Genomic DNA, 110,202 nt, shown 5'->3' on the forward strand with positions numbered 1-110,202 from the left:
ACTTCCAAGTGAAAACAAACTTTCAAGACAGTTAGCTGCACCATTCTGATGTCCAGTACTGAGCATCGTGATTTTCCTTGAACCACAGTTTTTCTCCTTAAGATCACCCTCACCGTTGTTAAAGGGACTAGTTTGAACCCACTTTTTAATTTTGACTGTTCGTTTGCATAAACACACCAAGAGCAGCCTGGATCACTTATGATCTCTAAGTCTACTTTGCTGGAAACTCACACAGGGGACCTTTAGGTTGACTTCTCAGTCTGCCCCTCGGGGCACAGAAGCAGAGCCACACAGCTGCCATCTGGCTTCGCCTGGACCAGTTGTTTCACTCAAATCCTTGAGGCTTCCATTGTGCTTACAGGTTCCTTTTGGCCATCTTTCAGGAAGGCAACTTTCGTTCCTTCCCTGGAAAGACCGCCATGAACCGCACAACCAACCGAAGTACCAGGCTTTTCTCGTGGGCTTACACTAGCTTTGCAAGTCAATCCCAGTTCCTCAGGGCTTTCTGGTGATGACCAGAACCCATACACGCCTCCTTCAGGTGTGACATTCCAGTCAAAGTCTTGGTTAACAAAACGACTATTAACGACTGGTCTTACTGGTTTTATGCAAAAGAAACCTTATATCATCACTCACTCCTTCAGAATGCCAAATTCTGGAGGGATCAGGTAGGGAGAAAAATACAAAGTGTGAAGGAAAATTCTTTTCTTTCTGATATCCACCAGGCTTCTCAAAACTTTCCTACAGAGTGTGAAGTTTCAACCTTCCCTGGAATCCTCAATTTCCTGTTCAGAGCAGATACAGAGCAAAATCCAGAACATGGGGTTCCAGAACAATACACAGGTAGGGGCATTCTCTTGCACCAATGCGTCCATTGGTGCCTCGCAGAGACATGCTCCCTTAGGGCCCGGTCTCTTGGCAGAGACATGCCCCCTTTGCCTCTGGCTGAAGTACTCATCAGCCCCAAATGACCCTTCCTGGGTCCCGAGTGGCAAAGGCATGCTCCCCAGCCGGTTACAGGTGACCTTTCCTAGGTCTTACGGTGACCTTTCCTAGGTCTTCAGGTACAGGTTTCCGATCAGAAACAAAACCAATGTGAGAAATTTGCTCTTTTCCCACGAAACCAGGAAACAGGTAGTTGAGGTTTCCTTTACTCCAGGTTTAAAACTTTCACATCCTTTATACATAATTCTACTCATCTAGATTTAAATGTCATTCTCTTTTAATCCCTGTTCCTTTCCCACACTGGGAAGGACTATACTTAAACTCAGAACTTAAACTCAGCATGGGGCAGCTAAAAGTCCCTAGCACTGCAGGTACCTTCCACTAAAAGTCTCTGGATTTGCAGGGACGTCCTGCAGCTTTCTGAAGCTCAGACCTTGTGAACACCCTATAGGTCAGATGTTCACCCTTGGACCCCAGCTTCACAACCAGAGCCATTCCTATCAGGACCAGTTACACAGAGAACCTGACTGCTGCAGTGTCCACACAGCATCAGCATACAGCCCATAATCTGAAGAGAGCCCTTAGCCCACCACCTTGTCCAGTTCCAAGATGGCGGCGCCGATGCACGCTAAGTCGTCCAAGATGGTGGTGCCCACGCACACCGGGTCATCCAAATGGTGACACCCATGCATGCTGGGCTGTCCAAGATGGCGGCACTCCTGCACGCTGGGTCGTCCAAGATGGTGACAACCATGCATGCCAGCTCATCCAAGATGGTGACACCCATGCATGCTGGGTTGTCCAAGATGGTGATGCCCACGCACGCTGGGTCATCCAAGATGGCGACACCCATACATGCTGGGTTGTCCAAGATGGCGACACCCATGCATGCTGGGTTGTCCAAGATGGTGACACCCATGCATGCTGGGTTGTCCAAGATGGTGATGCCCACGCATGCTGGGTTGTCCAAGATGGTGATGCCCACGCATGCTGGGTTGTCCAAAATGGTGGCGCCCATGCACGCTGGGTCGTCCAAGATGGTGACAACCATGCATGCCAGCTCATCCAAGATGGCGACACCCATGCATGTTGGGTCATCCAAGATGGTGACAACCATGCATGCCAGCTCATCCAAGATGGCGACACCCATGCACGTTGGGTCATCCAAGATGGTGGCAACCATGCATGCCGGCTCATCCAAGATGGCGACACCCACACATGCTGGGTTCTCCAAGATGGTGATGCCCACGCACACTGGGTTGTCCAAGATGGTGACAACCATGCACGCTCATGTGGCTCATCCTCCATTTTACTGAAAATGGTGGCACACCCACGTGGCTTGCTGTCCGATCCCCACCATGCATGCAGGCTCGGCTTACAGAGCCTAGGGGTTTGCTTCCTCCTCAAACCTGAGGACAGGTTCCCTTACCACCACCTGAGCTCACTGAACTGTAAGTGAGCAGACAGGGGCAACCTGGGAGCAGCATGATAACCAACCATTATTCACAACTCCATTATTCCCAAATGATGTTCAGAAACCAGTTTTCAACCAAACCATCTTCACATCTCTGCTTCCTCCCTTATTTCATTTCCTTTTCACCTTCCCAGGCGTGATAGGTGGCCGATGCCCTCAGGAGGAGTGCAGAGGAATTCTCGAGACGGGGAAAACTCCAAAGTCTCACCCTCTCACTCTCTCAGACCTGAGGGGGTTGGTCTGCCATGGACAATGATCGTCCCGGCGGAGTTGCCAAAAAGCTGTTACAGAACAAAGGGGGGGCTGAGGCAATATACTATTACCAAAAGGAACCCCCAGGTCCGTCATGTCCGCCGCCAGAGTGAAAGACGTCTCTCAATGCCAGAGACTGGTGAAAAGGAAAGAAAATGTTTATTTAATGCTGTACAGACTTAAAGTGGTGACCCAATGTCTTCATCAAAATCCCCAAGTTCCTTAAAACACCCACAAACACACACAGTCCTTCCTTCCTTCCCCCTTTGCCCAGTCTGGGGTACTGTATCTCAGGGAAAGAAACAGAAGTCCGTGGCTGAGGCAGCCCCCGGTTCCTCCCAGTATTCCATCTCAGCTGGTCGGCCTCCCTCGGTTCCCGGCACCCTCAGCTGTGTCGCTGGGATCTCTGCTAAAGCCGGGTGGTGGTTCCCCCTTCTAAAGCTGCGGGGGTCCCCACTCTGGCACGGGCACGCGGTCCTCTCCCCACTGCCCCAGCTGCGTGGTTCTCTCTCCCAGGGCCGAGGGAGTCCCCACTCTGGGACTGGGAGAACCAAAACCGCATGGTTCTCCCTCCAATGGCTGCCGCGTCTGGGTTTAAATCCCCGCGCCAACCCTCCTCTGCAGCCCCATTTCCGACTCCTCCCACACTTGGCCTCACATGCCAGAACTCATATCCTTCCAGCTTTACGGGGCTGCTATCATGAGTCTGGGCCGGTGTGGCCCCATGTCATGGAGCCAGTCTTCTCCAAGCTCCCACGCAGGCGCTGTAACTCGGGGGACCTGCCCCCCAGTTATGTCTTGGTGGGGAAGTTACTTCCATCCCCCTGGCTCGGAGTGGCCACAGCTATTTAACATGCCTGTGCAACCAGTTAAAGGTTACAGATATGTTAAATGACCATGCCAGAGGGTAGCTGCAAGGCTGTTGCTATGCAAAACAGCTCTCAATGGCCCTGCTCCGTGTGTCCCTTCCCCCAACCCACACCTGTGTGGGAGGGGTGAGGACATCCTAATATTTCCTGGACACCTTGAGTTCTGGACCCCATTCAAAATACCTATTTGGGTCCCCCCTTGACTACACCCTGTTACAATCCCTCCTTTCAGATTTACACCCACTTTATAATCTTATAAAGGACAATGGACGAAAGTCTTATCTTGTAACTACTTCCTGCTGGACATGTACGTTGTTCTACCCACCCATGGGTCAGGGGTGCCCTGAAAGTGGGGGGGTGCATGCAGCACAGAGGGAGTCCTTCCTGTAAGGGGAAGGACCTTACAGAATCCTGGTCAGTTGGCTGTCACCAGGAAGTCTTGGGCTCGGTGTCCAAAGGCTGGCATTACTGGACAGTTGGCATCCTGGTCATACTCTGGAGGTGACAGATTTGGAAAGAGTTGGAAGGAACAATGAAATCATAACCACTAAATGACAAAGGCAGGGATTTAGGTAAAGAATGGCTTATCTGGAGGACGGTGTACAGGGCACGCTACACCTATCCAAAACCCTTGTGGCCCACTATACTTCACTCGGGCCGAGGGGAATATATTAGGATTTCCCTCCTTTTAGATATGTGGGCCCTTCCTGTCCAAGCCATCAAGACACAAAAGGGAAAATCAGTTTTAAACTGAAGCCCACAGACCGCCCGAACCCTTCGTGAACCCAACCACTTAGTTCAGCCAAACCATTGAGTCTCAGGGGGTGATGATGAAGATGGGCTCCTTAAGTGAGGCCTATATTGCAACCGATCAATCAGGCAATGAAGTCATAGGCATACATCCTATGAACACAGAAGAGCACACAGGTTAATTCACACAATAGTCCCCAAACCAGTCTCTGTGCTTGTGAGACTGTCTTTTGGGAGGACATCCAGTTGCAAGGCCCTTCCTGCAATGACATTTAGCAATGGCAATTTGACAGGTCCTCCATACCTGTAGACTGTACATCTTTGGTGATATTACAAACCCAGTTTCAACTTCCAAGTGAAAACAAACTTTCAAGACAGTTAGCTGCACCATTCTGATGTCCAGTACTGAGCATCGTGATTTTCCTTGAACCACAGTTTTTCTCCTTAAGATCACCCTCACCGTTGTTAAAGGGACTAGTTTGAACCCACTTTTTAATTTTGACTGTTCGTTTGCATAAACACACCAAGAGCAGCCTGGATCACTTATGATCTCTAAGTCTACTTTGCTGGAACTCACACAGGGGACCTTTAGGTTGACTTCTCAGTCTGCCCCTCGGGGCACAGAAGCAGAGCCACACAGCTGCCATCTGGCTTCGCCTGGACCAGTTGTTTCACTCAAATCCTTGAGGCTTCCATTGTGCTTACAGGTTCCTTTTGGCCATCTTTCAGGAAGGCAACTTTCGTTCCTTCCCTGGAAAGACCGCCATGAACCGCACAACCAACCGAAGTACCAGGCTTTTCTCGTGGGCTTACACTAGCTTTGCAAGTCAATCCCAGTTCCTCAGGGCTTTCTGGTGATGACCAGAACCCATACACGCCTCCTTCAGGTGTGACATTCCAGTCAAAGTCTTGGTTAACAAAACGACTATTAACGACTGGTCTTACTGGTTTTATGCAAAGAAACCTTATATCATCACTCACTCCTTCAGAATGCCAAATTCTGGAGGGATCAGGTAGGGAGAAAAATACAAAGTGTGAAGGAAAATTCTTTTCTTTCTGATATCCACCAGGCTTCTCAAAACTTTCCTACAGAGTGTGAAGTTTCAACCTTCCCTGGAATCCTCAATTTCCTGTTCAGAGCAGATACAGAGCAAAATCCAGAACATGGGGTTCCAGAACAATACACAGGTAGGGGCATTCTCTTGCACCAATGCGTCCATTGGTGCCTCGCAGAGACATGCTCCCTTAGGCCCGGTCTCTTGGCAGAGACATGCCCCCTTTGCCTCTGGCTGAAGTACTCATCAGCCCCAAATGACCCTTCCTGGGTCCCGAGTGGCAAAGGCATGCTCCCCAGCCGGTTACAGGTGACCTTTCCTAGGTCTTACGGTGACCTTTCCTAGGTCTTCAGGTACAGGTTTCCGATCAGAAACAAAACCAATGTGAGAAATTTGCTCTTTTCCCACGAAACCAGGAAACAGGTAGTTGAGGTTTCCTTTACTCCAGGTTTAAAACTTTCACATCCTTTATACATAATTCTACTCATCTAGATTTAAATGTCATTCTCTTTTAATCCCTGTTCCTTTCCCACACTGGGAAGGACTATACTTAAACTCAGAACTTAAACTCAGCATGGGGCAGCTAAAAGTCCCTAGCACTGCAGGTACCTTCCACTAAAGTCTCTGGATTTGCAGGGACGTCCTGCAGCTTTCTGAAGCTCAGACCTTGTGAACACCCTATAGGTCAGATGTTCACCCTTGGACCCCAGCTTCACAACCAGAGCCATTCCTATCAGGACCAGTTACACAGAGAACCTGACTGCTGCAGTGTCCACACAGCATCAGCATACAGCCCATAATCTGAAGAGAGCCCTTAGCCCACCACCTTGTCCAGTTCCAAGATGGCGGCGCCGATGCACGCTAAGTCGTCCAAGATGGTGGTGCCCACGCACACCGGGTCATCCAAATGGTGACACCCATGCATGCTGGGCTGTCCAAGATGGCGGCACTCCTGCACGCTGGGTCGTCCAAGATGGTGACAACCATGCATGCCAGCTCATCCAAGATGGTGACACCCATGCATGCTGGGTTGTCCAAGATGGTGATGCCCACGCACGCTGGGTCATCCAAGATGGCGACACCCATACATGCTGGGTTGTCCAAGATGGCGACACCCATGCATGCTGGGTTGTCCAAGATGGTGACACCCATGCATGCTGGGTTGTCCAAGATGGTGATGCCCACGCATGCTGGGTTGTCCAAGATGGTGATGCCCACGCATGCTGGGTTGTCCAAAATGGTGGCGCCCATGCACGCTGGGTCGTCCAAGATGGTGACAACCATGCATGCCAGCTCATCCAAGATGGCGACACCCATGCATGTTGGGTCATCCAAGATGGTGGCAACCATGCATGCCAGCTCATCCAAGATGGCGACACCCATGCACGTTGGGTCATCCAAGATGGTGGCAACCATGCATGCCGGCTCATCCAAGATGGCGACACCCACACATGCTGGGTTCTCCAAGATGGTGATGCCCACGCACACTGGGTTGTCCAAGATGGTGACAACCATGCACGCTCATGTGGCTCATCCTCCATTTTACTGAAAATGGTGGCACACCCACGTGGCTTGCTGTCCGATCCCCACCATGCATGCAGGCTCGGCTTACAGAGCCTAGGGGTTTGCTTCCTCCTCAAACCTGAGGACAGGTTCCCTTACCACCACCTGAGCTCACTGAACTGTAAGTGAGCAGACAGGGGCAACCTGGGAGCAGCATGATAACCAACCATTATTCACAACTCCATTATTCCCAAATGATGTTCAGAAACCAGTTTTCAACCAAAACCATCTTCACATCTCTGCTTCCTCCCTTATTTCATTTCCTTTTCACCTTCCCAGGCGTGATAGGTGGCCGATGCCCTCAGGAGGAGTGCAGAGGAATTCTCGAGACGGGGAAAACTCCAAAGTCTCACCCTCTCACTCTCTCAGACCTGAGGGGGTTGGTCTGCCATGGACAATGATCGTCCCGGCGGAGTTGCCAAAAAGCTGTTACAGAACAAAGGGGGGGCTGAGGCAATATACTATTACCAAAAGGAACCCCCAGGTCCGTCATGTCCGCCGCCAGAGTGAAAGACGTCTCTCAATGCCAGAGACTGGTGAAAAGGAAAGAAAATGTTTATTTAATGCTGTACAGACTTAAAGTGGTGACCCAATGTCTTCATCAAAATCCCCAAGTTCCTTAAAACACCCACAAACACACACAGTCCTTCCTTCCTTCCCCCTTTGCCCAGTCTGGGGTACTGTATCTCAGGGAAAGAAACAGAAGTCCGTGGCTCAGGCAGCCCCCGGTTCCTCCCAGTATTCCATCTCAGCTGGTCGGCCTCCCTCGGTTCCCGGCACCCTCAGCTGTGTCGCTGGGATCTCTGCTAAAGCCGGGTGGTGGTTCCCCCTTCTAAAGCTGCGGGGGTCCCCACTCTGGCACGGGCACGCGGTCCTCTCCCCACTGCCCCAGCTGCGTGGTTCTCTCTCCCAGGGCCGAGGGAGTCCCCACTCTGGGACTGGGAGAACCAAAACCGCATGGTTCTCCCTCCAATGGCTGCCGCGTCTGGGTTTAAATCCCCGCGCCAACCCTCCTCTGCAGCCCCATTTCCGACTCCTCCCACACTTGGCCTCACATGCCAGAACTCATATCCTTCCAGCTTCACTGGGCTGCCATCAAGAGTCTGTGCAGGGGTGGCCCCATGTCATGGAGCCAGTCTTCTCCAAGCTCCCACGCAGGCACTGTAACTCGGGGGACCTGCCCCCCAGTTATGTCTTGGTGGGGAAGTTACTTCCATCCCCCTGGCTCGGAGTGGCCACAGCTATTTAACATGCCTGTGCAACCAGTTAAAGGTTACAGATATGTTAAATGACCATGCCAGAGGGTAGCTGCAAGGCTGTTGCTATGCAAAACAGCTCTCAATGGCCCTGCTCCGTGTGTCCCTTCCCCCAACCCACACCTGGGATGGGGGTGGTGAGGACATCCTAAAATCTGGACACCTTGGGTTCTGGACCTCATTTCAAATGCCCATTTGGGGTCCCCCCTCTTGGCTGCACCCTGTTACAGAAGCAGCGTAAGCCGACAGATGACAGATACAGAAACCGTGGAATCCAGAACATACGTGTGTATGTGTGGGATATGACTGCACCCCCAGGAGAAGGAAATCTTTCCAGCTGAGGGCACACGGTTGGACCCGGGGCACTGTGCTAAGGGAAATGAGCCAGACAGGGACGGACCCTGCGTGGCCTCCCCCTGCGTGGAACCGAAACACGAAACACGAAACACGAGAGCACACAGTGGCAGTCGCCGGAGGCGGGGGGGAGGGAGTGGGCAGAATGGCAGGGTTCGGGGTCAGCGAGAGGAATGCATTCTGTCCGCGGAAGAAAACTCCTGTAAGAGTTTACTTGAGCCAAACTGTGGGGACACGCCGGGGAGTGAAACCTCAACGGGTTGAGAGCACAGTCCTGAGCCCGCAGCTCACCCCACACGGAGGCTCTGGGAGGGGAGGGGAGGGGAGGGGAGGGGAAGGGCACAGGGACCCATGGGTGGCAGACGAAGGGGGCAGGGAGAGCAAAGCGGGGAGGAATCTCCGAGACAGATAAAGAGTAAAACGGAGAGACATGCTTCCCTCACTCGGGTGGGGCAGGGTCGTTCACATGCCCCCGAGGCAGCACCTGGGGTGCTGCTGGGGAACCAGATTCCCAGGGGGCCCCGGGGCCTCCTGCTGGGGTGGAGGCCGAGCCCTGCAGGTCTGGGAAGGGGCACCCCCGTGACCTGAGGTGTGTTGTCTGAGGTGCTAGGAGACGGCAGGCAGGCTCAGGGACAGCAGAGGCTGACACTGGTCAGGGAGGCCACCGGCCTCGTGCGTGAGTCTCCCCCCACGACCCGCTGCAGTCGGGGATCCCTGTGTCCGGGCCGCCCCACGGGGCCTCCCTGGGCTGGTCAGTGTTGGGGGTGGCCCTGGCCCCCATGTGTCACCGAGCCTGCTCTGCGAGGGCAGGTGGGGTTCGGCATGGAAGCCCCTCCTTGGCTCCGCACAGTCTTCCCCCAGCGGGGCCCAGGTGTGAGGGCCGCCCCAGGACGGACCTCAGGGCCCCTGGGACCCTGCAGGGCGCCAGCCCGTCCTTGGCCCCAAGGAGGCGCTCCCCAGGCTGCATGTGTTGAAGAGGAGCGACTCCAGTTTGAACCTGAACAGCACCCGAGGGCATGTTCGGGGACTGTCAGAGAGGAAGGGGGGCTGCGGGGGGGGAGAAACGTGATTGGCTGCCTCCCATCAGCATCCTGGCCGGGAAGGGACCGCCACCTTGTGGTGCCTGGACGACGCTCCCCCCCACCGGCCCACCTGGCCGGGGCTCAGGCCCACCCTTGTCTGGGGGCTGCCGGCTCGGCAGGTTCGCCCGGGACCTGAAACCCGACTCTGCTTCCTGAAACCGGAGAGACTCCGGCCCTGGGCAGAGGCCCTGGGGCGAGCTGGCACCTGTGCGGGCAGGGGAGCCCAGAGGCCGAGGCAGGGCGGGCCCTGGCCCACACAGGCGCCTCCTCCGCAGGGCGAGAGAGCGCGGGGCTGCGCGTCTGTGATGGAGCAGGCCTCGGAGCCCAGGGGCCCAGACTCTCTCTCTCTCACACACACACACACACACACACACACAGCTCTGGCCTGGTCTCACGCTGGCCCTGAGTCAGGCCCCGGTGTTTGGCCAGCCTCCTAACTCAGCCCTGGCCACCCAGCACCTTGGAGGGAAGGGCGGGCTGTGTTTGAAGGGGGTCCCAGCGACGGGTGGGCTGAAACCCCGCCCGGGGGAGCACCGGGCCCCACACAGACAGCCTCCCGACTCCACTGACCCTCTTTTGAGTCAGGCAGCTGCCGCTCCCGCCCCAACTTCCCGTGTGGCCGGGCCGAGAAACGCCTGCCAGCCAGAGGGCCTGAGTGCAGCCCCAGCGCAGCAGGGTCGGGCGCCCGGGAAACAGGCGAGGGACGCAGGTCCTAGGATCCCACCCGGACCCACGGAGCCAGGACCACAGTACCTGCGTGGCCCTGGTGGTCAGGCGCCGCCGGTGCGGACGGAGGTGAGGACTCCTCTCCCCCCCGCCCCCCCCCCACAGTTTATCAAACGGTCCTTCCCACAGAAGCGTGCGTGTGGGGGGAGCTATCCTTCTAAGCCGCGTTTCAGAGAGAAGTGCGTGCCACTGTGAGAGATTCTAAGGGAAGTGCGTGAGTTAGAGCTTGATTCCCGCCCCCAGGTGCCCACAGCGCTCTGGGCGTCTTTCTGGAGATTTCTGAGCACACGGTGTACGCCTGCATGTCCCCAGACCCCACGAAACTCGTTTGGGGTGTTTGCTCATTGCGTGGCGCCTGTTTGGAGCGTCTTCCCGGAGGGAGGAGGGGCGCGCTGGCGCACACACGCGGGGCGGGCGGGGAGTGCGGCGCTGCGGGGACTCCTTGGCGAGTGGAGGGAGAGGCTCCGAGACAAAACAATCAAAGAAGGCAGAGCAATCGGAACAAGTCGCAGGCGGCCAAGGGATCACAGGGTCTTCCGTTCCCTCCCCAGGGACACGGCGCAGCCCGTGGGCCCCACACTCCAGCTGCCTGGCCTCGGCCCATCCCTCTTCAGTGACCTTCTGTGCAAGTGCGGCCGACCAGAGGAGCCCCGACCCTTCCAGGCACACGTTTTGATGGTCGAGATGTTGCAGGGCCCACCTGGAAAGCTGATGGCTATCCTGTGGAGACCCTCCCCCGAGGCCTCCCCCAGACTCTGCCAGGCCACAGACAGACAGAAAGCCTGAAGGCAAAGACCCAGGCCGCTCTCTCCCTAGAGCCTGCCCAGGCCTGGCATCTCTTCTTCCTATACAGAGTGGGGGGTGGGGGGGTGGGGGCCAGGCAGCTTGCAGCCAGGGAGCAGGGGGCAGCGGCAGCTGGCGCCCCGGCTCCCACCCCCGCCCTGCCCCCACCCGTCTTCTAGGCCCCCCGTTCTTCTCTCTCCTGCTGCTGCTTCTACCTTCCGCCCTTCCTTTGTCCCACTGTCCCCAGCTTTCACGAACACACTCCCAAAATCACCTGGACTCGGGTTGTGAGATCCGCCCTAAGAAGCCAAGAGCCCGCACTGCCAGTGACCACAGTCCCCGTCTGGTGGCATGCGGGGTGTCAGCTGAGCATAAATGGAATCAGGAGGCTTTGGTGAGAAACACGTGATAAAGATTTTTGGGGGGGTTAGGGTTTGCAAAGGAAAAACACCACGAGGCGGTACCCAGAGCTCTGAAGGAGGAAGAAAGCAGAGGGTCCCCACAGTGAAAAGTTCGTCCGGAGACTCGGTCTGGCCTCCTTAGCGTCTGGGCTTGTCCGAGACGGCACGCCACAAGAATTTTTAAAACATGTGGAACTGGACTATTTAGCCAGGGGCCCGGCCTCTTTTCCCTTAGATTGTCAAATTAAAAAGTGACAGCAGCCAACACAATAGCTGTCCAGCGTGCACGAGTCAGAATTATGCTATTTGCGCCCTGCCCAGGTGGCTCGCTTGGTTAGAGCGCCGGCCAGACACGCGAAGGTTGCAGGTTCAGTCTCTGGCCCGGGCACACGTGAGAATCAACCACGGATGCACCCATAAGTGGAACAACAAATCGATGTTTCTCTCTCTCAAGTCAATGAATAAAAATGTAAAAAATTATACCTATTTTTTTCTGGTGTGCCACAGAGTTTTCCTAATTAGCTCGTGTGTGCCGTGAGATGGAAAAGGCTCGCACTGCTGCTCCACACGACGGTGGTCTGGACACGCGGGCAGCTTTCCTCATCCTGCAGGGCGAACCGGAGGCTCGCCTGGGGGTGTGCCGCGCACCCCGCGTGGGGCGGGGCTGCGGAGGCCGGCAGGTCCAGTTCCCAGCCTGGCTAGAAGCACAGGGGAATCCGATCCTCCGGCCTCGCCCTAGAGGACCCGAGCAAGTGCGCAGCGTGGCTAACGTGGCCCCATTTCGTCCCTCCCCGCTCTTCCTCCGGGGCGACACGAATCGTGCGGCCTCCAGCCCTGCCCTGTCGCGGCCGTAGAGTGGGAGGAAACAGGGCCACGTGCAGAGGTCGGTGCGGTGACTTGACGTGGGGTAGGTTCACGGTTGTGGCCTTCCTTGTGCGAGAGGGAAAATGTGGAAAGACAGAGCCCCGGCGCCCAAATCAGGAGCGCCGCGCGCTCGGCACCGAACCCGGCCCCCGGCCCCCGGCCCGACGAGGCCAGGGGCGGAGGTGTGCGGCCTCTACACTCCCAGCAACCCCGAACAAGAAGACAATGGAAACAGGGAAACCACAAAACCTCCCAGCTGCACGCGTCCCCATTTCTACCAAACACGTTTAGGACCCAGCTACAACGGATGACACCTCCAGCCCAAGTGACTTCCGATCTCGCGGGCGCGCCGCCTCGGCGCTGCGACCCGCGGGCTGCAGCCGCTGCGACCGGGGAGGAAGAGTCCGTCCTGGGAGCCAGCTCGCGCGCGCTGCACGGGAAGTCGCGGGCGCGGGGGGCGGGGCTCCTACGTGCCCTAGGCCCCGCCCCCTCCATTCCCGGCCAATCGCGTCCCTAGGCCGCTGTGCGAGCTCAGCGCTCAATTGGTCGCGGTCCAGAGGCGCTCGGTCCCGGGCCGGGGGGGGGGGGGGCGGGGCGCGGGGTCCGGCCTATAAGAGGTCCGCGGCGCCGTCGCCCTGCGTCGGCGTGTGCGGCGGCGTCTCCCGGATCTCCGGAGCCCGATCTGCGCGCGTCCCGCAAGCCATGACGACCGAGACCAAGACCTGGGCCGTGTGCGTGCTGAAGGGCGAGGGCCCGGTGCATGGCAGGATCTACTTCGAGCAGGAGGCAAGGCCTGGGGGCCACTGGCCGCCCGCGAGGCTGCGGTGCTGAGTCACCGGCGGCTGTGGCCGGCGGCACGGGCTGGGCCTGGGCGCACCGTGGGCCGGGGAGCATGCGAGGGCAGGAGGGAGGAGGTTGCCGCCGGGGCCTCCGCGGCGGGGCGGAGGCCTGGTGGCGCGGCCCTGGCGTTCCCTCCGGGGCCGCCTGTGCGTCCCGTGCGCCTGGCCTGGCTATTGCGCAGCAGGTCCGCCGGCAGAGAGCCGTGTCCCCCTTGGCCGGTCTGGGGCTCCTTTGGGACCTAAAATGTCTCGTTAGTTTAGGGGTCTGCAGCCCGCGGCCCCGGGCCCCATCCTCCCGGGACCGCTGTGGGCACAGCCCTGCGGCTGAGGGCGCTTTGGTGAATTTGTGTGGAAAGAAGGGTCGTGAAAATAAGAACACGCGACAGTGCGCGTGGGCTTGCAGAGAAGCTCGCTGACCCCTGCCCCGGGTCACGGCCAGGTGCTAGGGCAGCTAGGGCTAGGCGCTCTGCACAAACTCCTCCCCGAAGCCCCCCTCCGACCGACCCCCCCGCGGGCTTCTCCCCTGGGCACTGCCCGCGGGGGCTGGATGCAGACCGGCGGGGTCCGGCCTGTGTCCGCGTCGCAGCGGCCTGGGGCCGCAACGGGTCCTTCGTGCTGGTGGGGGATGCGGCTGGGGCGGGGAGCCCCGGTGTCCACGCGCGGAGCTGGCGCTCGGACCTGGCAGCGTGTTTCAGCCCGTTCGGCCCAGTCCTGTAATGTGAAGTGTGCGGACGCTCACTGCGGGTCGTCGCGATGCACAGCAGCCTGGCGAAAGGACTGTCCCCAGGTCTCCGTGCGGCTGCCGGCCGGTGGAAACTGTTCCCGTTGTGCTGGGCTGATCACTCACGATCGGATAACTTACACGGGAGCGAGACCGAGACCGAGTGTCTGGAGAGGTCTCCAGAAGTGGGAAGGGACAGGGGAGTGTTCACACAGGGGGACTTCGGGTGCAGCGGGGTTTTTTTCCTTGCAGTGGTTTCCAAAGCTTCTGGAAAAGGCTCCTTGGCATTTGACTGAATCTTGCTGTTTTCACTGGCCCGACCTCTCTGTGACCCTCCTCCTCCCCCCTGGGAGGCAGCTAGGCCCCACCTCCGGAGCAGCCTGCGCGGCTCCCTCCCTGCAGTTCCCAGCTTCGTTTGCTGGGGGTGGGGGAGGGTTGGGAGTGGGGGTGCTGTTTGTCCCTGATAAAGACCTTTGGACAGTTGGGCAGGATAGCTTTTCAGGTAGGCGCATGCGTTTAATCGCCAGTAAGCGCTATCTGATTGGTCTGTTGTGTGCTTGAAATTTTGGACCATTTCCCAGGTTTTTAAAATGAAAATTTTCACCTGTAAGTCCAAACCCCTAGCTGCTCTCGAAGCGTTTAGAGATCTGCCCACATGGAGCCTCCGTAGGCCAGGGCCGCACTGTGCTGCCCAGGGGTTTGCCCATGTGACAGGACGGCCCCGCAGGGCTGTGCGAGGGGGCTGCCCCCAGCCTCTGGGTGCTCCCGAGCTCACCACCCAGGAAATTCGGGCTCCGGAGAACCGCCGTTTGTCTCTGTGCTTTTCAATAACGTGTTTTGTGGGGTAACGCGTTGGAATTTTTTTGAAGTTGAGGGTCGCCCCCAGAGGAATCACAGTACTCTGTTTTTACCACAAAAAAGCACAACCAAGGACAGCCGTCACCATGCCACTTGGTCTGAGCATCGCGTCTGCCCAGTGGGAGGTCAGCCCGGGATCCTGGGGGATGGCAGGTCCCGAGAGCGGAAAGGCAGAGATGCCAGTCCTGCGTTGCCGGGCGGCACGGATGCTCCCGTGTGGGTTCAGCAGTCAGGGTTTCTGCCTCGCTGCCCCGTGGAGGTCCTGGGTGTGCAGCCGTGGCTGGGTCATCCTCACCGCCCTCGCTTCCGTGTCACCCTTCTTTGTTTTGGCCTCCGTACTTGGGGCAGAGAGGTGATTGGGTTTCAGTGGCTGCGCCCTCAGAAACACGCCCGTCTGCGGCCCTGCCGGCTGCAGGAGCCTCGGTGCCCGGGCCCTGAGTCGGATCTCCGCCGGGATCCCCCCGGGGGAGCCCTGAGAGATGCAGAGCCCTGTGCCGCCCGTGCTACCCCTGGTCCCAGCGTGCGCTGGCACCTGATCAGCGTCCCCCCGGGGACAGTGGGGACGAGGCACCCTAGGCCGGCCGGCTGGACACTGGTTGGTTGGGGCCGCATCTCCCTCGGCTGGGGTGTCCTGCCAGGAGGCGACTGCCCGGGGGTGTCTGACTCCCGAGGCCACGTTCTTTCCCCTTCCTGTTCGTGGTGGGGTGGCTCCCCCGCATCCTTCCTTCGGAGGCTCCCTCAAACCTGCTGTGCTCTCTCTGGTGCAGGGCGGCGGCCCCGTCACGGTCAGTGGGACCATCGAAGGGCTGACCGAAGGCAAGCACGGGTTCCACGTCCACCAGTTTGGAGACAACACCGGAGGTGGGTGCCGTACGGGGCTGGGACCCAGACCTCGCCCTGGCGAGACAAGGGCGAGCAGCCGCCGCGAGGAACTGCCTCGTGGAGCTGGCCTCACGACTACTTTCTGACGCCTGCGTGTGGGAAGGAAGGGGAAGGGCTTTTTTTTTTTTTTTTTTTTTTTTTTTAATCGTGATCGTGGCTTGAGTAGACAGGTCGCAGGTGTTTTTAAAGGGAAACAGTTCAGCTGCTTTCTTGCCACCTGCTTGCCCCCAGGTGCGCTTCGTGAGCGGCGGAGCGGGCCTTTCCGGTCCCCGCCTCCGGTACCGGGTCCTGGGGAGGCGGCAGGGAGATGGCGGGGTGCTGTGCACGGGGCTCCACTGAACAGAGTTTACGGGGGGATGGGTTTGGTGGCCTCCCGCCATTGTTGAGTAACCTGACCTCAGTGCGCAGAGAGACTGAGGACTGGCTCGTTTAGATGGAACTTGGTTTTGAATGGTCCACAATCTGAGCCCCGTAAATAGGGACGCAACGGCCAGATGGGACCCACCCACGTCGGCGATCACAGAGCTGCTCCAGCTGCTCCTTGGTTTTCCCGCCCCTGCGCTCAGAGGCCCCTGCGCTGGGGCCGCGACTTACTAGGCAGTGCCCTGGGACCGTCTTCTCCCGGTGGGCGGCGGGGGAGCGGAGGGGCGCACAGCGGAGTGTGTCCGTCTGTGGGGGAGGGCGAATTCCCGCGTCCGTGTGGTGGGCTCGGGGCGGAGGGCAGTCGCTGCGGCCCAGGGACGGCTGCTAACAGCCTGCGGTCTGCGTGCTGCCGGGTCCTGCAGGGCGCAGCCCGGCCCTGGGACTGGGCGCCCGGCCGTGTTATGTTCTGCGCACACAGGCAGGGGCCGCAGGCCGGGAGCCGCCTGTAGTGCGTGGCTGGGGAGCTAAGTTTTTGTGGCAGAGGGTTTTTCTACCTCCGCACAAGCCAGGACGCTTACCTCGGGGTTTGGGGGTGGAAGGGAACTGCTGAAGATCACGTCCGGGGCCTCGGAGAAATCCGAGCCCCGAGAAGGCTGTGAACCTGACCGGCACCACGGGGCTCCGAGGCCTTGTGTCTCCTCCTGCCCCTCCGGTGCCGCAGGTCCCCACCGTCTCCGGAGGAGGTTCTAGCCACGGCCAGCTTCTCCTTGGAGTGCATTTTGGAATTTTGATTCATAACCTAGCTCCTTTTTGGGGGGGGGGGGTCCATAGGCTGTGCCACTGCAGGTCCTCACTTTAATCCTGAAGGCAAAACCCACGGTGGACCCGAGGATAAAGAGAGGTGAGTGATGGACACTTACCTCCCATCAGAAACTCGGCAGGGGCTTTTCCGGGTCAGCGAGGGCGCGCCGTTCGCAGATGGCACGCTCAACCCAGCGGCGTCGCCCCCGTGACTCTGCCACGCGGAGGGACACACGCGGACGGGGGCACTGGCAGCGAGCGGGTGGTCTCGCAGCATTCGCTGAAGACAGAACTCTCCCGTGCCCGCGCCAGAGGGGGCCGGTGCAGGAGACGAGGAGCCGTGCTGTCAGTGCCTGACGAGACAGACCGGCGTCGGACGCTGGGGGGGGGGGGGGGGCTTTGTGGGTGAAAGTCTGTGCCCTGAGACCCTCCCCGTCTGCGTGTCTGTTTTCTGAGAGCCTTCTGGGTAGGACAAGCCCGAGGACAAGGGCGCCCTTCGTTTCCCTCGCGGAGGCCTAGGGCCCGGCTCCCCCGCGCCGGGCAGGCGGGCAGGTGGGGCCCAGGTGGCGTGTGTCTGTCCGCCCCTGCCCCTGCACGGTCAGAGGTGTCAGAGGTGGCCCTGAGCCTCGACTCCTCCGGGCACCGCCCACAGCCCGGGGCCGTGTTCGAGGAGCCTGACCGCCTGTCAGCCTGGAAGGGCGGTCCCTGCCCTCGCTAGGTCCGCAGGTTTTTAATTGAGCTAACGCGCCGCTCCGATGTTTGTCAACGCCAGGCACGTCGGGGACCTGGGCAACGTGACTGCGGGCGCAGACGGGGTGGCCAAGGTGTCCCTGACAGACCGCCAGATCTCCCTCTCGGGGAAGCATTCCATCATCGGCCGCACCATGGTGGTGAGTCTGCAGGCCCCCACACGGCCGCGCGTCTGCCCCCCATCCCCCGTCCCGGTGTCCGAGGGGCCACACACACTGTGCCGGGCGCCCAGAGCTAGAGGACGCAGCGGCTGTGCCGGGCGGTGGCCGTGAGGAGGAGTCGGAGACCTGGGTCGGTGAGACCCCGCTCTGCTGAGACGCAGGAACGTGGCCGATCGCGACGGGTGACGTCGCCCTTGCCTGGTGTCCAGACCGCCAGCTCTCCTGGCAGTGATGGGGTCCCCTCGTGGCTCAGCAGAGCGCCCGTCCCGTTGAGGCCTTGCACGGGCCGGTGTGAGCATGCGCTGCCGCCTGGTCGCCGCCAGGGGCGGAGCCGCTTCCCTGTCACCCTCGGGGGCTCGTCTGGCCCACTCGGGCGCTAAGCAGGAGGACCACTGGCCTTCCGCTGTCACCCCTCTCGGCTGACCCTCATCCCGAGAGCCTTCTTCAGCCACAGCTGGGAAGCAGGACAACGTGTAAATGTTTCACGGGAAAAAATGAAAGGCCTGTTTTTAAGTAGTTCAAGATCCTCTGAGGGTTACTCGTTCATAGGCCGTGGTCACAAGGCACAATCGTGATGCCGTTTTCCAGGGGCCCCTTTCCTTCTCGCAGCAGCGCTCCGTGAGAGAAGGGTGGTTGCCTGGCTCTCCCGGAGGGTGGGGCCCGGCGCCGGGCGGCCTGAGACGGAGCGGGGTGGATGTCAGTGCTGCTTCAGAGAGAGGGCACCCACCCTCCCACTTAGTGTGTAAAGGCGGCTTATGTCTCTGCGTCACCGGGACAAAGCTGAGGGGTGCTTTCCCCTCCTGCCGGGCGGAGGAGCGGTCTGCCTCTCTAGTAGGCTTCTCTGAACGGGCTGCTTCCTAACGTGAGGTGCCCGCGGGCGCTGTTGGGTGCCCGTGGGTGGGGGCGGGAGGACGACCCCTCAGCTCTGGGTTCCTGATGTCCCCGCAGGTCCACGAGAAGCAGGATGACCTGGGCAAAGGCAACGACGAGGAGAGCAAGAAGACGGGCAACGCCGGCAGCCGCCTGGCCTGCGGCGTGATCGGGATCGCACCGCGGCCTGAGAAGTGAACGTTCCTCACCAGGCCACGTCCTGGCAGCCCCTCTGCCGCCCCACTAGCTGTGCACACACTCACCCTGACGACCATTAAACTCTGTAACCTTCCAAGTGTATGTGTGTCTTTTTAAAAAGTGGCTGCAGTACCTGTGATGAGAGCTGACTTATGACCAGCTGGAAGATTTGTGTGATTGCATGCCTCTCATTCAGTTAAAGTGCCTGTGTCGGGGGTCTTACACACACGGGCACCGAGCTGTGACTTGCTCTGGTTCTCGTCCGAGCCCGCGTGCAGGAAGACCTGACGTGGTGCTGCTCCTCACGCCCGTCAAGGCGTCCGAACTGGACTCCTGAACGCCCACAGCCGTCACTCGCTCGTGGGGCTTGAGTGGAGCAGGTCAAGTGCCACGCTGACGGGGCATTTCAGAGCCTGCTCTTCTGAAAGTATTTAAAATACATAATCGCACTGCTTACATGTTCTGCCACTGGTCTTGGAGCTGAGATGGACTTGAACTTCGTCTTGGGCAGCAAGGCTGCCCTCTGTCAGCCCTGGGGGAGCTACGGGGCCTCCCCACTTACCACGTAGCCAGACCCAAAAGGACGGGGGTTTCAAAGCTGGTGTTCGGAAGCCCTTGGGTAGCAGGGAAGCTGGCCGGCTCGGGGACCGCCCTCGAGAGGAAGGGGCAGGGCTCTGGGCGGAGGAGCCGGCTGCCCGGTCTGCTGCTCCCGGAAGCACCCGTGCACATGTGATGAACACGCGTGAATGAAGCCTGAACCCCTCGCAGGTTCAACCATGTGGGTTGGTTGTCTCTTAACATTGTAAAATATTCCTGGTAGCAAAACCAGAAACGAGTTGTAGTTCTGATGGGTCAGAACTACACGATGTGTCTGGTCGAAAGCGTATCACTTCGGAGGAGAAGCTGGTTTAGAAAAAGCCGGTCTGCGGTGTTTTCACCGTGAAGACAGCGAAGGCAGGCTCACGTGTAAGTGGGAAAGCTGCAGTCGGGCAGAGAGTGGACCAAGGTCTCCCCAAGCGCAGTCTCCCGCGTGTCGGGGAAGACTCACCCAGGCTCCCTCGGGACCCTCGAGGCCCAAGGGCACGCCTACCCTCGTGAAAGTCCTTCCAGTACCTGTGGGGGCTGTCGTGTGCCAGCGAACAGGGTGTTCTCCATACTTGCAACGGGGGATGGGGATCCAGGCTGCAGGGCCTTGGAGTCTGCACGTGACACCAGACGCTGCTCTCCGCAAGAGCTGGTCAGGGCTGTCCGACTTCGTGGGCCGGCATGGGACGTGGGGTTGTCACGCTTCCCAGAGGCAGGAGTGGGGTCACTGCCGGGGCGCCCCCAGCCCTGCGGAGCCGGAGCCGGAGCAGCGTTGTGCCCACAGAGCACTACGGTGCCTCCTCCGGCAGCTCCGCCTGCGGGCGAGGGCGGGAGAGGCCGCTGCTCGGCACACCCGCTCTGGGCCGGCACGAGCTGGCGAGCGCGAGGCTCCGGCGGGCCCTCGGGTGCTGTGGCGGCCTTCCTTCTCCACGGCCCGTGGCCCGCGGCGAGGGCTCGGCCGATCGGGCTTCAGGGGTGAGGCTGGTCGGGCCTGGGATGTCTTCGCGTCACTCCCTGGGTGACCTCTGACCAACCCCACGGTCCGAGGCAGAGAGAGGGGCACCTCACAGGCGGCGTGGGGTTCCCACCCCCCGCCCAGCAGGGGCCTTCACAAGACCAGTCCAGACAGGCAACGGGCAGGCTCGCGGGGGACAAGTCTGCACGGACAGCCTTGGACACGGAGAGTAAGACAGGAGGCTCCTGGGGTGCAAACATTGACCTTGACATCTACCACCCTCCTTTTGAAAAATTTAATGGGATGGTAAGAAAACACCCAGCCTTCTGAATCAGTAACACCCAGGCAACTGAGTAGCTCGTCGTACGACGGGCAACGTCAGATCCGTGTTTCTCCCAGCGAACTTCTCTTTACACATCAGTGAGGGTGGCACTGACCACAAAGCCAACGGCAAGAAAACGAACACACCACCCAAAACAAAAACCTCGATTAATCTGCAAAATATTAAAACCACCTTTACCTTGTGACTGAAACAGTAAACACCGGGAGCACCGCACGTCCAAGTGTCTGCAGGCCACACGAGCGCGTCTGTCCCCACCCAGCGGCCCCCCTCAGGGCCGTGCACGAAGGAGAGCACACACCGGAGTTTGTTACGAAAATAGAGTTTATTAAAAACATCCCTATTGTTTGAGGAGCTTTCACTGTTACCATGTCTTAAATTAAAAAAAAAAAATAGAGAGCACTTCTAATTACGATTTGTAAACTTTTTAAAGTCAAAACTTTTAAAAAGTTACAGCAAAAAGGGTAATATTTATTCATATTTTCAGTATTTTTTGTTATTTTGTGGCTATTTTTAAATAGAAGGGAAGCAATCAAATTGCTCACGAGGCCCCACGACGGCCGACCGTGGGGCAGGCAGAGCGGGGCGAATATGATACAGCGTCTGTACACCTCCAGCCCTGCGCCGGCGCCCCGCCCCGCCCCGCCGGCGGCCCCGCCCCTAGCGAGCCTCCGCGGCCGGGCCCGCCTCCTTCTCGGGGCCGGCGGACGAGGTAGCCTCGGCGGGCAGCTCTGCAGCAGGCTTCGCGGCCGCCGCCGCCGTGGCCGCAGACTCCCCCTGGGCGAGTTCGGAGACCGTCTCTGCGGCGCCCGCTTGGCTGAGGGGAGGGTCGGCGGCCCGGTCGGCCCCCTCCGGCTTCTCCTTGCCCCGGCCGTCCTCCTTCTCCCTGCGCGGCTCCCTATCCCTCGAATCCCTCTCCCTGTCCCGGTGCCCGCCGGACCGCCTGCTCCGGTCTTCCAAGTCTCTGTGCCTGTCCCGGTCCGGGCTCCTCCGGCCCCACTCGCGCCGCTCTCGGCCACTAGTCTCCCTCTCGTCACTGCGGCTCCCGTAGCGGTCCCGGTCGTTCTCCACCCGATTTCCGAAAGGTCTTCGTCCAAACCTTTCTTGGTCTCTACCTGGATTGAACTGCTGCCTGTTCTCGTTTCTGAACGGCTGCGGCTGCGGCTGCTGCGCCGGCGGCTGCTGCTGCTGCGCGGGTGGCGGCTGCTGGGGCTGCGGCTGAGGCGGCGGCTGCTGGGGCTGTGGCTGCTGCTGTCTCCCGTCTCTGTCGTCAGGGCCCCCCGGGCCCGGTCCTGGGCCCCCCAGCCCCGGCATCCCGCCAGGCCTGACGAAGGGGCCGTGCGGCGGGAAGGGGCCCTTCATCCCGTGGGGCGGGGGCACCCCGAAGCCCCCCGGCCCGGGCGGCGGGCCCCGGTGCATCATGTGTGGCGGCACGGGCCGTGGCGGCATCAGTGGGAAGCGCTGCAGGTGCGGCGGCGGCATGCCCGGGGGGCGCTGCAGCGGGATCATGCCGGGCCGGGCCCCCAGCAGCCCGGTGGACGGCGCCTGCAGCCCGATGACGGGGCCAGGCGCGACTCCTTGGGTTCCTGAAAGGCAACGAGAGTCCAAATGTAAATAAAGTAACGGAAGACGGTGTTGTATTCCAACTCTCCTGTGGAGCCTGAAACAAGGCGACATTTTATCTGCCTTCCTCAAACTGCGGACCGCTTGCCGGGATCCCCGCCGTCAACCCAAGGCGAGGGCCCAGCGACCACACAGCGACAGGCTGCCTGTCGCCCACATTCGAGGTAAGGCGTTGGCACACTGCCCGCCTCAGCCTCCACGAGGAGGTCAGGCAGGGGCACGGGCACACGGTGACGGCCGGGCTCCGGGAGGAGGGGCCGCTGTGCCCCTCCGAGCACCGGGAGCACCTGAGAAACACAGTGTGCCACGCTACTTCCCGCGTCCTCCCAGGAAGGTTCACGCTCTCCGCCTTAGTCCCGCTCTTTCCTGGGAAAAGACAGCACCACCAACCAGAAAAGCCAGTGACAAGGACCCCCAGCTCCGTGCCACTAGAACGCCCCCGCAGCGAGCACCCCACACGCAGGCTCACGAGAGAAAGGCCCAACACGAATGCGGAGTGCGCTCTCCAGGCCCCCGGCCCCCACCCCGAAAGCACAGACGCCGCATCTCTGGCGAGGCGGAGGGGCCGCAGGCGACCGACCCAGTGAGAACTGCCGAAGCGACAGAGCCTCGCCGGGCCCCGAGCCCCCACGCGAGGACCAGCCGTGCTCCTCCAGCTGAAGACGCACACCGTCCGCCAGGCCAGCGTTCGATTCGGTCCACCGCTTCAGGGACAGGAAGGCACGGTCACCTCTCCGTTTATTTCTCTGCGAATGTGAGCATCGCAAGGCAAAGGCCATGCCCCCCGGGAGTCACCCTGACAGACAACGTTCCAGACACGACGAGACACGAGTGAACCCAGGGCGGTGCGTGCTCACGGCCACAAGAACCCAGCACTTCACAGTCGGTGTTCGGACCTCCCCCGACACCAGGCTGTTTTGTCTACGCCTTGAATCGCTTCTTCCCTTCTGCTCTAAGCGGACGTTCAGCAGGTCCCGCCTGCTCCCAGGTTCTCTGTGTGGACAGTTGACCCAATGTGGCCAACGAGGAGCTCCACCCAGTCCCCGCCCCGACCCCCGCTCCGTGGGAGCGAAGCACCCAGCACGGTGGGCTGCGTGGTGGGTGCAAGCCAGCTCACGCCTCTGTGCCCACGAACCCTCACAGGCCTGGTGTTCAGTTAAACAAAACACCTTCTTTGAAATGCCCGGAGAGAAACCCGTTCGGTGAGTGCAAGCGTACGTAGGCGTGACCTCAGAGACAGGGCTGATCACAGCTGCCTCGCACGGAGATCGAGGGGCGCAAGCCCCGGAGCGGCAAGCCCGTGGCCCGGCCCAGACCCGGCCCCCCGCCGAGCGCCGGAGCCGCTGGGCCGCACATGTGCTCGGACGGCGATGAACAGCCTGCCGCCGGGCGTGTGACGCACAAACAAGTTTTCACTCCTGACCACCACGGTCACTCCCACGAAGGGAGCTTCACTTCCCGCCAGGGACCGAAGACCGGCGTCTCGCTGTCACGGGGTCGGTGCGGCACACCCAAGTAGCCACAGGCTCGAGGGGCCGCGGCCAGTGTTCACACGGCCCTGCAGACGTGGGGAGGGGCTCCACGCGTCACAAGGGCCGCAGCTCAGGTGAGTCTGCGAGGAAACCCGGTCGGGGTGGGAAGGTCCCATCCCTGCTCGTTCCCACAGGACGAGCCCCCCGCCAAAAAAACAAACGGGGGCCAGAGGACGCAAGGCTGCCTCGCCCGGCACCCAGACCAGTGAGCGGCACTCTCTGAGACACGGAGGCCCGTCTCTGAGCGTCTCTCCCACCGGCTCTAATGTGGCTCGAGGGTGCAGCTCCATTCCCCAGGGCCGGCACGGAACCCTCTGCACACTGACGCCACCCCCACGCACGGCTTTACAGAGAAGGGTGCTGCCTAATCCATCCGCCCTATGCGTGCAGATATTTACATTTAGGGGCTTGCTTAAAGCTTCGAACACTGGGTTTCCTTAACCCTTCATGGCCCAAGAACATCTACAGATTCTCTAGAGAATGTTCCCTTGGTCCCAAGCGCTGGTCTTCAGGAAGAGAAGCCCTTCCTTCTCGGGGCGGAGTGGCTAATCTGGGCAGAGACACGGAGGCCTGGTGGGTCCAGGCTGCACCGGGAGGGGACGTGCGGAGGAGACGATCGCTGTGTGCGTGCGCCTGGAGCCCAGAGAGGGGTCCCTGTCACCAGAATGGAGGTTAAAAAAAAAAAAGGAAGAGTTTAGACCTGAGGAAGCACATTCGATAGAAGATACAAAACCTGTGATGTAGCAAGATTTTAAGATGAACCAAGAAAGTGGCAGCCCAAAGTTTCTGTATTTAAAATTCATCCAGTTTAAGAAACACACTGCAGTTTAACGCACCCCGAGACGTGGCTGGACACTTCTTAGGATGAGCCAGGAGAGGGCGGTCCCAGCGGAAAGGTGAACGTGGCGGCGCCTCGGCCGCCCCAGCGAGGGTGCCCGGAGCTGCAGGAGCGCAGCAGCAGGTGTGAGGGGGAGGCAGACAAGGGGGCGGGCAGGGTGCAGCCGGGGGGCAGCCACGGCGGGTCTGGAGTGGGCCCTGCGGGAGTGCCCAGCCCATCGGTCCACTGGCCGCTCTCCTCGAGGACGCAGGGGACGCCTGGGCCAGGGTGCGCGATGACAAGGCAGTCCTGCCAGGCGGCCGGCGGCCCTGCCCTCCACTGCCTCCCAGCCCTTGCACTGCAAACAACCCCGTCACCCCCACACACTCACCTCCGAGTACCCCGCTCTCCGACCCCCCCCCGCCCCCGAGCTCTCTCCAGTCCTACCAGCATCACCCCCAATGCCTCCTCGTCTTCACCTCCCTCCTTACCTGCCTGGAGCCCAGGGCCCCCCCCACCAGAGGCCTCCACGCTGTGTTTATGTGCAACTCTTCTACCTAAGCTGCACCTGGCCACGGCTGGGGCTGCCCTACCCCGACCCCAGCCACGGGTGCCCCCTTCGTCCTGGCCCGCAATATGAATCTTCCTGCTTGTTCACATCCTCACGTCCTCACACGTCCTCCACCTGTCCCCCTCTGCTGGATCCCGCCTGTTCTTAACTGGTTTACGCTGCGTTAGAATAACCTCAGCGAGATGAAATCCAGGGCCCACATTCATCCACGTGAAAGCGTGTAATTCTGGTTGCACGCTATTCAAGGCTGGGCAGCCGTGGCCATCAGCTTCAGAACGCGCTCACCACCTCGCAGAACCCTGTACCCACTCACCCCGCCCCCGCCCCACAGCCACGTCTCCCGTTGACGGCTCAGCGCACCAGCCTGCGCACGGGACCGCACAGCGTGGCATCCGTGACTGGCTCCTCTCCCTCAGCACATCTGTCTGAGGTTCCCTCATGTAGTCGCAGGTGCCAGGCCGGGCACGCCTCACTTCGCCGCTCTTCGCAGGTACTGCTTTTTTAAAAATTTTTTCACACCCACGGAGGGTTGGGGCAGCCCCGCATCAGTCAAGTCCACGGGCTCGGTTTTTCCAGCAGCGTCTGCGCGCTTTGGGTCTGTGCCACGTTTTGGTAGTTCTTGCCGCATGTCAAACCTTTTTGTGACTGGCTATGGGCATCGGTGACCTTTGATGTTGCCACTGCAACTGTTTTGGGGCGCCCTAACCAGGCCCGTGAAGACGGGGAAATACCCACAAATGCTGTGTTCTGACGGCTCCCCCGGCCCCGCCGTCCCTGTCTCTCCGCCTGTCCCGGCCTCTGTCTTCCGAGACACAGCAGCACTGAAACCACACCAGCGAATAAATGACCAACCCTGTGACGGCCGTGGGGACTCCAGTGGGGGGAGGCCACGCTTCTCAATGCACATCAGAAGCTATCGATGGCGAGGCGGAGCGAGGCAGGCACGCCCAAGGCTGCGAGGCTGAAAGCCAGGCCGCTGGCACGGAGCAGGCGACCGAAGCGCTGCTCCGGGGAGCACGGGAACAGGAAACCCTCTTCCTGCTGCTGCTGCTGCTGCTGCGCAGGGTGCACTGGCGGTCGGGAGAGAAGAGTAAACCGGCCACCTTGCGCCCCAAAACCCAGGCCTGAGCCCGAGCCAGGCCCTCTCTTCGGTCCTGTGAGGGCTGAGGGACAAGGAGGCTGCGGAAGAAAGTCTGAAGCTGGCGGAGGTAGGCTCGTGGGGTCTCGAGAGGCCGTCTCCGCGCCAGCCAGTGCCGGGGGGTGGGGGTGGGGGGGCAGAAGAGCTCCGGAGACCTAGCTCAGCGGACTCACGGAGGTGGCCGCACTGAGCAGGTTCTCAGCACAGACAGAACTACCTTCTCCCGGGAGACGCCGCCCCCTAGGGTGTCCCGGGCCGGAGAGCGGCAGGGCCCGGCTGCAGGGCTTCGGGGCGGGCGGGCTCCCCCGTGAGGGGCCCCTGCAGCTGCGACTGTGACCCGAGGCCAGCGCCCACTTACTGTCCTGGAAACCCCGGGGCCCTCGGGACGATGCTCCGTCTAGTCTGCCTGTGACCTCGGAGACAACGAAGCCTGGGTGACAGCATGTCTGCCCACAGCACGGCTCACTGAGTATCTGAAGCCCACCACTGAGGCCCACGGCCCAGGAAAGAGCAATTCAGAATAGTGTTGCTCACGGATAGTGCACCCGGTCACCCAAAGCTCCGAGGGAGATGGAGGAGATCCATGTGGATTTTATGCCTGCTAACCCAGCATCCACTCTGCAGCCAGGGGTCAAGCAGTTAATTGTGACTTTCAAGTCTCACTACCTAAGAAATACATTTTGTAAGGCCACAGCTGCCCCGGACAGTGATTTCTCTGATGGATCTGGGCAACGTAAATTGGAAACTCTCTGGAAAGGATCCCCCAAGTCTAGATGCCATTAAGAACCCCTGTGATTCATGGGAGGTCAAAACAGCAACGTCAACAGGACGTGGGAAGGAGCCGGTCGCCGGCCTCAAGGATGACCGTGCCGGGTCCGAGGCTTCAGCGCCTGCGGCTGCAGAGGCAGCGGAGCGGCAGGAGCACGAGGGCTGGAAGTGGAGCCCGGAGACGGAGTCAAGCGCTGCAAACTCGGAGCAGCGCTTGAGCGGGGCTTGGGAGGACTACTCCGATGTTGAAAAAAGCGCCAAACAATGAGGCAAATTTCACTGTCGTCTTGTTTTAAGAAATTGCCACCTGGATATGGTCAGTAGCTATCAACATGGAGGGCAAGACCCCCGCCAGCAAAAAGATTCCAATTCCCTGAAGCCTCGGACGAGGGTCAGCATTTTTTAGGAGTGAAGTGATTTTTAGTTAAAGTGTGCACATTTTTTTAGGACATGCTCTTGCACACTCAACAGACTGGAGTAGTGTAAGTGTAACTCTCACAGGCAGGGGACGCCGAGACGTTTGAGACTCGCTCCACGGCACTGCTTGCTTTACTGCGGTGGTCTGGAGCCCAGCCTGTCCGCGTCCCTGCGGGCGCTGCACTTTTGTCTTTATGGCCAAGTCGTGCTCCATCATACGGGCGCGCCACCTTGATCCCGCTGGCTTGTCACCAAAGTAAAGACCCGGAGAAACTCGCGTCTCCCCGCTGACCAGCCACCACACCTACCAGCTCACTCACCTGCGCCTTCCGTCCGTGAGCTCGCTTCTGAAGGCCAGGCAGGCCCCGCCCCCCTCCCCTGTGTAAGGCTCTCGGCTAGCAAGTGTTTCTGTCTGGCACCAAACATTTCCCTCCCACCGCACCTTCCAGTAACAAAGGTGTTATAATCTCACCCATCTTTCAGAAATAATAAAAAAATGAACCTCACTTTCCATCTCCTTTCAGTGACTGCCCCGCCTTCCCATTCCCCTACCGAGAGAATCTCGCGTGTCCCACACCATGGCACGCACTTCTTCGTTGCCCACCCTCTCTCTGCCCCGTGTGCCTGGTTTTGGACCCATCACCCCAACGAATCCATGCCGCCCAAGGCCCGCCGCGTGGTGCCAGCTCGCCACATGCCGCTGCCCTGTCTCGTCCTCGCCCCACACACGGCGCCCAGTCCTCCCTTCCACCCAGGGACTCTCTGCCTGCTTCCGGAACACCTCCCCTTTCTCGGCTCCTGAGCTGACTGCCCGGCCTTCTCGGTGCCGCCTGCGGGGCGGGGCAGTGCAGGGTGGGTCAAACGCACAGGAGTGGTCTGCGCGAGGCGCCTCCAGGTCTGGCCTCGCCACGTGCGGCTGTGCCCGCGGGCAGGTTTCCCACCGTTTCACGGTCCAGCTCCCCACGTGTGAAGTGGGGCGCCGCTCTGCACACCGGGCTGGGAGGCTTCAGCGAGACGGGTCTGTTCACACCCCTCACGAGAACGCCCGGGACTCGGAACCTCGTTCTCAGTGCATGGCCCACGTTCGGAGTGAAAGCCTCACTGCTGGCTCGCCCCCTCCCCAGGGAACCCTCCCCGGCCCCAGTGGCTGCGCCCATGGCACCGGAACCGACAGCGCCAGACTTCATTGACCAGCTGCGTCCTGGACACGTGCACGGCACGTCGAGGCTGAAGCGTCCGGCGCCGTAACTGGGTGCCCTCCCGATGCACCAGCTCCTCTGTGAGAGCTGCCATCTCAGGGACGGGCACTACCACCCCCCGCCGCCCGCTCAGGTCAAGGTCATCTGTGACTCCTTCCTCTCACCCCCAGAGGTGTAGGCAGTTCTGCGAGCCCCACCTCTAAGATAAAGTCGGAGCCCAAGGCTCACTGCCTCAGGTGCACCTCCACAACGTGGGCTTGCACTTCGCCTACTCGGCAGCCTTCAGACCAGCCTCCTCCCCCTCGGCCTGTTCCCTGCGCGGCAGCCACAGCGGTCCTTTGGAGAACGTGCGTCCCTTAGACCCCCTGCTCAGGCCCTCTGCCCCCACTACAGCCTGCCAGCCCCCCGCCTGCCCCCCCCCCCCCGCTGCACCACCCCACCGTGGCCCCTCACACAAGCCCAGTCCGCCCTCGGCCCAGGCCCCTCTTCCGTCCCAGCAGCAACCTCTCTCCTCCGTGTGCCTGGGCTCTTTCCTCCACGGTTCCCCTGCACCCCCCGCCCCGCCACCCGGCCATCCTGTGTGCAGCAGCACACCCCACAGGCTGCTGCTCCTCCAGCCCTCGGACCTCTGCTTTCCTCTCTTCACAAACATCCTCCACGTGAAACCGTCAGTCTGCCGACTGTCCGAGCCCCTGCCGGCACGTGCGTTCCAGGAAGACAGGCCGCGTCTCGTTCGCCCAGGCGTCTCTGGGTCCCAGCAGAGCGAGTGCCTGGCCCACGGCAGGTGCCGAACGAACCCACGGCGAACATCCGAACGAGCGGAGGGGGCAGAGGTGACGACAGACTCATGAGGACGCCTCCGGGCGGTGGGTGCAGAGGGCACCAGCTCCAGGCCTCTGAGCCGGGCAGCCGGGCTCTGCCTGCAGGCACCTGAGATGCCCCGAGGCTCGAGAGGCTGCGGTTCCTGCGCGAGCCCGACTGCTGTGCCCGGCGGCAGGCCTGCCTATGTGGAGCTGACCCCAACAGGACGTCATCGTGGCATTTGCATCAACTCAACACAAATCTCCCACTCGAGGAAAGAGGTCGGCCGCTCCTCTCTCTCACCAAGGCCTCGATATCCACGGGGGGCGGGGGGGGGGAGGGCGGCGGCGGTCTCCACGTTCACCAAGTGTTCTCTTTTATTCCAGCCCTTCAGAAAACGGACACAGGCCCTGCCTGGTGTGGCTCGGTGGACTGAGTGCCGGCTTGCAAACCACAGGGTCACCGGTTCAATTCCCAGTCAGGGCACATGCCTGGGGTGTGCAAGAGGCAACCAACCACACACTGCTGTTTCTCTCCCTCTCTTTCCCCTGCCCTTCCCCTCTCTCTAAAAAGAAAGAAATAGAATCTTAAAAGACAGACAGACAGAAAGAAAACAGACTCAGGACAACCCCCGAGTGTGTGTCTTCTGCCTGGATTCACCAGTCCACGACATTCAAGGAGTGACCGACCACTCTGCCCACCACGCCACTCTCACCGGAGGCACTGTGTCGGCCGCCGGGGAGAATGGGAGGATAAGGGGCTCGTTGTCAAGGAATTAAAGCCCACTTTAGATTACATTGTACATGAAGATGATTTTTAAAATCGTGCTTAGAATATTAGTGAAAGATTTTTAAAGAGAAATTTGAGTTTTCAATAACTAATGCAGGTAGACTGATATCTATTTTCAGCGTAAGGTACACTTTTGATAAAATCTATTACATGGGAAACAGAATTTCAAATAAAGAGAAATCAGAGATTGATTACTATCAGTTAAAAATGACTCCTGGTTTTGCCTTAAAAAAAAAAGTGTGACAGGGCTTTGATTATTTCCCTATGGTTCACTTGCTTTTTAGAATTCCAGTTTGCACATTAATTGCTCTCCTACTATAATTGGCGAAGCGTAACGGCTATGATTTAAGAGCTGGGCTATTAGCATCAAGAGTTTAAGACATATAGTTAACCTATCACTGAATGAGATTATCCACGAGGAATTTTTTTCTCCATGCAATCAGCAAAGAAATCTTACCTGGAAGTCTTCACAGCAGAATCTGTCTAACAAAACCCACCCAGGGCCTCGCCCCGCCCCCTGCCTCCAGCCCCGGAGACCGAGACGTGAGGGTGAAAGAGGGTGAAGACTGTGGGTGGCGGCTCTGCGGCCGAGGGAGCGCAGGGGGTGTGGGCGGAACGTGACGGGCACCTTCCGAGCCCTTTCCCGTGTGCGGTCTGCAGTGCTGCCCTGCCGAGAAAACTCCCGCCCACGGCAGGGCGAGCCCCGGCCAGGGGCTCCCTGCAGGAAGGAGCTACTGAACAATGCGACACACCAAGCTCAAGGCCCCGTGGTGAGTCTGGGGACCCGTGTCTACCACACCACACTAGTGGGCGACGCAATGCGTGTCCGGACGCCTCCCAGAGGAAGGTGCTCGCTTGGCACCGAACCGAGCGCGGGGCGGGTCCTCCAGCTCCTTGCGGTCACTGTGACTGGACACCGCGACAAGGTTTGCAGGGAAAATATCAGGCTGCAAAACACTGTGTTTGAAGAGTTAGATATTATTAAAAACACTGCTTTCCAGAACAGTCCCAGGTCTCCTCTTGGTGTCTCACACCAGTAAACCGGTGGGTGCCCTAACGTTTCAGTCCCAATGCTGTTAAAAGTTACTAATGACTAAAAAAGATCTGGGCACAGAAACTTAACTAAAATCACCGCAAACCAAATACCAGTTTCAAAGCAATTACAGAAGTCAAGGGTAAAATTAGTTGTCTCCTAGGCAGTTTCAAGGACTATGAAATACTGCATAAAAGCAAACACAGCTGTTTCGGTGTGACGGTTCACAAACCAATTCCGTCCACGTGATTCCTTAGTGTGCGGGTCGGGGGAGCCCAACACATCGTGCCGACTGGGGCCGTGCGCGGTGGGCGAAGACCCAGCCTAAGGCACACCCAGCACTTCAGGCTGCGGCCTCCCACCTGTCACTTTGGATTTAAGTTTTCGGTAACAGAAATTACCAGTAAGCAGGAAACAATCTTACAAATACCCAATTCTTACTTATGAATTTACCATCACCTACAGCAGTGTTACAAAACTGCGAAGATTCTCTGCACATTAAGAGTTAAATGTGTTTGGCAAGAAAAGCAGCTTTAACTTTCCGCAGAAGGAATGAGTCCAACCTAGGATACTTTTTCCTTGAAAAAACATTTTGGATATAGTGGTAACACAGTAGAAATACGTAACACAAACAAACATTTTTTTAAGTATCTTTTTTATTGTTTGGAACATCAAAGGAACCCAGACTTCACAGTCACAACGGACTTGACAAAACACGCGCACAGGGTGTCGCAGGCACGTCACACGGGAGGAAGCGGGTGCACGTGCACAGGGAGGGGGTGCACGAAGCTGCTGTGGTCGCCGACACCCCCCTCCTGAACGACCAGCGCCAGGACACTTGCCGCCGGTCCACACCAAACCCACCCTCTGCCCGCTCTTACGGGCGTGCAGTGTCAGACGGGGTTTCTTTAAACGCCGGTGATCGCGAGTTACCGTGAATCAAGTGCTTGTGTGCTTTCGGATGGCCGGCCTCTAGTAAAACACCCAGAACCTCCAGAAGGTGGAGGGCCAGTCCTCCGTGACTCTGGCTGCGTGGCTGCCTGAGCACGACCCCAGAAACGTGGAGTGGCGACCCCAAACCGAGCCTGCACTTGCGTCTGACGCTCCGAGGGCTCTGCACACCGAACCAGCCCCCCGAGCACCCCGCCGCCCGCGCCAGCATGACCAGGCCTCATGGCAGACCTCCGGCAGCTCTCACGGACGTGTGCCTGGCCCCTGCCACTTAAAAATGTCACTGCTGCACCTCAGAGGTCAGGGCCCGAGTTAGCCAAGTGTCTCAATGACACGGTCGCCTTCCACCGGGAAACTGTTTGAGCACGAGGGGCGGGCAGGGGCCAGACGCCGTGTCAGGCTGTCCAGATGAAGTTCCGTCACGACCAACACGCACGGCTTCCCTGCAAGCCAGTTCACGGAGCTTTAACGTGTGTGAACTTGGGGTCTGGTCTGATCTGCCATGAAAACACCTGAGGCAACTATGTCAAGATAACCCCCCCGCAGGGTCTGCCTCCTTTGTCGAAACCTGTAAGAGCCTGAAACCGATCACAGCAGCTAAGCCCCGCCCCGAGGCGGTCTGGGCGCCACCTGTGGCCCACCTCCCCTCCCGCGGCGTGCCCGCCGGGTGGCAGGCTGTGCGGTCCCCACGACACCTGCACGCACAGCGTTCCAGTCCCCTTTCCTTGGGCGAAGAAACGAAGTTCGGGGTGAAGTTTGGGGTGTAGTTCGGGGCCACACGCCCCTCCTGGGCTGAGAGGGCTCTGGCTTGGCGCTCCGCCCCTGGGCATCGCCACGGAAGAGCGCGCCGGGTGCCTGGAGGAACCCTCGAGCGCCTGTGGTCAGGGCCCTGCGGCCTGGTCCAGAGCAGCAGGGCCCCCACCGACCACTATCTTTGCCGGGTGCGCATGACGTCATCCCTTCCTCCAAACGAGGGGATCACGGCCAGTCTTTTGGGTAACTGCCCCCTTCTTTGCATGCACACAGAGAAGCCTCGTTTCTCTGAAAGGTCAAAGTTCACGGGGCATTCTCTTCAGGGTTCCTAACGGAAGGAACACAGGAGGCTTTCCCTCTCCGACTGAAACTCCACTCCACTAAAAACTGCTGATTTTTAACAGGTTGTCACTGTTACGTTATGTCACATCTTAGCTTTCCAGGTTCTGGAGAGCTGTCAATCTCTGAACTACACTTTAAAAGCTACAAAGGCTGCCACAGACAGGGTGACACAGCCTGGCACCGTCATGTAACTGACGTCCCCTCTGTCTCGGGGCTGCCCCCCAGCGGGGGTGCTGGGGGCGAGGAGGGGAGGGGGGACAGCACGACAGGTGTGCCAGGCAACGCTAAACCTGCCTTCCCAGCGCACCGCCTTCGGACCGGCCCCGCTGTTTCCCGTGGTGGACGCGGGGTCCCCTCGCACACCCCGGCAGTGACAAGAAGCAGAGGGAGACTCTTCAAGCCCTGAACGGTAAATCAAGGCAGGCTACGTACTCTTCAAGGCTGTTCGAAAGTGGTGGGTATTACACTCTGGGAGATAATGAAATCTCACTTATTCAATTAATTTATTAAGCCAGAAAAAAAAGCAAAGGCACACAACATAGTAAACGGTCTCAGGTGGCCTAGCATCCACGGAGGTCAGACCAGAAGGTTCCATCTCGAACAGCACTGGTGATCAGGGGTGTGGGTGAGAGAGAGGGGTTCATCGGACACTCTGTCTACCTGGGAGTCCGGGAGCCTTGCGACCCCGCCGCACCGCGAGCATCAGAACAAGATGACACTGAGAACCGCAGCTGCCAGGCCCTGGCCGCTAGTCCACACTCCTTCTACCCGGGGGCCCCGGGCCCCTCTGCAGCAGCCCCCCCACTCCACCGACCATCTGCCGTCGTCACGACGACCACTGCTACGTCGTTGGTGACAGATCCCAACCCCACACCCTTTTACGGTCACTCAGTCTGTGTGCTGGGGGAAGTAAAGGTCAGGTTCAGCATCAACCTACACTCAGTCTTGGGGAGGCCAGAAGACAGCACGCCACTTAGAAACAAACAGGGCTTTGTTATAAACGCGGTGCGGGCACGAGGGAAACCCCCGGCAGCCCCGGAAGGCGCAGGTGGGAAGTCGAAGCCCCGCCCCTTGCACCGGCGCCCCACAGCCTGACACCACAGGTGACCGGGGCGCTCTCTCTGGAAACACAAGAGATGACGCATGCACACACGCGTGCACACACGAGCACCCCTGAACACCCACGGACTCTCGGGACTGGAGCACCCCCACACCAGGGGGACGAGCCACCCGTGAGGAGACGCAGGTGGTCAGCACACTGGACACTGCCACCTCCAGGACAACAAGTCACTGATGAAGAGACGGTCAGCACAACAAGGACACGGTGCATTCACGTATAGTTTGGGCGAGCAAGGGTACGGAGTCTTACAGTGGCACACACGCTGAATCACACTTGTGTCCATCACCGTGGTCATGCTGGGTGGAGGACAGCAGACGACCTCCAGCAGGGGGACACGGAGGGGTTTGTCACTCAGGCAACAAAGCCCTTTCACTGCAGTGTATCCAAGACCGTTTTCTTTGCCAGCCCACAGAGAACGCCACCAAAGGCAGATACAGAAAAACCGGTCCAAGCCGGGGGGTGCGGGGCGTGGGGAACTATGTTGATGAGGAAATGCCCTCCCTTACAAAGCTGGGCATCCGAGCTACGCGTCTCGGATAACACACCACCCCTTTCCAGGGGCCCTCTTCTACCCCACATTAGACACGCAGCCCCCGACTTCCATGCAAGGCAGACACACACAACTTCATCCTGGAGGTTGTGTCTAGGGCTGCTTGCGGTGAAGATCAAGAGCACGTATTTAAGAGAAAGATCGTCCTCAAAAGAAGACGTTAGACCCGTACAGGAAATTTCGCCAAAATTACCGGTTCAAAAAGCGACGACACCTAGCGTGGGCAGAGGAAAAGCAGTGCACGGTAACACATCCACTTACCCAGGAGTGAGACAGGCTGGGTTACAGGAGGGGCGGGCAGACTCGTGGGCGCGGCGGGCGGCACGGCAGAGCCGAACATTTTCGCGCTGTCCCCGGACTCGGCGTTTCCTCTCGCCCCAGACACCACTGTTGGAATGGGAGTTCCAATAGGTAAGTCTTTTGTGGTGTCTTCATTTACACCATCCATAGCAGCTAAGGGACACAACCACAGGGACACGTGAAGCTGAACGGTTCCTCGTCCCCCGGCCCCTCTCGCCACACTGCAGACCCCGGCCGGCCCGCCCCCCGCCCTTGCCCCTGAGAGGGGCGGGCCCACGGGGCTGTGCTTACGGTTGGGGATGCTCATCGGCGGAGTGTGCGGAGGAGGGATGGACACCGGCGGGGTTATAGGAGGTGGGGGTCCAGGCGGAAGGAAACCTGCGGCGACAAAGACGACGTCACTCCCGCGGGGTCACTGTCCCTCAGACTCAAACCGGCATTTTCCCACACGACCTGGCCTACCTGGCGGGAGGTGCATCGGGTTAAATCCTGGGCGCAGGAACGGAGGCGGCGGCGGAGGCGGAGGGACGCCGGGCCCGAAGCCCGGAGGAGGAATCCCCAGGGGAGGCGTGAAGGCGGGCGGCTGCAGGGCGCCGACCACGGGGGGACCGGGCTGCTGCGGCGGCACCTGAGACAGAGGGACGGGGGGTCGCACGTGAGCCCTCCCACCCACGGCCACGGGAGGCCACGAAAACGTCTTCTTGTAAAAAACAGCTATTTCTAAATTTGTTCTTACTATGTGAGTAAATCCAAACACATGCAGCAATCTGTCCCCACCCGAAACGACAGTTCTGCCCTCTGCTTCGTGACAGCCAACTCACACTGCGCCCCACCAGCACCTGCGGCCACCCGACAGAACACAGCCCGCTGAACAACGCCCCGAGGACAGGCGGCCCTGAGACAGGGAACTCGGGGGAAAAGCTCCCCAACCCGTGCACAGTGACCGGGCCTCAGGCCCCAGGGTCGGCTGGCTGCCGCCCCGAACTGGCTCTGGGCCCTGGGCAGGCGTGCGCAGGCCTCAGCGTATGCATCTGGGAGTGCACGGTGCCACCCCGCCAGACTGCGGGGGCCGATGGGCTGGTGCGTGCTAAATGCCGGTGCCTGGCACTGTGCAAGCACCCGGCAGAGAAACCTTAGCCATTACTAATAAAAGTAAGCACGGCCGGTTTTAACATGTTAGCCCGGCCCCTTTCAACGAGTGCCGATGTGCTGCAGTCTCGTTTCAAGCCGACACCGACGGGCACGGTGGGAGGCCAACTGCCGGTTTGGGGAACCTCCAGCGAACACAGGAGGCCAGGCCCCCACTTCCCATTAGAGCAGATCTACCGGCCAGGTTTGCCGTGAGAAACCGAGAAAGGGAGGTACCGAAAGACGAGAAAAAGCGGGAACATACATATAAAAACTATGGCTCAACTATTTATAGTTTTAACCAAAAGGTTTCTTATGATTCAGCTCATTATGTAACAGGAAACCTGCGAGTATTTGACACACATTAGCTCCTGAACCCCCAGGATGGCTCTGGCCGAGGAAGGCGGCAGGGCCCAGGGTGGGAGCCCGGAGAGGGGCCTGCGTCTCATGCACAGGGTGCCCAAGCCTGGAGGTCAGGTGCCTCGCCCAAGGTCGCACTGCTGAGCGGACCACAGAGCAGGGACCAGACCCCGCCCTGCCAGAACCCAGAGCCTTTCTCCTGAAGCACTGGGACAGCAAGGGCTCTCTGAGGATACGCCTTCACGGTCGATGGCACTCAATCGATTAAACAATTGCACGGCGGGCCACCTAGAATGAAGGCTTAGAAACTCCGTTTCCCCATAACAGCTGCCTGCGTAGCGCGAACCCACGCCCCTCCGGCCGCGAGTCCACGGAGAACGAAGCCGTGCTGAGAGCACGAGGGCTTGGGAGAGAGCAGGAGGGGCCAGGACAGGTGCGCACCTCCAGTCTGTAGCACCACCCGGGGCGCACTCAAGGGCACAGACAGGTGTGGGCAACGAGTGGGCCCGGGTTTTACTCACATCCGTCAGAAACGTGTCAGAAGACCTTGTCAACAGGTCAGACACACCAAAATGTGCCACATTAGCAGTGTGCACTCACGCACTCGCGGCCTGGACCTCCAGTCCAGACGCACAGTCAGTCCCATGGGAGGGTCAGAGGGCGCCTCTCAGACACCTGGGCTGTGAACAGCGCCCCAGTGGTCGTACCTGCGGAGGAGGCACCGTTATGGGTGCGGGAACAGGCATCGGGGGGACCGGCACAGGCAGCGGGTTAGGGATGGGCGACACTGGTTCCGTGTGCGAGCTTTCCGCCCCTCCGTTCTGAGCAACTTCATTTTCATGCTTCTTGGGGATTCCTTTCCATTCTGTAAGAGTTCAGCAAATTTCACAATGCAGGCCTGCCATGTTCAGTCTGTCACTTTAAATCCAGAAATGATTTTTAAAATGCAGATTGTATTAAAAAGCCAGCAGTCTGATTATTAAGGAAATATTATGCTAGTCTTATACATGAGATTATGCTAATCTTATACATATTATTTAAATTAGCAGATATGCAAAAAAAAAAAAAGTGCTTACTGTGTGCCAGGCACAGTTCTAAACATTTTATATTCACTAATTGAATCTATCCTGATAACCACAAATAATTCCCATTATTATTATTCTCATGTCACAAACAAGGAAAACGAAGACAAACTGTCCACGGTCACACGCCTGCAAGTGGCAGAGACGAGACTCAACCCAGACACACCGGCTCTCGTCTGGGCTCTCGTCGCTGCTGGGACAGCGTCCGGGGAGGAAGAGCACGACCCGCCCCTGGACCAGAGCCCCCCCTGGCCCAGAGCCCCCCTGAGGGCCTGGCACCGAGCGGACCCCGACGCCAGGCTGCCTGTGCGGGGGGTGGGGGGGTGGGAACAGGCTCTCCTGCCCTCGCTCCTGCTGGGACGCGTCCTCGACACGCTCGCTCTGTTGGCCGAGCCACCCTGCGCCGCTCCGCCGCCAGGCCACCTGTGGGTCTCCAGGCCGTGCCCGCTGGTGCTGCACTTTCCACACCAGGACCCCGGCCACCCTGGCACTGCTAGTGCTCCTGACCCCAGTAACTGCACGCGCTGGGCGTGCACTCTCACTCTCGACTCTTCTCTGAACGTCCAAACATTTCCAAAGCAATCATCACGAAGCCGTGGGTTAAAGCACAGCCTCACCGCAACCACGTTAAGACTCATCTGCTCTGTTTTCCCTAGGATCGGTCATTTTGTTTGGATCTGCATCTCTTCACTTAATACACTGCTTAATAAAGCAAAGACCACAAAAGTCACTCTGTAATATTACCAAAAAAAGAAAAAATCTGTCACAAGCACTAGCAGGAAAACGCATGACTCGGAGAGACACTGGGTCCTGCCGTACCTGGGTTAAGAGTGTCACCGTCCAACATTCCGCCTTCACAAAAACTCTCCAGTTCTTCAGGCTTGACTTTGTCCCACGGAATATAAGTAACGCCAAGTTCTACATCCCAATACTGCTTATAATCCGCCTTTATTCCTTTGTTTAAGGCCCAGGCGATCTATTCCACCATTGATTAAAAAAGACAAGAAAGGAAGGGCGAGAATGTCACACATGTTGAGACTTCACTGGTTCCCACTGTTCTCCCCCCCACCCCCAACTTGGGCAGTAAAGCTGCAGTCTGGCCTAGCTCTCCCTGGACCTCACTTGGCACCAGGACACTGGCTGCCCATTCCTGTCACCCTGTCCTAGAATGGAAATTTGATTGGTGTCACCTCCTTACCCACTCCCCCCGCCCCAGCTGAGCCAGCACAAAACTTAAAGGAAAAGGTTTACCAGGGCCAAGTGCAAACTCCCAAGCACCACCCAACACACCGGGACTTTGGACAAGACCCATCTGTGGCCCAATGCAAGGGCAGAACAGAGTGTCATGACAAAGAGGACACACTGACTGTGGCCCTAGGGGAAGAACACCCACGGGTCTATATATCCACCTCTCTATCTTTGTTGGATACTTTTCACAGTTAATGCTAAGATGAAATGACAAGTTTTAAATCCAACATTTTTGAAATGACATAAAATATTTCACCAAATGACATTATATATAAAGCACCAATTACTTAAATACCTTAATGAACTGTTCTATCTACATTAAAAAATAAAAATAAAAGTTCTACCACGAACCTAACACCAAACACTGCTAGCTTCTAGCAGACCACCGACCGTACCTTTATGGATTTCTGGTTCACTTTGTAGCTCCCGCGGCTCAGCTTCTGCAGGGCGCGGTACGCGTCTTGCCTATGAACCATAACAATATAGGCACAACCTCTGGGAGGAATCATCTGCTCCAAAACATTCCAACGTCATAAAATATGATAACAAAATTAAAGAGCAACAAGACAGAACAGTAAGTAACCAGTTCCCGCAACCCACCTCTTCAATCGACCCCTGTTCCGATCACCGGGGACTAAACCACTTGTAAACTGGCACTTTCAATCTGGTCTCCACTGCCAATCATCAACGAGCCTACAACCCCCTAGGCTGCCACACAGACACCTCTGCACCTGTCCACTTCCACCGAATAGCTGAATGAACACTCACATTAATCGACTCGATGGGGCCAAACTCCTCCAAGAGGCTGGCGACGTCCTGCTGAGTCGTCCTCTTGTCCAGCTGTCCCACCCAGAGCGTGGTGCTGCAGACTGAAACGAGCGCCCCTGCCGTGAGCATGCACCCAGACAGTGAGCGGCCTGCACCTCACCCGACCACACCGCGGCAGAAGTGTGCGTGGGTTACACCGAGATGCCGCCAGTGGGAACGGCAAACCCTGCACACGTTTCAAATCTCTGAATCGCTGTGGTACCGCTTCCAGAACTGAGACCGGGGCAGTGGACACATGTCCGAGTTGCAGAAACCGGTCTCTGGGAGCAGGTCTAAGAGGCGACCCTAACTCACGAACGCCGGCCGACTCAGCGCTCTCCGTCCCTCTGTGCGAGTGTCCCTGCCCACCTGCGGAGTGCGCACGGTGCGTCCCTTACAGTCACTCCCAGCAGGGCGTCTGACCTCGCGGCGTCTCTGGGCCACACAGGACGAAGAAGAGTATCTGGGGCCACCCATCACATACACAAACACTAACGAAAACTGATGAGCAAAAAGGAGGTTTTAAGTCAGCTTACGGTTTCGTGCTGGGCTGCAGGCAGCCCGCGGCCAGCGCCCCGGCCAGGACACACGTTAAACCAACGAGACAGACACAGCAGTGCTCCGCTGGCCGCCAGGAAACACCGCGAACCCGCGAGCCGAGAAAACGACGTGGGCAGTCTGGAGGCAGGGTGAACTCACCACTCGCCGTTTCTGGTTTGATCGGGGGGAGGCCCTTCTGGCGGCGCTCTCTTTCCTTTTCCCGGTCCCGTCTCTCCTGGGACCGGGACCTCGGCGAGTGGCGGCGCCTGTCTCGGGACCGAGACCGGGAACGCCGATGACGAGACCTCCGAGACCTGGAACCAGACCGAGATCGCCTCCTTTTCGGTGACCTAGTGGTTTCATGAGGATGGGGAACGGACAGCACACGAAGAGAGAAGTTTTTTAAAAATGTAAGCCTGTGTTAATTTTAGAAAAAGGGAAAAATATAAGCAAATAATTCTGGTGAGGGTGAGAGAAACCGGTAGCAGGGAAAGGCCGTACTCTAAACGTGATCAAGACAGCTGCCCCGGCATGAAAGCGCCTCTCGCCCTCAGCGCCCCAGTGCCCCTCGGACTCCGCGCCAGCAGACCGAGGGAGGGCCGAGTGCTGTCCCTGGGCTGTGGCCCTGGGCTGCGGCCGTCACCCATCTCTCAGTCGGGTCTCCTTCCCGCAGCGATTAGAACGCAGTCTGACTATTTCTGTGCTGTCAGCTGCTCAGCGTGTAAAGGCGCTGTGCTTGTTACTGTAAGAACGGTCAGGACACAATTCTGCAATGCACTCTGTGCGCAGGCACCGAGGCAACTCAGAGGGAACGCATACGGGTAAGGTGACTGAGCTTGGAATTTTCTAGGCGTGCTCCTGTCCCCACTCCCACCACACACACACACACACACACACACACGGCGACTCTATTCACCCAACCTGAAACCAACCCAACTCGATTTTACTCTCAGCGCGTCCTAGGACACGCAGGGTCGGAAAATACTTCCCAGGAATTACCTGGACGCTGACCTGGATCTCGACTTCCTGCTATCGGACATGTGCCGCTTGTTAACTTCCGGGGCGCACGGCTGCTCGGCTTTCATCTCCTTCAAAGACAAACCAACAAAGAACCAGCCACTGTTACACACAGAAAGTGAAAATTATACATAAGGCAAGAGGACGAAATCTGAAAGACATTGCATCACAGATCTCTTGCCTTGAAGCAGTTCTCTTTGGGTGGCTCAAGTCCATATTACCAGCTCAGTAATCACTGGCCTTCAGTGGGAGACATTTTTTACATGGTTGACAAGACTAGAAGACATACTTCCCTTTCAGGAAGTACTCCGTACAGGGTACATGCTGTTCTGCCAAGCCACGGCCAGGCAGGCGCCGTCAAGCCCTCTGTACTTCACGTACCCCAATCCCGAAGAACCTCACGGAAACGACCTGGCAGTGTTACGACGTGCACTTTCCAGATGAAAAACTTGGGGCACAGAGAGGGTTAACATGTGCCCAAGCAAGAGCCTTCCCTCATATTAAAAAATTCGGGTACCGAGCCCACAGGTGGGAGGAGCCCGCACAACCCCCCGAGACCAAAGCCGGGGGACAGCCGAGAACACCGCGCTACCTGATGCGCCTTCTGCGCCAGCGGCTCGCTGGGGGCCGGGAACGGGGCCTGGAACGGCGGCTGCCCGGGGACGGCTGGGGGCACCGCTGGCTGGGCCGGCAGAGGGAACGCGGGCGTGGGAAGCAGGCCGAATCCCGGCATCTGTCCGTTAGGAGGAAGTGCAACCTTGGTTTTCAAAGAAAGTGTGAGTAGGTTTTAGATAATAGCTACCAAAAATAATGTTTAAGAAATACTTACTTTAATATAAAATTAAAATGCCTTCAACAAATTTTGGTCTAAGAGGAACTACAATGACATACAATAGTGATGAACAATTTCCACAGATAACAATCATCCAAAGAACTGTTACACACTGAAGTGTATTGGTTAAAAATCCTATGACTCGTTTTAACGTGACAAACACACAAGGTTTGGGTTTTATGTATTTAAAGATACAACTTCACTTATGTGAGGAAACAGACTGAACTTAAAGTCACAGGTCTGACTTCTGAGAGAAACTGGCTGGAAGCAGTGACTTTGAGGTTCACCCCTTAACAACTTTACTGCGGCCCTGATGGGTGGGGCGCGGGGGCCTGGGCGGACCCTGTGAGATGCCGGGTCATGGCAGGAGCCTGGGTTGCGGGCCAGGTCCCTGGTCCGGCGTGTGCGAGAGGCAACGAGTGGATGTTTCCCTGTATTTCTCCCGCGTCCCCTCCCCCCTCTCAATACACACACACACATACATACATACATACATAAAACCGTCTAAAAATTTACTCTAAGGACAGTTTCAACTAACAGGCCCACTTTTAGGACATCAACTATAATAACGACAGTGAACCACAACCTAACGTATTTCTGTACGTGCCATTCCATTCCCACGTCTACATAATTTAAAGTATAATTATAAGGTCACAAGAGAAGCATTCTTTCTAAATTATTTATAAACTTTCAGTAATTGTTAAACATTTTGAAGTAAGTTCATAGGTTTTCTTCATATCTTAAACAGACTTATAAAATCCTTCTCACACTTCATTCATCAACACGTCACTGAAGTCACGACGTAAGTTTCATCTTACCAAATGTATACAATGGACTGAAAATGATATAAGAAAATGAAGATAGCCTAAACGGATTCCTTAGGACCCTTTCTAAACCGAGGCCACCAAGGGCCGCTCCAAGACCAGCCGCGCAACAGAGCGCTGCACAAGGAGCACAGAGCGGTCCTCTGGACCGACCGCAGCACCCCAGGGCCAGGGGCTGTACTTCTCAAAAGGCCCTTCCCTGCCCCCATCAACTTAGAGGCACAGTCAGGTTCAGAGAGCTCTGAACTAGAGGCCGTGCTCACACACACCCGAGGACTCCCTGCAGCTCTCCTGAGGGCCGCACCCCTTCCTCGCGTCCTGCGCGGGAGTGCAGACAGCCTCTCGGCGCCCACCACCAGGGCCCAGAGAGGCCCCTCCCACGGGAAAGAGCTCTGCCACTGGGCCGGCCAGCTCCCTGCGAGAGGCCCTAACTGCTCACTAAGCCACTTGAACAGAAACACCCAGTATTAAAGTACAAGCAAGTAGTATTTGGCATCCTTGTTTTGATTAAAGCAAAGAGCACCTCCGACCAGTCCTGTGCTGCACAGCTGCAGACCGGTCTGGGAGGTGCAACTCACAGCCCCCGATGAAGACGCCGGAAGGTGAGGGTGCCCAGCTGCAAGGGAAGCGCCGTACCTGGTGGTGCCCGGGGTCCTGCTGCAGCGCCATCATCGGAGGCGGGAACGGGTCCATGCTCTGATGCGGGGGGTACGCCGGCTGCTGCATGCCGTCGCCAGGGAACCCACTGGAAAAACGCGAGCGATCCTGTTACCCGTCCGCAACACACGGGGTTCTCACCCACACGTGTACAGAAGCACAGAGAATGCTGTCTAATCTGGAACTCATATAATAACGTATGTCAACTATAATTTAAAATAAGTGATTGAAAAATGGAAGAAAAATGTCTAGGAATCATTAATAATCAACATTTTGCTCAATTTTCTATTTGCCTATATATTAACTAATACACTCAGCATTATTCCCAACATAAAAGCCATGTTTTTGTCATAAATCTTATAGACCCCCTCCCCGTCCGGGAGAAAACCCGAAACATCAGCGTTTAAAAAGACATGACTGTCCATGGAAAACGACCTCCCTACTCGACGCTCCTCGAGCTGTGCCTCGCAGAGACCACCGACTCCCGACCCGGAGGAGGGCAGACTCACAAGGGCGCCTGCGGCGGGGACGTGGTGGGAGCGGCGGCGGCGGGCGGGGCGGCGGCGGCGGGTGCAGCAGGGGCGGCGGCGGCAGAGGCTGTGCTGGCGGCAGAGGCAGCGGCATCTTCTTTCTTTGACTCCTCCACGGCTTCTGGCTCATCGTCGTAATCAAATCGGTCGAGCAGCTTCTGCAACAGGCACGTCAGCACCCCGCTTTAAAGCTGACTGTGTTCAGTGCACAAAAGCTTCGTGAAAACGGCAGACGCTCCTACCGTCTCCACTCCCGCCGTGCTGCCGTGCACAACACCGTTCCCGCACGTGCCCCTAGGACCGTGGCTCACGGGCAGCCCATCTTAACACAGATGTCACGTGAGAAAGACATTTTTTGTTCTGCTTCTTCCCCAATTATAAATGCAGTGTTTTCTTTCTGACCATTGCCTATATGCTTATTAGCAATATAAATGTTTTACCGAAATAGCCATGTTCCTAGACAAAAAACTTGCAACTCCACACGTATTACAACGGTGCACATTTTCCAGGAGGCTATGAAATGCACAAAAAGCAAGACCACCCAATTCGATCACTGCAAAAGCCATAGGAAACGGCTCACTACCTGAGCACCAGCTTCTTTCTAAAAACTTCACAGCCACCTCAGATTACCAGAAATGTTCATTTAAAAAGAAAAAGAAAGAAAGAATGAAGGCACTTAACAAGATCACACCCAGAAGAACCACTTAAACGCCGACTACATTTATTCAGAAAGGAAGCAGGGACCGCAGCACAACGCACACCCACTGTGTTTGGGTGGATCGCCCACAGTGCTCCCCCACCCACAAGAAGCAGGCCAGGAGACAGTTTCTTCGCCTTACAAAGGAGGACACTACAGCTCTGGCCATCACCGAGAAGCACCGCCGGGACGGGAGAGCCGAGGACGGCAGGAAGAGGATGTGGACACCGGTCTTCTCAGCCTCCCAGCCCCGTCTCCGGCACCCACCGCACGTTCCCTCTGCGGCGGTGTCTGCTCCGCGCATGGGCTTCCAGCCCCAGACCCCTGCGTGGGCCGTGTCCTGGGACCGCTGTGCCACACCATACCGAGCACCAGGTCTCTAGGTTCGGGAGGGACAGCACGTGTCCTTCCCTGTGCAATTCCGGGCCACGTGACTGAAGTGCTTACTGTGACCACGTGATCCAGACACTGCGTGGTTGTGCACGCGCTGGCTTCACTCAACCCTTGTGGCATAAGACGCAGGTGCCGCCGTCACCCCTGCACAGCGGTGCGCACCGAAGAGCTAAGAAACCCCACGTCGGCGCCCTGCCGCCCTCGACGCCTGGGTCCACAAAGACAAACCCATGGCCCCTGCACTTGGTCACGTGTGGGCATGTGTTTTAAGGTTTTAAGATTTACACCTACTGCCTTGTAAAAAGATTTGAAGTAATTAAAAAATTAAACTGAGATCCATCCACAATCATATTTTTTGTTCCTTTTCAGGAAACTGAAAATCTATGAACCACTTGAAATACACAAATTGTTTCCAGTCAACCTGTTTGACTAGCTTAAAACAGGACTTTTTAGCAACAGGAAAAGCACAAAATTCCTTTTTTCTAAACTTGATATAAAAACAAACATTGACCAACTCACTTAAGGTAAAATACTGGAGGAATTCCCATTCAAAGTAGCAAGCTAGGGACACCAGCAGCATTGCTACTATTCAACACTTTCCTGGAAGTCCTGGCCACCAATACAATGGGGGCGGGAGGAAAGGGAGGGAAACAGGTTTAGATGTAAAAGAGGAAAAGAGTAGCGACCTAGAAAATCTGAGAATCAACCAGAAAATTAAGCATTTAATACCACGACCATTTACAAGGTAAAATAAAAATCGTTTTGGTCTATGTCATCATTAACCAAATGAAATATGAAACATGACTAAATAGCTAAGACTAAATGAAACAAATGTATAAGACATGAAAAAAGACATTGTAATATATGGACACCGTATAAATAAGCTGTCAATACTTCTTAAACCAGCCTATAAATCCATGAATTCCAAAATGCATGCTCAAGTTCATCTGGAAAAGCAGGCTGTGATGGTTAATTTTATGTGTCACTTTGGCTGGGTTGTGGTGCCTACCTGTTTGGTCAAATATTAATCTAGCTGTTGCTGCAAAGATATTTTAAAACCGAGATGAACGTTTCCACTAGAAGACATTGACTAAAGAAGTATCCCCTAGCCCTGGCTGGTGGCTCAGTGGATTGAGGGCCAACCTGTGAACCAAAGCATCCCTGGTTCGATTCCCAGTCAGGGCCCATGCCTGGGTTTTGGGCCAGGTCCCCAGTAGGGGGCATGTGAGAGGCAACCACACATTGATGTTTCTCTCCCTCTCTCTCCCTCCTTTTCCTTCTCTCTAAAAACAAATAAATAAAATCTTAAAAAAAAAAATCCTCCATAATCTGCATGGGCCCCAACTAATCAGTTGAAGGTTTTAAGAGCAGCAACACGGAAACCCTGCCCTTCAGAACAGACTCAGCCTGGAACTGCCACTCTCACCCACGTCTCCAGCTTCCCGTCCGCCCCAGCAATCTCAGGCCTGCCAGCCTCCATCGCTGTGTGAGCCAACGCTTCAAAAACCAACCCAGCGCTGCCTCCCCGCCATTTCCACCCCTGTTCTGTGTGTACAACCCGGCCCTTTTCCTGGTGAGCCCGATGACAAACACGCCCAGGAGCAGCCGACGAGAACGCGGGGCGTGGGGGGAAGGACCCGACACCTGGAAATAAAATGTGGTGTGTGAGCTGCAAGGAGTTAAACTGTAATGCGGGAATAAACAAATATATTAGAGAGTCTAACAGACAGGCATAGAGACAAATGAGAATTTAGTGTGTGACCAAAACGGCGAGGGAGAAACGCTCATTTCTAAAAATATAAAGATTTAACTGTCTTGAACCATACTCTAAAGTAGGTGCCAGAAGAATGAAAAGAGACAAACGTTAAAAAGATATAAAACTTCTAGAATAAAATAAAAAATTAAAAAATATATAGATGGGAAGGTTTCCTAATCGGGACTCCAAATAAAAACCTAATACACAAAACCATAGTATATGAGAATATACGTTCACATGTACATGGAAATAGGTCTGAAAAAAATACACAAATCTGTTCAAAGCAGAGAAATTGCTTCCCTTTTTACTTTACACAATTCTGTATTATCTGAATTTTCATCTTATGTGTACATGCCTTTTGCACCGAAAAGTTTTATCTGACCTTCTTCCGATCAGCGGTCGCTCATAAACCACCAAGACGCAGGACAGCCAGTGTTCCCTGCACGGGGTCTTACTCTGGACCACCGGCACCACGTGTCTCATACAAAACGTGACAGCTAACGTCATCATACCTTATCATTAGAATGTTGAAAAGAAATCAGAAATCTCAAGATTAACATTTAGTTTTGGGCCTTCAAACACGCTTATCTGCAGGGAAACCTATCAAACGAAACAAAACTTTACACAGCCACAAACGGGCGAGGGTGGAGCGGTCTGGGTCGGCATCTCAGCCAGCGGCTCTGGGCCGCGTGTTCTCCGCGCACCAACACCCGCGGCAGCCGCCCCTCTCACACGCGCAGGCCCAGCAGAGCAGTGCAGGCCCGGAGCCCAAACCCTCACGCGCATGTGGTGGCTGAGGCTCTTTCACAGCAAAACTCGGGTAGCAACTTCCACGTGCACTGAGAGGGGAATGGCTAAACAAACGGTGACGTGTCCGCACAACGGAGTGGGCCTGAAAAGCTCTCCAAAAAATGTACATCTAAACCTATTAGCCTTAACACCACCACCACCAAGAATGAGACAAGAAGACTAAGATCAAAATAAGCAAGTTAAAAACTGTGTGTGTGTGTGTGTGTGTGTGTGTAATACAACCAAATAAAGGCATATACCCACAGGAAATAAATTCTGAAAAAATGCACAGCAAAATGTTACAGTTATCTCCAAGTACGGGGTTCAATGGCAAATGGTCCCCTGCTTCCTTTTCCTTTATTCTGTCACTGAAAAATTCCTCACAAAGAACACACTGAGTTGATAACTAGGAAAAATAGTCAGTGTTTTGATGTCCCCGGGAGAATGTGTGACACCACAAACAACAGAAGGAGCGCCCAAGACTCTGGAGAAGGCCGACTTCCCCACCCCCAGTGCGGGGCACAGACACGGGTGGGCAGGCGGGCACTGTGGGGCATCGTTACCTTGTCAAACGCAGTGGCTTTCTGTTCGGGCGGGGGCGTGGGAGTTGTCTTTAACTGGGCCGTGAGAGCCTGAACTTGAGCCATCACAGCATTGTCAAGGGCAGGAGACTGTGGTTTTGGAGGCTGCTGGAAAGTCTGAAGGATCTGCTGAAGCTTAAAGAACGGGTACACCGATCAACCACATCACAAGGTAAAACCACTGCATCAAAGGGTATTTCACTAAGAAAGAACCCTTCAAGGTGACTCGAAATACCACAGGCACAGAGCAAGCTAGGAAGAAGAGCCAACATTTCAGGAACGGTTACGTTTTTTTTGTGAATAAATACAATCAGGGATACAAGGTGCACTGTTTCAAGTTAAAAATACATGTCGACAACCCCAATGGTGAAAAATAATGGTCAAAGAGAAGAGAAACCACACTGAGTAGCGAGCAAGGTAGATACATGTGCTTTGACTCTGCAGTCAGTCCGAGAGCCCGACCCGGGGCAGCAGCGCCAGTCAGAGCGGCTCTGGGGTTCCCGCCCAAGGGCACCCCTCAGCCCCAGGTCCGCCCCTGGTCTCTCCCCTGCCACACCCCCCCTTTCCTCGACGCCACGACCTCCCTAGCCAAGGCGCTCCTAGTTGAGCAGCGGAACTATTGCCTCCCTCAAACGTGTCCATCATCAGGGACAACAGCACCAAACTGCAACGACGGCGTCTTGGGTGGGCAGTTTACCTGTTGCCCCTGAGTGGTCTGAAACAGCTGGGCCACGGCGGCAAAGGCGTCGGAGCTGGGCAGCTGTGGGACAGTCGGTACCGAGTTTGCAGTGGCGAGTGGGGGTTCCGAAGAGACTTTAACCGGAGGCGGGGGTGAACCTAAGAAAGAAAAGGACATTGAGGCCTAAGAACACTTGAACGCACCCATTGTCCTGTTTACACTGCACTGAGCTGTTCCACCAAAGTAATACTCCGTCCGGTTTAGCACAGTAAAGACACGGACTGGACCGGGACGCCGGAGTCTGTGCTGCACGGGGCCCTGGAAGAGCGGTGTTTTCCCCGTGAACGATGGCGGGGAAACGCCCTGCACCTCCACGACGTAACAGCGAGTCTCCTTCTCGTGAAAGAGCCCACCGCTAGAGGGAGACCCCCAACGCCCCGTGGACGGGAAGACACAGCCTTCCCCACGCTCGCTCGCGGCCGCGCGGGGCCTCACCCTCGTTGTTGGTGACGCTGTCGGCCCCCGGGGCAGCGTTGCCGCCCCCCGCCGCCATGTCCAGGAGAGGCTGGATGATCTCGATTTTGAACACTCCGTTTTTCTGCCAAAGGTTCAGCACACGGACTATTTTACTCTGTTAAGTGTGAGAAAACATGAACACACAGTAAATATTTGCATAAGTAACCCACTGAGCCTCACAGAAGTAGTGAAGAAAACGTCCCAGGCCAATTTTTCCACGCTAAATCTGTTTCGTAAACAGGGAAGGAAAACCGACCATCGGAGCCGCGGCCTGGCTGGACGGCCGTGACGAGCCTTTCATCTCAGCAGTGGGGGCCCCGCCACAACAGGGCGCGGGGGGCGGGGGGGATGGAAAGGGACACAGCCTAGAGGCTCGGAAAAAGTGGGTTATTTAATAATGAAGAAATGTACTCAAAGTTTCCGTATTTACTTTATAGTTAAAAAGAAATCCTATCACTAGGAAAAAAAAGTTACAGAAGTGAAGAATTATTTCTTTAGGATGACTGCAACAATTGCAATATATATTTTTAATTTATTGATTTTTTTTTTTTTTACAGAGAAAGGGAGGGAGGGAAGGAGGGAGGGAGAAACATCAATTTGTCACTGCTGTGCCATTCGCTTATGCACTCATGGTTGACTCCTGTATGTGCCCTGACAGGGGGCTGGACCTGCAGCCTCGGCGCACTGGGACCACACGTGCTAACCCACCAGGGCCACAGTGTTTAAGAAACGGACCGGCAGCTTACGAGTCAGCTGTTCTGTGCACCAGCAAGTACGGAGGTCCACAGGTGTGTTACCCGGGGCATAACTCTGGTCTCCCACTGAAGGAATGATGCTCTTCTCTCGTGCCCTTCCCCCACAAGAGCACTCCTCCCGTACGAGCACGGAGCCCACGTCCCAGCATGTTTCTCCCTGCTCCTGGAGCCCGCACCTGGAGCCCACGCCCCGTAACGCCAGCCCCGGGAGTGAGAAACCAGGTCTGCCGTCTGACTGCTGGCGAAGACCACTGACGCTCTCGCACTGTTGCCCCTTCTAGAATAAGCAGCCATCTGAGCCGAACCCTGTGCCCTCGACCACAGACTTTCTTAACCACTCAGCCACAAGTACTCCTCTCTGCCTTCCTCAAAACAAGATGGTGCTCCTTTCCTATTTCAATAGTGTGACATTCCTAAAGGACTTTACAAGAAAACAGACGCCCTGGCTGTCTGACTGTGGCTCAGTGTGTGGGGCACCATCCCGAAAACTGAAAGGTTGCTGGTTCGATTCCCAGTCAGGGCACATGCCTGAGTTGGGGGCCAGGTCCCCAGCAGGAAGTTCGTGTGAGAGGCAATGATCAATGTTTCCCCCCTCTCTTTTTTTCTCCCTTCCCCCTCCTTTCTAAAAATAAATAAATACAATCTTAAAAAAAGAGATAAATATGAGATGATCATTACAGAAAAAACAGGGTTTTGTTCCAAGTTCAGAGATTACTATATGATTAGAAAACATCATAGAGGCTTCCAATATCTAAAGTACATTTAAATAGATTCAAATAAATACAAATAAGAACCATACGAGTTTTAATTAAAAAATTACTAACTATACCTTATCTTCAGATGGACAAAGATATAAATATTGGAATGTGGCGGTTATGTTTTTAGAGAATCTTGGCCCAAACACATCCTTGTCAGTCCCAAACTGATGGCGAGACTGCCGAACAATGGAGTCGATCACATACAGCCCTGGAACCTTGTACTCTGGTTTGCACTGCAGAGAAAGACGGGAAGTCAACTCAGAACAGCACACGCACAGGCCGACAGCCACCGACACGACGGTCTCTGTCCAGAAACCGCCCTCGTGCCCCGCTGTCCGGCCGGCCAGGCCCCCACGGGCCCGCACAGAGCTACCCTTCTCGTCGTGCGTCAGACCCCCCGGTCTCACCGCTCTCCCACCCTCCGCCTCCCGCAGCTCCCCAGGGTCAGCACTGCCGTGCCAATCCCTACACCGCTTCCACACAAACCCGAAGCAACCTGCTAAAAAAACGATACTGATGTTTACCTTTAACATTGTGGACAAGGAAATGTTAACACACAGTCCCAGAGGAACAAAGACTAATGGAGGGCACTCTCGGACTATGAAGCCCACAAGACGGACAGGACACAGGGACAGACCCCCACACGCATCCAAACATTCAGACAGTGACGCCCAAGTCCCGGTGGCTGTGCTCCATGGAGGCACGCGTGCCGGCCACACCCCTACGAGGCGCACCACCCCCGTGACTAAGAACGACGCAACCGTGCTGGCAGCAGGGAAAAGCCGGACGAGGGAAGTGCCCACGGAGGGAGGACCAGGGTGCCGGGCGGGGGCACGCTGGGCGCGGGGACGGTCCTGGCAGGCAGCACACAGGGGACTGTCCTCCAGCGCCCACCCTGCAGTGGGCACTCGGCCAGCAGGGCTGCCCTCGGGTTGTTTTGTTTCTTTAAAAACAGCCTCTGGAGGTTCAGAAGAAGCCCCAGTGACCCCCTGCTGGCTCAGTGGCTTTGCAAGCAAGCATCCGCATCACAGCTTACAGAGCACATCCCAGACGCCGCATGCAGGTAAAATGAGGTGATCGTAAAGTGGGTAGTTACCTTTTTGATGAACTTTTCCACTATTTGAACTACATGCTTGTAAAGCTGAAAAGAATTACAAGAAAATTATTTAGTTTACATGTCTACATTCCCTGCAATATAATTAGAAAATACACAAAACCTTGAAATCTGCACAATTTAAATGATTCTCAAGATAATACTGAATAAACTATCAGAAATATCAGCCGAAAAATCATCAACTGAAAACATACCAGAAATGAACTAAAACATAAAACCACATCCCCCACCCCCAAAGAAAAGGCCCTTTTCTTAGATTTTTAACCAATAAACCTTCATAAGGCAGTATGTATGAGAGGGAATAAGAACAATGGAATCAAAACTAAATCGTGCAGTTTCCAAAATGAGTCACTTACTTAGGTTTCATCTCGGGTAAGAAATTTAATTTCATGCAGCCCAAATTATTTTTTTAAATAAAAATGAAACTAACACTTAGCTGATTTATGACAAGAATTACACGAAATAAAAAACCTGGCCACTCGACTCTCCACTGCTGGGAGTTCACCTTTCTCAGCACCACACACACACACACACACACACACACACACACACGGTGACGATCTACGTGAGGTGACAGTACTGATTAGCTTAGCTTAACTGTGGTAATCACTGAACAATGCATAGGTATCAAATCGTGTTTCAGTGTATGTTATTGAACGGGCACAATCTCCACTCGTTAACTGTGTGCCGATAAAGTGTCAGTAAAGCTGGGGCCCTGTCCGGGGAAGCACTAGGAACGTAAGGGCGGCGGCCGGTTAGTGTTCAACGGCTCAGGCCTGGGCAGACGCAGACACACAGGACAACTTCTCTGGCAACAGTGTCAAAATTCAAAACCACTTTCTCAAGTTAAATATATTGATTTTACTCTTACCTTAATGGCTTTAATAGCAGCTTTTGTGATGAGAATCATCTTGGCTCTAGAGATGGGAGGTTTCATGTCCATAAGTGAAAAGAGCTTAAAAAAAAAAAAGCAAAAACAATGTTTTAAATTACAGGTAAAGGTAGAGGTCAATTCACCAGTTCTACAAAGGTGTTTGTAGGCTATTAACTAAAAGAGTAACAAACATTTGGAACTAAGTTTAAGAAATATAACTAGTGAAGAAAAATCAAGAGCTTTCCTATATAACTGTACCGCCACTTAGTAAGTGGGAAAAGACCATATTAAAAATATAAAAAAGGGGGGAAAACATTAAGAAATTTATAGAACATACAATAGAAAAAAATCACAAAACTTTGCTGAAGAGTTAAAAAATGATTTAGATGTAAACAAACACACTATTTTCCTAAACTGAAATGACAATAGTATAACTCAGTATTTAATGTAATTTCAATCCAAACCTCACTGAGATTTGACTATTCAAATAATTCTAAGGTTCACCTGAAGAAACACGTGTATTAAAATCAAGCGAGAAATTTAAAGTGCCATTACAAAGCTGGGACTCACAGTTTCTGGGCTCAGTGGGGGAATGACCACCGTACTAAGCGAGTCACACGGCAGTGAACCCAGCGCTCAGGAGCGCCTGAGAGTTCCAAGCCCCCGAGACACGACGAGAGCCCACAGGTTCGAAAGACACGAGCCTGACGTTCAGATGCTCCCGTCTACCTTCTTCATTTTTTAAATGCATTTCACTGTTTATGCTGTCATCCCAGTTTCCCCTCCCCTTCATCCCTCTCAGCCCGCCACCCCTCCCCCACCAGCATTCCCCCACCTAGTGCACGTCCATGGGTCGTGCATGTAAGTTCTCTGGCTTCCCCATTTCCCATAGTGTTCTCACCCTCCCCCTATCTATTTTGTACCAACCATGTTATATTTCTTGTTCCCTGGACCTTTCCCCCCATTCTCCCCCTCCCCTCCCCACGGATAACCCTCCGAGCGATCTCCATTCCTGTGATTCTGTTCCTGTTCTAGTAGTTTGCTTAGTTTGTTTTTGGTTTTTAGGTTCAGTTGTTGATAGTTGTGAGTTTGTTGTCATTTTACTGTTTATAGTTTTGATCTTTTTGTGATGATGAACTCCTTTAACTTGACCTTATCTGAGAAGCACTTTGTCTGCCCTCCCATTCTAAATGATAGCTTTGCTGGATAGAGTCATCTTGGATGTAGGTCCTTGCCTTTAATGATTTTGAATACTTCTTTCCAGCCTCTTCTTGACTGTAAGGTTTCTTTTGAGAAATCAGCTGACAGCCTTATGGGGACTCCTTTGTAGGTAGCTGCCTCCTTTTGCTGCTTTTAAGATTCTCTCATCTTTAATCTTGGGTAATTTAGTTAGGATGTGTCTTGGTGTGTTCCTCCGTGGGTCCCACTTCTTTGGGAATCTCTGAGGTTCCTGGACTTCCTGGAAGTCTGTTTCCTTCACCAGATTGGGCAAGTTTCCCTTCATTATGTTTTTGAGTAAATTTTCAATTTCCTGCTCTTCCCCTTTTCCTCCAGGCACCCGATGAGGATGTTGGAATGTTTAAAGTTGTGCAGTAAGTTCCTAAGCCTCTCTTCATTTTTTTGAATTTTTGTTCCTTCATTCTGTTCCAGTTGAATGTTTATTTCTTCCTTTGTTCCAAACCGTTGAGTCCCAGTTTCCTTCCCTTCACTGTTGGTTCCCGGTATATTTTTCTTTATTTCACTTTGTATAGCCTTCACTTCTTCCTCTATTTTGTGACCATACTTAGCCATTTCTGTGAGCACCCTGATTACTAGCATTTTGAACTCTGCATCTGATAGGCTGGCTGTCTCTTCATTGCTTAGTTCTATTTTTGGAGCTTTGATCTGTTTTTTTCACTTGGGCCATACTTCTTTGTCTCAGCACACCCATTATGTTGTAAGGGGCAGAGCCTTAGGCATTCACCAGGGCAGGGCAGCCCACAGGGCTGCGTTGTGGCGCTGTGTGTGGGGGAGGGTCTGAGAGGGAACAGTGCCACTTGCTCGGCTCTCCGCCGGCTTTCAGTCACTGTCCCCGCTACCCACAAGCACATTGGGCCCTTCTGGTGCTGGCTCCTGGGTGGGTGTGTGGGTTTGTGTGTTGTAGGACCCAGCGGGTCTCTCCAACAAACTCTCCTTCGAGGCTGGGAGTTTCTCCCACTGCCTCACCCCCACAGATTTTTGCAGTCAGAGGTTTTGAGAGTTTATCTCCCCACGCTGGAGCCCTGGGCTGTGTTGTCTGTCTTGCTGCCTAGTTGTTCCTCCCGGTTTATCTGCGCCCAAATGTGGGATGTCCTAGTCCTCCAGCCGCCGCCTTGCTGCAAGTCCCACACCTGGCTACTGGTCTCAGCCCCTCCTGCCAGTCTGGATGAATGTTTTTCTTTTAACTCCTTAGTTGTTGGACTTCCACACAGTTCAATTTTCTGGCAGTTCTGGTTGTTTTTTTTTTGTTTTTGAATTTGCTGTTGTCCTTCTTTTGGTTGTGCGAGGTACAAAGCGTATGTACTGACGCCTTCACCTTGGCCAGAAGCCGGTATCTACCTTCTCCAACTGTTGTTTCTGTTTCGTTTAATCACAGGCACACACCAAATGCCTGGGATTTCTCAAAGGATATTTGAAATAGGCATTTTCAACCTCGTATGAATCGTATTTCTGTTTTCCCCAAGTAATGTTACTACGCCGAACGTGGAACTCCCGAGCGCAGCCCTTTACCAGGCCATCACCAAGAGGCCGGCCGAGAGAGCGGACGTCCCGCTCCCCCCGAGGGGCGGCCCTGCTTGGCGACACATCCTGGGACGCGGCGTTTCCCCATAGATAGTAAGAAATAGAGAGGAGGAACAAAGGTATTAACGCAGAAATTCATTTTTGAAAAGGAATATCTAAATAAATATGGTCATAATTCTTTATTACTTTATTTAGCAACATAATACAAATTTTTCTTGAGGATGCTCACTGATTGAAAAGCAATCAGAAAGGAGATAGTGTTTGAGATATATAAATCAGTTAAAAACAAGAAAAATTGAAAACATTTCAACTTAAATACAAATTCTAAAATTGTACAGGTCAAAAAAAAACAATAAAAAATATCAATATTACATGAAATATGCAATATACATTTATAAAGGCTATATTCTGACCTTTTATAAATTTTAAAATTAAGACAGCTGTTTATTACTTTTCTATTTCCTTCTTTATACCTTAAAGCAGAGAAAGGGGGGTGCAAAAAAGTTAATACATGGGTCTTAAGAATGAGCATCAGTGAGACCTACTTCTCTGGCCATTAAAAGCTTAGAGAACCATTTTAAATGAAGCCCAAACCAGAGCTAATATTCACTAATGTCCCAAACAGGATTTCTTGATAATTTCAGCAGGAAGTAACTTGCCACATTAAAATAATAGCCAACTGAGCTCACAAGACAGACCAGGTAAGTGTATCTTCTGATGAAATTCTCCACGATAGTCTATATATTTAAAAAGTTATCAGGACTTATGAAAAAGTTAAAATACAGACTGCATGGTATAATAGTATAGCCATCATTCAGGCAAAGGACTAGCAAGAGAGCCCTCATGCAGCACCTCTAAGACTCAGAGGAAGGCGCCCCTCCGTTCCACAAAGCAAAGGCGGCCAGGCCGAGTGGGGGCCAGCCTCGCAGGGCCCGCTCAGTTTAAGGGAGAGCTGAGGTGCAGTGGCATGTTATCTTATTTAATTGTCGGGTTGGCCAAAAAGTTCGTTTGTTTTTTTCCATACAGTGGCTCTAGTAGCACTTAGTTGCCTTTAACTTCATTTGAGACAATTTTGTTAGATTATATTGTGACAGCTGTCATATCAGCATGCATTTCAAAACTTTACCAAAATTGGTGAATTTCTGTGTGGCCATTTTAATACTCAAGATGGAAGGAAACATGCGATATTTTTGGCATACTATGCTTTATTATTTCAGGAAAGGTAACAATGCAACTGAAATGCAGAGAAAGATCTGTGCAGTGTCTGGAGAAGGTGCTGTGATGGATCGAACGTGTCAGAAGTGGTTTGTGGAGTTTCTCGCTGGACGCGCTCCACAGTCGGGCTGACCAGCTGAAGGGGACAGCAATCGAATCAAGACATGGAGAACAATCAATGTCATACCACACGAGAGAGAGCCAGCACACTCAAAATATCCAAATAATAAAATTACTGGTGAATATGAAAATATGCCTTTTATTTTATGAAAAAAAAAAAGTATACAGACGTTTTGGCCAACCCAATATAGTAACAACTTAACAACTAACATAAATGCTGTTACACCTGTTTTGAGATAATACCCAGAAGGGTTACATCTCTTTTGGATGATGCCCAGAGAATTGTCTTGATTCAAATTTGGTGAAGGCTCCCAGTCCCTAATGGCACATTCATGGCCTTACACAATGCTGTGGACCTACTACAGACATGCAGACCATGAACTGTGATAGAGAGTACAGAAAAAATGGCAAGCAGGCGTCCATGCCTGGTTTAACATACTTTGTATTGACTCAGGGATAGTATAATGAAACGTAATGAATCTAATTTGGGACGCCTAGTGAATACCCAGGTGGAGACTTCAGGCAGAGGATGGAACACGGATCTTGAATGCAGAAAGAGAAATCCAGGCTAAAAATCAGACGGCCGGCCGCAGAATCCATGCCATGAGGATGAGTGAGAGGAACTCACGGCAAGACGAGGGCGCCAGGGACAAGACGGGAACTTGCCAGGGCACACACCAAAAATGCCAATGAGGTATAGAGAAGGGGCCGCGTGAAGGGACACCAAGGCCAATCCCAGAAACTAAAGGCATTTGCACGGCCAAATGCTATGAGGTTAATCAGGATGCAAACCTTGTTCTTTCGGTATCAAGTGATACCAGTTTTTGAAAGTGATTCCGAAGTCCAGCTGGTTAAGACGTAAGTGGCAGGTGAGAAAGCAGAAATGCAATATCGGATCATTTTTCACTCATCCAACAAAATTTGAGAGCTTAGTGGGTGTCTTGATGCTGTAAGCTCAGTGTCTGGCACGAGGAAGGGGACGGTGGTCTTCCGAAGCCTTACCGGTGACTGCCCTTCAAACAGCTCTTCCGTGTTGGGCGCTGCAAGGCTTCCATCACATTTAAGCTTCTTTTTATAACGGATGCCGTTCACGTTCCTTTACCAGTGTCTTTCTTAAACCTTAAACCCGTGCATCCGTATTTGATATAATTTATGAAGAAAAACACTATAGACAGGTACGGAACTTTCAAAACTGGAGGCTTAAAAAAAGTTACCCTTTAAAAGCCCAGTGAAAGGCATCAGTGCCTCCCCGACTTCCTCATGTGCAAAGCCACCAGAGTCCCCTCGCACGCAGGTCGAGGCCCCCGCCAGAGGCCGTGGCCCAGAGATGGCGCAGACAGCCGCGTCCTTGACAGTACTGTGCCCGCAGCAGTGCCCACCGGAACAGAAACACTAGTAGCCTCTGCGGCGAGGTAGATGTTATAATTCCACTTCGCAGATGAGAACGCCGAGGCTCGGAAGTTCGAGAATCTGCTCAAAGTCATACAGCTGATTAAGGGGCAGTCTACCATTGCCCAAAGCTCGAACTCTTCCCAATAAATACCCAACAATAATGAAATTCTTTAATACTCCAATACGTTAGCACAAGGGAATAGCGCAGATATTAAAGACAATGAAGACTACACTGTGAAGTAAGAGAAAATATATGCATTTAGACCCAGTGAAAAGGTAATAAATGCTAAAATATAATTGTTATAAGGGGGTGGGCCCAGAGATTGTTTTCATAACACACAGAAAAGTGGCACAGAAGTGAAGTGACGTCCGACCCAGCAACAGGTCGGAGGAAGTGTGCCGAGTCCTCACCTGAGCCTCGAGCAAGGCTGCAGGCCAATGACTTCGAGTAAGAGGAGTTAACTGCCACGGCCACGGTGCTGGCCCAGACAGCTGGGAAGCAAACAACCTGGCGCTGATCGAAGATTTATGATTTAGATCATGGTTACTGAGTTTCCGAAAACAGCCAATTTCTGTCAGAGTGACGATCAGAACGCAGGCTCCATGACCAACTAACTGCCTGGGAAACCCTGGGAAACCCTTCACTGGCTATGAGAAACCGCTTCCTCCCAGGGACAAGGAGGATAACAGCCCCCACTTATTTAGGGAAGCTTAAGAATTCAGGCGATTCATTTACAAGCACTTAATGCAGCACCTGGCAAAGAGTGAGCACACACTGGATGTCAGCTCATACTGCTCCTAGCATACGCAGCTTTGTTAGAAAGGAAGACTCCTGGAGAAACTCCAGAGCAGGGTTTGCAAACTGTGCACAGACGTACAGCAGATCATAAAACTGAGCTGAGCCCAGCAGAAAAACCCGGACACACGGTGCACACAGGGGAGCGCCTGGTGCAGCCTGTTGCTTTGGGTGTGGTGTGTGTGCACACGCTCCCCAGCTCAGAGTAGAGCTGAAATTCCCACTGTGGGGTCATGGAAAACAAACAAACAAAAAACAAACCAAAGGCAGCCCTGGCTGGCGTAGCTCAGTGGATTGAGTGTGGGCTGCAAACCAAAGTGTCACAGGTTCAATTCCCAGCCAGGGTACATGCCTGGGTTGCAGGCCATGACCCCCAGCAACCACACATTGATGTTTCTCTCTCTCTTTATCTCCCTCCCTTCCTTATATAAAAATAAATAAATAAAATCTTAAAAAAAAAAAAAAACAACCAAAGGCAATTAATTATTCCGAAAATTTCTGTTTTACAACTGAGGACAATAAAGCCCAAACCAACCGCTGGTCACCTCTCAGTGAGGCAGGGAGTGCTCACACCAGCGTTCCGTCTCTTACGGACAAACACGGGGGAAAAGCAGCATTGCCACGCCAGAAAAACCCGTCCTGTTTTTCACAAACTACACACAGCAGTAGACACACGATAGCAACGGGGGTAAAGACAATGCAGGCTGTAGTTTTTCCTGACCAGTATCCAATCTCAGCCAACAACCTTAAGGAAAAACCTACCAGTTTCATATATAAAATCTGAAAGCTATAAAACTTAATAAAAATTCCAACAAACTCCATTAATGGGGGAAAAAACCCCACACCCAAAGCAGACATTGTGGTTACTATGGAGCAAGTAAGACAGAACTGGTTTTGAAACTGGGTCCACACTGATGATTCTGGGAGAATGACTTCAGCCCCACTGTCCGAGCACGCGGAAAGCACACGCCGTTTCCTACTTCCCAGGTATCACGGCAGCTACACTAGTTCCTGCACACGGACTGACCTGCACTCCCCGGCAACAGGGCAGGTGCTCACTGAACGTCACCGGGGGCAGCGCTCTCCCTAGAGCCGGTGCATCGGTCAGGGGAGGACGCGTGAGCACGCACGGAGGGCCATGCGGTGCCCGCACGCGGACCAGCAGCAGCCCCCAGGGGCCGAAACGCACTTGGAGCGCCTCCGCAGGAGGGAAACATACCTGCCAGCCACACATGGGCTCTGACTCTCTGCTCCGTCACAAGCTGCACGATTACCAGAAATCTGAGTATGAACACCGTCCCCCTGCATGACATATAGAAGCTCGATACACAAAGTCATCAAAAAATTAGGGCGCATCATTCGCCTCACAATCCCTTCTATCAACAAGGAGGTTTCAAGAGAAGATTAAGAATGAGAATACTTGGCCATGACACCGACAGGACTCAGGGTTTCAGTGTCAAAGCAATATGATGCTGTGCTGTTCACTAGTGGCACAAACTCTGACACGTTCAGTTAGCCTTTCTGAACTTCAGGGACTTGGTAGGTCTGCAAGGGCGACTGGCCCCCACCCCGTCATCGTGCTGTTCAGGTTAAATGAGACCACGCACAGAGGTCCGAGGGCACATGCTCGGGACGTATGCCCGGCTCAGGCAGTGGAGCTGCCCAGGGCCCGAGGGGGTCTCTCCGTGTCGCATCTACTACCCAAGCACCGCATGCAGAGCCATCTTCCCACTGGTGAAGATGTTGCAGCATCGAAGACTTTTGGCCCTGGCTGGTGTGGCTCAGCGGATGGAGCGCTGGCCTGTGAACCAAAAGGTCGCAGGTTCGACTCCCAGTCAGAGCACACGCCTGGGGTGCGGGCCAGGTCTCCAGGTGGAGGGCGTGCGAGAGGCAACCAACCACACAGATGTTTCTCCCTCCTAATAAAATCTTAAAAAAAAAAAAAAGACTTTGAAAGCTGCAAAGCACCTCAGCACCTACTCCATCCAGTGCTCATGCCAAAACCATGACCACGTCGCAACAGCCCTGGGGGATGCCGGCCAGCGGCACAGGTTCAGCCCCTCACATGCTCCAGTGGTCACCCCAGTCCTCCCACTACCGACCCCAAATCTCCCTCTGATACTTGCTTCCGGATTTATTCCTGTGTTGCTGGAATCTAATGAACTGTTTTTCGCGTTAGCTTCCCATTTCTGTAGTAACACATCACAACAAACTTTGCTGCTTAAAACAGTAGAAACGTGTCACCACCCCCCAGACTCCACAGGCTGGAAGCCAGACTCCACAGCCGAGGCGCTGCTGGCAGCACCGAGGCTTCCTGGAGCCTCCCGGGCAGGCCCGTCCCGCCTTCTCCAGCCTCGGGGGGCACCTACCTTCCGGTGGCTCACGACCTCCCTCTTCAAGGCCTGCAGCGCAGCAGCACCTGCTCTGCCCGGGACCCCTGCTTCCGCTGTCACATCACCCTCACCCCCTGCCTCTCTCACAGAAGGGCCTTGCGGGTCCCGAGGGCCCATCCGGACAGTGTGTGATGACTAACCCATCCCTTTAACTTAATCTCTCCTGCGAACTCTCTTTTGCCATATTTGAACATATTCACAAGTTCTAGAATTCAGAATCTAGAGGGCTGGGAGTGGCATTCTTTATTATAATTATTTTTAATTTTTTTTTTTTAGAGAGAGAGGGAAGGAGGGAGAAAGAAAGGAACAGAAATATCTGTCGGTTGCCTCTCCTGTGTGCCCCAACTGAGGACCGAACCTGCAACCAGGCACGTGTCCTGACTGGAATTGAACCCGTGACCCTTCGCTTTGCAGGACGATACCCAACCCACGAGCCTCACCAGTCAGGGCCATTACTTATCATCCCTTTCTTTTTCCTTTACAGCGCTTAATTCATTGTTAAACTTATATCTACCATCAACTGAAACTCTTAAGACTGTTTTCACAGGCATCTCTATTGTAACCAGATCTTCATGCTGACTGTACCCCAGGTTCTGAGTTGGGAAACTGTTTTCTGCCACTTGATGCAGCAGCTATTCCAATTCGCGTGTGTATTTCACGAACCTGCTTTATATGCCTTCCCCCAAGTCAATGGTGTTGTAGAAAGCAAGAAGGACAGAGCCTACTGAAGGACGACTTTATCGGCTCTTCCTCGGACACTGCCAGCTAGCTAAAACTCACTCAGCGACACAGCTCCTCCTGCCTCCATCTTTCCAATTTATTCATGATCAAATCCTGACAATTATCAGTTTATAGAGCTTGTCAGACAAAACACACTTGACAAAACAAAGGAGTTTAATTTGGTGTAGTATAAATCACGAGTGAATCTGTTCTGGCTCCTAGTGACATTTCTAGAAACTCATAAAACTCACGACTGGCAGAGAGAAAAGTTACTGGCACCAAGCCTATGATTTCTGAAATATGTCTTTTTCTATTTTTTGAAATTGAGCTGTCAAAGCAACGAAAAGAATTAGAAGACTACATACTAGTCTAAGTAATGTTTTTAACCTTTTAAACCTCTCAAGCAGTATTTCCTTTCAGAATCTTTTCCAGCGGGATACTCACTCCTACCCCCCCCCCCCCCCCCCCAGTTAAAAACGGACACCTACAGAGCGACGGGCTGGGATTCCGACCCCCCCGCCCACAGGTGCAGACATCAAGGCGTTCAACTCTACAATTTTCCTTCTGCTCTTTTGACCTGATGTATCCCATGTACTGGCTTCAACCAAACCAAGAGTTAAGTCCAACATAACTTTAATGTTTATTACTAACACATAAACACTTCATGAAAGTACACGTCAAGTTTTTCCCACAAAACACAATTAGGAAAAACTTTAAAACCATTTTCATGCAAGTGTGCCTTGTCCCTCCAACTACAGGCCGAAGACAACTCCGTGAGAGGCTCGCTGCCAGACGAGCAGGCGAGGGACAGTCGGCGGTCCCTGCTCACCTGCTAGTTCGTGCCCTGGCTGTGCACACGCGTCACCCACGGCCCGTTCGGGCTGGCGCGTCCTTCCTGCCCACGGGGAAATCACCGGGATGAGGGATGCAGGCTGGGGGCTGGGGGCGGCGAATCGGCCCCCTCGGCTAAGGACCCCTCTGCCCCTCTCCCCGGGAGCAGAACGAGCCAACGTCATGCACAAACGCAAAGGCGCACCAGTGAAACGGAAGAGGGTACGGAGGAAAGTAACTCAATTAAGAAAAACAACTCTAATAACTGATTCACAAACACAGCAAGTTCAACCTTGTTAGGGTTGAACAGTTCGAATGACGAGATGTAATTCTTCAGTCCTCCAGCCGGCCCACGTGCAGAAGAGCACAGAGCACACAGGACGTTCTGCTGTGGGACCTGGTGGGCGGGTTTTCCCTTCAGGCAGAAGTCTGCAGCTGTATAACCAAGAACTCAAAAAATGTCTAAACCTTTTAGATCTAATACTTTTATTTCTAGAAATTTATAAAATAATATGTTCTCAAATTTCCCACGATGGCAATTTAAAATTAGAAAATAATGTCATGTTATTCCACAACTGTAAAAAAATTTTCAAAAGCAAGTGGAGAAAACAAAAAAGACAGAAATACTCTAAAATGTTAATGGTATTTGGTGAAATGTTTTCTAATTTAACTTTTTCTAACTTTCATTAACTTTAAAATTAATGAAATTTTTAAAAAAAGATTTTATATGTTTTTAGACAGAGGGGAGGAGGGAGAGAAGGAGAGAAACATCAGTGTGTGGTTGCCTCTCACACACCCCCCACTGGGGACCTGGCCCACAACCCAGGCCTGTGCCCTGACTGGGTGTTAAACCCAGGATGCTTTGGTTCACAGGTTGGCACTCAATCCACTGAGCCACACCAGCCAGGGCTGAAACACAAAATGCATTTCTCCTACTTTAAATATAAACATATAGAATCATCATTATTAGATCCAACTTATCCATGGTGTAAACCTTTTTTTAAGTTAACAATTATGTCTAATCAATGGCTTATAAATCTTTAATAAAACTTTTCAAAATTACTGAGACAAATTTCTCAAAGTAAGTTTAAAAAATCGCCCCATTTAAAAATATAACTGAAGCTCTTGTGGATATAAAACCCAAATCTGTCCTGACCAGTGTGGCCCGGTGGGTTGGGCATTGTCCCACCAAACGAAAGGTTGCTGGTTCGATTCCCAGTCAGGGCACATGCCAGCGTTGTAGTTTTGGGCCCGGTCCAGGTGTGTGTGAGAGGCAACCAATCAATGTTTCTTTCCCTCTCTTTCTTCCTCCCTCCCTCTCTCTCTAAAAATAAACAAACCAAATCTGAGAAATCACTCTTCAAATGTATTTTTGGTTGACACCTGTGTGTTAAATAACATACCCCTTTAATTAACAGTATATAATTTACTCCTATGTAAATTCTATTTACTTTACATAGTCAAATCCTTTCAAGTCCAAATGTTTAACCAATTTTCCACTTGCTTAGGAGGCAGGGAGACATTAATATGAAATATTCCTAAAATGGGACAAATTTACAAGGCTTTTTTACAAAACACATACAAGTGCAATACACACTGCTAATACTAAACACGAGACCGCTGTGGGGTTGGTGACTTCTCTATGTATTTAAGAGAATGGAACACAGTAACGTAGCAAACGGCAGTTTAAACTTCATCTGCATTATTTCCCACTTCACCAAACCCTGATTCTGTTACCATTTACTGCTGGCAGAACAAATTTTCTGAATAATTTCTGATGCCTCGCTCTATACAGTATGCCCTAACTGAAGCTTCATGTAAGACCAACGCCCCTCCCATTTCCACGGGTCTGCGCGTCCTCGGCCTGTGCCCTGGGGATCCACGGCTGCCCGCCTGCCGGCCTGCCCCCCTCCCTCAGCAGCGCCGTGCCCTGCTGTGTTCCAGCCGCAGGGGTTGCTAGTCCTCTCCTCCACCCTGGCTCGCTGAACTGCAATCAAGCCGCAACTCCTTCGTTTCACTTGCTCAAGAAACAGGCCAGAAGGTGATTTTAGAAAACGTCCAATGTTTCATTCATGAACCCTCACTCTACTTTACTGGCACAGATGCCAGATTTCAAAACCACTTCTACTGTGCCTTGCCAGTGAACTTTGTGTACCCCCAAAGTTGGCTATAAGGCATTTTTGTGAACTAAGCACTTCTCTCTTAGACCTCAAGAGAAAAAATGAAAATTGTTTCCAGGACAAACACTCATTTGACAAGATGAAAAAAATAAACACCACCCCCACTTTATGTGTTTTATCCAGACCCTGCTACTTCTGAAAAGTTGCAACGACTGGATCTATGCACATGCGTGGGACTGAAACAGAAAATGGTAGCATTTATAAAACCCCTCATCAATTAAAAAATCTGGATTTTGAATATAAACTAGCCAAGGAACTATCACCGCCTAAGGGTGCATCCTGAGTTTTAAACCTTGTGCCTACTGCATTGCTGTGGATGACTTAAACACTCGCCAGACTTCGCCCTCCTTAAACGCTCACACGCGCTTCCAGAAGCGGGCACCGGAGCACCCTTGCTGCCATGCTTCCATCTTACAGAAAGCTCTGCGGTGAGCCCTCTCACTGCACGAACCATCCGAAAGACAAAGATCAGCTGCTCACACACTTCTGAGCAGCCATCGGGGCCATGGGCTGGACTCAGACAAGTCTCAGAATGGCCATTCCTGCACCGTGACCTTGGACAATTCACACCACATTTCCAGTATGCCTCCCTTTAAAGTGGAAAGAATATGAAGACATATATATACAAAACTCCTAACCCGTTAGGTGCATCTGGTTGGTATTTAATGAGCAAATGTAGAATTCCTTTCCTGTCCCTCCCTTCAGATGTCCCCACTGGATCTTGAAATAGCATGTAGAAACTAAAGATATCTTTTGGACTTAGGGTTCATGATTAACAATATAATTTAATATAATTTACAGAGCCATTTGGTGTTTGGCAGGTACTGTTTTAACCTTATGGAGAGCAAGCTGGTGCCTTTCCCTGCCCCCTCCTTCCCCCAGAGGCAGCACCTCCTAAACCTGGCGGGTGCCCAGGGGACGTGCAGCCAGGGAGCAGTGGGCAGCGGCGGCTGGCTGAAGGCTCGCAGACCCTGTCTCCAAGGCCCCTTCCCTGTGACTCCCCAGCGAGCCCACGCAGCCCGGCCGGGGCACATCTCTCTCCCGTAACAGCCGAATCTCAGTTCTTGCACCTCTCCCATCCTGAACAACATGGTTCTGGTTCTTGACCAGAACTTTGGTTCTACAGCCGACAACCCTTCCACGCTGGGACGTGGACGATCAGCCATGCACCTCCCTCTCAGGAAACAAAGGAGATTCCGTTTTCAAACCAACAGCTTATCGAACTGACTTGCGGACGGATAAGGTCTGAGAACCAGGGTTCCACTGCATTCTCAAGAACCCCCGAGGCAGCCCTGCCTAGGCTCTCTCCCGTAGCTTCTTTTACCGGAAGTCCTTCCTTTGCATTGCTGTCCCCGGCTTTAATACAATACTCTCAAAAGTTTTAAAAGTATTTAAAAAAAAGAAAATCAGACCAAGCAACAAAGCAATGAAGACACTGTGTTAAAGCCTAACAGTTCTGTGCTGTTCTTTAAATATCTTTGAGATCATACAGCGTAAAACCCACCCCCATAGAGCACGGCGGGGGGGGCACACACAAGGCCCCCGGGCCTGATCTGGCCCTCCGCCTCATTCTATGCTGCCCGGCACCTTGCTTCTACCCACGGTAGCGCCCAGCTCTCGCTTAACCGTTAGGAAGTAGTTACGTTCATACAGTCCTAAAGTTACATTCGGCCCTCTGAAGGCAACCGCGAGGCTGCGGTGGCCCCGGTGAAGATGAGTGTGACACCCCTGCTCTAGTGTGTACAACGCAGTGGGTGTTGCCGTACTCACAGCTGTGCAGCCGTCGATGCCACGCACGGTGAGAACGTCGCCACCGACCCGCCCAAAGCAAAGCCGTACCCACCAGCAGTCACCCTCCGTTCTTCCTCGTCCCAGCCAGCGAGCTACCTTTTGTCTCTACGGATGTGTCTGTTTTGGACATCTCATGTATTTTTAAAAACCCAACTTTGTAAAATATGCATTTACATTTATTAAGCAATGGTAAAGGCCTTTATAAAGATTTGAACATATCTCCAACCGAACTCCGAACCTGGCTGTTATTTCTCAAATGACTTATCATTCAGCATCTCTTAATTAAGCTGAACTAGATGATACATAACTATTGAAGTTTAAAAGAATATTTTACCTGTTTCCTAAAGGCCTAAAAGGTATATTACCCTAAATGTCCGTATTGCAGGTTTCCCTGAGGCAGAGTATCACAATTCTGCTTCAGCTGAAATGCAGCCCCGACAAAGTTAACGGGGAATAAAGGGGGACACTCCCGACACAGCGTCCGGGCCGGGGACACCGCAAAGGGAGACTGAGACCACAGGCTTCGTCAGCCACCCTTCTCGAAGGTGACAGCACACCTGGAGTGGAGCGGTGGGAGACATCCACCTAGGGCCAGGTAGTTAAGTGGGTAAGTTGTCTCTAAACACAATAATAAGGCTGACTAAAAGTCATTTTATCATCACCACGCACCGGCAATTCTAAATAATAGCAAGGACAAAATTTTGCTGACTGGGGCTCCTGAAGTTTTAAACTACCATGCTGCGGTGGCTATTCAGTTTCAACAATACATGAGCATGGAATCTGCACGTTTTTATCACGTATACTTTAACAAGCAGTCTACTCTCAGGCAAGTTCAATGAGGAAATCCTGTGGTCTCACGGCCAGTGCCCCCAACATGCCGACCCACGCACCTCGGCGTTTGAAGAGACACAGCACAAAGGTTCAGGGCAGCCTGCGCGCTGCTCCTCAAGCTCAGTGGTCTCCGTCCTGTAGTCCCCCCTCCCCCACACACCTGTGGACCCTCTGTTTAAACAGTACTTCTGAAAGACAAAGATCCAGGAATAAAAAGTCACAATGTCATCACGTTGAAGACTTCCCGACTCTGGTATATCGGTTGCACCATGCACAAGTTTTTGCAGTTAAAATTAATAACAAGTGTGCTTCTATCAATTATGGGTGAAGGTAAGATTGATAAATCTGGCTGTGTCCACTGAATACAATATGTGATGATCAACTTTGACGGTCACTGACAAATGCACAGAAGGCCTGAAAATAAATTGGAGTATTATCATTCATTATTGTGACAGACCAGTACGTAGACAAGTTTTTCCTACCTTTTCCCAAAAGGTATTAATGGGATTTAAAAATATTAACCAGCTGTTTTCCCCACCATAATACTTATTTGTAACTGGTATGAAGTTCAGGTTTCTTTCCTGGCTGATTCCGTGACTGTTTCTGAAAATAATTTTGTTGTAAGAAGAGTAATGTGCTTAGCCCTGGCTGGTGTGGCTCAGTGGATTGTGCACCAGTCTGCAAACAAAAGGGTCGCCGGTTCGATTCCCAGTCAGGGCACATGCCTGGGTGGCAGGCCAGGTCCCCAGTGCAGGGGGGTATGAGAAGCAATGGATTGACATAGCTTTCTTTCTCCTTCCCTTCCCTTTAAAAATAAATAAATAAAATCTTTTTTAAAAAAATAGTGTGCTTAAAAAAAATGTACAGAAAAAGCTCTGTTCTCGATGTCTAACATGCCAGGTACATCACTGCTCTACCGACTCTTCCAACTAGGGTCACCGACCCACAAGGATGTATACCAAAATCACCAACGATACAAACACAAATGATAACTTTGGAGAGGTACTCGGACGGTCCCCCACTTTTAACTGAGCTCTAGTGGCCAGCTTTCATGTTTTCCACATCCAGCTGTGGCTTCTACCCTAAACTCCACTCCAGAGTCACACTGGACTTCCTGCTGGATTCTCTACTACGCGTCCAATGCTGCGTGGGAACACCAAGGTTTCTATATATTTACTGACAGTTTCAAAGCATCGGTACAGACCTCAGACTGTACAGGAATGAAAAGTAATCAATAGCCATGCAAATACTGAATAGGAGGAAGGCAACACAGGATATAGTAAATTATAATACTGTTTGTGAAATCCTCTAGTTTTCAAAAAATCTGTAACAGCATATCGTTAATTATTTAATATTAACAGAGAAGTGTAGACGTGTCTTTTCTAGTTGAGAAACAGACCTTGGTCAGGCCTAATCCTATCAAATATAATAATTATTAATGCTACCTTTTCTATGGTTCCACAGGAACAAATTATTCATCAACCAATATTACCAAAAAATTCAACAGGTAAGCTGCTTATTCTATATATCTGATAACATAGGTTGTTTTTAGATCATTAAAGTTGTGTGCTGTTGTTCTGAAATGTGCCGACAAAAAGAATTCAGCATGCTGTCTCAACAAGTGACACTAAAGGTTCATCCTTTATGTAACCATGTTTTTTGTACCGTGTTACCCAGGTGTATTTAGAATGAGATTTGAATGTGTGCAGTCACCTATGGAAAAGCTACCTGGAAGGAACACTAGTGTTCCAGGGCAGAGCACAACCTCCAATTTGTATCTGCTAAGAAAACAACCACCCCTCCCCCCAGCGCAGGGCGCGCTTGCACACGATCAAGTGCCGCTTTCTCCGTTTCTTCATCTCCTTCATCGTTTCACAGGATTTTATAAGTCAACTTCTCCATCATCCCAGTTTTTCTCTGGATCAGTTCCTTATCATGTACCCAAGTAGCTTTTTACTGAAACAAGATACATGACGAAATAATACATAGGGAGGGGACATTTTCAACATGAACACCAGTGATAAACACTGCTCCAGAAAGCAGTAAGGAGTCAGCTGTCCCCGGCCCAACGTCAAGGTGGTAACTTCTTTCTTTCTTTTTGTTTTTTTTAACGTAAGACTTTATTTATTTTTAGAGAGAGAGGAGAGGGGAAGGGACAGGTAAAGAGAGGGAGAGGTACATCAATGTGTGGTTGCCTCTCACACACCCACTACTGGGGACATGGCCTGCAACCTGGGCACATGCCCTGATTGGAAATTTAACTGGTGACCCTTCGGTTTGCAGGCCAATGCTGGATCCACTGAACGGCACCAGCCAGGGCTGAACGGCTACCTTCTAAGACCCCCAGACTCCTTGTGGCTGGCAGCAGGGTGCCACGACCCAGGGAGACTGGAGGAGTGCTCCGGCGGCGCGCTCCGCACTCGCCCTGCTCTTCTCGTCTCCTCCTGTGCACAGCGAGCCTTGCGCCACGCCTCTGCGTCCCTGCAGACAGACCTCGGGTCAGAGCAACCGAAGAGCAGCACTGCGGGTCGGAAGGAAACTTCACAAGTGTCCTCATCACCTGCTGGGAACTGCAGAAGACAATCGCACCGAGCAATCAGCAGGTAAAAGGTGCACAACAGTCCACACAGGAGACTTCCAGTGAGAGCAGCCTGGAGCGCTTCAGCTCTTCCTTCCCCACGGCACGGCGGCTCACGGCAGACGCCCACGCAGGCAGGCGCGCCAACTTCGGGCCATACATCAAGTATTCATAAAGCTCCCTCCTGGCTGACTTGAAAGGGAAGCGAGTGGAGTGAAAGCGCCGTTTCCCGCCCGCACTGCAAGGCGGCATCGTGGGCACCACCTCAGGCTGCAGTTTCAGAACAGAACCCGGGGCCGAGCTCCCCTCCGGGTCTGGGAGGCGCAAGCCGCTCCTGTCCAGAGGAAGACGCCGCCCTCTCTGCCAAGGGTACAGCCCTTTTCCAGACGCTGTCCCATGTGCCTGAGGCCAGAGACGGAAGGAGATGCGAGTCCAGCTTTTGTTTCACCGAAGTTTAAAGGAGATTTGCAAAACGGAAAACATCACTCTTCTCACTAATTTTTTTTGTTTTGAAAGCATGTCATTTATGTTACCATGTAGCTAGTGGGTTTACTGTTATTTTTAATGTATGCAGTTCTCAGCTTGAATTTCTAATGTGGTAAATATCAGCCCCCACAATCCATAAACACGAAAGCTCTCTGTGGTCCCTAACTTTTGAGTTTAAAGAAGTCGAAATCCAGTTTGAGAAAAGCTGTCCCAGCGAAACTCTTACCCAAGACGTTTAAGAACACTCGCTACAGTGTCTGTGGCCAAAAAATGAGACACCCCCTATGTTTACCCACTGGGGAATCACACGGAATGCCACTTTGTCAAGGGCGGCGAGCTACACAGCCACTGGAACGAACTGAATCTCACACGGAGTCAACGTCCGAGCGACGCCCACTGGGCAGAGTGCGCCCACACACCACCCCTGCGCCCCGAAACGCTGAGTGCCGCACGTGCTCCGTCTAGGCGCCCCAGGCGCTGATGACCCGCCTCCGCCTCGGGCAGGGGCTGTGTGCGTGGGGGGGGGGGGGGATGTGTTCCTTTGGATTTCCAGAAGACCGACTGAAGGCTAAACATGCAGTCGGTGGGCTAAGAAACCGCACTCATAAACCCGAGTCACTCAACAAAGCTACCGAACACCGGACCGTCACACCGAGGGGGGTGTGTGCAGCCCGGACGGAGCACAACCGAGGACCGGCCGGAACCGACCGCGGGCTTCTCTCGCCCACCTCCGCCCGTCTCTGGCCGCACGCACACTGTGTCTCGCCCGAAGGTGCTCCGTGACTGTGACCGGCGTCTGCAACGCCCCCTCCTCCTCACCTTCCCGCCCGCAGCAGAGAGAGGCCGGGTCTGGCCTGGCTTCCCGCTCCTTCCTCCCGCACCACTTTGCTCCGAGCGACCCGCCCCTTTGGCTGCGTGACACCGCACTTTTCCCGACCTGCGCGCCCCCAGCCCCCAGCCCACCCCGCCCCACCCCAGACACCGGGAGGCCGCGTCAGCGCCCAGGGCACTAGCCACGGCTCTTCCTTCTCCCGGCCCTCGAACGCTCACAATCGAGCGTCTGAAGAAGGCCGCGTGACTTTCGCCACCCCCTTCGTCTGCCACCTCCCCGTCTCGCCTCAGACTCCAGGCCCCACTACCCGCAAACGCCGTTCTCTTCAGCTTCAACCTGCGACCACTGTCCGCACCACACTGCGCAGAGCGCCACCCCGGGCAGCAACGAGAGGCGGCGCCCGCGCTGACCGTTAGGCGGCAGAACGCTGCCCGCCTGCTCTCCAGGCCGCCGCCTCCTCCTCCGTGCGGCTCCTCCTCCGGGCGTGACGTCCAGGCGAGGCCGCGGGAGCACAGGCCGGGCACGCGCACGGCAAGTGCCCGAGTGCTGGGTGCTTCTTAACACCCACCCTCGCCCCATGTTCTTCCTCAGGGCACACGCGAGCGTGCCTCCGGGCCTCTCCCGCTGTCGCCGCAGGGTCTGCCCGGGGTTGAGCGCCACAGGCCCACGGGAACGCCAAGAATCCCCACGGGACTTCCGCTCAGACCCATTCCCGCCCCCCGCGCTGCGTGCGGGGCGGGCGGCCGCCTGCGGGACTGTGCTACCGCCCCCGGGCGCCCAGCTCCGAGAGCCGGACGCCAGACGACCACCCAGCCCATCGCAGGCCCCTCGGGCCGCAGCCCCCCTCCGCCGCGTTCCCACGGCAGACTCGCCAAGTCCACACTCGACTGGCTTCTCTTAGCTGAACCCCGCCCCGCGTGCCCGAACCCCTGCTTCCACAAGGGCACGACAAACCAAGCCTCTCGGTCACATCGCCCTCGAACTCACCACCTCCGTCTACCTGCAGCCCAAACGCGGAGCTCAAACACTCCAGGCGGGGCCGGCTCCTTAACCGCGCTCCCGCTCCAGCAGCCCCTGCAGCCCATGCGGGCCGGCCCAGGCCCCTCCGCACCGCTCCCCTGGCCCCGGGTCCTCCGCGCCCTCCAAAGGCCCCAGGGGCCGCACTACTGCAGCCAGACCAGAGGCCTGGGCTTACTCACGCCTGGTGGTGGCCTCTGTGAGACCGGGCTCCGCCTGGCAGCCGGGCGGCACCACCCCGGAGCCGGTGAGGAGGGGACCCGGGAGCCCGAGATCACAGGAAACAACACCGCGTGGTGAGCGGTGAGAAACACCCGAGCAGCAGCGCGGGCCGAGCTGGGGTCGAAGCGGGCTCGTCCCCTCGGAAGGCCGTTCCTTCCGAGGGCTGACACACACCACACCCGCACCCAGCGCCACACGGAGCCCGCCACGACGGCCTAGGGGCGGGAGTAAGAACCAAGAACCGGGGAAACGAGCAACAACCAAATTCTCCTGTTGTGCTCTTAAAGGGGTTAAAACACCACTTCCCCTTTCCGAGGAGTCCATGCCATTCCTAATTTTTCTTGAAGTGAAAACTACCCATCCCACTTTTCATCCCAGAGCTAACACGACGTCCTTTACTCGAACGGCGCGGCTTAACCGCGGCTTGCACGGGGCCTGAGCGAGAACTGAGTATTCTCCGCACCGAAAACCCTCCCCTCGGCCCGCCGCCGACAATCCCCCTGAAACCCTGCAGCCGGCGCGCCCCGCCCCGCCCCGCCGGTCCCTGGACGGCGGCCGGGGCAGGGGCGGCTGTCCCCTTTGTCGCCTCTCCCCCCGAAGCCCTTCCTGTTCCCCAGTCCCCGGCTCTCGTGAGCATCCTCCCGAAGTCAAAACAGTTCCTTGTTTTCATCTCGGGGGAGCAGTGTCCTCGGAACCTTTACGCCACGGTCGCGCCACGGGCAGAAACTCGCGCGCTGCACCGCACCTGCCAGGCCCTGCCCCAGGGAGGGGCGGGGGGCAGCCGGCCAGAGACTCTGCCCTGGAGCCGAGCCCGCGGAGCCGCCGCCGCCGCCGGGGGAGGAGGAACGACGGCCCGTCGCCCCGCCGCGCGGTCCCCGCCGAAGGAGCGTGAAAGCGGAGCCACGACGCGGCCCGCCCCAAACCGACCCGACCCTGAACGTCAGCTGTGACTGGAGAATAAAAGAAGGTCAAACAGGAGCCATTTCCCCCGCCTGAAAGCGGCCACCGCCGAACTTGGCCGGCGACCTCGGACGGCGGGCGGGCCCGCGGCCGCTGGGACGCCCCCAGGCCCCGGGTCGGAGCCGCGCCGTCTCCCGGGCCACCCAACAGGCGGTGAGCGGTCCTCGCCGCGCCGGCACGGCCCCCGGGCCCCGCGGACAGCTCGCCCCGCAAATCGGAAGTGTGATGGGAGGGACCCCGCAAAATCTCGTGAGACGCAGCAAGTTTTGAGCGCCCCATCAAGGCACCCACAGCCGCCGCATCTGGCTTTTTAAACACCGGTCTGTCTCTGGCGTGTGCGAGAGGAAGACTGTGCGACCCGACGCATGACAATGGTCCCCTCTCCGGGCCTGCGTTTTAAATCACCCGGGCCGGGCGCCCTGCCCCCGAGGCTCCGACCCACCACCGCGCGGGCCCGCCGCGCCCGCAAGGACTGGAGGGAAAGTGGAGCTCGCGGGTCGCGGCAGCTCCCGGCCCGGCTGGGGGTCTCCGCGGGGTAAGGCTCGGGGTGGGGGGCGTGCTTGAGGGTGAACGGCCGGGGGTCGGTGCGCCGAGGCCGCTCTCCCGCGGGCTCGCGTCGCTCATTCAACTTCTCAGGTGTCACGCCGGGCTCGGAGCCCCCGAGGGCGGCGTGCGCGACTGGCGGTGACAAGGAGCACCCCTGGCGTGTACCTACCCCACTTCCCACGTGCGCGAGTCCCGGGTCGGACCGGCTCGCTACCGACCCGCTGCGGGCGCCAACCGCCCGGGATCAGAGTCCAGCGGCCGCGGCCCGGCAGCGGCAGCCGGGACCGGCGGACGCTCCCGCCCCGCCCCCCACGCGCCGCGCTCCAGTCCGGGCCGCGGGCGGGCTCCGGCTCCCGGGGCCGCCAGCGGGGCAGCGGGCGAGCCGGCCGGACGAGGGGCCCGCGCGGCCGGGGACGCGGCCGAGGTCGTCGCCGGGCGTGGGGGAGGGGAGGGGTCGGCCCCGCGGCCGCTGCCACCTCCCGGGCCGCAGGCCGCCGCGCGGGCCCGGCCGCCGGAACCGGAGCAGGAAGCGTCCCCACCCGAGCCCGGCTTCAAGCCCGCCGCGCGGGAGAGCCGGCGCCGGCCCGCGCCCCCTCACCTCCTGGTTGAAGGCGTTGACGGCGTCCATGTTCGCGCTGCGGCGGCGGCTCCGGGCCCGCCGGTCACATAGAACCGCGCAGGGCGGAGCGGGGCCGCGGCCCGGCCGGGCGGGGGCGGGGGCGGAGCGGGCGGCGGCGGCGGGGCCGGGGGCCGGGGGCCGGGCAGGAAGCGGGGCGGCGGGGCGGGCGGCGGCGGCGGCGGGCCCCTCTCAGTGCCGTTCGGGGGCTGAGGAACAAGAGGCGGCGGCGCTGCGCCCTAACATGTCCGTTCGGTGGCGGCGGCTGCGCTTTGCGTCTCGCTGACACGGCCCCCGCGCCCTCACGCACTGGCCACACGAGCCCGGCCGGCGAGCGGGCGGCCTCTCTCAGCCTCTCGCCAGCGGGATGGCGGCAGCGGCCCGAGTCCACGCCGCGCGGGGCACCCTGGGACGGCTCGGGCCTCCCAGCGCTTCCGGTGCCCGCGCCGGCCCCGCCCCGCCGCGTCGGCCCCGTCCCCGTGCACGCCGGCCCCGCCCCGCCCTGCGCGCCGGGTGCCGGGCGCGGGGCGCGGGCGGCCTGGGCGCTTTCCCGCCCGCCGCGGCCGCGGTCCGGGGAGGGTCCCCCGCCCGGAGCCTGCGTCCCGTGCGGTCGCCGGAGGTCGCGGATTCCAGCGCCGGGAGGCTGGCCCCTGCAGCCTGCAGCGTCCCCCGGGGCACTTCCGAGTGCCATTCGGCCCGAGCTGGCCCTGCGCCTGGCCGGGTCCTGCGGGCGCGGAGCCCGGAACAAAGGGCGCAGGACTTCGCCCGGCTCGCGGATCGAAGCGCCGGCTCCCTCGCAGCCTCTGCTGCGCTGCCCCGTGTGTGTCGCAGTTGAGCGGGTTAGTCTTTGCGAGCTGAAGTGCGCTGAAGGACACAGGCCCCGAGGAACCCCTGCTCCGTGGCACGTGCCACGGGAGGAGTGGACTTGCTAAAGCCTGATCTCGCCTCCCCGAGCCACCTCGTTTCTTTTTCGGTGGAAAGACTGTGCCCTGATTCACTTCCCCTGAGTATTTACTGTCTTTCAGGCGCTGGGCAGGGTTCCGGGCACGTGGAAATAAAAGATCACTTTTCTGCCTTGGGACAACCCAGGTAGGTTAGTGGAGAGGATAGGCGAATGATCAGGTAACAACTGAAGCATGTAAGTGTTAGGGCACAGCCCCTGGGGAACAAAGAAGAAAGGTGTTATCCAACTGAAAGCCCAGTAAGGCTGGAGGAAGTGGCACCTAAGCTGCATCTGGAAGCAGCAGCAGCAGCACTGGGAGAAGATATTCCATCTTGAGCTTGATGAGGACCATGGCATCGACCTCCCCCAAGGAGGACCAGCTGGAGCTGGGGCAGTGGTGTGGACCTGAAGGAGCGAGGAAACCAGGTCCCGAAGAGCCTCTGGGCCATCCCAAGGAGTTTGGATTTTGTCCCCAAAGTAGTGGGGAGCCACTGAAAGCTTATAAAGGGGGTGGTGGTGTCATGCAATGTGTCCTTTCAGAAGAAAGGCGTGGAGTAGTAGCAAGAGTGGAGTCAGGGAAGGAATATCCCTAGTCCCAGGGGGCCAAGGCTCTGGAGGTAAGGAGAGACAAGGTCGGATATTTAAGAAGTGGGAAGGAGGGGCTGTGAGATGAAGGAAGAAGTAGGCTTCAGAAAGACGGTCCAGGTTCTGGCTTAAACGATGTGGGTGGTTGGGTTTCTAAGTCAGTTTAGGGGGTACCTGGGGGAGGAGGGAATGGGTTTGAGTGAAGAGGATCGTGTTTAATACTTGTAGATCGTTCACATGTGCCAGGGTCTATCTGACATGATACTCTGTTGTTTAATGTCCGTAACAGGCTTCTGTGTGAGGTGCCTATTAGTAATACCCCTGTGTTACATTTGAGGAAGTGAGGCCCCATTCAGTTAACTAAAGTGAATTAAATGACTTCCTTCTGGGGCCTATGGAATTCGAGCTGCCCCTGGGGCAAATAAGTGAGGATGTCTAGGAGGTAGTTGGATAAACACAGGTGGAATCAGGATGGATGGCTGAGGGCGGCTGAGATCTGGGAGTCATTAGCACAGCTGGTATGGGCGGGGCTGAAACGGACAGGGAACAACCTGGGTGTGTGAGGGGTAAGAGGCAGAGAGGGGAGGGCACAGGAGAAGCAGTCAGCCCCCCCCCCCCATGCTGAAGGTAGACCCTTGGCAAGGTAAGGCCCCGCAGGTGCGGGCAGCATCTAGGGCCTCAGCAGGACCGCTGGTTGGAGTGCAAGGGCAGAAGCCAAGTGCGCTCGGGAAGGTGGCAGGAGGCGCGTTGCAGAAACCTGGCAGGGAAGGCAGTGTGTCAGCGCAGAAGCTGTGGGATGAGTGGGGTGCTTGCTTCTTTCAGGATAAGACAAACGCACTCTTAATTATCAAAGGAACAAAGTAGATCCCAAATATTCTTTCCAGACCTACCCAGCATCTACTTCATATCGCTGCCTTTTTTTAATCTCTCAGCCAAACTGCCATTGTGTTTTGAAAACCCATCTTGCTTCTCATCTGCAGGTGCACTAACATTGCATTAGGAAGTGCAGGTTTTCGTGGGTCGACCCCTTGCCTTCCTGCACAATTCACCGTCTACCATTAGTCTGAGATCTCGCACCGTGTTTCCAGCCGCTTCCCGGGGCACAGCCCAAGTCTTGCCGTTCCCTGGGCAGGCCTGGGACCTGACACGGGCCAGGCTTTGCTCTCGTGGACAGTCCCTTGCTGCTCCTCCAGCCGGGCAGGCCCGTTGAGCACCCAGCTGAGACTCAGACATCGGCTCCTTTTAGTCGTCAGCCACGTGCCCAGCACCTGCTGTGTGCCAGCCGCCGTGCTGAAAGCTGCCCGCTCCCCCCCCCGGCCAGACCCAGCTCTGCTGACTTGTGTTGGTGGGACCTGACTCGCCCCCCCACCTTCCACTCCCTCTTTCTGTAGACAGCAGGGAGACGTCAAACTGGGTGCACAGAGCCAAACGGGGTCCTCCTTCCCCAATTCACATACACCGTTGTCTCCCCGCCTGTGAGTGGGGAAATGGACTTGGCTAAGAACGGTGGCACCCTTGACACCGGGCTGGGAGAGAGAGGCTGGGTGGAAGGTGGTGATGGCGGCTTGGGACCGTCTATGTGACGGACTCAACACACTACCGCTGTCGGGCTCCGTGTGGCCGTGCGGTCACCTGAAGGGGGACATGTTCCATGTGCCGTCCTAAGAGAGTTGAGTGGACAAGGAACAAGATTTACCTTGTAAGACCCTTGTGTTTGAAGTGGATAATCCAGGAGGTTCTTTTCTGGGTAGGGTTGGTTTTTATGTCCATCGTGCTTAGAAGGTCTTTCAAGCAAGTTGTTCAGGGAATGCATGTTTTCAGCGAGACTTTTGGTGCCTTGTCAGGGTTTTCTACCATTTTTCTGTTCAGAAGATGGCAGCATCACCTCTTTTTTTGTTTGTTTTTAAATTGATTTGAGAGAGAGGAAGGGAGAGCTAATGGGAAGGAGAGAAAGAGAGAGAAACACTGATTTGTTGTTCCGCTTGGCTGCCTCTTGTATGTGCCCTGACTGGGAATCGAACCCGCAGCCTTAGTGTATTGGGCAGGTGCTCTAACCAGCCGAGCTACCCCGCAGCATCACCTCTCGCTGCCCTGGGACACCTGCTGCGCAGCTGCACAGCTACTGCTGGGCTTTGGTCTCTATCCCTCCGGGCGGACAAGTCACGGCCTCCAGTAGGAAGTTTGGGGCAAATGACAAAACTCGGCAGGGCTGTGCTTTGAGAGTGAGCAGCCCTAGAAGCGGAGGAGATGGCCAGGCGATCGTAAGTGCAAGCGGCTGATAAAAACCAGCGAGACATGTCATCCCCTTGCAGACTTGCCTTCTCTCAAAGGACAAGGGTCTAAACAGACTGTGTGTTCATCATGTGGGTGTGAAGACAGACAGTTTTGAAGAGCCATTCCAAACAAAGTCATGTTTTTAAAAAGAGTAGATGAAATCCATTCCCAGAGGAAAGGAAAGATGACGTTGAACAAGTAATATTCTTGTTAACGCCCTGGCCAGCTAGCTCCGTTGGTTAGTTAGAGTGTCGTCCTGGTGCGCCAAGGCTGCAGGTTCAACCCCCGTCAGAGCACGTGCAAGAGTGAACCAATGATGCGTGAACAAGTACAACAACAGATCGATGCTTGCCTCTCTCCTTCTTTCTCTTTTCCCTCTTCTTTCCCCAAAATCAATGAATAAAAAAATTTTAAAAATCCTTGTTAATTCTGTGCCTTTCACATGTGACTGATTCCATTCTCTTGGAAGGCACGCTGGCCACAGTCCACAGGTGTGGAGAGTGAATATGGAAAGGAGACATCTCACCGTCTCACCATCTCACCTCTGCTGGGTCCAGGAGATATCAAGAGGTGTGAATTCGAGAGGGGACAGGTCCTTTCTCACGCTTCATCCAGGGTGCTTCCCGGGGCGTGGACACACTGTGACATTGCACAGGACCCTCTTTTCTTTCCGGGCACTCACCTGACCCCCTGTGCCCCTCTGCCTGCCCCTCCTGCATCCGGAGTCTCTCCCGGCGTATGGCTGCATGCCCCAGCGCCCACTGGGAATTCCACGTAGGGGTCCCCTCGGTCCCGCCCACCCAGTCCCTTCTCGGGCTGGCCTCCGTCTCCCTGCCCTCTGTGCTGCTGGGGCCCAGACAGTGGCACAGATGAAGAGGCCGCCAGGAACTGGATGGAGCGCAGTGCCGACTGAGGCGATGGGACTTTAGGGAATTTTCATTCTCTTTTTAATTTTTCAGTACTTTCTAGACCCCCGCCCCCCGGCAAAGAAAGCATGTATTAGTTTTGTAATCAGAAAGAGTAAGCTCCAAAAGAGAGAGAAAGGGGGAGGAAGAAAGAAAAGAAAAGAGAAAGGACTCACACAGATAAGTGTGCAGCAGACCTGAAGGGCGTCGGACAGGTAGCCCTGGCTGCAGCGACAGTGCGTGTGAGCGAGCACAGGAGGGGTGCTGGTCCGGGCTCTGCAGAGACACAGAACCATGAGATACATGGAAATACATATGTATTCCCCTTTTATACATCCCATTCATATGTGCGTGTATGTTACATACAGGTACACATGTGGAGACTTGCATACAGGTAAGACCTGCCCTCTGCCGTTGGAGAACCGAGAGGGCTGGTGGCCGGTGCCCCACAGAAGGCCAGTGGACCAGGGAAGCCCAGGGTGGAAGCCGCAGCCTGAGGGCGGGGGGGAGGCAGGGGGAGATGTCGCACCTCAACCCCTGAGGCAGGAGGACAGGAGCTAACTAACCCCCACCCCCCACCTCCGGTTGCATCGGGGCCCTCCGAGGATCAGACGAAGCCCACCCGCCCTGCAGAGGGTGGTCTGCCTTCCTGGGTGCTTCAGTTCAAGCCCACCTCCCCCGGCCACCCCTCCACAGAAGGGACGTGTGGTCGGGGAGTTCTGTGGCCCGGGCAAGCTGGCATACAACATGAATCACTGCAAGACGCCAGTAAAGGAAAAGGGTTTCTCCCAGCTGTTTCTCATCTTACTTAAACATAGGGATCCAAGATTCTTTTTTCAGAATCGGAGGTATGAAACTCCGGTCTCGACTGAAGTGACCTGTCACCTTCCGAGACGGAAGCACCCGATAGAGCGTCCATTCGTTCGCTCACGGAATAAAGGCGGGCGCCTGCCCAGGGCCGGCGCGGGCGGGCAGGTAGGACGCCAGGGTGCGCGGGCGCGGAGAGCCCCCTCCCCGAGCTCCTCCAGTCCAGCCTCCGCCCTGGCGTGGGGCACTTGTTCAGACACAGAGTGGCCATCAGCCATGATCGTGTCTTATTTGAGGAGAGTTTTTCTTTTTTCTAGCCTGCCATTTACTTTTCTTATTTGCACTGATGAGCTCCCCTGTGCGGTGTTGACCGACAGTGGTCACAGTGGACACTGGGGTCGCGTGTGTTGTCTCTGGGCCAGACGGTCTTCGCCACTGCCCAGGCCGGGAGCCCCAGGCTGTCCACAGAGGCCTGGTCACAGGTTGTCTCGGACCAGTCAGGAAGTCCCCTGCCACTGGTGTCTTGAGAGGTTTGGTTTTGTTTTTTCCTTTTAAATCATGGATGGGCCCTAGCTGGTGTGGCTCAGTGGGCTGAGCGCCAGACTGTGAACCAAAGGGTCACCAGTTCAATTCCCAGTGGGGGCACATGCCTGGGTTGCGGGCCGGGTCCCCAGTAGGAGGCACTCAAGAGGCAACCACACATTAATGTTTCTCTCCCTCTCTTTCTCCCTCCCTTCCTCTTCCTAAAAAAAAAAAAATAAATAAAGTCTTTAAACAAAAATCATGGATGGGTGTTGAATTTTGTCAGATGTTATTTCGTGTCTATTGAGCTATTCTCGGGTTCTTCTGTTTTATACTGTTAATACGGGGAATCACACTGGTCGGTTTTTGAACGTTTGACCGGCCTGCCGGCATTCCTGAATAAACCCCACTGGTCTGGGAGCGCCCTGCTGGTGCATCGCCGGATTCAGTTTCAGGGTTTTGTCGAGAGTGGTTCCTCCTCTAGGAGTGACATTGATCTGTCGTTTCCTTTTCTTGTGATGGTTCTGCTGTCGGAGAAGTCTGTCCTCATCGAATGGGTTAAGAAATATTTCCTTCCTTCTCCATTTTCTGAAAGCATTTGTGTAGAATTGATAGTATTTCTTCCTTAAGATTTTGTTAGAATTCACTGGTGAATCCATCTGGGCCTACAGTTTTTGTTATAAAAGGGTTTTAATAATTCAATTTAAAAAATTTATATAGGGCTCTTCTGGTATTTTATTTCTTGAGTCAGTTTTTTTTTTTTCAAATAACACAAACAGCCTCTTGTAGTTCTGGTGGGAGGAGTCTCTGGTGGGAGGAGTCTAGAAGCAAGGTGTCAGCCGGCTGCCTCCCTCCTGGAGTCTCCCAGGGTGAATGCACTTCCCTGCCTTGGCAGCCAGCTGCAGGGCACAGCCACCGTCAGAGGCTCCTGCCCCTCTCCTGTCACTCCAGCCTCCTGCTTTTGTCACCGCCGCCTTTCAGTGGAGTCTCTGCAGATAACCTTTGATAACCTTCCTTTCTGAGAAGTTTGTCTATTGAAAGGTTAACGACTTTTTGACTGTTTTTCACACTAGTCCCTTCTTGTTCTTTTCAAGGCCATGGTCGTGCCTCCTCTTTTACTCCTTGTGCTGGTAGTTTATATGTTGTCTCCACAGCTTTCTCGTGCTACAGCGTCGTCACAGGTTCGTCTGTTTTGTGGATCTTTCCAGAGGCACAGCCTTGGCGCTCATAGACTCCTTCTTTTGTTTGTGCCCTTTCTGGTTCCTTTATTATTTCCTTTCTTCTGCTTGCTTTGCATTTAATTGGCCCTTCATTTTCTAGTTTTTTAAAGTAGAAGCTAAAATCATCGATTCGAGATTTTTTTCTTTTGTAACGTAAGCATTTAAAACTTAAAACTTCTGCCCTGGCTGGCGTAGCTCAGTGGATTGAGCGCGGGCTGTGAACCAAAGCATCACAGGTTCAATTCCCAGTCAGGGCACATGCCTGGGTTGCAGGCTATGGCCCCTAGCAACCGCACATTGATGTCTCTTTCTCACTCTCTCTCTCTCCCCCCCCCTCTAAAAATAAATAAATAAAATCTTAAAAAAAAACTTAAAACTTCCCTCTTAAAATTTTGATGTGTCGTGTTTCCATTTCTATTTAGTAAATATATTTCATAATTTCCCTTGTGATTTCTTTTATCCATGAGTTATGTAGAGATGTATTGTTACATTTCAAATACTTAGAAATGTCTCAAGCATCTTTCTGTTGCTTCATGATTTAACTTCACCACGGCCAGAGATTGTACTCGGTATGATTTCGATTATTTAAAATTTACTGAGACTCGTCTTATGGCTCTGCCTGTCTGTCGCCTGCCTGGGTGACCGTCCCAGACACACTCGAGAGTCACGTTACTTGTCTTGCTGTCGTGCGGTGGGAGGTTCTGTGGGCGCCAGTCGGCCCAGTGGGTGGGCAGCGCCAAGCCGAGCCTCCCCCGTCTCCCCCCGTCTCTCCCCGTCCACTCAGTCTGTCAGTTACCCGGAGAGGAGACCCCCTGTCTTCTGCTGTGACTGTGGATTCGTCTGCTTCTCCTTCCAGTTCCGCCCGTCGTTGCTTCCTGTGTTTTGAATTGGTGTTATTGGGTGAGTCACAGATTATGATGATCATTTCTCTTTGATGAATCGATCCCGTTTATCATTGGGAAAGCTCCCTCCCTCACCTGTGGTCACTGTGCCCCGTCCCGACGTCTGTTCTGTCTGACGTTCTCACGACGCGTCTGCGTGGTCTGGATTTCCGCCCTCCCGCCGGCACCCTGACCATGCCCTCGCCAGTCCTGTGCCTCCTGTCCTCCTGTGTTTACCTCTGTGTGCGTTTTATCAGCCCACCGTTCCTTGGCTTTGTTTGTGCTTTAGATGATCATTGTTCTTGTAAAGGCATTTACAAACCAAGATAATGCTTTTTATATTTTCCCACATACTTAACATTTCCAGTGGTCTTCATTCCTTTTTTTATTATTATTAAATAGATTCCCCCTGGCTGGCGTAGCTCAGTGGATTGAGCGCGGGCTGCAAACCAAAGTGTGACAGGTTCGATTCCCAGTCAGGGCACATGCCTGGGTTGCAGGCCACAGCCCCCAGCAACTGCACATTGATGTTTCTCTCTCTCTCTCTCTTTCTCCCTCCCTTCCCTCTCTAAAAATAAATAAATAAAATCTTTAAAAAAAATAGATCCAACTTTCCATCTGGTGTCAATTTCCTGCTCCCTGAGGACATTTTTTCAGTGTTCTTATAGAGCGCGTCTGCCGTCAGTGACAGCTCTCTGTTTTTGTTCATGTGGAAGAGTCTGTATTCACCCCTGTTTTTTACAGATATTTTCAGTGGGTATAGAACAGTAAATTTACAGGGTTTTTGCCCAGCACTTCAAACATGCTTTTCTGTTCTTTTCTGGCTTGAGTGGTTTCTCATGAGAAGTCTTGATAATTCTGTATTTGTCCCTCTGTCAGTAGTTTGCCTTTTGTCCACTGTCTGAAAACTTTTTCCTTCTATATTTACCAGTTTTTTAAAACTGGCCTCAGGGTTCCGGGGCGGGGCATTTGTTCGGCGGAGTCTAGGTCACTTGCCCGGCCCCCCGCTGGGGAGCTGCAGGCTGCCTTCCAGTGTGAGTAACAGGAGGCAGAGCCTGCCTTCTGCCAGTATTTATAATTGGGGGACATAAATCCAAATTTTTATCCCAAACATAAAAGAAGGGGATTCAGAGGTTTTTCAGCCAAAAACAATGACGAACGCTTTTCCCGACCCATTGCACCCCCTTTTGTCGAACGACTCTGAGATTCAGAAGAAGAGTCCCACCTCCGAAAGCAACCTGTCCTTGGTCCAGGCCAAGTTTAATGGTGCCCCCCGCCCACCCCTGCCCTTTGGCCAGGGATGTGTTCAGAAACTCAGGCCTGCGCCACGCAGCCCAGGGCATCGCTCTGACTCTGGAGGCTGGTTGAGAAACAGGCACCTGGCCCATTTTGGTCTCATGAGGTGCACGATGATGAGCTCTGGGAGGTTCCGGGGGCAAGTGCCTCACGTTCCGGAGAGCTGCAGAAAGCAAGCCAGCAGCGTCTGCTCCATGGGACAATCTCGGAATCAGTCTGAGGATGAGGCTGCCACGGGCCCGGGAGCAGAACCAAGAGAATCCCCAAGAAATGGAGCTGGAGCTGCTGGATGAAACCATCCCTGAAGCCAGTCCTGCTTCCTGGGGTCAGGACAGCCAGTACATTTCCTTATTGCTGAAGGCAGTGTGAGCCGGGGTTTCTGTTGTTCGTGATGGCAAGTATCCTAATGGACCCAATACAGACTGTTCCGGCTGTGTAGCTCCTAGTGGCATCTTCCAGAATCGGGCTCCTCTCTGTCCTGAGAGGTGGGAGGGCTGGGACCCAGACTAAGACGGCACCGCAACAAATGTGACAAGCGATGTGGAAGGAAATAAATATTGATTGCATTAAAGAATGGTTGCAATGTGTGGTCTTTGTGATGAAAGAGAGGTACTTTGCTTACCAAAAGCCTTAAGTGCATTGGCAGATCCGTTCCAAGTAACGTAAACAAACGAGGCTCCATTAAGCCTTTGGAACACACTCGTCGGCTTGCCTGGCAGAGGCGATGCCGGGACCACGAAGGTGGTTTCCCCGGGGCGAGGGTCAGGCCCTGCACTCCGGACATGCCGACCCCTGCAGGCCCCCCAACTGTGGGACCCCGGACGCAGAGTCTGGTCATGGGGGGCTCGTCTGCACCGTCCCCAGAAATAAAAGGAAGGAAATGCTTGTCCAAGTGAAATAATAAACTAACATATGCCTCATCCTGTCCTTGGCCTCGTAAAGGGTCCAGGGTACCGGTTTGGGATGCGACCTCTGGCAGGCTAATTTGCTTTTCTGAATCCTAGATTTCTAGTCTGCAAGACAGCCGTTGTCAGAATCAGATTGATTCATAAATGTGAAAGATGGTTGTAGAGCTCAGGGGAGCGAAGAAGCGGGTTTTACGTTGGTCTGGGTTCCGGAGGGCTAATGGGGCCGCGCTGATCCCTCAAGACTTTCAGTCCTAGCACAAAAACTCCATTTCCTATGTTGATTGCTGATTTCCGTATTGAAAAAAAAAAATCTATCAGTGTGCATCTTTGCATGTGAGTACTTCCATAATTGGTATTTTATGAATGTTTATTTTTGTTTGATAACTGAGCATTGAGTATAACCAACCTTTTGTCAGAGTGAATGGAAGTAACAAAACACTCTGAAATGCATAATTAAGATGAAATGCAAAAGAAAATGTGGCTGGGCAGCCTAGTTGGTTACAGCGCCACCCCACATAACAGAACAGCAAGTGGCGGAGGGTGGGGGGGGGGTCCTGCTGCCCGCCGCTGCCCTCTGGGCAGAGCTCCAGAAGCAGAGGGGTGGTGATGTGGGAAAGGAGTCTGTATTCGAAAGTGTCACGATTTTGGAATAACGGCTTTCCATGTGCAGTAGTCACTAAGCCCTACCAATGAAGGCTACACTCTTAGCTCTTTAGTTACAGCTTTAATCACTTAACCCTATCAATTAAGGCTGAACTCTGACACCCGGGTTCTATCGTTCCCCTGGTTAGTTTTTAGTTGTCTCATTTCTGTAGGGTTAATTTACAAACTAAACCAACATAAGATACAAAAGCTACACAACTGGGGAAGAACGGCAGGCTTCTGCCTCAGAGCCCATCCCTCCAGAACACGCAGAGAAGAATAACGCTGCCACCCTCCACCAGGCCGGCGGGATCCCAGGCTGTGCCCGGAGTTCCTTCCCACCCGAAGCACCTCCCGCTGGGACAACCCCCAACCCCCGCTGCAGCACTGTCACCCAGGCACCCCCCTCCCGAGGAGGAAGAGCCTGCAGGCCAGAGAGCCAGCCCTCTGTGTTTCTATGCACTCGGGACAAGCAACCTCTCAGCCAACCCCGTCCTAGACTGTGTACAGTCGCCCCGGTGAACTCCTCCCTCGGCGCCTCCCTGCTTCTCCCCCTGCTGGTCTAATCGGGTCTCTCTGCATCTATCACTCTGGTGGCAAGGTTGCATGTAGGTCCCAGTCAGGGCACATGCAAGAGTCAACCAAGAATCCATAAGCAAGTGGAACAGCCAATCGATGTTTCTCTTTCTCTCTCTCTCCCTTAAAAAATCACTGAATTTTTGAAAACAGGGAAAAAAAAACCCATGATCACAGTTGAGAGGGGCAGGAACTCCGTGCGGTGGGAAGGGAGGGCAGTGTTACGGTGGCAGCTTTCCGAGAGAAGCTGGCACTCACAGAGGGCTGTCCGGTCAGTGAGCGGTGGGAGGGGCGTTTTCGTCCCGTGTCCTGGTGGTATTCCTGTGACAGTCTCCCCTGACCTCTCGTCTTCTCTGGCTGCCAGCTCTGTGACCTTGGGCAGGTGACTTGGTGTCCCCCTGGCTTCCTCTCCCCATCTGTGAGATGGGGAATAGTAGTGTCACGATGGATGGGGTTGTGCTCAGAATTAACTGAGCAAATACTTACAAAGTGTTTGAACCGGAGCCTGGAAGCACTGTGTAAGCATTTATTAAATCATAAATAAATATGATCTTTTTTTCTTCCCGTTACTACCACCACCATGGTTAATTCTCAGTTTTAGGTGTTTCTCCTCAAATACCGGTGTGGTTTTGACCTAGGTTTGCTTTTCTGCCTGCTATGCTTGAGAAAAATGTTTTACATGAAAGTGCATTATTTGTTACTTTTTGTACAGTGTTTTAGATCGGGGGTTGGCACTCAACGGTCGGGCCGAATGGGGCCCGGCGCCTGTTTCCATAAACAGTTTTCTCAGCGCACAGCCACACCCACTCATTTGCATACGGCTCTGGCTGCCCTGGCTGCCCTGGCACTACGCTGTTGAGTTGTGTACTCAGAGCAGACAGAGCCTGAAATTATTCATTTTCTGACCCTTTACCCCAAAGGTCCGCTGATCCCTGTTTTAGTTACATGGATTTTAGGGACATATTTGAAGCTTTAGGTCCTCAAGAAGGAGAAAAACTCAGACTTTTTAAATTACAAAAAGATAAATATTTTGTTCTTTTGTTTGATTTAGAGAAGCAGGGAGCGACACGGATTTGTGGCCACACTTACTCATGCACTTGCTGTTTGCTTCCTGTGTGTGTGTGTGTGTGTGTGTGTGTGTGCGTGTGCCCGCGCGCCCCGACCCCAGGGAGACCCAAACCGCGACCTGGGCACGCTGGGATGACACTCCAACCAACTGAGCCACCTGGCCAGGCTTTTCTTCTAGCTCTTATCAGAGTGAAAATACAAACGACTCCTTCCAAACCGTTCGCCCGCCTCCCCGTGTCACAGACACGTCGCCTGTCACTGTTGCACTAGGCACAGCCCGTCACTGCCCCGCCGGTGCCGCGGTGGCCGCGGAGGCACGGAGGCCTTGAACTCCTTCCTCCGCTTGGATCGGACGCTCACCGGGTGGGACACGGCCTTGCGGGCAAGTGGAGGGAGCAGAGGGGAGGGCCCGTGTGCCTGTCAGCTCTGACCCCTGGACACCCAGGGGCCAGAGGTGTGCGAGTCCACGCTCTGGCCTGAGGGTCGTGTCCCCCCAAAATGTGTGTGTTAGAATTCTGCCCCCGGGGGTGACAGTGCCAGGAAGGAGAGCCTTCCGGGGGTGGTGAGGTCATGGGGTCACACTCCCTTCGGAAAGGGACCCTGAGTGCCCCTCACCCCTCCCGCCGTGCCAGGGCACAAGGAGACGGCCATCTGTGAACCAGGCACTGAGTTCTCCCGGGCACCGAAGCTGCCAGCACCTTGACCTTGGACCTCTCGGCCTACAGAAGTGTGAGGAATAAACTTCCGTTGATCGCCAGCCACCTGGCCCACGGCATTTTGTTACGGCGGCTCGGACAGGCTTAGGGCCACGTCAGGGATATAGATGGCTTCCTCGGTGCCTGTCTTCTCTCTGAGGGCCAGCTCCCGGGGCCCGGGCTGCCCCGTCCCGTTCTCCACGGTCGCCCTAAAGCTCAGCTCCAGGGACGCCACATGGACGTTTGCTGTGTGAACGAATGGGGTGCTGGCCCTCTCCTTGCACTCGCTCCCCGGGACCCTCCTTGGTTCTTCCCAGAAGTGACTCTCCGCTTCCGCGGGCCGAATCTTTCTCGGTAGGGAACCGGGCCGGTGACCGAGGGAGGGAGACCCCCGGAAAAGAAAGCTGCCCGCTGTGTCCCTCAGTCACGCGTCGAGCGGAGAGTGCCGAGGAAGACCGTGGCAGGAGACCAAGGAGGAGAAGCCGTGCCCGGGAGTGACAGCCGAGGCTTCTCCCCTGGCCCCTCCCCTCTCCTCCCCCTGGGCCCCTCGCCTCCCCCCGTCCCCCCTGCGGTGTGACTGTGTGTTCGGGATGAGCCTCGGGGTGCTGGCTCTCTGTGGGGAGTGGCGAAGTCCACACTCACCCCGCATCGTCCCAGCTCCCAGCTGGGCCTCCCTGCACCTCGCACGACAGAGAACTCAGCCGCTGCGGCCGTGGGCCGGACCCGCTGCGTGGTCGGAAGGAGTCACTGGACCTCCCCGAGCCCCAGGCTCACCCTTGGTACTGATGGAACGACGGAACGGGGCCAGTGCTCCCGGGTCACCGTGGAGGCCAGAGGAGAAGACGGCCGTGGTCTCGGGGCCCGGCGGGCTCCTGGGCTCCTGGGCTCCTGGGCTCCTGGCCTCCCGCACAGCAGCCCACGGACGGACTGCCGTGCCGGAGGAGGTCATCCTGGTGACCGCGCCGGCGGCTCTAAGTCAGAGCGGGGCTTCTCACGGGCGGCTCTCCCTGCCACTAAAAATAATTCTCTCAGTCACCCGAGAGACCGTTTTCTCCTTCTATTTTAAGTGTCCGACTTTCTCCCCAGTGTTGTCTGTGGGTGGGTGCACCCTGCCCAGGTTTCTGTTCCTCTAACTGGTTTCAGAGTTAGCACCGGGGCAGTGCGGCCGAGCTCAGCTCACTGTCACCTCGCCTCTCCACAGCCGGGGACGGGCACGGGGAAGGAGGCCCCGGGGGTGGGGGGTGGGCATGGGCAGGGGGACGGCTGGGCCCGACTCTCCCCAGCCCGAGACCTTGCCCGTGGCACCTCTTTGCTTCTCCAGCGCCGCCCCCCCACCCACTGCTGCAGAGTGAGGGGCGGGGCTCTCCCCCTAAGGGTCCCCTCCCGGTGCAGCTGAAAAATAGCGCAGAGTCTTCGAAACTGAGCACCTGCTGAACCTGTGCCCGCCGCAGCGGCGCTTCCGGCACGGCAATCTGGCACACGGACTCGGGCTTGGCTCACTGCCCCTCCTCTTTCTGCTTCAGCGCTCCCTGCTCCCCCTGCCCCCATTATTTGTTTACTGCACGTACCCCCTCCTTTGCTCCCCTGAGGTGGTGAGATGCAAATGGGCCCTTTGCTGCGCCCCGGGGCCCGAGCGGACAGGCAGGAGACAGAGCGGTTAGAAGAAGTGCGGCTCAGAGCTGGGGGCTCTGGGGGCAGGACGTGCGAGTCATGCCGACAAAAAACGAGCCAACAGCTGGAAAAGGGGGCAGGAGGGTTGCATCTAGGGAGAGGACTGAAACACAGGTCGTGGAAAGGGGGTGCTGGGCCCTCATCCCCGCCGGTGGAAGCTTCCCCACACCGACTAGCAACCCTCAGTCGCCAGCAGGGCGCTCAGCACTTCAGCCCGGCTCTGCCGCCCTCTGCCCGGAGACGGAACCGGACTCCGCAGGCACAGGCTCCGCCCACGAGACTGCCCTCCACTGCGGCCACCGGTCACCGGCACTGACTTCGACCCCCTGGCTACAGGTTGGAGATTCTGACGGCCCCTTCCCTGGGTTTGATTAATTTGTTAGAACGGCTCACGGAACTCAAGAACATCCATCCGTGTACTCACTACCTGCCGATCTGTTACGAAGGAAATGAAAGTGCAGGGTCCGACAGCCAGGCGAAGAGACACAGAGGGCGAACCTGAGCGAGGGGCCTCTGGCCTCGTCCGTGGGGGCAAGACGACGTGGGGAAGCTCCCCACCAGAAAGGGCCAGTGGACTGCCCGTCCCCTGGGTTTTTGTGGAGGCTTCTGTCCCACAGTCAGGAGTGACTAAGTCACTGGCCATTGGTGACTGAACTCAGTCCCCCCCCCAACCCCCTGCCGGGGTGGGTTTCCCTGGCAACCAGTAAACACGCCACATTAACATAACAACAGACACCCGACTCACCCTTTCCACTTGGGAAAGTCCGAGGGTTCGAGGGAGGGTTCGTGGAGCTGGAGCAAGGGCCTGTGCATGAAGGCCTGACACCTCAGCAATCATGACTTCCCGCTGGTCCCAGAGACCTCTGGCCTGGGACACCACAGAGGGCCAGCTGACCCACCTGGGGCCAGGCCAGCGCCACACTGTAAAAGGAAAACCGGGTCTTGTCGTCCCCCTGCTTAAAACTCTCCCAGGGCCCCCAGCCCACGTAAACACAGGAGGACGGGAAAGTCCTCACCTGGGCTGACAGAGGTCCCCGGCCTCAGTGTCCCTGTTCTTCTCACCTCCCATCACTCTCCTCCCGGCTTGCGTGGGCCAGCACCTCTGCTTTCTTAGAACTCCTTAATGGGGTCCCGCCTTGGGGGCTTGGCACTTGTTTTCTCTGCCTGGGACCCCCCTTTCATCAGAACCTCGGTGGCTGAGCCAGCTGCTGGGGGGCCTGCCCTGACCGCCCCCCAAGGAGGAGACAGCCCTACTTCCAGCTTTTTTCTATCTTTGTTCAAATCTGCCTTCCTTGGTAGCCCTCACCCCTGCCTGACCTTGCATCATAACTGGGGCTGCCTGACGTCTGTCTGCTGCCCTGGCCCAGAGCGCCTCAAGGATGGGGCACCGTGACGTTCTCTGTAGGGTCCACAGCATGCATTGCAGGGCCTGACACGGTTGTAGACGGACCGGGATGAACGAATGAACACATGAATGAATGAATGAACGCATGAACAAGTGAATGAACGAACACATGAATGAATGAATGAACGGATAGAGAGGTGGAACGGTGGGCGAGGCCATGCCAGACTGCGCGGATCTTCAAGCCCTGGACCTGCGGCCGGTTCCTCAGACTTCCCTCTGCCCTGGTGGTCCTCGGCTTCTTACTTCCGTGCATTTCTAAGTCCTCCTCTGTCCTCTGGTTGTTCTCACCTGCAGCCCCAGCGGGAAACGTCCCTGGGAAGGATGCAGGGAGCCGGGGGACGGAGGCAGCAGGTCCTCTCCCTTCACGGAGCGGGGGTCAGGGGGGGAGGGGGGCCCCTTGTGGAGTGGTCCAGAGCCCGTCACCCAGAGGAGAGGGGCTGGCCCCTCTCGGTTCTCCTCCTACCATCTCTTCTCACTGCCAGGGTGGACACCAGTTAACCCACAGGTGCAAACACGAGGACCTTGGGCCTGCCCTCCACAGGTGCAAACACGAGGACCTTTATCCAGCCCTTGTTTCTACCCAGCAGCAGCACCAAGCTCTCGCTTAACAATTAAGGAGCAGTTACATTGACACAGCCCTAAAACTACATTCAGCCCTTTGAAGGCAACCCAAGGCTGATGTGGCCCCCGGTGAACATGAGTGTGACGCCTCTGAGTTAACCACACCGTACTGGCTTGCCGTCTTTTCAAACAGGAGACGTTAGACGATGCGGACAGAATGGAAGCCCCATCGGCTCTCCCCCAGGCCCTGTGTCCTCTCCTCCTGCTACAGGTTTGGTGAGCATCCCTCCGGCCCACTGAAAACGTGTGCGTCACACCCCTGAGGGACGGGCGGAGACAGGGAATGCATGCCATGGAGGCGCTGTAAGCCCGCTGCTGAAATGATCCACACTGTGAGGGCTGAAGCCTAGGAAATGCTCCGTCCTTGCTTTAACCAGCCCGGAAACCTGGGCCCCTTCGCACCGTCCCGGGCTGCCCCAGAGCAGGGTCGGGAGGGTCTGCCCCTCCAGGGCGGTCTCTCAGTACCCGCCGAAGCACTCACGTGTCCGGACCACCTGACATCCGGTGTCCAGGCCCCTGGACGTGACCGGACCTCCTGGCGCCCACCTCTGGACCACTTGGCACTGTCATCCTCGCTGCTGGACACCTGGCTGGGGACCGTCCTGGACCAGTGTGCCAGGGGAGGGACGCAGGACTGCCCAGTCTCGAGAGCGGGCTTTTGGCTGCGAGAGCTTCTGACTCGTCTTCGAGCCGTCCTGGCTTCTTGCTCAGCTGAGTTTCCAGTCTGCAGACTGGAAGAGCACTGAGCGAGTCTGTCGTTCATTTCCAGCAAAGCCTCCGGACTCGGAGTTGGTTCAGCCTGTCTGTAATCACGTGTGCCTTTAAACGTACTTTCCATGGATACAACACAGCAAGTGTGCGTGTCTGTGAAGTAGGTTCTGCACTAAACACACCGTCTGAAGCCTCCTTTATTCATTCCGCATCGCGTTTGTGAGCGCTGACCACACACACACACACACACACACACACACACACACAGATGCAGTTACTGTCTTTTTACTGCTGCCCCGAATTCCGCCCCACGGATACACCGCACTTGCTCCGTCTGTTTCCTTCCCGAGCTGTCGGCATTCAGCCTGTGCCCGGCCGTGGTGACAGGCAGGCAAGTCCTGGGGCTCCCCTTCACTCCGCCTTTGTCCACCAATGAGAGGGTCTCGGCTATCCCCTCAGACCCCAGTGGGGCGGTGTCCGAGACCCTGTGCCCACCCGCCGCCTGTGCCTGGGGCCGCCAGGTTCTTCGGCTGTGCTCTAACAGCTGTTCCTAGTCAGAGGAGACCCCCTGGACCCCCTGGCGGGCAGCCTGACACAGGGGCAGGGGCAGCCGCTGGTCGGAGGGTGGGGCTGGGTTTCATCAGTCCGTGATCAAGCAGGACATGGTGGCTGATGAGGATGCGGCCCAGGGCAGCCCAGGCGGGCCCAGGGGGCGTGACCTCCGGACACCTGCTGCCTCCCAGGCTTCGTCCTGGTTATTCACACGGAGGCCAAGGGAAGCCGAGGTTTTGGAAAAGTGCTGTTGATGTGAGCTAACCAGTTTGAGACACATGGAGATTCAGCTGTGGCTGGAAGCGCCAGCCCCACACCAATGTGTGCGTGTGCAACCTGTCCTTACTTAAGAGCCAGCTACACAGACATTTACACCTGGTTTCACAGGTGCCCAGGGCCCTTGGCCATTAGTGAGCTGCTCTACCACGTACCCACTGGATGGGGCGGTTAGCGGAGCCTGATTTAGGGACCAGGGGGATGAGATTTGAAGATGCAGATGCCTTGTCTGGGGCTAGATTCCTTTAACAGAGCCAGGGAAATAGAATAGAATTCCCAGTTTTCCCAAAGGCGCCCCTAGGGGGTGGCAGTGCTCTCAGCTGATACTTAAATACCTCCAATCCCAGGGTCTGAGAACTGGGGCAGCCCTGTGCCTGGGGCCGCGGCCAGTCCGGCCAGGAGGAGGAAGACGGATGGTGTACAGGAAGGAGCACGAAGCATTCGATAAAAGTGGAGTTTATTTCCCAGCGCTTTGGTGCGGTTCCCAGTGGAGCCCATGCCTGCCCCCTCCCTTCCACGCCACCTGATTGTTCTCTTTCCAAGAACTACAGCCCCAGCGGAGGCCCCCGAGCGCCCTCCTGTGGATGGTGGGAAGAGCTGCTGAGGTGGCCATTCTTCTTGTCCCTTTCCACTCGCAACCGTCCTGCCCACGCCCCCCTTCCCTGCAAGCGCGGGCCTGGTCATGTCTGTCAGTGCCCAGTCGGTGAGCCTTTGGGGTCCCCACTGCCAGCCAGGGAAGGCCGGTCCTGCTGGCGCGGGAGACCCTCAGCCAACCCCGCACCCCCTGCAGCTCTGTGCGGTCCCCCATTCTAGAATCGGGGTCAGGGTGTTGCTTCCGCACCGTCTACGTCGTCATCCCTGCGGGCAGCTGCCTTCCCGTAGCAGCTGTGCAAACGCCATCCCGTCCGAGAATGGGGGGAGCATCCTCACAACTCCACGAGGCCTCTCGCTTTTGGGGGGACTGCTCGGTGACCGGTTTCCTGTGGCCTCCCTATGCAGCAGACGCCAGGAAAGTTTAGATGCTTCTCACCTCCTTTCAGCCGAGAAACCGCCGCTTTGCCCCGAGGGCCGGATCCTGACCCGGGTGGTGAGTGGAGGGATGAAGGAATCTCCGACACACGAGCACTTTTCTCCCTCAGCGTGCCTCTCTTGAACCATAAAGTCCTGGGTCTTCTAGCACAGAGACGTTGTTCGTGATGACGAGTTAAACCATCCTACAAACGTCCTGTGGTCGCCGTGTGGGACTGAAACCGGAAAAGCTGGCATTCCTGCTGCCTGTCCCCAGCAGACCCGACAGGCAGAGACAGGGGCTGAATCTCCGTGGGCCCTTCATTCAGATGCCGGCGATCGGAGAAGACAGCGGGTTCTCGCCCTAGCAGACTCTTACCTCTCCTTTCAAAAAATATCTATCTATCTATCTATCTATCTACCTATCTATTTATTTATTTTTAGAGAGGGAAGGGAGGGAGAAAGACAGAGAGAGAGAGAAACACCAATGTGCGGTTGCTGGGGGCCGTGGTCTGCAACCCAGGCATGTGCCCTGGCTGGGAATTGAACCGGAGACACTTTGGTTCTCAGCCCACGCTCAATCCACTGAGCTACGCCAGCCAGGGCTCAAGCCTGCCTTTATATAAGGGGGCGGAAGTGCAGGTGAGGGGTCTGGGACCCAGGAGAGCAGTTCATCAGATAACAGCTGCAGCCCGGCAATTCCCCTGACATCCTTTCATCCGCTGACCCGTGACTTTCTTCCTGGGTCCTGCGTCCTGGTGACTTTCTTTATCTGTGTCCCAGGCGGCGGGACGTCTCTCCCTGGGACACAAGGGCTCAGCTGGCAGCTCCATCGCTTCTGGAGCACCAAGGTCCAATCCCTTGTGGTCCCCCGGAGTCAGGGTGGGCCCTGCACTGCAGTTCCTGAATCAGCAGCTTCTCATGTGCATTAACCGCCAGGCTTGTTAACTGTTATCTAACACTAACATTTTCCAACTCCTGAGTTCCCCATCAGCGTTTTTATCCCAAGGGCGTTTTTACGAAAATGAAGGGGAACGCTGGTGCAATGCTTTCATACTACATGGCTGAGAAGCCTCAGCGAGTGGAGAGACCCCGCCGGCCAGCAGAGGGCTCCCCCGCACGTGACAAGCATCCCTCGGCGCTCACTCAGCCCGCGGAGCCACACCAGCCAGGGCTGCTTTCCCGGAGCAGGCGCGCGGGTGGGCGAACCCCGTCGTTGTCGTCTGGTGCCTCCGCAGGTGCAAGTTTCAACAGGTGTAATTACGGGGCTCGTGGCTGCATCTCTGCTCCTCAGTGCTGTTCAAAGGAACAGACGGTGACAGAGACAGCCCGCAGGTGTGTGGGTGGCGTTGGGGCGGCGGCCGCTCTGAAGCGAGACGCACATGCAGAATAGCATCAGTCAGTAAAGCGGCGGAAGCATGAACCGCCCCCGGGAACGCGCGGAGGTGCGCAGCAGGCGCCCGGGAGCTGTGCGGCTCCGCACAGACGCGCGGTGTTCGTCGCCACCTTGCCGGGTGGCTCGGCCGGTTCTCCCGGCCTGGCCCTGACATGGAGGACACTGCCACGGCGGGCCTGCATCTCCAACGTCCTGCTTTGAACGCCTCCCCACGTCTAACGGGGGATCCAAAATCAGTCCCCTGCCCAGCCCACTGCCAAAGCAGAAAACCACGGACTCCATCCGCATCGTCCCCATTCACACGGTGACACCCGCATCCGCCCAGCTGCTCCCCCCAAAGGTCAGAGCCTCGGTTCTGCTCTGCTCCCTGCTCCCGCCTCCAGCACAGCGCCCCGCCCCCGCCCGCCGCCCTCGTCTGAGACAGATTCCGACTCTGCCCCCTCTGCTCCCGCTGAACTGCCACCAGGGGGCCGGCCTGGACTTGTGCTGAGAGCCGCCCGGTGGTCCCTGCTTCCTCTCTGGTCCCTTTAGCCCCCGCCCCCCCCAGACACAGCCAGAGTTCCTTAAAAATGCCACTCTCTTGCTTAAGCCCCCTCCCAGCCCACCAAGGCTTCTCTGCGGCACCTGAAGGAAAGGAGGCCTGGGGAGCCCCACCTGCTCCGGCCTCTCTTGGTTGGCAGACGCCTGTGCTCTACGCCAGCTGCCCTGGCGCCTGCACCTGCCGGCTCCCCTCTTCTGTGGCCCACGTGGTCTCTTGGGAAATTCAGGAGGTGAATGAGCCTCAGGCTTGGAGCCCTCCCACCCACGGACACCTTACTCCCCCCTCAGATGTGTCTCTACCTTAGGGATGCCTGAGACAAGCCCCTCCCACTGCGGCAGCCCTTCCCCCAAACCTGTTCTCCCGGGGGCTTCTCCTTCAGTGCCACCCCTCCCCTCCCACCCCAATGAAAACCCCCCGAGTATCCGGAGTAACGCTGGATTAAGGTGCCGCACACACCTGTGGGACGACTGGCCTTCACACAGAGGCCGGGCTTTCCCTGTGAGGGAGAAGAACCCTAAACAGGACCAGTACCAGGGATAGTTATTTAATCTGTATTTTGGAGCAGGGTGTTCGGAGCCTCTCCCCTTCTCTCTGCCTGCTAGCTGTGCTCCCTTGGGCGAGTGGCAGGACTTCTCTGTGCTTCAGTTTCCTCACGTGAAAAAGGGGATCATGCGAGTACCTGCCCCATAGCGTGTTGTAGGGTGAAATTAACGTACATACATAAAGCATTTGCAACAGAGCCAGGCATGGAGAAATGCGACATGTGCAGTAGTTATTACTGCCATCCTCACCATCACCCCCATCATCACCATTGTCATCGTCACTACCATCATCACCATCCTCACCACCACCATCATCATCCCCATCATACTCATCCTCACCACCACCATCATCACCACCACCATTATCATCACCACCACCACTATCATCACCCCCATCATCACCATCATCATCATCATCACCACCCTCCTCCTCCTCACCATCACCATCCGACTCACCATCATCATCCCCATCATCACCCCCATCATCACCATTTCACTATCATCACCATCATCATTATCACTGTCACTGTAACCACCACCATTACCATCACCCCATCATCACCATCATCACCATCATCACCATCACAATCTTCTCCATCATCCCCATCATCCTCACCATTGACACTACCATCATCACCACCATCATCATTTTCACCATCACCATCACCCCATCATCATCATCATCATTATCACCATCCTCCTCCTCCTCACCATCATCATCCCATCATCCTCCTCCTCCCCATCATCATCACCATCACCATCACCAATAGCCACAGCATGTTCCCCCCACCATCACCAGGTCTTAGGGCAGCAAATGGCCTCTGGTCCCCTTCCGTTGCGGTCCCCTCTAGCGAGCTCAGTCTCAGACAAGTCTGCTGCTTGTCGGCACCAGCAGAGGGCAGCCTGTGGAAGGGAAGTGTGGTCCAAGCGAGAGGTTAGAACTTCACTCGGTTCTCTTCCCGGAGCCGCCTGTGTGCCAGCGACCCTCCAGACTGCTCCTGGCCACGCTCCGTGCACCTGCTCGGCGGCGCTACTCTCCCCGCTTCTCCGCCACGGCGTGTTTCCCTTGCTCGGGGAAATACATATGGTTTTGAGAATTTGGACCCGATGTTTTCCTCTTTGCTCTGAATGCTGCGATGGTTTGCAAAATGTGGGAAAACGGAGCTCGATATAAGTGGATTGCATTTTTCCTGCCAAAAAGCTATTTTGACGTCGGGCTTCAGTCACGGGGAAAGGTGCCGACAGGCGGGGGTTGGCCTCTCTGGGCCGCGCGCACGTGGCGCGGGGGCCACCCTCCCCTCGCTCGTGCCCACGGCGGGCGTTGCTGCTCCACATGGCACCTGTCTCGCCGACCCCAAGGGCAGTTGTAAGCTCCTTCCCAACGCGGCACCTGAGTCAGCTTCTGGCAGCCAGTGGCCCTGGAGGCAAAGACAATCTGGTGTCCCCGGGATACTCCCCTCCACCCCTCTTCCATCGCCTCGCACTTGAAGTCCAGTGCTTTGATCGGGGCCTCCTATTTTAAGGAGAGTATTTGTCCAGCGATGCTTAATCGGTGAATTAAAAAAGGTGCCCAGCGAGTGCTGAGGAGAGTGGCGGCGAGTCAGACAGAATCGTAGGCTGGTGTCAGGAGGGACATTTGGAACTACCCGGGGGGGGGGGACCAGACAGGCGTCGGGAGGGGGCAGAAAGCAAGGGACTCCCTCAGGCGCCAGAGGGAGAGAGGCGTGGTTGGAGGCGGGCAGAGAGATCCTCCCAGGGGTCAGGGTGCGGTCCGAGTGGCCCAGCGAGGGGCTGTGGGGAGCCGCCAAGGCCTGGGCCAGGGCAGGGAGGCCCAGGCAGAGCCCGGCAGGAGGGGGCGCTGTGGAGCCCCTTCAGGTCCTGCAGCCCGTTTCATTGCCAGTTCTTCCCTGGCCTGGCTCGAGGAGATTAAAGTTTTCCCTGGGGACCCTGAAGAGTCCTTAGGCGTGATTTCACGAGATCCAGGGCACTGGCGTGGATTAGCCCTTAAGGGCACGTGTGTGAGTGTGTGTGCGTGAGGGAGTGTACATGGGGGGCGGGAGTGCATCTCCGTGCGAGCATGCGGGTGTGCGTGGGTGTCAGTGTGGGTGTGAGAGACTCCGTTTGTAGGTGAGAGGGAGGGGGTGTCCACCCCCTGGCCCCAGAGGTCGCTGGACTGGTTTCCTGTGGCAGTTGCAGCGAAACGCCACCAACCAGTTCCATTTCTAGAGGTCGGAGGTCCAGCTCGGGTCTTGCAGGCGGAAACCAAGGTGTGGGCAGGGCTGTGCCCACTCCAGACGGGTCTCTGACGATGTCATCCGAGCGCGCGCTTGGCAAAGAAGGGCACGAAGAGAGGGCCTCCAGGCGGGTGGACATGTCGCTCCTCCAGCGGCGGCACAATGGACGCCCCGCGGGGACGCGGCAGCCCCTCGAGGCCGTGAGGACAAGCGGCAGCCGTCCTGGGGCGTCCTGGGAACGGGCTCCTCCCGAGTTGCAGGTGGAGAAGCTCTGTGTGTGCCTTCCCCGGACCCCCTGGGCCCTCGGGGCACCAGGCGCCTCACACGTCAGGAGAGAGGACGGCCACCTAGTGGACGCCCTGGCTTGGTGGACATGGTGGACACGCCGGGCCTGGGCGGCAGTGGGCCGCGCTCAGAGCTGGTTGGCCCCTTCCACCACTCACCTGCTGGTTCAGCCGCCGGGCTCACTGTGGGGGGGGGGGGGGGGTCAGCTGTGTTAGCTCCCAGATGATTTTATACTGGCTGTACTGTTACCATAATTAATTAAGTATTTAAAAAACTCTTCACCCGAGGGTATGCTTAGAGAGAAAGGAAGGGAGAGAAGGAGAGAGAAACATCGATTGGCTGCCTCCCATACGTGCCCTGATGGGGGCGGTGGGGGACCGGTTGAACCTGCAACCCAGGTACGCGCCCTGACCCAGAATGGAACCCACAACCTTTTGGCGCTTGGGACAGCACTCCAACCCACTGAGCAGCCCTGCCAGGGCTGTATTAATTAACTAAATTTAATTTAATATCTTGTGAACCCAATTTTAAAAGAAAGTGAACACCTACAACATGCTAAGCTCTTTGTGCTCAAAATAAAACCGGGAAATAAGACAAAAATCTCTTTTTTTCTGTGACTTTGATTCTGTGCAAAAAGATACAATGTACCCCACGGAGTTGTGTCTGTGAGACCCAGTTGAATGCGTCTGTGAGACTCAACAAATGTGAGTTGCTCAAAAATGTTGCTTAATTTGGTGTGGTTGAGACAACTGTAAAATGAATTGAAAAATGTTGCGAAGATCTGGAAGGATTCCATGCTCAGAACACTTCACAGTATCTTCACATTCTTGTTCTAGTTTAAAGAAGCCAAAACTAGAAATATAGGGATGGGATTTATACAAGAAAAACAACGAAGCCATCCAATCAGCACACCCATAGCCAAGAAAGGCTTTGGGTGTTCGTCAGCAGATAGGAGCCCTGGCTGGTATGGCTCAGTGGATTGAGCAATGGCCTGTGAACTGAAAGGTCACTGGTTCGATTCCCAGTCAGGGCACATGCCTGGGATGTGGGCCAGGCCCCCAGCTCGGGGCGTGAGAGAGGGACCCAGTTGATGTATCTCTCACACGTTGATGTTTCTCTCCCTCTCTTCCTCCCTTCCCCTCTCTCTAAAAGTAAATAAATAAAGTCTTAAAATAAAAGATAGGAATGGACATTTATATGTGTTAAGTTAAAATGAAGTGCTTAAGATAAGTATGTATCCTTTTCCTTTAAAAAATGGATTTTTAACTGTAAGTGGTTTTATTTCTTTTTTTTTTAATCCTTACCCAAGGACATGCTTATTGGTTTTAGAGAGGGGGGAAGGGAGGGAGAGAAAGAGGGAGAGAAAGAGGGAGAGAAGGAGGGAGAGAAACATCGACTGGTTGGACAACACCCGGCCAGCTGAGCCTCCCTGGTCAGGGCAGGGGGTGTGGCTTTAACGCGCCTCTCCCTGCTGGCCAAGGATGCCCAGCGTCTTTTCATGTGCCCGTCGGACACTTGTGTATCTTCTTAGAAAAACACCTATTCAGGTTTTTTGCCCATTTTTAAAATTGGGTTGCTTATTTTTTTTGTTGAATTATAGGAGTTCTTTATATATTCTGGATGGTAGACCCTTGTCAGGTAAACTATTTTAAAATATTTTCTCCCATTCTGTGTGTTGTGGGGTATTTTTATGTTGTCCTTTGATGGATAATTCTTTTTGCATTTTAATTAAGTCCAGTCTACCAGTGCTTTGTTTTGTGGCTTGTGCCTCGGTGTCCTGTCTAGGAGTCCACCGCCAGCCCCAGGGTCAGCAGGTTTACCTGCATGTTGTCCTCTGAGACTTCTGTGGCGTTGGCTGTTATGAGAAGGTCACTGGTCCCTTCTGAGTGAGATGCTGTCTGTGACGTAAGGGAAGGGCCCGGCCCCATTCCTTGGCCTGAGGACGCTCGGTTGTTCCAGCAACGCCCGTCGAAGAGACTGCTCTCTTCCCGTCGGATGGTCTGGGAGACCTTGCCGGAAGGAGACGGCCGTCCCTGTGCGGGCTTGTGTCTGGACCTCCACCCTGCCGCCTCGCTCTCTCTGCCCTTCGGCCGGCTCCACACTGCTCGGTTGCTTTCGCTTTGGGTAAGTTTTGAAACCGGGAAGTGCGGGTCCTCCAACTTTGTCCTTCCTTTTCCAGTTTGTTCCGGTGATTCCAAGGCCCTAGCAGTTCCATATAAACTTGGGGATTGGCTTTTTCATCTTCTTAGAAAGGGTTGTTGGAATTTTGGTGGGAATTGCATTACACCTGTAGATCATTGTGGGTCCCGGCCTGTTAGGACGATGGAGAAGCCTTCTCACCCGACTCCAGAGGGGCTGCACTTGCAGCTTCTTAGCCAGGAGGCTCAGCACCTGCCCCCGCGCCCTGTCCCCCAGGGGGTCGGTGGGTCTGGAGCAGGGAAGCCAGTCAGAACGCTTGGTGCCTGTCTCTTCTCCCGGGCCTGGCGGAGTGCGTCATTGGAACAGCCTCTCTCTCCCTCTCTCTCTCTTCCTCTCTCTCTCTCACATGTGTTCCAGCCTGCAGCCCACACTCGAGGACCCGCTGTCTTGGTGGCTGATGAGTCAGCGCCCGGGTGAGGAACTGAAATCGGACCAGCTGGGTTTTCTGAGGCTAACTGGGAAGCAGACCCAGGGCTAATGCTTAGCTTTCCAGCAACTCTGCCCTTTCGGTGTGTGCACCTTAGTACTTCTGTGTTTACACGCAGGTCACCATGCCCGTGGGTGTCTCCGGGGAATGCGTTTGTTGCCTGCCACGGGGCCTCGCTCCTCGCACACAACCCGAAGCTCGGAGGTGGGCGGCTCCGGCTCCGGCTCGGCAGGGAGGGTTTCTGGGTTGGCGTCTCGCCGTCTTCCTCCCGCACTCTCGGGCTCCAGGTGGCATCACCACTTCAAAGATCGCGTCGCCATTCCAACCAGGGGAGGGCGGGGGCCACCCCGGAGCTCCTGGGAGCCCCCAGAAGCCTCCCTAGTTCAGCAGGAGAGTGAGAGTTGTGTCCCCTGGCGCAGTGGCAAAGGCCAGGGAGCCCAGAGGACCAGGTGACAGTGACTGCCTTCGCCCGGTCCGGATCCACTGCTCAGAGTTGGGCACGACACCTCCCCCCACAGAACTGGGGCTCTCTGGGCAAGGGATGAGAAAAAGGGGGTACCAGCGTACTGGCACACGCACACGCATGCATGCGGTTCTTTCACTGCACGCTTCCTTAGCACGCCCCTTCTCCTGTGGTCCTGTGCTGCCCCTGGTCGTCCAAGACTGTCGGGGGTCACCTCGTCGACCTCATTTTCCTGTTGGGCCCGAGGGGGGCTTGGTGCACAGGGGGTGCACCCAAACCGTGGGGTGGCCTCACCCACAGACGAGCTAGGGAGTTGGCTTCCACAGGAGGGTGTGTGCCAGAGGGGACGCGCTCCTCCCTGCTGAGGAAGGTGTGTGTGGGGCGGGGGCAGCGCAGGGCAGGCAGGACGGCGCCATCCTGGGAGCCGGGCCGGAGCCGTGTCCGCGAGACCTCAGTTCACGCGCTGCACAGCGGGCTTCGTGGTAAGAGTGTCGAAGTGTTAGACATACTTTCTCCTCTTGCCCTTTAGGGGGAAAGCGGAGCTCCGAACCGTCGTCTCACCAATGATTCAGTCAGAGAAACTTCTTAATGAGAAGACAAAGAAAAATAATCCCCGGCATCGTGCTGTTTGGGTAGATTTCAAGAGCTCATTTAGATTTCAAAATGGGAACATAAATTAAGAGGCTAAACACTTAAAAGTCAAAAATATTCCCTATCTGACATTCAAGTCAGTGTGTTGATCGCATTTGCTGGATGTCGCCCGTGAGAAGTGCTAATTTATGGCTCCGTCATTAAGCGGGAGACAGATGGAGACCCCGACGAGCGTCCTCGCGCCCAAATGTGCGCACACGCCCCCGGCCCGAGACGGCCCCGCCAGCCCCGGGAGAGCACGCGGGGCTGTTTGTGTCAGCTTCGCTCACGCGTGCCCGCAGGAAGGGGGCGTCCAGACCCCAGCCGGAGGAGGGGACGCACAGCACGGGTAGACGTTCTTGCTCATTCCTCACTCCTCTATTCCTCTGGCTTCCACTTCTTTCCTAAAAGACTTTACTTATTTATTTTCTAGACACAGGGGAAGGGAGAGAGAGAGGAAGACACATCGATGACATTGACCGGCTGCCCCTGGCCTGTGCCCCAAGTGGGGACCCGGCCCACAAGCCAGGCCTGTGCCGTGACTGGGAACCGAACCAGCGACCTTTTGGTCTGTGGAGTGATGCCTAACCCCCTGAGCCACGCCAGTGAGGGCTGCTTCCACTCCTGAGTGGGAAGAACAGGCAGCGGGGGGATAATGAAGTCTCTCCCTCTGCTGTGGTATCCAGGAGCCAGAAGCCATTCAATCCAGATTTCTCAGTAACAGGGGGTGTGGAGGAGTGACCCTCCCCTCTCCCGTCCTTGGTTGCCTCACGAGACATTGGAGCGTGACGCTGACTGGATGGTCGCCGGGCAGCGTGGCAGGCGGACAACACGAGGGCCCTTCAGCCTGGCAGCCGCCACGCCAGCTGAGAGCTCTCAGACACATTCCTTTAACCACCGTGTGTGTGCGCGACAGGTTCTCAGACAGCCCTCGGGACACAACGACAGCCCGTCCAGCCTGTCCCCACCCTGCGTGAGGCTTGCGATTTCTTAGAAAATTGATTTTAGAGAGAGAGGAAGGAAGACAGAGAGAGAAACAGCGATTGGTTGCCTCTTGGCTATGCTCCCAATGAAGACGGAACCTGCAACCCAGATGTGTGCCCTGACTGGGAATCGAACCAGTGACCCTTTGGTTTGCAGGCCGGCGCTCAACCCACTGAGCCACACCAGCAGGGCTTGAGAAGCACTTTCGTTATCCCGGTTTGCAGAGATCCCTTTTGACCTTTCACCGGAACTTCACTTCTCATGAATGGAATGACCAGGTGCCAAAGGCTTCCGAAACCCACGGCGGCTTCGGCTCTGGGCTGTGGCCATCGCCCGGGACGGCGGAAGTTCCGAGTCTGTGCAGCAAGTGCTGGAGCATGTCCAGGCCGGATGGCACTGTCCGGGCAGCCAGGCGCCCTTCGTCCTGAAAGTGTCTCTGTCTGCTTCCTGCTGTCTCACGTGACAGCCGGTCAAAGGCACTCTGCCCTTCCCGGCCCGCAAGGTGAGGAGCCGGGCCTAGCCGGGCAACCTGGATTCTCCTTTGACGTCACCTCTTACGCAAACTGACACAAACACGGGAGCTGGATGTTCTCTGTGCACCTTGCTCAGTGTCTCAGAAAGTGGGTCTGTGCCACCTGCGTTGGTGGACTTGACCCTGAGTCCCCCTGGGGCTGGCCAGTGCGGGTGCTGGCCAGAGGTGCTGGAAGAGGAACGTGGGCACGTTCACACCCCCTTCCTCCCTGCCACCTGCTGTGGTTGTGCCCCCCCCCCCCCCAGCGCCTCAGCCCCAGACAGCAGCCCTAAAACCCAGCGGTCCGCGGCTGCTGCAGAAGTCCGGTCCTGGGCAGCAGGCTCCAAAATCAGTACCAGGGTGAGCGGACATCTGTTGTCGAGTTCTGTGGTTTTGTTTGGTTTGTTAACATTGGAATTAATTTATAACCACACTCTCTTGTTGGAAAACAGTGTTTTCTAGTGGAAGCAGTGTTGTTTTTAGAGTTGCCTCTTTTCCCCATGTATAGGTTTCAGCCATCTTAAACGCTGAAACGTAATGAACAGAGTGGAAGACTCAGCCCCTAAAAATGTACGGTTCGGTGGCTCTGGGCAGTCACAGGGCTGTGCAGTCAGCTGCACTCACCATTTCAGAACTTCACCCCATTCCATCCCAACGGAGACACCCTGGACCACAGCAGCCTCCCCCTGCTCCTCCCTCCCCCAGGCCATAGGCAACCACCTGCTACTTTATTTTCTGTCTCTGAGAACTTGTCTATTTTTTTATATTTTATTTTATTTATTTTTTAGAGAGGGAAGGGAGGGAGATAGAGAGAGAGAGAGAGAGAAACATCAATGTGCAGTTGCTGGGGGCCGTGGCCTGCAACCCAGGCATGTGTCCTGACTGGGAATTGAACCTGCGACACTTTGGTTCCCAGCCCGTGCTCAATCCACTGAGCCACGCCAGCCAGGGCGAACTTGTCTATTTTATACCTTTCCTGTAAATGGAGGGACACGATGCACGGCCTTGTGCGTCTGGGGTCTTGCATCGGGCGTTCATCCCCATGGCGGTGCGCGGGCTTCGGCTCCGTGGCTGAGTGACACTCCGGGGCACGGGCACGCTGCGTCTGGCTCCCCCGGTCGCCGGTCGGCGGACATGGTGGTCGCTCCCACTTTTCAGTCACCAGGATCGATGGCGCTCGGAGGATTCTTGCACGGGTTTCGGCTTGGATGCCGGTCTTCCGTGTGGCGGGGCACACGCTCAGTTGTAGGAGTCCCAGTCCACGCGGGGGTTCTGTGCAGGCACCGCTAGACTGGTTCCCGGGGGGGGCTGCACGGTTCTCCCTCCCCACCAGCTGGCGTGGGGCTCCCTCTCCCCCACACCCGTGCCAGCACTTGTGAACACTGGCTGTCTCTCTGGCGGCAGCCGTGGAGCGGTGGGGCTCCCTGTGCTCCTGGTTCGCCTGTCCCTGACCCACAACGCTGTTTGTCCAGCAGTGTTTCCCGTCGTTGTTGCCCGCTTGTGCGTCTTCTCTGGGCAAATGGCTATTTGAACCGTTTGCCCATTTTTAAACGGGTTTGTCTTTTTATTGCTGAGTTGTAAGAGCTTTTTATACTGTCGGTTTGAGCCCTTGATCAGATACATGAGTTGCAAGTATTTTTTCTCCTAGTCTGTGGGTTGTCTTTTCACTTTCTTTTTCTTTTTATTTTTTATTTTAATTGTTGTTCAACTGCAGTTTTCTGCCTTTTACTCCCATCCCAGCCCACCCCCCAGCCCTCCCCACCTCCCTCCCGTCCCCCCCACCCCCCGTTTTTGTCACGGGTCCTTTATACTTGTTCCTGCAAACCTTTCCCCCTTTCCCCTCTTTTCACTCTCTTGGTGGTGTTCTTTGAGGCACGAAAGTATTTAATTTTGATGAAGATCAATTTATCTACTTTTCTCTTGGGTCATTGTGGTTTTAGTGTCTTATATTTAAGACACGAAGTTCCTAGGAAATTCTCACTCCTTTTAGATTCTAATACTTCCTCTCTCTCATGAAATTCTGAGGACCCGTGTTAGATATTCTGACTTTATCCTCCAAATAATCTACTAACCACTTTTCCATCTGTTTTGCTTTCCTTTCCTTTCCTTTCCTTTTCTTTTTTAAAGATTTTATTTATTTATTTTTAGAGGGGCAGGGAGGGAGAAAGAGAAGGAGAGACACATCAGGGTGTGGTTGCCTTCCCCACGCCCCCCGCTGGGAACCTGGCCCGCAACCCAGGCCTGTGCCCCGACTGGGCATCCGACCAGCAACCCTTTGCCTCGCAGGCCGGCGCTCAGTCCACTGAGCCACAGCAGCCAGCGCTTGTTTTTCTTCTTTTTAAAACTTTTATTCCCAGTTTTACTGAGACATAATTGGCATGCCTTGCTGCATAAGTTTAGGGCACACCGCGTGATGGTTCTGTGCACACGGACTATGTTGTGAAGGGATCACAACAGAAGGCTCAGCCGACACCCATTGCCTCATACAGACGCAACACAAAGAAAGGAAAAAAGGAAAAACATTTCTCCTTGTGCTGGGGACATCTACATGAAAAGTTCTTAGTCTCTTGCCTCCTGTGTCGATCACTCGGCAGGTTATGTGTCACGTTGTATGTTACACCCTCCTGCTTCCTTACCTTACTACTGGAGCTTGTCACTTTCGGCCACCTCCCCCCATTCCCCGTCCGCCGCCGTCCCACTCTGGGACCCACAGTCTGATCTCTTTTTCTGTGAGTTTTTTCCCCAGATTCCACGTGTAAGTGAGATCACGCAGTATCTGTCCTTGTCTGCCGGACCTGTTCACCTAGCGTGATGCTAAGGTCCACCCACGTGGTCACGGGTGGTGGGGTTTCCTCGCTTAAAGAAGGCTGGCGCGCACAGATGGCGTCCTGGTGCGCTCGCCCACCGGTGCGGCTCCGGGCCGTCTCCCCGTCTCGGCGCTTGTGGGCAGGGCTGCCGCCGAGAACACAGCCGCGCGGTGTCTCTTCAAGGCAGTGTCTTCGTTCCCTCGGACACGTGCCCGGGGTGGAGTTCCTAGGTCACACGGCAGCTCTGCGTCTGATTTCCCGAGGCCCCGCCGCGCTGCTCTCCACGCCGGCCGGGCCGTGCGTCCGTCCTGCGTCGCACCCTCGGGGGTCCCGGCACACCGTCGTCCAACTCCCCGTCCTCTTCGTAGCCGCGTCTGCTCCGCGGCTTTTCTGCCCACTGAGGGTTGACACCGCTGAACGCACCCTGCGTGTCCAGAAGTGCTGTTCGGCCTCCGGGCAGATCCGCTCGTTCTCCTGTCGAGCAGTTCGCTCACCCTGGAGGGTGTCGTGCCTCCTAATGGTTTTACTTGTTTTAGCATATGCAGTTTGTATTACTTTCCAGGTTGTTCGTTTTCATTTTTTAAAATATTTTTTTAAAATTTATTTTTAGAGAGAGGGGATGGGAAGGAGAAACAGGCGGGGAGAAACATCAGTGTGTGGTTGCCTCTCACATGCCCCCACGGGGGGACCTGGCCTGCAACCCAGGCATGTGCCCTGACTGGGAATCGAACCGGCAACCCTTTAGTTTGCAGCCTGCACTCAATCCACTGAGCTATGCTAGCCAGGGCTCTGGAGATTGTTAATTTTTCAATCTTGAAGCCGGAGGATCTCTAATCTTCTTGTGTGTTTTGTTTTGTGATACCTGTGGACTGTACATATGTGTAAGTACACATATATGTACATATATGAATGCATATGCAGTATAACATACTTGTAAGTCCGTTTTTGTGAAGGCTCTGTTTCGTCGGAATCTACTGTGGCTTCCCCTGCAGAGTGCCTGAGAGACCACCTTGCGTTTCCTTCTGTCCGGGGACACTTTTCCTTGCCCGGAACGAATGCTTAGATTAATTTTCAGTTTTGATGTTTCCTGGACTCTATGATGAGTGTAAATCAGGGTCTCAGATGCATGAAGCTTTTGTCTCTCTTTATTTTGTCCCCAGGGCCCATGTGGAAGCCGGTGAACTGTCTGTCCCCTCCTCTGCCCGCCGTGCGGATGGGTGGCGTTTTCCCGGCCCGCCCTTCGCTGAGGCCGTGGGGGCCTCACTGCAGAGCTCCACGCGGGGCTTCCACACCCCCACCCCTACTTCATCGCGCCCGGGGCCACAGCCTGTCTTCATGTGAATGTCGGCACCCGAGGGCCTTGGTCATGTGGACCAGCAACCCCCCGCCCCCGCCAGCCCACTGTGGCCACATTCCCTCTGTGACACAGCCCTGGGAGTCCGCCTTCCTTTCTTGTGACTCCACCGTAACTTTAAAAGGTGGTTAAAAACCGGGCTCTAGGCAGCGTGTCCCAAGTTGACCGAGAGAGGTTGAGGCTGTGTCGGCCGCCTTCTTGCCCACGGCGCTCGCCCTGCCCCCGCTCTGGTTTCACAGCGTCTCCTGCTGCTCAGTCCCCACCCCTGGGGGATGGGAGCGTTCCCCTGGCTGTCCCGCAGGCTGCCCTGCTGGGGCCAGGGTGGGGGACAGGGGTGCAGGAGGGCGGGGGTTCTCGTCACAGCAAGGGTGCCGTCTGGAGCCAGCTCTCCGGGCTGGCCGGCGCGCCTGTCTTCCCTGTCGTGCCGGGGCTGCGTTCCCGCCCTTGGACCCCACGCCCCCCTCCCCCTCCCCGAGTGAGTTGTTACATCCTCTGCCCGTCTTTCTCTCCTCTGTTCAGTGGCGCTGCTGCTGCTGCAGGACCACGAAAGGCGGGTGTCGGGGGACCACTGAGCAGAGCTAGTCAGTGCGTGTCGGCTGTCACGGTCAGCATCCTTCCCGGACGGCCGGGAGGGTCGTC

The 110,202-nt window shown here is 55.5% G+C and overlaps 2 protein-coding genes and 1 non-coding gene across 5 annotated transcripts; 2 read left to right on the top strand and 1 right to left on the bottom strand.

Annotated features, from left to right (window-relative positions):
• The first annotated feature begins 12,984 nt into the window (after positions 1–12,984).
• Positions 12,985–18,914, top strand: SOD1 (superoxide dismutase 1). Its single transcript, XM_028503962.2, has 5 exons — positions 12,985–13,160; positions 15,560–15,653; positions 16,869–16,938; positions 17,611–17,728; positions 18,698–18,914. Exons 1-5 carry the CDS (start codon positions 13,077–13,079, stop codon positions 18,815–18,817), a joined length of 486 nt encoding a protein of 161 aa, XP_028359763.1. The 5' UTR covers positions 12,985–13,076; the 3' UTR covers positions 18,818–18,914.
• A 2,089-nt stretch (positions 18,915–21,003) lies between these two features.
• On the bottom strand, positions 21,004–75,777 carry SCAF4 (SR-related CTD associated factor 4). 3 transcript variants are annotated; one of them, XM_036017399.1, is made up of 20 exons: positions 75,607–75,777; positions 53,336–53,419; positions 52,447–52,491; positions 51,422–51,583; positions 49,817–49,952; positions 49,340–49,479; positions 48,625–48,777; positions 44,406–44,584; positions 43,876–43,984; positions 42,176–42,340; positions 41,578–41,654; positions 40,726–40,916; positions 39,988–40,088; positions 39,615–39,728; positions 38,791–38,947; positions 37,597–37,754; positions 35,864–36,029; positions 35,693–35,779; positions 35,363–35,554; positions 21,004–22,283 (listed from the first exon to the last, which is right to left on the bottom strand). In XM_036017399.1, exons 1-20 carry the CDS (start codon positions 75,634–75,636, stop codon positions 21,358–21,360), a joined length of 3,372 nt encoding a protein of 1,123 aa, XP_035873292.1. In that variant the 5' UTR covers positions 75,637–75,777; the 3' UTR covers positions 21,004–21,357. The 3 variants fall into 3 exon arrangements, with proteins under 3 accessions (XP_035873292.1, XP_035873293.1, XP_028359706.1); XM_036017400.1 differs by having other exon boundaries at positions 35,363–35,488; positions 41,566–41,654; XM_028503905.2 differs by having other exon boundaries at positions 41,566–41,654.
• Positions 75,778–85,761: 9,984 nt separating this feature from the next.
• On the top strand, positions 85,762–85,921 carry LOC114490069. The gene has a single exon (XR_003683932.1). It is a non-coding gene; the product is annotated as a U1 spliceosomal RNA (small nuclear RNA).
• The last annotated feature ends 24,281 nt before the right edge of the window (positions 85,922–110,202 follow it).

The sequence above is a fragment of the Phyllostomus discolor genome, chromosome 2 (assembly GCF_004126475.2).
Source record: "Phyllostomus discolor isolate MPI-MPIP mPhyDis1 chromosome 2, mPhyDis1.pri.v3, whole genome shotgun sequence".
Classification (NCBI taxonomy): Eukaryota; Metazoa; Chordata; class Mammalia; order Chiroptera; family Phyllostomidae; genus Phyllostomus; species Phyllostomus discolor.

Bases quoted from the DNA above. Each gene is read 5' to 3' on its own strand.
- SOD1 (XM_028503962.2), top strand. From the start codon at position 13,077: ATGACGACCGAGACCAAGACCTGGGCCGTGTGCGTGCTGAAGGGCGAG. The intron at 15,654-16,868 runs GTGGGTGCCGTA...GGGGGTCCATAG, and splicing joins GTTTGGAGACAACACCGGAG to GCTGTGCCACTGCAGGTCCT. The intron at 17,729-18,697 runs GTGAGTCTGCAG...ATGTCCCCGCAG, and splicing joins TCATCGGCCGCACCATGGTG to GTCCACGAGAAGCAGGATGA.
- SCAF4 (XM_028503905.2), bottom strand. From the start codon at position 75,636: ATGGACGCCGTCAACGCCTTCAACCAGGAG. The intron at 38,948-39,614 runs GTACGGTCGGTG...ATGGTGGAATAG, and splicing joins TGAACCAGAAATCCATAAAG to ATCGCCTGGGCCTTAAACAA. The intron at 35,780-35,863 runs GTAGGCCAGGTC...TTGTCGCCGCAG, and splicing joins CCCGATGCACCTCCCGCCAG to GTTTCCTTCCGCCTGGACCC.